At 37.9% G+C, this 144,179-nt stretch overlaps 1 protein-coding gene, 3 long non-coding RNA genes and 1 pseudogene across 6 annotated transcripts; 4 read left to right on the top strand and 1 right to left on the bottom strand.

The window, feature by feature from the left end:
• The first annotated feature begins 47,023 nt into the window (after nt 1–47,023).
• On the top strand, nt 47,024–48,795 carry LOC146761150 (UDP-glucose 6-dehydrogenase pseudogene; annotated as a pseudogene). The gene has a single exon (XR_014946127.1). The product of XR_014946127.1 is annotated as a UDP-glucose 6-dehydrogenase pseudogene (transcript).
• On the top strand, nt 47,200–48,109 carry LOC146761151 (UDP-glucose 6-dehydrogenase-like). Its single transcript, XM_085547747.1, has 3 exons — nt 47,200–47,451; nt 47,584–48,011; nt 48,106–48,109. The coding sequence occupies exons 1-3, from the start codon at nt 47,200–47,202 to the stop codon at nt 48,107–48,109; spliced, it is 684 nt and encodes a 227-aa protein (XP_085403873.1).
• An 8,647-nt stretch (nt 48,796–57,442) lies between the features above and the next one.
• Nucleotides 57,443–107,119, top strand: LOC116653412 (uncharacterized). Its single transcript, XR_014945523.1, has 3 exons — nt 57,443–58,607; nt 61,249–61,402; nt 102,265–107,119. It is a non-coding gene; the product is annotated as an uncharacterized LOC116653412 (long non-coding RNA).
• On the bottom strand, nt 96,605–99,736 carry LOC107313856 (uncharacterized). Of its 2 annotated transcripts, XR_001555226.3 has the most exons (4): nt 99,647–99,736; nt 98,732–98,821; nt 97,796–97,848; nt 96,605–97,378 (listed from the first exon to the last, which is right to left on the bottom strand). It is a non-coding gene; the product is annotated as an uncharacterized LOC107313856 (long non-coding RNA). The 2 variants fall into 2 exon arrangements; XR_001555224.3 differs by lacking the exon at nt 98,732–98,821.
• Nucleotides 107,120–122,804: 15,685 nt separating the features above from the next.
• LOC116653398 (uncharacterized) lies at nt 122,805–123,908 on the top strand. Its single transcript, XR_004307133.2, has 3 exons — nt 122,805–122,997; nt 123,226–123,321; nt 123,796–123,908. It is a non-coding gene; the product is annotated as an uncharacterized LOC116653398 (long non-coding RNA).
• The last annotated feature ends 20,271 nt before the right edge of the window (nt 123,909–144,179 follow it).

The raw sequence follows: 144,179 nt of genomic DNA, 5'->3' as shown, positions 1-144,179 counted from the left end.
AAGTGAATTTATTCATAATTATAATAGTTTTTTAGCACTTTGACACACACCACAGTAAATTACCTCCATAACACCACTCTTCCAGATAGAACAGAAGGCTGTGCTATATGTCAGCTCTACATCTTGTTTCATAGCTCAGGTGTATAACTGTTGGCAGTTCCATGTATATGGATATGATAGCAAGTGTTTAATACCAGATACCCATTTAAGGCCTCAACCAAAACCAAAACTACAGCCAAAAAATACTTTTTCAGTGATTCTATAGAATCTATAGATTCCACAGAAGCATTGAATAGTTTAGGCACCTTCCAACCTAAACCATTTTATGATTCTGGGATTCTAAGACTTCAATTGGACTGATTCAACTGAAGTTGAATCTTAAGGCACTTATTTTTTTTTCCACCAGCCCTTGCCATTTTGAATCTTCCACTTTTGCACGAAATACGTGTCTTCTACCTTGACAGCATACTTGATATATTTGGGGAACTTATTGTCATGGGTTACCTAGGTTTACCTGTCAGCAATACAGCAATTAAACTGGTTTTTCTTTTTGTTTTTGTTTGTTTGTTTGTTTTTCTGGATGAGAGCATATATGTTATTAAATGCTCATTTCAAATTGTAACCCAACAGGAGTTTGTAAATGACCCCAGCTATGAGCTTCTATAAAGCAACACAAGTCTATTCTTTGGATAAAAATTTCATTTCACTGAATTCTTTCTGTCTGACAGAAAAACACAGGATTAAAAAGCCAATTTGAAGTGCTTGGTGCTAGTCACTCTGACATAGTTTACTTTGGTAGCAGCCTCAGTCAGTCTTACTCACCTATGCTGTGTAACCCAGTTGACATCCTACTTTAATAAACCTGGATAATTTTTCTTTCCATGGTACACTCAGCAAATCTTGGCACAGTTTGATACTTTTGGTATAGAAGACTTCAATTCAAGGCGTTTTAAAATGCTCTACCCACTGTAAAACACCAATTTCTATGTCATAGCAAAATGCCTCAGTGTAGGGTTTTCTGGCTTATTAAAATGCTTTTTTTTTTTTTTTTCCCTAAAAGTCTGAATTCAGGGAAGTCCAATACTGTTTGTTTTTGGGTTTTTTTTTGTGCTTTCAAGTCTACCCATATTTTTTATTGATCACAGCTGGGTTGTTGCATCCTTTGAAGTAATATTCACCTCACCTCACAGCATTTCTGCCCAGTGTCTTGCCCAAGAGCACATTTGTTGCACAGCTAACTTACATAATAAGCATTTTTTAGGCTCAGTAATATATGAAAAATGAACCCCAAACCAGAGTTTTTCAATTGTTTTTTTTTTTCCTCCAAATTCTCCGAGTAGGTGACAAAAGCAATGATTAAAACGATAACAACACTGAGAAATCTTTTGCTTGAGGTCTGTGAAATGTAGATTTTTCAGTCTTACATGAGTTTAAAGGTGAAGATCAATAAATAAAGGAAACCTGCACTCCCAGATGCTCTGTCACCTCTGTTATTTCTAGTGTTGCCCCCATCCCTGTAGTGTACTATTTCTTTGAGCTTTTTTAATCAACTTCCTAAGTGGTTTTAGATTCCCTTTAGTGCAAATACTGAATGTGCTGAACTTTGGCTTCCAAAGAGCTTTGTAGCTCACTGGAGTGAGCCAAGAATACCAAGTTTCTGCTGTCTATCATATTATGCAGCAGCAGCTGGATCCTTCCCTGGCACTCAGGTATATCATCTGTTTTGTGAAAGTGAAAATGGGTCTTTCTTGTGTGGTATAATGAAAAATTATTGTCACCTTTGTTCTATTTGAGCAGGCATGGTAGGTAACAACTAAATAGTTTCATATATTTGGTTCCGTGGTACATGCTATAAAGCTGAAAAGAGTCCTTACTTCATAATGTCCTTACTTCATAATGTCCTTACTTCATGCAGCAGTTCATCTGTAGCAGCTACATCAACAACCCAGCAGTTGCATTCTACTATGTAACTGGCCTCCAAATGGAGCAGTTCTGTTCATTTATGTGAGAAAAGTAACTTTTTCCTTCCTAGGAAGGAGCATTAATAGTAATTTTTCTTGGACTCCTTTTTCCCATAAAAATTGAACATCTGTAACTCACTGCTGTGTGCAGGTTGCACATGGCTGGGGGGAAAGGAGGGGTAGGACAGCTGACTCAGAGCTTTTTCATCTCCAGTTGTGAAGAATGCCTTCTCCTTGTGTGCACACATTTATTTTCTGCTCAAAAGAAGCTGTTCCAGTTTCTCTGCCATTCTGAGACATCTGAAGCCCAGAGGAGCTCCATCGCTGCAGCAGCTTGTCCATGGGGGGCTGCTGCTGGGATGTGCAGAGCTGTAAGGACAAACTCCCTGCAGGTCCAGAGAGATGGCTTTAGCACATATGCCAGCTCCTCTAACACTTTCTGCTGCAGATATGAGTTATTTTCCCACAGTGGCACAACTTCAGCAGGAAAATGTGAATGCTTCACATGGAACTCAGCTCAGAGCCCAGAGAGGGATGCCTCAGGGGGTGTTTAATAGCTGCGTGAAAGGCTACCTAGTTCACAGCTAACTCAAATAAAAGAGCTCTCATCACAGCAGTTGAAAGAGACATTAGTGGGTAGTGGATGTGAGAGTGCCTGCTGGCCTGAGGTCCATGGTGGGTTTATGACTGTTTCCTACAGGTGATAGGTATGAGCAGGGTCATAGAATCAGGAAGACTGGAAAAGACCTCTAAGATCATGTTAGTCCAACTATCAGCCCATCACCACCATACCCACTAAACAGTACCCAAAGAGCAATTAAATCTGTTTTTTTTTTCTGAGTACAAAGGCTCAACTCTATATGCTGGAGCAATTTTGAAGTTAGAAGGCCCTCAAGGATATGGCAGTGGTAAGGTAGGGGCTTTCAGGATGTCTGCTTTCAGATGGAATGTATTCCTTTTAAGTCTAGATTTAGAACTGACTCTTAGGGAAAACAGCCAGTCTAACCTGGGCAAGGACATGCAGCTGTAGGAAAAAGCCCCATAATTGCACCGCAGTATTTGAATTGGGAAAGAAGTATTGATATTGAGCAAATGAAATAGCCACTGCCTTCTCCAAAGGGCTGTTTGAGCCCAGCTATGCAAGCAGAGCTGTGCTTTCCCTCAACCCCCCTCAGCCAACTTAAACCTCGTTAACAGTTTTAGCCTTAGGTAATGAGAATCATAAATCTGTAATTCTACCCTGCCCAGAAAGAAGCTGCACTGGCTAAACAAAATGAATCGGCTCAGTGCACTGAGAAATAGTTTAATCCTCCTGCAGTGGGGGTGATGCACAAATAGCTTCAGGGACCAGCCCTGGCTTGTAGTTCTACAGTGAACAAAAACGGCTTTTAGAGGAATTTAATTTTCCAACTGTTGCAACAGAAAAAAAAAAAGGCACATCTTTAAAACTCTTAGTTCAGTATTGGTTCTTTCTCATAAGAAATCCGAGCTGTAACCTGTGCAGACAGTTCTCTGCCGTGCCTGTTTCTTATGGGCTTCTTATCTTCTAACTGGTAAAAGCATTTTTGTCTAAGATATGCCGTGGACATCTACAGCAGAGGACATCTGATCTATTGACTGTTCAATCAGATCCACCATTTTCCTCTTCCTACTGCACTTCTTTAGACTGGACTTTTGAATAAATATATTTATTTCTTGAACACATTTCATATTTTATTATTATTTTTTCTTGCATGCATCACACTTTAATACTGCTTTGTTTATTGTCCACTGTTAGTTAAATATGTCCTAGGAAAGCAGCTCTGGCAGCATCATTGGAATACATGTACCTGATACCCCTCCTACACAGTTCATACTTCTTTTGTAACTGAAACATGCTCTTACTGTAAAGGAATTTGAAAATGTTGTTGCTTCTTCAACTTGTTTATATGACAGAAAAATTGAGTCCATCCTATCACTTATAAAGAGTTTGAGATACAAGAATGTCTGGACAAAAGGCAGAGGACATTCATATCTTCCTTAGGGTGTGAAGCCTGTTAATACGAGATACGCACTAGTTGTTTGGCTTTTTCCCTTTATAGATTTTCCCCATCATTTATTGAGACTTTTTTCCTCCTGTGGGGCTTGAAACTTATGATGTTTCAAATGCGGGCATTATTGTAGATTCTGATCTGAACTTCTCCCTTATTGTTGGTTTTATATGACTTCAAAATGAAAAAGAAAAGCCGGAGAAAGAAAACATTGAGTTTCCAAGAAAATGTGTTATGTTCAGAAAGTTATCCATTTATAACCATTTCACTACCAGCACACTGAGAAAGATTAAGTATTTTTATGTAGCAGTAGCAACTGTTACATTGAGTACAGTTTCCATGGATCAAGCAGTAACAATACTATTTGATGAATATGTAAAGTGAGATTTTTTTTTAATAGAATTTCCTTGATGATTTATTGGCCCATCAACCTGACGTCTCATTATCTGCAGTTACATGACTGGCTTGTTCTGATTTTTGTGATATCAGCAACTTTTAAGGAAAAACTAATTAAAAGTGTTTGTATCCTCCAGCTGAGTTGTGTAAGGTTGTTGTGAGTGTGGAAAGACATAGATGAAGTATAGCCACTCCTCAACTTCAAGCTCTTTGGTATTTTTTCTATGCTTCTGTTAAGACAGAGGAAAACACTTCAGGTCAGTACCTCTCTGCTTTTGGAACACAATCTCTGGTACCACATATTCTGAGTTCAGAGCAACACAGACTGTTTGAGGTTGGCAGGGACATCTCTTAGTCATCTGGTCCAATCCCTGCTTAAGCAGGACCATGCTCAGGAAGCATTTCAAGTCCTCCAAGGAGGGAGACTTCACAACATCTCTGGGCAGCTTGTTCCATCATTCAGTCACTTCCACAGTAAACTGAAATGCTAGAATGTTCTCCCTTCAGCTCTGATATTTATGACTTTCTTGTTCTTGGACCAAGTCTTCTTAAATAATTCTGATTCTCAGGGTAAAGCTGCAGACTGTTTATTGGAGGTGCTCTGTAATTTTAAGCCAAATAGATTTGGGAAATCACCTGTACTGTCATGATTCTTCAGCTGTAGGTGCAAGATGCAGTAGATCTCAAATGTCAAAAGTGGGGAATCCAAGAGGTACTGGAGACCACAGAAAATTAGGAAAGCAAGTGGGAATCCTGGGATCCTAAATACTGCTAGAAATTGATATATTAAGAAGCACAAACTGACATTAGTTAGACAGATGTAGCAAAAAATAGACAGGCTAGTAACAATACAGACATAAAGTTGTAATTGATAAATATTTCTGGTTTGTGTTCCATGTATTTGAGAAAATATTTGATGATACATTCTCATCAGTTACTGTTGAAATGGAAAATGACTACTAAACTCAATTACTTTAAAAAGCAATCTAAAATAACTTGGATGCAAGAGTTTTTAACCAGGCAGCCAAGAAATTTCGTTAAGTAAGCTTTATAGAGAAGGCTTGGATAATTTTAGGTCTAAGTAGCAGTTTAATAGTCTATATAAGTTGATTAATAAATCAATTAATAAAGAACTATAATTTAAGAAATAAAGTAGCAGTAATCTACACTGACCTCTGGAAAAGAGTTCCTATTAAGATCTGATAATTGCAATGAGTCGCAGTGGATTAATTATGACATCTCAATTTGCAGTTTGGCATGGGAACTCAATGATAAAGCTTACCTGAACAATGTGTAGATTTAAAATGAATTAACTGACAGGTTTTCTTTCAGAGAGAAGACTGATACGGAGTTCAGCTGATTATTTAGTGGTTTCTAAATATGTCTGTAGAGTCCCAACATGGAGCAACATCCAACAAAAGCTTCTGTGATCCTACTTAAACTCCTAAGTAGCAAAGACAGCTCATTCTCTTCTGCTTCACTATTTGCATTCATATTAAATGAATTCATATTAAAAACACCGTTGGCATGAAGTTTGTGGTCAGGCAGATACCCTCAGCTCTGTTAGCATCAGAAAACATAATGGTGTGAACCAAAATAGCTGATTGGGGACTTCCTCCTTGGAAGTGGCTTTACTTTGATTGATTCACCACACTAACACTGGAGTTTTCTTCTTTATTTGCTGTAGAATCATTGGTTTAGATATTTAAATGATTTAACTGTTTCATTCTTTACAACAATTCTCTTTGAATATAGTTTCAATAAGCATTGTATCTGCTTCTTTCAGGTACTGTTTTAGATCCTCTTTAGAGATGTTCTCTTCAGTTCCAAAACAGAACCACCTGCCGGTGTCCTCATAAAGTCCTTGGAGTAGTAAAGGTAGTTGCCCAAATTTTTGCTCATTTTATATAATGAATCAAAACATATGCCTTCTTTCAAACTGACCTCACAGAGATCACTTATGGGATCGATGATCTTTAATATCTTATATATCAGTGACACTGACAGTGGGGATAAGTGCACTCTCAGCAAGTTTGCAGATGACACCAAGCTGTAGGGTGCGGTCAACTCACCAGATGGACAGATGCCATTCAGAGGGATTTAGACAGGGTGGGTCCAGGTGAATCTCATGAGCTTCATCAAATCCAAGTGCAAGATCTTGCACCTGGGTTGAGGCAGCCCTCACTACCAGTACAAGCTGAGGGATGACAGACTCTAGCAGAGTTTGTGGCGATAGAATGGCTTCAATCTTAAAGAGGGAAGATTTCAGTTGGATTTAAGAAAAAAGTCTTTTACAGTGGGGGTGGTGAAGCACAGGCACAGGTTGCCTAGAGATGTGGTTGATGCCTCATCCCTGGAGACCTGCAGGGCCAGACTGGATCAGGCACTGGGCAACCTGATGTAGCTGTGCATGTCCCTGTTTGTGGTAGAGCAGTTGGACTAGACAACCTTTAACAGTCCCTTCCCACTCTAAGGATTCTATGAGTCTATGAAATGTCATTACAAATGACTTGGAAGCCATCTTCCTCTTTTGCCTTCTTTGGTCAGATGTGCTATATGTCAGTCCTGTCATTAAGTGTCACTTCTGTGCACTTTCAGAGCTTTAGATTAGATTTATGCAATCAGGTCACCTATATGCTTGAATTTCAGCCAGCCAGCCATCAGAAAGCTGATGTCTTGTTTCTTACAGACCTTTAGAACACAGAACTAGAAAAAAGATATATAAATATATATATAAAATATAATATATTATATATATATATATATATATATATATATATATATATATATATATAATGGAGCCATTCAGTTGTTTGCGTTCTTTAGAAGAAATCTAAATCTCAGTGATAGTGATCATAATATTTCATAAATATAAAACTGCAATTTTTTGCATCCACAACTAGAGATTCTTGTCCTAGGTATCCATGGCTTGCTCTCTTGTCCATCTGTTTGGACAGCAGGATTGGAGTGCTGGCTTCTCATGCTTTCATGTACTCTATAACATCTGCTGACATTATTAAACCAAGGCAGCATATTTCAGCAGTGAGGAAAAGAAAATATGACATTACTGAACTGTGGCAAAAGATTTTCTGTTAAATGAAAATACAGTGGGATAGATATGAGAACAGTCTTGTTTTGAAATAATTCTGCTTCATGGAAGAGTTAACTGCATGCAGGAGAAGCCAACATTGCAATTGTTTAGACAAGATTTATCAATCATTGCCTAACTAGAGGGGTGATTTGAGGTCTATATGAATGTAAAAATCAGCATTATCTTCTTCCAGAGTATAGACTGGATGAGTAATGGCCTTCCAGTAGTGAGTTCCTGAAAACAAACAAACCCTAGGGGCAAAAACAAAACAAAACACCCCATATTTTTTTGTTTAACCTAAAAGGCAACATCAAGGCAATTTCAAAAGAAAACAAGGATGTTGCCAAAGTATGTCTGAAAATTTCATAGAATCACTGAATTGAATTAGAAGGGTCATTAAAGATCATCTAGTTCCAGCCTCCTGCTGTGGGCTTGTTGCTACCCACCAGCTTGAAAAAGTATGTAATAAACAAAGGCGTCTTCTGGTAAGATTAAATCTTGCCTGCTAAACAATCTTACCTTCCTGCTGTAATCTTAAAGGCTGGTCAGATGCTGTCACCATAGCCCTGTGCAGATCACCTAAACTAAGCAGTTTAAGTGCTTTGTCAAAGAACCTCGGGAATTAGGTGAAATAATCAAACAACCAGTACATTCTGATATGGTTTCTAATCAGAAAAGATAATAATTCCTGAACTGTGCCTGCTGTTGACTTAGGGGCATATACAGCCTAAAGAGTTAAAGCTATAGCTTGAAATTAAGGGCTTCACTGCTGACTCGTGGCTTCTCAGAACCAACTGCTTTCTACTGCCTATGCCTGGAGGGGCCCTGTTGTGCTTGCTTGCTGTGGAAGAGAAATGTTGTGAGAGTCCAACCATTTCCTCCTTACTTTTTGATTTGGCCATTTAGTTCAAGCTCTCTAAGCCTGTTTTTTTCTTTTTTTTCTTTTTTTTTTTTTTGTGTCTTTTTTTTTTTTTTTTTTACTGTTTTCTTTTTTTACTCCTTCCTTCCTTCCTTCCTTAATTTATATTTATTCTTCCTCTGTGGAAACTAGGGATTTACTAAATACTCTGTTAACTCCATAACAGAACGGAGTAGGGGCTTCATCTCAGCCATATATATTTCACTTGAGGGGAGAGCATTGGAAGAGGTGGTGACACAGCTCCAGCTTTCCATTAAATGGAGCTTGCACAGCACTACACTGCCAGATTGCAGTACTCTTGCATAACTTCCAGGAAATTGGCTTGGAGTCAGCTGTGCCAATTCCTTCACCACCTGTCACGTAGTTATCACCATCATTGATAGCTATCAGGATTGGATTTACTCCTTGAGGAGGAAGAGGTTTCACACGTTGTTGGGTGTAAGTGAAAACTACTTCATGTTGTAATTGGGAATTGTTAATGATAAATGAGCTGGGGAGGAGGTATTTGATGGAAATGAGGTAATGTTTAATTTCTTTGACGAAGATTTTGCTGTATGGTAATGAGAGTGAAATGGTCAAGGGGATTAAAGGAAAAAAAATGTTTTCCCCACCCTTAGAGCAATGGGCTAAGCAAGCTGACAGTACTGTACCAGGAAAATGTTTGTGCAGAACTAGGTCTTCCTTTTCCTTTCTCTGACATAATAGTGAAGTTCATGTAAGGACCATTTCAATCTGAAATTGTTTTACTTTATACCTGGTAAATGGCAGTAAAAGAGAGATTAGAGCCAATTTTAATGGTTTTATATTGCTTTCTTGACAATTAGATTAACTGAGACAGTAAGAGTGTTGAAAATTACAATGCTGAAAACAAGACTAAAATACCATAGTATTTGCAATGCAAATAGTTATCAAAAAACCCGCAAATAATAAATAAGACAGATGTGTTAAACTACTTCATTTATCTTGGAAATCATCTTCTCATCCAGGGCTTCTTCCATAGTTACAGTGATTGTAACTTTTTGGTGTGTTTTTTAACAATAATGTCTGTTCTCATAGGAGTAATCATACAGAACAAAGTGTGCAAACACAACTAGCTTGTTTTCTGCTTTGTGGATGAGGATGCTGTGCTTCAAACACAAGTTCATGATGTAACTACACGTGCAAAAGTGGTAGATTACTGGAGTAGCAATTTTGGTGGGAGTATATTAGTGTTCTAGAATTGGCTGTGGTCTTGTGGTTGTTGACTTCCTTGTCAATACCTGCACTAAAAGCGAGGTAAGACGAATGCTTTTCCTAGGGCTCCAGAGCATTAGTAGGAGAAAAATATGAGGTCTGATACTGCAGGATATATTCTCTAATTACTTTTGTTCCTGTCTCCCAGTTGTCCTTTGCTGAGTCTTACCCTTCAGGACTGGGCATCACAGAATCATTTCAGTTGGAAAAGACCCATAAAGGTTATCTAGCCCAACTCCCCTGCAATGAGAAGGTCCTCCTATCTACTCTTCAGGCTTTTTTTATCCCATTTTTTTTTTCTAATCATTTTTTTTTTTTTTTTTCCCCACCAAAATGGGAAGTCTGTCTAAACCTGGTACTTCTTTCCTGCTCACACCCAAAGAAACAGTTGCTACTGTGGCCATAAGAATTTGTTTCCTCTTTAGTGACTTGCAGCTCATCTTTCTTTAGTCTCACTAAATATACAGGAGACCAAACAAGACAACTTAATTGCCTCTCATGGTTTACACTATGTGCATGAGCTTCATTCTCATATCGGGCTGTTGTCAATAAAATTTCACGATTAATAATTGCTTGTTTCACAAGGGATGATGGCAGAACTCTTCTGTTGCTCTGGCATGGAAGAAGGCACTGCCTGCACAGCAGAGTTTGCTCGTGCAGAAGTCCAAAACTTTTTTTTGGCATGTCCCTATGGATGAGATTTTGTTGACATTTAAAAGTCTCTGCTGCTAAGATTATTTGTCCAGTGTTCTTGGAAGGTCATCATTGTCACTTTCCTTTCCAGTCTAGCATTTACATGAGATAAGCTGGAATAACCTATATTGCAGCATGCAAATATGCCTTTCAATTCCACCTTGAATTAGCTGATTTTGCATAGAGCAATGAACTTTGCAAGAAGGGCCTGAGCTCTTGTATATGCTTAATAATATTATAACATCTGTCAGTTGCTTAATTTCCAGAGGGAGTAGCCCTTCACTTCATGAGTGCTCTGCCCATCTCTTGTGCTCTAATCATCATTCTGCATGCTGTACTCTAAGTAAAGCACTCTGCTGTCTCGCTCTGTCATCTAACGAGAATGATTGCTCTCCTGCTGAAGTGAAAGCATTGCTAAGCAGAACCAAGACAGCAGTTACCAAAATAAGGGCAGAGATTTCCTTGCTGGCTCTGTGAGGTGACAGTGAGTCCTTAAAGAACTGTAGTCAACCCTCTGCAGGTGAGAGATGTAAACTCTGAACTTGTTGAAAACTTCCTAGAGAACTTGCATTTTAACCTAGTCTTGCATTCAGTCCTTTTTCTGACCTGAATTACCTTGAGTTTGTGTTTCTTCAGCTTCCTGCTGGTGAGGCAGTTTATGTCAGAGATGATATCTGTTGCAACTGTGGACAGCCATCAGGGCTGTCAAAAGAGCAGAGGACTGGCTAATGTCTCATTATTGGCCAGCACTAACTCAAGTGCTAAAGGAAATGAAGTAAAGGAAAACATTCTGGGATAAGGGCCAATACATACATATATAACTGCTCTAAGGTCATGTAGGTTTTCAACTGAAATGCAAATTCAGTGGTGTCCTGAGGAGTTTTCTAAAGTGCAGAATAAAGGCAGATCTTCCTCCCAGCCTGGTCAGCATAGATGCAACAGGAATTTTATTGGGATGAGATGTTTAATATTGCACAACCTTATAAACATGTCACTGCTAGCAGTCGGTTCTGTTATTTAGACAAGTTACTGTTTTTCACCCCAAAATTGCATTCATTTTTATTGCATAGTCTCTGTGTATGAAGAAATAGATGCACCTCAACCCCCAGGCTGGAACGAAAAGGTGATGTATATGATTTCAACAATCAAATTATGAATAACGATTTATTTATTATTCCTTGTTTGGATTTATATCCCTCTGAACCTGAAGTCAGGACAATATTGAACCTCTGGTGTAGCTCATAATTTAGGTGATGCTCTGCTGCTCACAACATGCAGCTCTGCTGAACCTGGCAGCCTCAGGCCAAGGTGCTTCAGAATGCACTGGAGGGGATTTAACTTTGTCTTGGGGTCCAGCTGGGCAGAATCTGATATGTCTGATAACAGAGGCATGTCTTTGTTCTGATGTTAGTAGCAGTTAATTCCTCTTTAACCTTAAGAGTTGTACATTAATACCTCTTTTTACCCCTACTGAAATCTCTCTTTTCTAATTCCACTTTTTATTTTTCACTGGGTTTGGGAGTGAGAGGGGTAAGGGAGGATGGTCATGATGAAAAGCTTAGAAGATTTGAGGGGGGAAAAAGAAAAAAATAAAATAAAATAAAATAAAATAAAATAAAATAAAATAAAATAAAATAAAAAGCTGCTTTTTAAAAATAATGTACAATGGCAAAGCTGGGTTTGAAATCTGTATTTTTCCTGGATGTGTAAGTAAATTACCATATTGATGGTGCATAGCTTTTATTAAGAAGCTGACATTTCAGCTATAAAAGAAGTAATAAAGTGCTGTGCTAGCAAAAGGATATGCCATATCACATCTAACCCATCTAACCAATTCATGTGCTATAACAGTTCGGCTTGTGATTTATATACTTCATTTAAATGAATGCTTACATGTTTATGGGTATTTAGGACTTTATGCTTGGATGAGTTGTGATTCAGTGGTTTTGTTCCCTCAAGTATTGTTTGATCTTAAGTGGAGGATAAACAGTTCAAAACAGTAAGTAGGTGCAGAATTTTAGACAAGAGTGTTGCACTCAAGAAAAGGATATCTTCATAGAGGATCTTTTTCTAGCAAGGGCAGAGAAAGAAGGCTGCTTGTTTATTCTAATCAGATGTTCTAACCATTGTGTGGTATATTTGAAACATAAAGAGCATATCGTACTTCACATGAAAGCAAACTTTACCGTATGGATTGCATTAGTCAAAAGCAGTACTCATCTATTAGACACACTGATAGCCATAATAGGTGGTCTATGTACCTATGGATGTTGAGTTTATAACACTGCCATTCTTAATGTGTAGCTGGATGCAATGACCTCTGTCAGTTTGCTGTCTATCAGTGTAGCTGCTTTACTTATGCATTTTTAATTCTCCATCCCATTTCTTTATATCATCTGTTCTTTTGTTTTAGGACAGTTACTTTGTACCTGTACCACTGCTAAAGCAATAGGATGGTGAAATTCTCTGTAGCTGCAGACACAATATTAGTGTAAAGAACTGCACATTGCAAACAAACAACTAAATACTACCTAGTAGTCAAAAATACCAGATTTTTTTTCTGTTCATAATCATGTCTGTTGAGTATTCTGTTAATGAGAAACAAATAAATCCTGAGCAACTATTGGTTAAACTGAAATAAAGAAGCAAAAACTCCTGCAACTCTGAATAGCTTTTTCTACCAATTAGTTAACTCTCAGCAGTGGGCAAATCATATCTGCTGAGGAGATATTAATAGTAGCAATCAAAGAGAGAGATCACAAATGTCAAAATTTCCAGCTGAAGACATAATTACCCTAAAAAGCTTTTTATGTAACTTTTTGCTGCATCTGCTGGAATCTATGAATCACAAAAGAGGAAAAGAATGATCCCAAGAAAAAAGCGAAAATGCTCAGGTCTTCTTACATCTCATGCAAACAGAAGATTTGACTGCATGTATTGTGTAGTTCATAAAATTGTTGGAACTAAATGAAAAGGTCACATTTACAGTATTCAGGGGGCAGACTTACAGGAGCCAAGAAAACATTTGTGAACATCTATTGGCTTGCCTACATGTTGCCATGGAAACGAGACCACCTTCCTCCAAAATGCATGGTGTTGACTATTCAGTATTAATTTGTTATGTTTGATGTTACAAATGGTAGATCAAAAGATCAGAAGGGATCCTTACATTATCTTATTTTGACATTAATTTTCTCATAATATACCCCTTGTTCAGTCATTAACTTGTGTTTTTCTGAGTTGTATCTTCCAGAAAGTCATCTTGTCTTAAGCCGAAGGCAGAATATAAAGTTACTGTTACAAATGTTGCCTAATATCTCATCTGAATTTAAGTCTGGTTCCAATTTAGCCAATGGTTCTTGTTTTCTCCTCCTAGACTGAATGTCCTCTAGTGCTTCCAAAGGTTTCTTGGCTATAGGAACTATGAGAATCTATAGGAACCTTTGCCGACTTCTCTTTCTTAAACAGTATTTCTTACTTCAAAGTGTTTATTTCACTTTTAAATTATTTCTCTGGATTTTTTTTTTTCTGATAATGAAGGAAAAAAGGTTATATAGAAGGATTAAAAACCTCATATTTTCCCCTTTCTGTTTGTTCAGAACAGGAGGGTAAAGTCACTGCAGTGCAAGTCTTGAGGTGCACTGTGCTGTTTCCATACATAAGAGCAGTTACTGATTCTATGACAAATGGAATGAGAAATGTTGCTGTGGGATTTGGGTCTGTTTCAGGTACTTCCAGGGGAGCTGTATTTACACTCTTTTTTCTGTAGCAGCTTACTCAGACCCATTATTCTAGCTACCAGCTCACCACCCAAAACTCTGCTCAGTGTCATTGTATTTCTCTTCTTTCATCTAATATGTCTTATGAAAGTGCAAGGACTGTAACTACCAGTCCGGAGATGCACTGTGGGACAGCCACCATGCTGTTCGTATCTGTATGATAGCTTGAAATATAAGAGCTTGTGGCTAAAAATGAAGGTATACCAAGTGAAAAGGTTTGTATCAAAGGTGACCAGGTCTCTCTGAATGTTTCCATGACCTGGATTTTGTCTACCTGCTTTTTCAGCCTCAGAATCTTAGTATTACAGAATATATTAATAGTAGCCTAGAAGTCTAATATATCTGAAGTTAATATAGCATGTTTATGTATTGCTGGAAGATTTAACCACTTTAAACTATTTCAAAAATCCAGGGATTTCAATATTTTAAGCAAAATGACTCCAGGGCTGGAGATTTCGTTCTTTGTAGAAAACAAGAAGCTTTATAAAGTGTTTGAGGATAATAACACTTTTTCAGTGTGACAAAAATGTGAAGAGAAAATTCTGTGATTTGCCTCTTAATTTTTTAAAATTTTCTGTCCAAACAAAAGTGCACCGTTCATAGAATTTTCATTATTGCTTTCAATTCTGTTGTGTTTAATACCATAGCACTATTTTTCCTCATCAGAGCACAAAAACCCAAGTGTGCTGGATTGCAGCCAACAGTACCATGATTTTTTTTTCCTAAATGTCATTTTATATTACTCAGAATTAAATAATTTGTTTTAACTGAGTTGCAATTACCTAAATTAATCAGAACTACCAATATTAAAAAAAAAGAAAAGAAAAGTAATAGGAAAATGATAATCTTAACAAAGAAAAAAACTGTTCTAAAAATTGTGTTTACCATCTTCATTCTTTCTGTTCAGTGGATGCTTAAATGACATCTAAGAAAACTGATACATAGTTTTATGTCCCAGTTCTATTCTACATGCTTGTTCTCTTCATAACAAGGATAGCTGAAAAATAGCAATGGGATGCTTTGGAAGACTGCTCATCTGGTCATCTTCCTGAGCATGGATTGATGCTAGCAGTATCTATGCTGTGGTTTTTTTTTGCCAGGAAAGCTGAAGCTTTTCCACAGTGCACTCTTCTGCTTTGCTGTGTACTTACAGAAATGAAACACTATTATTGGCTTTGGAAAAAAAAAACCAAAAGAAAACCAACCAAATTAATATGAAACTATAATCACTTCTGTCTTGAGAGCTCATATTTGCTTTCACAAAGCTTTTCTTGCTGCATTAGGGGAAAAAGTGTGCTGGAAGCTCCCTTTCTCCAATATCTTCAAGTGACTACAAAGGGCTGTGAGAATATTAGAGTAGTAGCTGATTAAGGTTATTTTACATTTTTAATATTTAGCTATGCATAAGATGTATCAGTTATTTTAAAGGAGATTAGTCCACAACAACATCTGAAATTAAAACCTGTAAATCTTTCCGTGCAACTACAAATGTTTCAAAAATATGGGGAAAATGGTGTCCTCAAAATGTAATGATATCCACAGATACTCCTGAGGTAATGCTGATATTTGCTGCCTAAATGGAGAAGTTAAAAGCTATAACTACATCACTTAATGAGCAGTGCTGGTGGAGCTCAGAAGGGAATTTGGATTCCAGCTGGATGTAATTATCATTATTATTATTAGTTTATGTTCATATGTCTTCTCCCAGAGGGACCTTGCTGTTTAAATTGAGTTCTTCATTCCCATCACAAAACAAATACACAATCAATCATGATTTAATCTGGGGAAGGCTCATCAAGTATCCAAAATGTTGAAAGTGAATCTCCCAAAGAAGTTGTAAGTAAGTTAAGGGACACCATTCCACTGTGGCAGGAAATCAAAGCAAGTTATAGCATCAGGCTCAGCTGCTGTGCCTGTAAAGTTATGCTGTTTAAATTTGCTCTCACCTTAAAATGTGTTGGTGTTCAAATAGAGCAAGCTGCCATGAGCCCAGGAGCACATTAGCAGCTACTATATCTCTGTCAATGCACATAAATGCCATTCTTCTGTAAATCCAAATTGCTTTCCTTGTTCCAGGCTCTTTACTGTCCTGTACATACTCATTTTCCACATTGTAAGTGTAAAAAATTTCTAAACTGGCAGCAGCCTGATTGCTTTGTTAATTAGTTACAATCAGTCTTGCTGTCAATTCTCCATAAAAATGTTGACCTCTGCTTGCTCCATTGTGGTATAATTTAAGGGGTTGATAAGTGCTTGTTGTCTACAAAGTGTAGGTACATAGAATCATAGAATATTGTGAGTTGGAAGGGACCCATAGTGATCATTGAATACAAATCCTGGCTCCACAGAGGCCTCTCAACAAGAAATCAGATATATAAACCTATCCATATGTGCTTATGTACAACATGCATATATAAATAATTTCTGTTCATCTGGAACTACTGTGACCAAACTACTGCACCAAATCATCTATGGAGGGTTAAATTTTACTCAGCTTGTTTTTGTACTGCATGGTGTCTCAAATATCTCTGGCAGTTTGTTTTTCCATGTGCAGAGCTGGCAGAGACAGGGAGACAGGTATCACTCAGAGATACCTCATTGCCTTATGAAGCTAATTGCTCTGCACTATGAGCATGGACTCATCTGGACAATCTGAGTAATGGATACTACATTGGAGGCTGCCCTACAAGGACTTCCTCTGGAACTCTGGTAAGGAATAGTTTTGCCTAACGTTTTCAAATGGAGAGAAATAACAACATGGCTCTGCCTGAAAGTGAAGGGAAGGTTAGAAATTTCACAAGCAGTTATTAGCCAGTAATCCAAAAGAAAAACGTCAACATAGAAACATAAGATTTAAATACTTCAAAATCTTATTTGTGTATCTAACTTTATTCCCCAACTTCCCCTCCCACAAAGGGGGGGGGGGGAAAAAAAGAAAAAAGAAAATGTTGCTTTGAAGAAGGGATTTATGTTGAAAGATTGGATGTATATTTTCAATATGTTAAAATCCATCACCCCAAACTCTTGCTCCTGTATCTTCAGTGTGAGTCATCATTTTACCTTTTTTTTTTTCTTTTTTTTTTTTTTCTATTAACACATGGATATGGAGGAAGTTGTGTTGGCAGTATCAACACCTGCAGCACATAAGGGACAAATGTGAATGGGGAAAAAAGCCTGGCAGGAATGAGTGCTCTGTGTATGGTGCAAACAGAGCAAAAGAAAGTGAGAAGCTCATTAATCATGGGAAGGAAGGACCTTGCCCTGTGTACATTCTCATCTCAGAGGAAAGGAAAAAGAGATGCTTTCTGTCCAAATTCTGCTTGTACTCAGGGCAAATACATCCCTCCTTGAGTATGGAATATTCAACGAAACAGCATGCTCCAGCTAGCATGCTTCTTCCCCATAAACACTTCTTGCTTTTAAGGTCTTCTCTGCTGTCATAGTAAGTAATTGTAACAATTTGTAATCTGTTTCTTTAGCATTTGGGCCATGACTGCTTATTTTCTCATACAACTACAGCATAACTCAGTGGTTATCCAGAAATACTTTTGCATGGCTGCGCAGTCCTTGTGGGTGAGACTCAGTTATCTCCATTTTATTCCTCACATCCTAGAGCTGAATGAAGTAGATTCTTCTAGTGAGATGAATTTCCATCATGACACCTGCCTCCTAATGCTACTTTTCAGCCTGCAGCCAGCACTTAGCTGCACACCCTGGGGATGAGGAAAGGAGAGGTGTGGAAAGCAGCAGAAAATATTTCAGATGCCGCAACTGCATTGTGGGGCTGTTTATAATGATTATTGGCACCAGAGTCTTGTGTGTTAGCAATCCTGTTCCTCCTCCAGGCCTATAATAATTATATGAGTGTGTGGGTGAAATGAAGAAGGTAACTTAGGATTTCTCTTTTAATTTCAATTCTCCTTTGATAGTATGTCAAGTGTGGACTCTAGGAAGACATGGTGAGTTAAGGTGTAAGTGCTGCATTTCTCAAGAAAAAAGTACGATATGGTAGCAGTTGTAAAAGGACAGTGACCTATGAGAAAAACCTTCATGTTGGAAGAGCTGTGTTATGTAAGGTGAATATGTTCTCAGAAAAGTTCCAGGGGAAGCTGAAGATATCAAACCTATGAGTAGCAGGGAGGACAAAGCAGACTTCATGAAGTGTAGTTAGGAATGGGAGCTTTGTGGCTGAGCTGTCCAGGAAATGAAAAATAGAGGCTGGAAAAGGCTTGGGAAGGAGTTAGTGCAGGCACCAACGGGCTGTGCAAGTTTGAGAAGAATAACCCATTGGGTTATAAATAAAGCATTGGAGCTTGTCTATTCTTTCTTGGAGTCTTCTCTTGTTTGCTGTGATTGTGATCAAGAGCTAAGGTTGAATATAACTTGTCTGAATTTTAAAGTGAATTTTAAAGTTTCACCCTGAAACTGGCATATCCAAAGCACACTGTGTTCTGAAAAGAACAATTCCAAACAACACAAATAGACTTCAGGGGCATTTAAAGTCCAGAGCAAGCTGGAAAGACTGAAAAAAAACCTCCTTGCTATGTTGCAAAACAGTGCTGGACACCAGTATTGTAAGTCACTAAATGAACAGAAAGAACGTCAAGTAATTTTTACCTGTTTTAGAAAGGATTGGCAAAAGAGCATCAGCCTATGGCCTAGAGAATAAACTGATAGAAGAAAAAAATATTTAGCTTAACATAATTGATGAAAAAATCTAATGATGCAAGAGCTTAGTTAGGATTTGGAAATACTCTTCTCTCTTGTCATTAGTGATAGGACCAGAGGGAATGGTTTCAAGCTGCGGCAGGGAAGATTCAATCTGGACATTAGGAACTATTACTTCTCAGAAAGGGTGGTCAGGCACTGGAATAGACTGCCCATGGAGGTGATGGAGTCACTGACCCTGGGGGTATTCAAGGAATGATTGGATGTTGTGTTGAGGGACGTGGTTTAGTGGAAGCTATTGGTAATAGGTGAATGGTTGGACTGAATGATCTTTTAGGTCTTTTCCAACCTTGGTGATTCTATGATATTATCATAAAAAATGTGGTTCTTTCTATTTTTTATACCTTTATCTTATAGGTTTAAACTCACTCAAATACTTGAATGCATCTCAGATGGTTTCTCAGTTAGAATTTATTTGCCTTCTGTGCCATTGCCTTTCCCTGAGTGGCTCCTTACTGAAGCTTTGGACCAAGCTCCACATGCAGTAAAAAGTCCGATTTCTCCATAACACCTACTCATTGCTCATTGGAGGAGGTGTCAAATTGTTGAGATGACAAGTATATCTGACTATGACCAAATGGCCTATCTGTACAGTCAGAAAGATAATTTACCATGCTCTCAGAAATTTGATTACAGAGCTGAAAAGGCAAGAGCACTTCAAACTTTATAGAAAATATACCAAACTTCCCACTCCCCCCTGTCCCCGTAACAAAGAAAACACAAACAAGAACAAAAAATCACACAAAAAACCAAACAAACCTAACCTCCTCCTCTAGCTCCCTTTCCAGTAAGATGAGAACTGAGCAAGGAAGCATAAAACTGCCCCCTGCAAAAGAAGCATGCAAAATCAAGTTATCTTTATCTGGAGACTGCAGAGCTGGCTGCTGGCAGTATTTAAACAGGATTGTTTCACAGTTGGGTGCCAGACATTAGGAGGAAGATTGTTATTTTCTTTTCCTCTTCCCCATCCCCAGGTTTTCCTTCTGCTACCCCAGTTGCTATTGTGCACTTTCAGATTAGCTCATTTCTTTATCATGGGCTTAAATGACATATCTAACAAAAGCGATCAAACTCTGCTATTACTCCCACTTTCAATTGCCCCCTTTACATTTCGGAGCTGATTTATACTATTTGCCTGCCTTGCTGCCTGAGAGCCCCAAGCAATTTATTCCATAATGCCTTTATTTTAAAGAAATTATGCCTGAACCTGGCAGGTTAGTTCTTCTATGGTGGCACTCTGTGCTCTGGTACTTTTCAGTTATTCACCATCTCAAATAGCTTAAAGGCAAACCGTGATACAGGTTTTTGATTATAGTGTCCACTTACTCACACAGTTAAACTGGAAAGGGTAAAAAAAGAAGAAGACAGGAGGTCTCCTGGGCTATTAAATGAACTTCTGCTCTGTAATATTGGTGTGAAAACTACCAAGTCCAAAGAGTTGCTTTGGGCAAACAGGATTGGGATTTAAGAAGTGTGAAGAGCTGAACCTGAAGTCCTGTCTCAAACTAGAAGGAAAGAGAGCTGAAATGATGCAGTCCTTAAAGCACCTTTGTAGATATGCTATTTTGGGGAAATTAAATTAGTAATAATTTTGTAACACTTTGTTCATCCTAGTGTGGGGTTTTTTTGTAAAATGAAAGCTAGGATCCAGGGCTGAATTTTATGTTTGTTAATGTCCATTAGTTCTTTGCTAACTCTTGCCTTCTGATTGCCACTTCAGCATTTATTAGGACTCAGACTTTTTAAGAGGATGACTTCAGTGTAATTCCATAAGGCAAAATGAGTTTTACACCTTAAGTGCTCTGCATTACAGGTGCTAATTTTACCGTAACGTAAATGAGGATGTTGTTTTTCAAGACCTTTCCTTCTTCATATCTCAGCTATATACAGTTTCCCTGAACAGTGCGGCAAAACACCTTGGTGCAAAAGCTGGGGAACTACCCACATCATGGGCCATTTGCTGTGGATCTCAGGAAAACAATAGGAAATACCAATTCTCTTCTGCAACAAAATGATATAGGCTGCCATTTTCATTCTTACCTGAGTGTCTTAGACTTTATGACCCAGCCTGAAATTAAGAATAAGAAAGAACAACTATAACTTGGTCCATTTAAGAAAGGGTTATGCAAAGGAAATGACCTTAATTGCATTGCTTTCAGTTGTATCTTTGGCCATGAGTATCCCAAATGTGTGTAATTAGTTAGTTTATGGCAGTAAAAATTACATAAAAGAAGATTAGAATGTGTCTCTTACAAGAATTCAAAATTCAGCAGCTCAAACTGCTCAAACAGTAAAGGATGAAAATATGACTACAGAAAATAAATAAAGAAAATCAATAATTCTGCATAATTAATGCTGGCATTTACTCTTGTGTATATTGCTGCTTTTTAGATGCATAATTATTATTTCTTTTTCATCCCAGTAATATTCCTGTAGCAATATTTTACAAAATTGTAAGGTTTATTGTAGCAACAGCTCTAAGGAAAAAGCAGAGCAGTGGGCAGGTCTGACAAATAGGAAGCAGAATGTGAAGTGACAGGGAACAGAGCACATAGTGCAAGTATTTAAGTGCAGTTTTTCTCTCTCCTGACCTGTGAATCTGTGCTGAAAGCCTGAGTAGCAAGAAATCAAGAGCAGGAGTTGAAATATTGTCTTCATAATGACAAATATTGGTGCCCATCTCCATCCAAGCTCAGAAAAAACTTTGTTCCAGCACTGGAATTATGAATTTCTTGCTTTGCAGTCCAGAGGCTTTGTTGGTGTCATGGATATCACAGTCTGCATGCACAGCCAGAGAGGTGCTGCCAGTGCCAGTTCTGCAGGTGGACTTCCACGAGCAGATGGTACAGGATGGTGGGAACAGAAATTTAGACCTGAGTCTGAGGTTCATACTCCCACTATGAGTGGGCAGAGAGGGCTGCTCAGGCTGACTAATCATAGCTGTATTAGGTTTTGTTACAGCTGGAAGGTCACCTCCAGAACTTTACCATATCAACCAATGCAGAGTGAATGCAGACAACTAGGAGGTATACTGCATTCCCCTGCTCTGAATACGAACACCAGTATGAGTGCACACTAAATGATAGTCCACCTGGGTAAAACTGGGTACATACGTGAGTGTTTGCAGGACTTTTGAGAGCTGCCTCAGATATTGGTTTCTGAGCTGCAAATGCAGGATGTAGCATTTAGAATAGTTTTTTAAACTACTTGTTATTCTTACATATTGCTATGTAGCTCTGTCTGCATAAAAAAAAAAATTAAAATATCAGCATGGAGGATTTGTTAGCTGTATGAATCATGGAAATAAATTAACTTGATAACATGTCTGCACATGCATTCATTTGGATGGATCTGTGATACTTTTAGAGATGGCTCCTGGACCACTTTCATATCTGTGCCCTTTATAATTCCCTGTTACCTTTTAAAATTTCTTCTTTGCACCTTTGTCTCTCTATCATGTTTGGGAGATTTCAACTCACTCACTCTGTCCTCTCCATCAGACAGATAAGAAAAATGCTACTACTCTAGGTATCTGTCAAGCTCTTCAGCATACTAATTACTGTTTGTTAAAGCACAGTTATTAACAGGTGCAGTCAGTGCAGAAAAATAGCTGTACCTATACCTGGGTACCTGAGACAACCTACTGCTCAAGGGTCAAATGGTTACTGCCCCACATGTTGGGTGTGGAGGATGGTGACTTACCTGCTTTAGTGCAAAGCTGGCTGCTCTTGATGGCTGAGCAGGAGTGGCAGAGTGCTGTCCATTACCTCTAGTTTGGAAGTTGAGTACACATGGACTACTCAACAATAAGCATTTTTCCCATCAAGACTTAGTATAAACAAGAATATTTAAGTTGCTCTCAGAAAGTCCATAAATAACCAAAGCCTCACAGTACTGTCAGGAGGCAGACCTTTGGTGTTAAGTATGGAACACACTTTTTGAGAGTGGAAAATTCCTCCATCAAAATAACCCCAGGGCTGAGATATTCCTCATCTTTGTAAATATACTGTATGAAAATGTATCACAGTCCTAAACTCATGAACTTTTTATGGTTCCCTTGACAAAAGTGCTTGGTTTCACAGAATAAGAGAGTTGGATTGTGTTTTCCCTCTAAAGTCACCTCTCACTCTTGAAGTTCTCTTCCTTCAACATCAGTTCTTTATAACATGACTACTGATGAGTTGTGTTAAGTGTTACATGCCAGTTTTGGCCCTCAGCACCATCTCAGTTACTCCAATGGTTTTATGTAGGTTTAACAAACCTTAGCTTAAAAGACAGTTCTTCTAATGAGATATAAGTAGAACCCAAACTATCTATCTCCTCTTCGTAATCTATTTTCACTAATTTCCAGAAAGATAAAAAGATATATTTTTACCTCATAACTTAGACCTAGGAAAACAGTCTCACAGACTGCCTGTGTCCAGGTATGGGAGGGCTTTGAGAAACATTGCACTAAATCTGACAGAGGTAGAGTTGACCCTTAAGTATTTATATAGCTCTCAGGTCACAGAAAAAAATGGCACTTTTATTTTTGTACAAGTATGACAGGGTTAATAGGGCAAAGATTGAGTTGAAGGACAAGTGGATTAATTTTGCTGAAAGGAAAATCTGTGGGAAGCCAATTTTGATCCATTTTGTTTCCTGCCATGATAGTCCTGAAAAACTTAACACAATGCTGTGCCTTCAAGTAACTTCATCATTCCTTGTGACCTTCCCTCCTGTCACCGCCAGCTTTCTCCCTATTCTTCCTTCCCCAAATACCCCAATCTGGCTGTGGGATTTGTTAGAGTAGCTACAGTTTTTTGGGTGTTTTATTTATTTATTTTTTTTCTTCTGCTGGACTTGGTAGATGTGAGATCAACCTATGTGAGGAAACTACTTTATTGTTCATTAACACCCCCAGATATCTTGCTCAGAATTATCTTCATATCTGTAGCGCAGAATACTGAAGATACCATGATAGCAATTTTGCCCTGAGGAATAAAGAGGGGGGAAAAGCAGATGGTGCAGGGAGAGGGAAGCAAATTGGTTTTGCAGTTATAGTGTAAACTTCAGAAATCTATAGTGTTATGGAACCTGCTACAATTTTAAGCATCTTTGACTAGGTTGCTCAAGACTGGATAACAAAAGGATGAGAAGAAACTGGGAATCGATAAGGCTGTCAGTTCTTTCCTCTTTCCACAGTGTTTCACATTTACTCTCTGTATCTCTCTGCCTTATCATATTTCAGTAGAGCAGAAAAATGGCCAGCCTCAAAGTTGAGCTATACTATTTGCTTTTCACACTTTACTAACTACTGCTTCAGAGATTTAATACATGTATAGACAGGGATCCATTTTTAAATAAAAATTATAATACTATATTAAAGACAGTAATTACTGTACATACTAATGTTGATGAGAACTATTATCCTTCTTTCCTCATGAGCCTCACAGTACATTAATATATCTGGGTCATACTACTGCTCAGGAAGAGTCAGGATTTGGAACAGACTTTATTGACCAGAGAATTGGGGTTCTTCAATCTGGAGAAGAGATGGCTCCAGGCAGATCTCACTGAGGCCTTCCAGTACCTAGGGAAGCCTATAGGAAAGTCTGAGAGGGGCTCTTTATCATGGATTGTAGTGACAGAAAAAGAGATAAAGCTTTTAAATTAACAGAGGGTCACTTTTGGTTAGATATTAGGAAGAAACTCACTGAATCACTGAATTGTAGGGGCTGTAAGGGAACTCTGAAGATCACCTAGTCCAAACTCCCTACTAAATCAGGTTCACTACGTTCCTCACACTGAGGGGGAATACGCACTGGCACAGATGGCTCAGAGAAGCTGTGGATGCTCCATCCCTAGAAATGTTCAAGGTCAGGTTGGATGGATGGAGTTTTGACCAATCTGATCTCTTGCGTGGTGTCCCTTCCCTTGGCAAGGGGGTTGGAACTAGATAGACTTTAAGGTCCTTCTGAACCCAAACCATTCTATAATTCTGTGGTAGTATGATTTTTTATGAAATGGGTGGCTACCATTATTCCCATTATGTTACTTGCACTGACAATGATTTGTTATTTGAATTAACTGTTCATCCTGTACAGTGTAGTGCTTTCACAGGTAACAAGGAGAACTTTTGTCTTGGATGAGTAGCTTATCTCTATGGTCAGAAATTATATTCCTTAGAGTTTAGATTTAAAACAAGCCACACAGTTGTTAGAGGAGCATCAAGATCTGGAACTGATGCTACCTTAATAAGGGTAAACAAATGTTGCTGCAGACTGAGGAAGGATGGCATGGCTAACCCAAAGCAAATACTGCTGGCTTGTACAAGCTTGATTCACAGCATCATGTAAACCAGCAGTGCTACAGTGTTTTTAATGGACAACATGGAAGAAGATACCCTGCATTAGGCATCCATGGGCTAATTCAATGACATTTTATGCTCATTTTCTATCACAATCCTAACTGGGGGGGGGAAAAAATTAAAAAAGCAATAAAAATCCTACAGCAAAATGTATAGCTGGAAGGGTCCAGTCCATAGCTGTGAAAGCACTCATATTGCCACTGTGTTTAGATAAAAGATGATAGCTATTCTTCCATTTTTGGCTTCATACTCATTAAATAAGTGCTCATAATATGCATGGGCTGCTGATTTTAATCAAAGACTGTGTAATTGCTAGAAGAACTTATTTTCTTTCACACCATTCCTATGCAGAGACATTAGCTGTGCAGGGCTTTGTTAATGATGGCCCTGTAGGGGTAAAACCGGTGCAGGAGTTCGTATGTGTGTTATATATGAAAATATTTGTTTTAGTCTTAAATTAGTGGGGTTTTTTTTATGAAAAACTTGTATCTATAAAGTAAGACTTGCACTCACAAGTAGAGATGATAACCCACAACTGATCCTTACCTATAAATCTATCAAGATAGGTCCAGGAAAGAGGTACTCAGGTATGGGACAAGTGAGTTAAGATGCTATTTAAAGTGATTTGTCCACAGGTGTATATGGCTAACCTGTAAGTTTGCACTCCAGCCAAGCATTTTTGACCCAAGATCCTTTTAAAAGCATAAAAATAAGCTGTAAAAGAATATTTTAACTTTTATTCACTTTGGTGTGTCAGTGGTTGAAAGCTTTTCTGTGAATTATGAAGGTTTTCCCATTACAAGACTTCTGTAAGTGCTGAGATTCTAAATGGTGTCCAGCATCCTCTGATTTTTTTTAATGGCATTTAATGGATTAAATTAATGGATTTAATGTGAATGTCTGCTCTGACTTGTGAAGACAAGAGCATTTCCAAAGCTGTGTATTGAGAACATGACAGTACCTGTCTTATGTGTTGCAATTATTATGCATTTCAGTGCAGAAAACCGAAGAGCTGAATGTTATAGATTTTCTTTCCTTTTTTACAGCATGCTGCACAATACTGGAATACTGTTATCTAATTACCTTATTTTGCAGTCTTGTTCACTTTGTTATAAGCCTGAAAGGGGTTGGTTGGTGAAGCAGTCTGAAGTCTACAGCATCTCCCAGGATGATACTAGGACTCATTACAGCTCATGAAATGCTCACAGATTAAGGTATTCAATGTTATTGAAATATCTATAAGGAGAAAACAAAAAGACATGAAGTGTTTCTTTGAAAGGATAAGAAAAAATGACACTGCCCTATGAACATCACTTCTTTCTTAAGCATTAAAGGATTCTGCATTAAATGAGGCAGATATCCAGAGGAGGAGAGAATGGTACATGACTGTTTATAAAGAGTGTTTTATAAAGTGAGTTTACAGAGGGAATGGAGATCAGGTAGCAGAATAAGTGATGTGCTTCTTAAAATAAAAAAGCTCAGAGAAATAAAAGAAAAACTCGTTCACATTCACAGGAATATTGCCACATACAGAACAATGTACTTGGAACTAAAAATAAAAGAGGAGGATATTTTTCCAACCTCAATTAAAAACTTAGGTGGCAATATTTTTGTTCAGTAATAGTAGTCATCTCTGGTCTCCCTATCACGAGTGCCTCCAATGACTGAACCTATTGCTGTCTGCAACAATTTGCATTGATTCTTTCCCCTTCTCTTTAACCTCAGAATTTGCTTGTAATGGAAATGGCACTGTGGTGGCAATGAATTACCCATGAATTACCCAATAGATCTACTTTTTTCTTTCCATTACCTCAGAGATCAACAGTTTTGACTTTGGTAGACTTCAGATTACCAGCTACAAAGAGGAAAGATAAATCAGGTTCATTTCACTTGAAACCACTTTCAGGCATAATCTCAAATATAAGAAGCCTCACAAACAACAGTTATGTTTATTTCTGTTCCTTCTAAATATTCCTTTTTATTTATTATATCTCTGACATCACCTGCTGTGGTACTTATAAATCCTGATCTTGTAGGAGAAGCTCAGAAGCATAGGAATATAATTCTGAAGTTCATATGAAACATTTAGGCAAGGATGAAAAATCAGAAATCTAGGAAAAGAATGATGAGATGAGAAAAGTGAAAGCATCTACAGATGGAATGAAATTCTGTTGGCTGGTAAACACAACAGGTGGCTATGCAGGATAGCAGGAGGATTCAATCATGCTGAAAGATCTGTGACACACTTGCAGAGGAAATTCGATGTTGATTTGTTCCAAATAATGGGAGAAAGGAGAAGGGGGAGAATCAACTAAACTACAGAAAAAAATTGGGCTGTAAATTTGCTATTATCATGCAGAAAAAATATGCTGCCCTTATTGTGGATAGTTCAAAATAAATGTCAACTCAATGTTCAGTAGCGGTCAAAAAGGCAGACAGTGTATTAAACAATTAATAGGAAGGCTACTGTGAAAAAATCAAAAAATACCATTGTGTCACTCTACAATCCACTGTGTATTCATGTTTTGAATATTGTATTTTCTGTCTTACTCAAATATAGAATACAGTTGTTGAAGATGATCAAAAGCGCAGAACAGTTTCTAGATAAAGGGAGTGTGAAGAGAGAAACCACAGATATCACAGAGAGAGTGAGTAAGGAACAACTGTTTGTTATTTCTCACAGGATGAGACCTGTCGGGCAGAAACTGAAATGATCACATAGGGATTTTAGAATTTAGAAGAAAGAAAGTGATTTGTTGCCAGGCTGAAGCACTGCTGTTCTTGCATTGCTGCAGGATGATGTGGACCTTGAAAGATAAGAATTCTCAAAGTTGCATTCATGAAAAAGGAAGGAAGGAAGGAAGGAAGGAAGGAAGGAAGGAAGGAAGGAAGGAAGGAAGGAAGGAAGGAAGGAAGGAAGGAAGGAAGGAAGGAAGGAAGGAAGGAAGGAAGGAAGGAAGGAAGGAAGGAAGGAAGGAAGGAAGGAAGGAAGGAAGGAAGGAAGGAAGGAAGGAAGGAAGGAAGGAAGGAAGGAAGGAACATTAAAAATAAGAATACAAATAGTCTGGAAGTCCCTGAATTGCATTTTTTTTTTTTTTTTTTTCCAAAGGGAAGGTAGGAGAATGCACTGGGGAAACTTCTTAGTGCTGTTCCCTGGCAATTTCTTGTGTTTTGTTATGAACCCACTGATGGTTTCTGTCAGAAGCATGTAGCTGAGCAACACATTAGCTTTGTTCATTTGGGAATTTGGCTAAAAGAAAACTATGGGCAAATTCCAGTGAGCATTTTTGAGTGACTTGGCTTTCTATTCAGCTAGAAACATAATGAATGCCCTCACTCTTGGTTCCCCCATGCTCAGAGATGTGTATCATGTCTTTCATAGAATGGGGCTTAGATTATTGGTGACTAGGTCAACTGTTCATTCTGATTTCTGCTAAATGATCTCTCTTCTGAGTGAAGGTTGAGCAGCTTGTTAGTTTCATGAAACAGAAAGAAGTGGTGACTTATTTGAGTCCAGATGCTCCTTTCTTCAAATCTGAGCTTTCACATGCAGGCAAAAGCCTGGAGTGGGGCTGGGGTGGGTGAGCTGGAAACTAGGTGGCTCAGAAAGAAGAAATCAGCTTTGGGAAGGAAGCAATATTGCTCTTTGTGTACTGCAGTTACTTATCATACTTTGCTTTTGAAAACATGGGATTTTAGATAGGAACTTTTTCAGCTGGCAGAATGCAATTTATTTACTGGTTGAGAGTTGAACAGAGAAGCTAATGGCAGAAGATCAAACATGAGGGCAGTTTGGAAACAACACTGCTCTTCCCAGGGAATTATAATTTTTAAGGCCAATAAGAAAAAAAAAGTAATGTCAAAACAGGAAGAAGTGAGAGAATTGCAATAATTTTGTGAAAGGTTATGTAGAATCCAGAGACATTTCAAATGTGGGGAATAAGCATGAAAATCCTAAGAGATGTAAAATGATAATGTTCATAAGGAACTTATGTTTAAAGAATTTCTGTATGTGGGAAAATGAGCTATTTAAGGTACCTAAGATTTCAGAAATTATCACTGACATAACCTAAGGACAATAAAATTCATTTATCTCTTTAAGAAGTAAAACCAAGGCACTCCTGCCGCATTGAGCTTTGATAACTGGTACAATGATTTTATAGTTAATTTTATAATTAATGAAATATATTCGTTTTCTGTTATAATTGAAGATTAGTTTGGCAGATCCAGTCTGACACACTTAGCGCTCATTTCATAAAAATTTAAAAAAAAGAGATAATTAATAAAAGAAATGAACTAATTTCTTAAACATAAAGAGATTTTATTGTGCGTATTTGTTTATGATGAAGCAGCACAGATGCTGGAACAAACAGTTCCTGCTGGTTGCATCTCATCTCATATTGAGTTTGAATTCATCATTGAATAGATTAGCTCAGCAGTTAAAGTTTTTTGAAAGAACTTCATAGTTCTTTGAACATCATGATTTCATAATCTTAAGAGATCAGCATTAGATGCCCCACTGCTCTTAGTATTCCTCATCAAAGCAGAAATATTGTCTTCTAAAGGAGCCATAAAGTAGGAGTTGCAGATATGTTCCCAAGGAATAGTGGCACTTACTCTATTACTTCTGAAACAAACCAGTACTATTCAGCCATAAATTACCACCGTTTTTCAGTCCCCATACGTCACAACTCAATCTGAAACAAGCATATGGTGACTCAATGAGATTTAAATGAGGAGCTGAAGATACTCCTGAATGAAACACATGGTGGAAGCATATTTAATATTTTACAGTGATCAAGTTTTCATGACCCTTGGGAAAATTGGAATCATGGTTTGTCATTCCATACTTCTCTAAATTTAGGTCATATAAGTGGTAAAAGCAATCTTTTTTTTGTTTTTTTTGCAAGCATGTTTCCATTTTATTTCCCTAAAAGAACACTTCAGATGTAGTAGGATTTCCAGCTGCAGAGTACTGTGCAGTTAGTAGCAATGCAGCCTTCGCTCTGCATGCAGGCTCCACAGCATCCCTGATTTGCCAACACCAATAATTTCCAAGGGCAGACAATAGCTAGGAATCAATTTATTTATTCTTACACTTCTTTGCTGATGCTACCAAAAGATATGAATGCATGTCCACTTAGAGTCACAGTGTCCCATTTTGACTAGGCCATATGGTGTAAGCAGGCCTAAGCCTATCCTTAGGCCTAGATATAATGTTTTGTGAGCAGTCAGAGAGCTACAGGGTTAACAAATTGCACTCAAATAAAGAGAAATAAAAGAATAGGAATTTCAGTAGGAGCTGTTTTCTCAGAAGGAAAGTGACAGTGAAGTTAAACTGCTCTGATTTTTTATCAGGAGAAGGAACCTGATTTTATTTCTATGACCTTATTAAGACTTAGGCTTAAAGGCAGGGAGGGAATTATCAGACATCACATCTGGAGTCAAATTCATTAAAAGGATGGTATCAGAAAAAGATAAATAATCATCACACAGTGATTTCTGTAAATTATCACCACTTAACTAATCAAAAAACATTTTTGATATAACGATGGGTGTCAGCTCCAAAAAAGTAACCAATTTCTTTCTATAGAGTTGAGCAATTATCACTAAGAGCAAAGGAGGAGCTTTCCTAATCCAAAATAGTACAATCTTAAAGCAGCATAATTATATGGGGGTTCTTATGTATAGGACCAAAGAGTGACTAAGAAAGGTGCTCTATGCAGAACAAAGGTAATTAAGAAAGCAATCTGGCATGAATGTACCGAGCTATTTTAAATGAAACTTTATATGTGTTTTATCATTTGTCTGTTTTGTGCTCCCTTTAGAGACCTGAGAAAATCCAGTCATTTTCCTGTAACTGCCAAGTTCATAATTTGTACTGGTAGGTGAAAGATACTACTAATTGTACTAAATTATTTCAAAGGAGTAATTGTCCAATATATGATTTCCAGTATCTGCAGTTCAGAAACTACAGGGAATTGTCATCCTATTAGTGATATCTCGTCTGCAAGCAGCAAGGCAGTGGTGCCATTTGGCTCCTACCATGCTGAAAGACAGCACTAGCTTTGGGTTCTGTGCCAGGAGATTTTAGAAATGTGGTGGAAGTGTCACAAATGGACATTAAGGTCTGGAAGATTAATTCTCATATTTTACATTTCATATGAAAAATACTCTTATGTTTCAATTCCCTTTTTAATCATTATTATATTTCATGTCCAGATTGAACATATCTTTGAGGGGAATGAATTTGTATATAATTAATGAAAGCCAAAAGTATTTTATTATTCTTTTCATATTTAATTTTGGTCTTCATGATGTAAAAAAAAAAGTAATCATTTCATTTGACTGTTACATGTTTAAAATTATTTACTTTTGCTCTCATACAGAGTTAAAATAGCATTCTGGAGGGGTAAAAATTTTATGAAAATGTGATTCTGTACATCTGGTTCCATATGTGAACATTTCACTGCATGCTACTTTAGTAATCACTTAATCAAGGTATATGTAGCATTTTAATTGCTAGGTACCACTTTTGTGCACTTTCACAGAGTTCCTCCAGCACCTTTTTGGTTTCAGGTAATGCAGTTCCTATGGCTCTGCTTTGTATTTTACCAGCTGTATTGCCAGCTTCTAACTCCAGAACATTTAACAAGTACGTGAAACCTGAGATTGTATTTTTCTGCTATCCTCTCACACTCAGTAAGGGCTCTTTAATCTGTGGGTGTGATGTTTCTCTCTCCGTTTTCTTTTATCTTTTCTTTTGTATATTCTCCCACAATATGCATGACATACTAATCAATTTAATCTCATTTCATAACCTTACTTCTACATTTCTAAATTTAATACATCCTCCCAAATCCAGCATTGGCTTCTTCTACTCATCCATGATTTTCTTTCTTTTTGTGTACATTCACCTGATGCTAAGTTGATGAGATCCTAAAACATTCATGTTCTTGGCTGAAAGCATTTTGCAAATACTCAGACAGAACAGGTAAAAGTGTTGTCACCTAGCAACTAATTGCAATTTATCTCTCTCTATATATACATATTTTAAATCTGGAAATACCCAGATGATCTTTACCCTTAATTTTAACTTTTTTTTTCTTTTTTTTTTTTTGTGAGAAAATGTGAATGCATTCTTACAAGCTTTGAGAAATGGAAAAAAATTAGCTGACAATTAAATTAGAAGTCTAAGAAATATACAAGTTATTACAGTCTATAAACCAGCATCTGTATTCTCTCAGTATCTTTAAAAGTGATGACTGAAAAATTACTTAGTGAACTTACCTTCTTACTGTGCAGTATGCAGGGCTGCAGAGGAACTGAGCTGTTCTTTTGTACTCTATAGGGCAATATTTTTCAGGGATATGGTATTGCCCAGTGCAGGAACAGTATGTTTATTCCAGTTCTGAAAACAGCTGAGAATAAAAATCTAGTATGAAGAACCATGCCCAGGACCTTAATAGCCTATATTCAGCACTAAGAAATGCAGTAGAATATTCACTAACTTTCTTCATCCCTAATGTCAGAGACTTTTATGTCACTTCCCAATTACACAGTTTAGGAGCATCAGCAAAAAGAGCAGACATCACTTCAGGGGAAACCTGTCACTCTGCTCTCTTATTCTACAAGCAGCCGGATTATTTAGAGGAAAGTGCAAGAAAACCTGTCTGGATAATTTTTAATTAAAGTTTTTTTTTTTTGTTTTTTTTCCAGTTCTAAATGATAGTTATGTCTGAAGGACTGGAACACGTTTTATCCAGAGTAGTAGACCAATAACTTCTTTGCCCTATAAATTCAACCACTAAAAAATAAATAAATAAATAAAATTAAAACCACCACCAACATTATATATATATATATATACACACACTAGTGAACTGCATGGGTTTAGTCTGATTTTGAAATGAATTTCTTTCAATTTTCCAGATTAACCACTTTTTCGTTTATTTTTCAGAAAGCTATTAGGAGACAAGTGTCCTTTGTAATAATTGGAACCATATGACACACCACTTCACTGTTATATTCATTGATTTCCTGAGATGTTACTTTTTAATATCTTCTATAAAGAAGCCTTCATATACTTTTCAGCACTTCCAGTGATTTATAATTCCAATGATTTATATAGTAAGAAGAGGTTGGAACTGACTGCTAGATTTGGAGTAAAAATACATGAAAGGATTAAATAATAGCTGAATATAGGATTATGTTATCCATAGGTGTACATATAGTTACACCATATAATCTCTTTTAACTACCACTGTCAGTTGAGAAGATATAGTGCATTGACTCTTCTCATTGCTGCTTTGGTCTTCCTGATATCATTTCGGCCCTCAATAATGTCTACATGTGAGAATTAAATATCATTTCTCTCTGGACAGCTTTATGTTCTCTTTGCATTGTATTTTGTCATTTGGGCTGCAGCAGGAGACCTTCTGCTCCCTCCTCCAGCTTCCGCTGTGTTAAATATTATTCAGCAGAATATTCTGATTACTAAAGAACACATTCAATACTGTACCCCATTCCTGGTGGTGTTCAGGGGTGGGTTGGATGGGGCCCTGGTCATCCTGATCTGTTGTGGAGCAACCAGCCCATGGCAGGGGGTTGGAACTGAATGGGCTTTATGGTCCCTTCCAATCCAAGCCATTCTGTGATTGTATGATTCTATGATTACATGAGCATTCCATCGGCTGTTAATTTAACACCCTTGCAATGCTACTGTCATTACCATTAGTGTTATATTAGTGTCCAATGTTAAAACCTTTATCCAACGATGGGAATTGAAGTCAGATTCTCACTTGTTTCTGCAGGTTCTAGCTAGTTTTTAATCTGCACTAGCTAATATGAAATTTTGCATTTTGATTTGCCGAGTAGAATTTTTTTATACGGAGTACAACCTAAAACTTTGATTTTCTTTTCTGATCTTTAAATAAAAGCCTATGTAAACCATGCCTTGTTTAACTCTTCATGGCAGAACTCTTTTTCAAATGCAGTCCCAGCTTCTTGTTTTGTTTTACTCTTTCTAATGTGAGTCAAAATTTGCTGCTAGTTTGTTGTGTGTTTGCTTTTAGTCCCCTACTTGTGCTACTGCAGACTGTAATGTACTTTCTTAAGACAGTTATATAAATCTGCAACTAGCACAACTTGTCTCTGTAGCTGAACGGATGTATTTCAACAGGATGGCACTGCACAACTGTCCTGCAATTCTGCATTTTGTGGAGCTCTTCTCAGTTTTTCACTGTAACATCTGCACTGCTATCATGCAGAAGTTAAGTCAATGGGGCATTAAGGACTTGCTGATGCTGTTGTTTCTTGTTGGAGCTGAAAAAGCTGTTTCTTTACTCTGGAATTTGCTAGATTTGTCCCACTTCATCAAAGTGACAGTGCAGCTTTCTGGGACAGTTATGAGGCCAGCAGATGCATGGGGAGCTGTGAGTTAGGGCTGTGCTCCAACAAAAAGGATCCTACTTGAGATCTTGGGTTTGAGATTTGAGTCTCCTCTGCTACAGATTCTGATACTTTCTCTCCTGCAGTGTGGAACAAAAAACTTTAAGTACATCCCTGCTGTGCATCCGTATGCTCTGTTGAGCAGGAATTTGCTTTCTTTTATAAAAAATTGATAGTATTTAATCAGCTCCTCTTTTTCCTCCTCAAGCACCAATCAGCCAATAAACATCCAGCTACCTTCTACATTTCCTTCTGGAAAAGACAAATACCATCTTTTGAGGCACTGCTATAACGTTCAGCCTCCTGAGAGCAAGTTTATGCATTTGCATGCTCAGTGCTGTGCTTTTTGGAGATAGTGACTGACTCTTTGCCTCTGCAGTTGGGCAGATCATGATCTTGAAGAACAGCACAGGTCTGTCATTCATGGACTGAAATGCTGCTGCCAAGCAGTGGTGCTTCTTTTTTTGTTGTCTACTCATTTAAGTGAGCTAGAACAGCTTGTTGTTTTTAGCTGGTTTTCTATGCTCTGAAGGAAAACACACTGATAAGAAAAACAGTCTGTCTGAGCCCCACTTATTTCTCCGCCAGGAAGCTCAAGCAGAAAGTTTATGTTCCTCTTGGTCACCCATGCTGAGACCTTTCAGATCCTCCTTCCAAAATAAAACCAAAAATGAACCTTGAAATGAGCATCAAATTGCTTGGTTGTATTAGATGCTTCAGGTTACTGAGTGTTGTGGTTTTAATGTGGCACGTGACTGAGCAGCACACAGTTGTTTGTTTGCTCTCCTCCTTCTAATTTGATGGGAGGGAGAATTGGGGGAAAAATAGGTAGAACTCACAGGTTGAGATAAAACTATTTACTAAGATAGAGTAAAGAATAATAGTTATGAATACATATATATTAATGTATATAACAAGTGATGCACAAGAAATTGCTCACTACCCCTTGACCCATACTCAGTTAGGCACCCCAAGCAGCAGAAGAGAGCAAGATGAACTCCCAGCCCCTTCAAAGTTTCTTTCTCATGGTGTCATATGGAATGGAATATCCCTTTGGCCAGTTTAAGTCATCTGTTCTAATCCTGCCCCAGCTCCTTGGGCCATTCTCTGTGAATGGCCTTGGCTCTGTACAACCGTTCTTAGCAGCAACTGCAATCACTGATGTGTTATCAACTTAGCTTTCCTCCTAGAACTGAAACATAGCATCATACCAGACATGGGGTGGTATGAAAGAGATAAAGCCCTTAACATACTTAATGTATTCTTAACCCAGATCAAAACCAAAATTGTTAGTTAGTGCATTTTTTTTTTTTTTTAAATTCATTTCACAGATGTTAGAAAACTGAACAGATGTAAGTGGCATTTTACTGCATTTTGTAGACAAATAATCAGTAAAGATAGTGGCAGATTGGTCCAGCACAGAACTACCTTTACATGAAACAAAAATATCCTGTGAATCACAAGGAAAGACAAACCCCATTTGAATTGGCTGTGATTTATAGCATCTCTGGTTGCCTCTCTTTGAAAAGATACTGGTGAGTTGAGCTGGATGGGAATAGGAACGTGACCTACTCATGCTATTATTATTTATCCTGACTGTAACTCTTATAATTTGGAATCCCAGGGTTAGAAACTGAGAATATCTCCTTGTATATTTTTATTCCTGTGAAAGTTCTGAAGAAATAAGTGAAAGTAAACACACATACATATTAAATTAACATGCTTTTGTTGCTAAGGTAACAAATTTCAGATTTTCTCTGTAGGAGTGCTGCTCCACATGTAGCACTTAATTCACAAGTATTAAAGAAGCTGTTTTATGCAGCCATTTATTGACAGGAACAGCACATGGAGCTGAGTGAGTGCTGGAGCAGGAAATTCACATTCAGCATGAAGACACTGATGGCTCTGTGACAGCTGGAATTTAGAGGGAATCATATTCATGAGTAGCACACTCTACTATGGAGGCAGAATCATAGCTTAAGAGACAGCCTCCCTTTATTTGCTCCTTTTTTTATGTCCATGTTCTCTCAACTTTAGCTATATCACTCAGCAATTGTCAGAGCTTTATTAGATATTAGATGGATAAAAGAAGTATTTAGTGCTGCTGAGTTTTAAGAAACAAACAGCATGTTTCATTAAATGTGATATCTTGGCCATGAGACCAGACTAGAGGAAGATGTTTTGATATTCTTATAGCAACTGGAGCAGAAAAGTGGCTGACATTTCAAGGTGGTTTTTGTTGTTTTTTTTTTTTTTGTTTGTTTTTTTAAGAAGAATTCATGTGTCACTCTTTATATGCTGTAATTGGACAGAATTTCACAAAGACTGAATTTCACAGCATTTGGGGAGAAGGAGGAGAAAAAGAATATATAGATGAATAAAATGAGCCTGATGGAGGCATAAAGTGCTTGTGTGCCTCAGATCAGAGGATGGATTGGCTGGGCACAGTTTATTTATTTTCTGGAAGCAGGCAAGTCTAATGTACCTTCGTCAGACATTTTTTATCTCTTCATTTTTATATCTTGGATGCAGAGATTTAGTCTTTCGTCTCCATATTCAGGAATAATGTCTTTGTCTGACCGTGAAGAGACTGGGCTGGAGGGAGGACACTCCATGATGTCAGTTTTAGGATGTCTTCTCAAAACATCAGCTCCTACTTCCTTTGTTTCCTACAAGTCATTTTTTAAAGTTACATGTGATTCTTCAGTTCCCCTGGTGATGAAAACCTTCAGGAGAAGATTGCGGCAACACAATGAAATGTTTTGCTTTTATCCATTAGATGGAGGATAAAAGATTCTGCAAACAGGACAGCAGGGCTGTCCCGATTGATCTCTGTGTTGCTGCAGCCCTGGTGATGACTATGGTAGAAATACCTTCTGTTCAGTCATTGAACTTTGAATTAGTGAATATCTGAATAATTGTATTTTACTGGAGACATTTCTACAACAAAATGATGGTGCATTTTCAAGCAATGTCAGTATTTTCATTGCTGCTTTCATAGCTGAATGTTATTTTATTTCTATATCCTCTTAAGTTAATAAATGTGACCATTACAAAACTTGAGAGGCAGGAAGAGAGATTATGGAGAGCAGCACTTTGGGAGGAGTCAATTTTAATGGTCTCATTTTTGGCAGGCTTGTACTGTTGTCTGTTAGTACTCAGCAGACATCACTGTAAGATAAATGCAATAACTCATCCTGACATGATTCTGAAGCTCAAGATTCTGTCTGTCTTGATTTATGGAGGTTTTGTCCCTGCCATTCTCATTTGCATAGTGGTTTTTGCTCCTTAACTTGAAACAAAAATCCTCTGGAACTTTCATTGTCCAGAAACTTAGCTTTGGGATTCAGGAAAAAATGGCAGCACAAACTCTGCTTACTGCTTGTTAACATAAAGTACTGAAATGATTATCATGGTAGAAGCAAGTTAGAGCTTGGTTTAGACCTGCAGTAATTCTGGAGAATACATGGTATATGAATAGAGGGTAGGGCCTGGTTTTGATCAGCTTTGTAGTTTTATAAATGCAGATTAGCTCTAATCCATTGATTGTCAGAAGACTAAATATGTCCATCATTACCATGTTCTTGAACCCTGCACACCAACCAGGTAATTGGGCAGTTACTTGACAGTGAACTTTGTATTGGTTGGATTAGTGACCACAGTGGACTTTCCAACCTTAATGATTCTATGACTCAGAAGCAGTGGTCAGAGTTGCATACTAAGATGATTTTTCAAACCCTTTTCTGTGCTTGAAGAACGTTTATGTGAAGAACCATTTATCAAAATGAAGAATGCTGCAAATACGGCACTCATAAAGAAAAGCACTGGCAAAGCACCTAAGGAGTATGACATTTTTTGATGATATAAGATGAATTAATCAACAAAAAGTATTTGGAAAAATTGGAAAAGGTGTCAGAATGCTAGACATTCTGCTTGCAGCTGTATCACTGAGGGTAGGTGGAAAACTTCTGAAGAAAGTAGCACTCTGGCTTTTCCTTAATGCATTACCAAGCTGCTTACATTAAAAATGTAAATTCTAAATAACCTTGAATTTTCAGAATGTACATTGTATCATGATGTGATCTACTAAAATCAAGTCCCTTTATATACCAGCACATAAAAGAGATGTCGTTTTCCATTGTAAGAGAGAGTTTTGAGCAAAAACTCTTTTTGTTCTTTTACAGATATATTTTAAGTATTGTACCATCACAGTTTTCTTTTTACACTGATTAATCAGGGATCTTCACCCTTAAATAAAGTCTCATCAGGATTTCACTTCGTACCAGAACAAAGGTTCCAAGGAGGATCCACTCCAATAAATCAGGCTGGAGTGCTGAGCTTGTCAAAGCTTCTGAGGAATCACTCCATGTATGGGAAATATAATAATAATGCAAATTCTCTACTTCTGTATCTGTGATGAGATGACTGGCATTGTTCAGTAAGTGTGTACTCTGTTCAGAAAACTAGAGGAAAAGCATTAATTAGCAGACATTTCTGTATTACTGGAATAAAGCCATTATGCTTCTTCATATTAAAATATGACTATCAAGCTTAATCCTCAGAAGTTCAAGGATAAAATACTTAATCCATTTTAAAGGTGGTTTTGTTAGGGCTGGTTAGGCAGGGGATTTTACTATCATCACTTGGGGAGAAGTTTGGACAAATAATGTGGTGAAATTATCTTGTTTGTTTATATCTCCTTACTCTAGGGCCAAGTGTAATGGCTGGCAAAGTGGGAAGGAAAATGGGTGTCTTCAACAGCATAACAAAAGGTGTCTGTGGAATCCCTCTGTAAAGACAGTGTTTGAGTCATATGAGAGATAATCAGCTGGGAGGACTCTCAGAAAATTTTCAGCTTATTAGCTGAACTGCCCAAGGAAGGGGAATCCTTCAAACTTGATCTACGTTTTCAGCTCTGTATTCTCTCAGTGCTGCATGCCTGTGTCTTTATAATTCCTTTTGTGTCATATTTGTTCTGAATTTGGGAATTTTCCCATAAATCACCTTGAGTTATGATTTATGACAACTTACTAAAACAGGCTTGGCATTCTTTCAAACCCCGAGACTAGAAAATACTGGCAAATACTCCAAAACCATATAATTGCAGATATCCACAGTATGTGATTTTGAGTAAGGGGAGCTTCCTCTGAGATCCCTCCAGTGAAACTGTTAATTGGGAAGCTCTTTGACTGACAGTAAAGCAGTGTGGCCTCAACAACTTTATGATAATGGAACACTTTCCATGGTTTTCTTTGGTATTGCTGCATTGAGAAAAAAAACTTACTGAAATGACTGCTGTTTCTGCTCTGTTCGCTTTCATTGGTGGTAGCTCCAGCTCATGTCTTGAGCTACCAATGTTAGGAACCCCAGGCTGTAACTGGACATTGTGCTTTCTAGGTTGTTCCTGCAGGACCTCCTCACAAACCAGGGCTGAACTTTGTCTGTTGACCCTGACAAACCCATGTATGCGGTACAGCCATCACTATCACAGACTGTGCATGCAAGTTTCAAAAGCTAAAACTCCTGTATATCACTATTTTTGAGGAGAAGAAGGGATTTTCCAGAAAAGGGAGGACTTGAGGGAATATCTGCATAGGCTTTATGCCAGTAGTATTATCATATGAATTTCTGCTGTTGTTTAACATGAAAAAGCAAATGGAGCCTTGAAAAGATGTGAGAGAGGCAATTTAAAAACAGCACCAAGAAAGAAAATGTTTCCCTTTCTGTTTGTAGCCCGTCTGTTTCACAAATCTCCCTCCCAAGCAACTTTACATAAAGTGAGTGGCATGTGTTACCCATGGCTGCAGCTGTTGGTATTTAGTATGCAGCTGCTTGATTTTACATTTTCCAGCAGCCTGATTTTTCAGAGTCTCTTGCTGCAGAAAGAGATATGGAAATCCATTTGCTGGATTTTATTCTTTAGAGTACAAAACAGAAGATGATGATTTGTCTGGGATTGTAATATTAGTGTATACATATGTCTCACATATTTAGATTTTGTGTGCTTAATCTCTGGTTTAAAAAAGATAAAGTGGAAAGCAATTCTTCTTTCAGGGTTTTATTCTAAAGCTACAGTAATACCTGTGAGTTCCTAGAAGAGAGAGTCAGCCATGAGCAGCTGGAACTCTTTGATACTTTGCTGATTGTCTGTGTACTCATATCCCAAATGTACATACACTGCAGGCTCTCAAGTGTGGAGAGTTCCTTGCCTTTGTGGTGTCTACAAGCATATTTCATAGAATCATAGAATCCTTTGAGTTGGAAGGAACCTTTAAAGGCCATCTAGTCCAACTGCCCTGCAATGAACAGGGACACTTGCAGCTTAATTATGTGCTCAGAGCCCTGTCCAGTCTGACCTTGAGTGTCTCCCAATGTCTCTGGGCAACCAGTTCCAGTCCTTTTCCATCTTTATAATAAAAAAACTTTTTCCTTATACCTATTCTAAAGCTCCATTCTTTTACTTTCAAATCATTTTGTCTTGTTTTTTCTACCTTGTCTCTCGGACTGCCAGTCTCATCAGGATTCCTTTAGCTGTAGGTCTTCTTTAAATTTCAGTAGCAGTCATAGAATCATAGAATTACCCAGGTTGGAAAAGACCTCGATGATCATCAAGTCCAATCACAGCATGAGGGGTAAGGAATTTGGACAGCATGCTAAGAAACTGCCAGCGCCCTTAAATCCCACTTATGATTTGAGTGCTTGTCTGAGATTGTAAGCCTAGGCAATTCCTGAATTACAAAGTGAATGCTTAATCTAGGAATGTTTTACTAATGGTAGCATGATGCTGACCTGCCATTGTGGTACTGGTGTGAATAACCATGCAGGCGGCCACCTGGCAGGCAACGTAAACCTGGGCTTTCTGCCCTAGAGCACTTTTCAGTCTGGATAGCGTGTTGCTGAATTAACCTTTGTACAGTCATTGTGCGCTTCAGCACAAGCAGTCAACTGGACAGTTGCCATTGAGAGATTGGTGTGCCTTGTAGTGCAGAAACAGTTCCAAGTAGCATTTAAGTAACTGTGATTTCTGAACAAAAATCTCATATTTATGTTGATTTCAGGCACTGAGCTTCAGGGGGCTCATTTGGCTCTGAAAAAATTCAGCTATAATAGCAGAAGAGAGGTTAAGGAGCCCTAAGATTTTTTGTCAAAGACATTCTTCTTTGGTTAGATGACCTCTCTCCTGAAGAGTCAGGTTTTTGAGGAATGAAAGGAGCAATAACTATGGTGGCTGGCACCAAAGTGTGTGCTGGTAGAACTTAATACAGAATGTGTTGACAAAGAAGAAATTGTCAGTGCAGTGCATTAACCTCACCTCTGAAGAGCAGTTACTCCTGGAGTAGAGAAGCCAGAGGTGGAAGAAAGTAATTAGCAATTAATGACAGGCATTAGTTCTTCTCAATAAGACTGAAGGCACATGAGAGGAGATTTTGAATTTCTTCATCCCATATTTCCTTGCAGAAAATAACTGCATCTTACTAAGAATGAGCAACAAAGGCCGTCTGCTTCTTCTTTTTTTTTTTTTTGGTCTAGAGAAAATGTTCAGTAAGTGACAAATACTGCCATAGAACGTAGCTAATGACAACCATTTTTCAAAATCCCAGAACTTATTAATAATGTTGCAAAATGAATGGTTTTATAATGTAATTGTACCATGCACATTTTTCTATGAAGACTTCAAATTTCTGAAGTCTGACAGTGAATTTTACAGTGAATAACTAAGACTTAATTTTGGATGTTACTTGCCATTTTTTTGGTTGTCATTTTTCCCCCAAAATACAGGAACTGTGGCTAATCAGTGCCTATGTGGTTCAGAGTGATCAGGACAATGCTGTGAGATTCATTGGAGATAAATACCCCATAATAGAGGAAAACCTCCAGGCATTGCTATACTGGTGTAACAGAACTGTTATGTCATGGCCTGAACTGATGGTTGAGCACTTGGTGAAGGGAGATGGCTGGGCCAGGAAGTGCAGGTGTAAGGAATTCACCTGTGCTTCCCACGTAACTCCCTGGGCTCATTTAAGGGCTAGCCTCTGAAGAGAGATTGGTTCCTGGATGAAGGCTGCTGCCTGAGTAGGAGTGTTCTGTAGCCTGAGACTCTGTTACCAGTTGGGTAGGTTTGCTTTTTTTCTATATGAGATAGTTGATGGTCCTAAAAATGCTTTACCTGGTATTGGAAAGAAGTTGTTAGAAGTAATTTTACTGTTTCCAAGGACCAGCAATTGGACAGTAAAATTATAAAGATGTGGATAGCTTGGAAATTGCATGTGAAGGGACAGGTAAGAAGGACTGCAGTAAGAATTGCTGCTTATTTGTTTTAGGCAGTTTTCCTGAGAAAAGATCATTCATCTGTTGAAGGTGCTTGATAGTACCAGTATGTTAAGTCTGACACTCTACAATTGAAGATATAGAAGACTAGATCTGGACAAGTAGTTTAGAGCAATAATTCTCTTTCCAGGTACCTGAGCATCACAGTGTACTGCAGGTGGTGAGTGAAATAAGATCCAAACTAAAGCTCTGGGAGGAAGTTATATAAATTTGTGTATTCGGCTTTCTATGGCTGTTCAGTAAGGATATGTATGAAAACTAATAAGGCTTTATCACATCAATCCCCACTGTATCTGGACCACGATAATTAAAGTTAATTAATTTTTGCCTCTTCTGCTAGGGAGTTGAGTTATCCCCCTGAAACTCCTCTGTGTCCAAAATGAAACAAATTATATATAATGATATTTCCATAGTGGAAATGAGTAGCCCTTCTAACGCAGTAAGGGAATGTCCTATGACTCAAATGTCAATGCCTTGGATAGAATATCTGCAAGAGGGAAGACCCAAATTTAAACCTTTCTCTTTACTATGATCCTAATACTGGATGCTGAGCAGTTTCTTTCAGTTTCTCAGAGAATATTATTGTGTGGATGAATTGATTTCTCAGTTTATTAGTTATTTTACTTAAATTGTAAAGAGCTGTGGGGATTTGTATCTACAGTTCTGTGTAAAGAAGATATTTTTTTGTAGCTAATGAATTGTGAGGGGATGAAAGAAAAACAAAATGTTGTGTAGCTCTTGGATTCTCTAATACTTTGTTGAACTGAGTTAAGCTGTCAATAAATATGTGTTATAGTGAAAGAGAATGGGGATGGTCTGCTTTGAATTTGCTTCAATTTACTGTCTGGTCATTGTAGTATGGTACTGTGGTATAGCATTTTATGCACTACAGTATTATAACTGTTGTTTGTCGACACAAAGGAAGGTGAGGCAGAGAGCCAGTACTGTGTCTCATAGTGTCTGCATTGATCATAGTTAAAGCAATGGCGATATCATCTAACCACACTGAACACTAGTTATGTTCTTTTAAGCCATCATAATTAAGGTGTCCCAGATAAGAGTTAAAAATGACTAGATATACTGTGAGGTGAGCAATTTGGCTTTATGGAAGACTTCTCCAGTGTTAGAAACAGACAGTGTTAGAAGTGGAGAGGAGACAGCTAAACAAGATGAAGCCAATTAGATGAACATGGAACACAATATAATATTGAAATTTCAAGTTAATGGTTGCCTTAGCGGTGAAAGAATACCTGTTCGCATTTCAGGAAAGGATCTAAAATCAATGATGCTAAAGGAACAAAATAAAACCTGAGTCATTTTGCGTCTTACACAATGATCTACAGGCATACTACTGTATAATAAGGGAAGAGGTTTGATCTCCACATGTGTGTGGGCTTTCTGAGGGACATGTGCTCTGCATTCTTAGTGAGCAATGAATAGGTGGTACTACATCTCAGTTATAGCATGTCTGTAAGAAATGGGGGAAAGTCTCATTTGATCAAGGGAAGTGTAGGGAAACTCAATTTTTGTATTCTGGCTATGCTCTCCTTTCTTCCTGTTTCTTGGTTGCCTCCTCACCTTTTCTTTCATCACCTCTGTTCATGGGACAGAAACTGTGTACTTAGATTGGACATGTCTTCTGAGAAAGAGACCCCCCTGTGTTGACTGTAACTGTCCCCCTCTTAACTTTTAGAACTGAAGGTGAATGTGAGCTGAATATAATAAAAGAGTAAATGAAGAGTCTACAAATCTAAATTCCAATGTTTTTAATGAAATTTAGTAACTGGAGAGAGATATTTGTCATCCTAGTTGAAGTAATTACTTTTTTGCCTGAAAGGATACACAAAAAATATCAATCTTTTTTACTTGAACAGGAGGAGAGTGCTAAACAGTACAATGAGAGCTTGGGAAATTGTTTTCTTTTCTTTTAAGAAACCAACTGTAATTTAGAAGGGACAGAATGCTTTCCCCAGAAAGCTGAAGAAAAACAAAAGCATCGTATACAACGCATACCATAAGTTGCAAGGGCTTCTTAGAGCCAATTTTTTCACAAGCTGTCTGTGAACTAATGCCAGTACCCAGGCCTGACTAGATCACACTGTACAGACTTCATTTAAAGTAAATAAAAGGAAGTGAGTGAGGTGCTGAGAAAGCACAAAAGTTGTAGAGCAGGAATCTCTAAGGATGAAAAAATCTGATCAGAGCATACTCAGAATTTGCTTAGTCTAGCCAGCCAGGTGCATGAGGTGGAGAGCAGAACTGCATTGTGTAAAAGCAAAACAGAAGGCATTTTAACTTAGCCTCTGAGAAGAAACAAAGATGCTTAAAAGTGTAACAGGCTGACAGTACACTATGTCTCATTTTAATGTGTACTTGCATAAAGAAATGTGGGACTGCACTGTGTGGAGCATGTATCTGGCAGCACTGATGTACTGATAGTTGTCAACAAAGACATTAGGGAATTGTTGGATCATCACTCCTTGAAGGGGACCTTAGCAGCTGTCACAAATATGCACTGCCAACATGCCAGTACTATTTAGGAGTATTATCACAAGGTCATGATGTATAGTTGCGCAGTGTTTCATGATATGGAGTTATTTTTGGCTGTGTTGTGCTCACATTAAGGTGTTGAAGGTCTCAAAAGCAGTGGGACAAATTTTCTGGTTTATACTTTTTTTTTTTTTCCCCACTTGCTAAGCATCTCTGTGGCTTCTGATGAAGATGAAAGTGTGCCAAACTACACAGTGCTCTATTTACTACTGTGTGAGCATCAGAGCAAATGAGACTTAGCTAAGGCAAGGGGAGGACTACAACTCATCATGGCAACAATGGGGTCGACTTTCAGTTAGGACCATCCATCAGTTGCTAAAAGGCAACAGGTCTCTTCCTGCCATCTTCTCTCTCTGTCACAACCTAAATTGTGCTGATCTTGAGACAAAGAAGAGCTGGACTACAGTTTTCTTCCATGGACAGAATGGCAACCAGTGCTTTGCCTTTGGAGCAGCTGGCCCTAATCCAGCTGACATGGTTGAATTTTCTGACAGCTGACTCAGAACATCTCTATTGCAACACTCTCACTACATTTTGTTGTCATCTTGGTTATAAGCCAACAGGACATACCTCGCATGTGACTACTTGTCACACCAGAAGAATTCACCTTTCCAAGTTTAGCTCCACAGTCATTCATAGGCTCTCCAAGGACAGCCTGCTTCCTACCTAGACTGCCTCAAGCTGACAGGTGTCTTCTCAGTTGTTTCATCCTTCAGATAAATTTGGTAAATTAGACAGCAGGCTTTGGGGTGGCAGATTTCTGAGGTCTGCCAGCAGAACTGGCTGAATGGGAAGAGATCTGGTTAACAGCTGAATAGCATATGCTGCAGCTTCAGGGCTTGACTTAGCAGTATCTGCTTAGACTCCCTTAATAGTCACAGCTGCTGGTGAGGGGGAGAAATCCTTTCTCCTTTGTTACTTAAGAGCTGACTGTACTATTCATTTTGTAAGAAATGTCTCCAGTGGTAACAGAGGGGAGAAATGACTTGTGGAATTTTGTTATATACCCACCCTTCTTCGTACCCATGGATGAGCTGCATGAGCAGAAGTAAGCTGGGGTGCATTCATCCAGCTAGTATCCCATATATTTTTTTAAGTGATTTTAGCATGTATGTGCATAGAAAGTAATATATTTAGATTGTCAGGAAATGTATTCATTCAGTTAGAGAAAATGAATGTATCACAGAATCACAGAATCACAGAATGAGGCGGGTTGGAAGGGACCTCAAGGATCATGTAGCTCCAACCCCCCTGCCCAGCAGGGCCACCAAACATACACCTTTACTAGATCAGGTTGCCCAGGGCCCCGTCCAACCTGGCCTTGAACACCTCCAAGGACGGGGCATCCACAACCTCACTGGGCAGCCTGTTCCAGGACCTAACCACTCTTCTAGTAAAGAACTTTCCCCTAACATCCAACCTAAATCTTCCCTCCTTCAACTTAAAACCATTTCCCCGTGTCCTGCTATTATCAGCCCTTTCGAAGAGTTTACTCCCTTCCTGGGAGGCTGGCGGCTGCACGGGGAGGAGCCGGGGCCGGGGCCGGGCCTCGCTCGGCTTCCCGGGATGAAGCGGCCGCCTCAGCCCCGCGGCGGCCCTTTAAATAGCTGCCCCGCGCATAGCGGAGCGTCGGCTTGAGCTCCTCGAGCATCACCGCCTCGGCGTTCGGCTGGGACCCGCGGGTGAGCAATCATGTTTGAGATTAAGAAGATCTGCTGTATTGGTGCTGGCTATGTCGGCGGGCCAACTTGCAGTGTTATTGCACAGATGTGCCCTAAAATCCAAGTCACTGTTGTGGATGTCAACGAGGCTAGAATCAATGCCTGGAATTCAGACACGCTCCCCATCTATGAGCCAGGGTTAAAAGAAGTGGTGGAGTCCTGTAGAGGAAGAAATCTCTTCTTTTCCACCAGTATTGATGATGCCATCAGAGAAGCTGATCTCGTATTTATTTCTGTGAACACTCCCACGAAGACTTACGGGATGGGGAAAGGGCGAGCAGCTGATTTGAAATACATTGAAGCTTGTGCTAGATGAATTGTACAAAACTCAAACGGCTATAAAATTGTCACTGAGAAAAGCACAGTTCCAGTACGTGCTGCAGAGAGCATTCGTCGAATATTTGATGCTAATACGAAGCCTAACTTGGATTTGCAGGTGCTGTCGAACCCAGAGTTCCTTGCAGAAGGAACAGCAATCAAGGACTTGAAAAACCCAGACAGGGTGCTCATTGGTGGCGATGATTCTCCAGAGGGACAGAAAGCTGTTCGTGCTCTTTGTGCTGTTTATGAACACTGGGTGCCTAAAGAAAAAATCCTCACAACCAATACCTGGTCCTCAGAACTCTCTAAACTGGCAGCTAATGCTTTCCTTGCCCAAAGAATCAGCAGCATTAACTCCATCAGTGCTCTGTGCGAAGCTACAGGAGCAGATGTTGAAGAAGTAGCAAGAGCTATTGGAACTGACCAAAGAATTGGAAACAAGTTTCTGAAAGCCAGTGTTGGGTTTGGAGGCAGCTGTTTTCAGAAAGATGTCTTGAACTTAGTGTACCTTTGTGAGGCACTGAACTTACCTGAAGTAGCCCGTTACTGGCAACAGGTAATAGACATGAACGACTATCAGAGGCGGAGGTTTGCTTCCCGTATTATTGACAGCCTGTTCAATACTGTCACTGATAAGAAGATTGCTATCTTAGGATTTGCATTCAAAAAAGATACTGGGGACACAAGAGAGTCATCCAGCATCTACATTAGCAAGTATTTAATGGATGAAGGAGCAAGACTCCATATCTATGACCCTAAAGTACCGAAGGAACAAATCATCTTGGATCTCTCACATCCAGGTGTCTCAGAAGACAACCAAGTGTCTCGGTTGGTCACTATAAGTCAAGATCCATATGAAGCCTGTGATGGAGCTCATGCCCTTGTAATTTGCACTGAATGGGATATGTTTAAGGAGTTGGATTATGAGCGTATTCACAAGAAGATGCTGAAGCCTGCATTTATATTTGATGGCCGGAGAGTTCTTGATGATCTTCATAATGAGCTACAAGTCATTGGCTTTCAGATTGAAACAATTGGGAAGAAGGTGTCAGCCAAAAGAATCCCTTTTGCTTCTTCGTGTGAAATTCCAAAGTTCAGCCTGCAGGACCCACCTGTCAAAAAGCCCAGAGTATGTATAAAGAATTATAAAGTGACCCAAAAACTAGCCAAGCAAGCTACTGTTTTTGAGAATAATTTTATAATCTCATTCCTATTTCTTTTGAAAGGGAAGATTAATGATGCCTGATTCACAATCTTGCAAGGCAATGCATACAGAGCCTATCTTTACTAAATTCCCAACTATCAGAAAACTATTTAAATGTATTATTTTCTTCACAACTTTTCTGTAGTGTACTTAGATGGTGTTTTTGCTTGAACAGAGATATACCACCTCTGCCTCAGCTTTCTCACATCTGAACAAACATAATGCTATACACATTTCTTCAAGGAACGTTTTTATTCACACTGTTTTTGTTTCCTTTTACTGTTCCCTGGATTCACAAGTTGCAGGCTGAGGAGCATGGAAAAGTTATATTCTCTACCCCACAAATTACAGTACTATTTATACACTGCAGTACTTTGTCTGACTTCGCTGGATCATGTCCATCATGATTCTGTGAACTTTTCTTTATTCTTGGTCTGCTGTAGTTGTAATTAACTATTGCAAAATGGCAATCTAACAGAAAGTAAAGGGTTATCAAAACAGGACCTTCATATAATAGGTGCTGATTCCTAAGAGGAGATCTTTTCACATATTTGATAGATTGAGGGGAAAAAAATCCAGCTAATGATCAATTATTTAAGCAGGGATACATAGCAGAACACAGAAGGAATTGCCTTATCCCATTTATGTTGCAGGAGAAGAGTAATGGCAATGTTTTCTTTTATTTCATATACTTGAGATGGAGGGGGGGATCCAAAAGACCCATAATTCCAGGCTCCTCTTTCCAGTCATTAATCTGAAAAAATATAGTACAGTAATACTAGAGTGAAATGGTATATAACAAAACAACAACAACAAAACACATCGCAAGAAGAAGCTTTGGATGTATTTGCGATGTGTTTTGTTTTGTTGTTGTTTGTTTTTTCCACTTCTGAAGTGAAAGGAAAATGAGTATTTGTGTGTATATTTTGAGTCCCTCAATCAAGGTCCCAGTTGTGTAAAAGGATGCTTATGTGTTCAGACCTGGCTAAAGAATCAGATTTTGTGTTCTAATGGCTGAATAAATACACCCAGAAGTAAATAAATACTCTGGATGTATTCTGTCTCATTACTGTTCATCTCACAACTATGGCTTCCTGGAACAAGAATATAAATTGGTATGTCCTACTGTAAGAAAATTTATCACAGACTTTGTGGAGCAGCACACGATGGTTCATAGAACCAGTTCCTGCTGTAGTCTTCTTTCAAAGGGTGTACATCTGTATTAAATGTCTACAGGACAGAAAGGTAAGAGGGAATTTGGTGCATAGCTCCCCCAATAGACATTGCTCAACATCAGGTCAGTGCAGACCTTTTCGGGGAGATGTGCTCAGTGTGATGAATGAGCTTGTGTGTTCAACTCTATGGCTCAATGTCAGTAATTAACATTTTCTTCCCATTGTGCCTTAATACCTCTCTGTACTCTATTTCCTATTACTATTTATATAAATGATATTTTAGGTATGAAAGTGATATTAAAGTATGGTAGGAACACGAGTGGCACAGGATACATAAAATGCCTAGGAAAAATGCCTCAGCAATGATTAAGGGGCATAGAGCAGCATGACCTCTCTTGAGAACTGAGCCCTTCTGTAGCATTTATTCTTTTCATCTCAGAATAAGAAAGGAAAACAAGATTGGTATGCAGAGAAACAAAGACAGTAGTTGAAATTATTAGAGGGATGGGCCGAGTTCATAATATTAACTCTCTGAATGCTGATATTTCACTACCTGCTAACACGTCTAGCTTCTGAGCCTCATAGAAGAAAGATCATCTTTGAGCAAAGATCACCTTTGTCTTTTGTGTAACCAATCCACACTATGAAGTCAGCATGTAGTAAATAGTAATAACTGAATTCATGCTTGCTTCTGACTGTGACCTCCAAAAGTATATCACTATGCTATTAAAAGATCTGTAATGGTTCATACAAGGATGATACAGAATTGGATATTTTCAATTCTGACACAGTGGTTATATTGGAAAGTTTCTAATGTATATCAATTGTCACAGCAGTGAGTTCCTTTTAACTGTGGAGATAATTTCCTACTGTGTTACTTCTATACAACTCACAATAAAGTTGCTTTTGTAAGAAAAATATAGGGAGTAGTTAATTATGCTGATTTAGCCACCCTGCAGATGTTTTTCATTGGTTTCCATACTCCAGCTACCATTTCAGAAGGTATTGTATCTTCCTCTGATTTCTCTGGTAGCAGGTGTTTTCAAAGCCAACCTTTCAGGGCAGATAGCGCAGAGGGTTTCATTGCATTTCAGTCCAATCTCACCTCTCTTTGTGATTTTGTTTTTCCCTGATGATTGCTCCAAATTGGCCCCAGTGTCTATGGATATGAATCATCTTCTGGTGCCATTCCTCTCCACCCCCATAACTGAATTTTCTCATTATGTCAAAGAATCATAGAGCCATAGAATATCCAGAGTTGGAAGGGATCCAGAAGGATCTCTGAGTCCAACTCCTGGGGCCAATCCAATTTATGTGTCAAAGGCTGGTTATACTCTACCTTCACTGCCTGACTGAAAGGCATCTGTCTACAATTCCTATTGTCATCTCCCTACTCTTCTTTGTCCTCTGTGCAATTCTGGAAAACAAAATGTTTGAATGCCTTTTGTCATTGACTTATTTTCTCAGGATAATGCAATTAAGGAAATCAGAACTTAAATTTTTACAGGGGAGAGACCAAGAAGAGAGATTTACAGGTTTGCTGTTACTTGATATCAATCCAGAAAGCACAGTAGGGTGGGGTTTTTTTTGTTTTTTTTTTTTTTCAGACTATCAAAAGATTGGTTACTGACTTTTCTTCCCTGGGTTTATTGTTTCCAAACTAATAAGGTAATGACATCAGTATCATCAAGTGATGACTTCCAGATACTTCATAAATCTGAAATGAATGCAGCCTCTCTAAGTCAGAAGGCTGTGACCTTATCATAGTTTTTCCTCATCAACATTATTACTGTTATGGCAGTGTTATGATTTCCTTGCTGAAGTATTTAGTCTTGCTATGTAATAATTTCTAATAACTACCTAGAAGAAAAGGAGTACTATCCATTCCCACTGTCCACAGTAGTCAGGACAAAAAGATATTTAACTTTGCTTAGGAATTTCCTGGGAGTATTGATAGTGGACATTAAGAATTAAGAATGATAATGCTTATGAAGGCAAGGAATAAATTGTGTTGGGAGGGAAGAAGTGGAATATGGTGGAAGATAGAAAAGCAGCTTTCAGTAATGACCTGAATCTACTTCATTCTCCCTTGGGTGCAACTATGATGCAGTTAACAAGTAAATGACTTCTTAAGACTTTTTCCAGTTCTGCTCCTTTGATTTTTATGAACGATGCACTGCTCCCCACTTCAGATACTACAGATCTGCAATTGCACCTGCATTATGGGATATAAGCTCTATAACATTTGTCCATGTAGAGCACAATAGAATTTCAGACTGTTGTTTCTAACTGAATTATTATCAAGTGGCAGATTTTTATAATCTATTCATAATTTAACAATCCCCAACCATTCTATTCAGAATGCAACTTCAAAGATAAATGTACTTGCATCACTAATCTGCTTTTGACTCCCTGAAGAATTGTTTGCATGAGTCATGGCTATTCTATAACAAAATGGTTGTCCAATGCAAGTTCCAAAATGGAATACATTGTTAATTACTCATCCTCAGGCAAGTATTATAGAAATGAACCTTCCAGGTGCTTTTCACACTGTAATATGGTTATGATGGATTCAGTTTATGTATCTTATTAGGTACTATAGCAACCCAGATATCCTGTTTTTATGTATTTACCATCCTATTCTAAAAGTTTTCTTATTTGAGTTTTCCCTAAACTTAGGGAAAATCAGGTCTTCAGTCTCAATACTACACTTGTCTTGCATTGTAACTTTCATTTTATACAGTGCCATAGATATATCAGAACACTTTGCTGGAATACAAAAAATGGTATCAATTTGTACTCGGAATACTTACAGTCTAAGAAGACTTCTAGGTCTGCCAAAGAGAACTTTTGGGAAGAGTAGAACTTCTATTTAGTAGAATTTACAATGAGCAATGGGTATTTTATAGCTGCATAGCAGAGACGATAGAGATCTCCATGCTTCAAAATCCAGTTTCTGACTATCTCCCCCTAAAATTGTTCCTTTCCTAATACTCTGTTGCCCATCACTGTGATTTGACTAGCACAGGTGAACCAACAACCCCATGGTATACTGGTGCAAGCCTGGCAGGTCCTTACTTGTCTGCCCTTTTGTGGGGATACTAAAAATTGGGAGATATTGCTTGTAAATGGATGGTTGGACTAGATTAACACAGAGACCTTTTCCTTGGTGATTCTATGATTGTAGTGGATGTAGCTTGTTAGCAAGCTCAGCTGCAGCCCTTTGGGAAAGTTATGCTAGTTCAGTGATGACAGTCAAAAAAAAAAACAAAAAAGCAAAAAACAAAAAAGGGAGTGGTGGCAAGCAGGGAGAGAGAAAAATTGACAGAAGATTGTTGTCCAAATAACTACTTCCTTATTCTTTCTTATTTGGGTTTTATACATGGATTACATCTAGAAATTATGCTTTTATGATATTAGGACTTCAGTGGATTACAGTAACGTTCTTTTTAATATTATTTTTCCCCTCAATATACTGTTTGTGCACAGTGCTTGTTCAGACTAGGTCTGTGTATAACACCAGCTCCAGTGATTTGGTCACAAATTTTCGCAAATATGAGTTAGAAGAAATAGAAATTCTGAGATATGAAACTCAGTGTGAAGGTGTCAAGAAGATCTGCAATTTCTGAACATGATGCTAATTTACTCTGTTGAATATACTCCTACCCTTATGACTTGGTGGCAAAGTTATCTGGGAGACCAGAAATAGATACTTACATGAATAAATGTTTTCATATATATAATTATGTAAATACAAACCATTCAGCTCATTTAAGTGGTATGCTTGCATTTTCTTCCTAGTAGCAAATGGAGCCTAAGAATGCTTCTCATGCACACCAAGGTTTTATTTTCATTATGCTTAAGGTTTATTAAGACTCCTTGACTTTGATTGAAAAGCCATTTGATAAATGGTGTAATTATCTTGTCCACCTCTTTATGCCCATTTTGCAACACTGCAGATTATTTGGCAGCACTTCATTAACCAGACAGACATGTGTCTTAAGTGAGCAAAAGAATAAATTTTAGGAGGTAAATATTAGAAGGATTTTATGTTCATGTGACTCAGTTGGCACAGGATATGTACATGACTTAAAATCCACCAAATGAACTTCTTTGAAATGTCTGCTTCAGCAGGGACAAAATGAGACAAATGAGAGAGGTTATCTGCTGCAAATAACATACAGTGTAAGTATGTAGTATGTAGTCTGTCTATAGGCCTGCAAAGTCATTTTAGGAGTTGACCTTGAGTTGTGAAATTATTGAAAAGAATTCACGGTAAAGGGTATAGAAACAATTTTCAGTCTATGCTGTTAGCTGAAGCTGCTTGCTTTCCATGCGGATTGTTTCTTCTCTGTGTGAATTCACTTGAGTCCTATTCTATCATTCTACTGCCACATATCAAGTGTGGGGAAAAAAGGAGAAATAAAATGTGAGTAGTAAGAAAACTAAAGGATTTTTACTGTAATAAACAAACCTTTATTATGTGAATCTGTCTCTTCCTATTGTTAGATGGTAGTGGTTTTTCTATAGTGCATTGGGAAGGTATCAGGAAAACTTCAAGAAGTCCAGAGGATGTTGTTCTTACAGTGGAGTTATTACATGAATCTTTGTGAGGGGACAAAGCATAACCTCATGCAATTTTTACTTCCCTCTGCTCGTTATTTTTTTTATTTTAAGAGATAAGTAACCACAGAAATAAATTCAAGTCAAAGCTAAAAGTCAGAGTGATTATTTTCCATATCTGTAATCCTGTTTTAGAGTTTTTTACAAAAAGATGGAAGAATTCTTATCACTTCTCCAATTGCATCTCTGAAATGTTACACAAACTTGTGTTCAGTTCTAGAGAGGCCCATTTTCTAGACAAAAGGGAAGCCTTCAGTTTGACATCATACAACATTCAGTTGTATTTTATGGGTTAATGTTTTCAAATTGTTCGCATTTCTCTTGTACATCTCTCTGTCTTTTTGAATCATGTAATTGTTGGCTGAACAAGATCTCTGGAAGTCTCTAGTTCAACAACCTGCTCCAAGTAAGACTAGATCAAGTGCAGTAAATTTAACAGTGGATCCTCAGTACAGGAGAGACATCTGACATTTTTCCTGTACTGAGGGCATTTGTCCTCGGTACAGAAGAGATATGGAGCTGTAGGAGCACATCCTGAGGAGGGGCTCAAAAATGATCCAAGGGATGGAACATCTCTCTTACAAGGACAGGCTAAGAGTGCTGGGGCTGCTCAGTCTGGAAAAGAGGAAGATCTGAAGTGACCTGACAGTGCATGCCCCTGTTTATTGCAGGCAGTTGGACTAGATGACCTTTAAAGGTCCCTTCCAACTCTAAGGATTCTATGATCAAAAGCCCCATGGCTTTGTCTGGCTTAGTCTAGACCCGTGACTGTAGGTACCATCACATCTTTCAGTGTTTCACCACTCTCCTGGTGGACCTTCTCCTTCTCTGCTTTAGCTTTGCAGCTTGTTGGTGTTAGAGTAATTGATTCAGCTTTGCTCCACAAACTGCTGTTTCTTTCTTCCTGCCTTGTTTGTTTGTTTTTTGTGGTGGTTGTTGTTGTTGTTATATGGCTATTAGCTTTCAAGATTCTCTTCTGTAATGTTGTCACTGATATGGACATCTTGATTATTTCTTTTGCGGGCAGTAGAAGTGTGTGTTTGATACCTAGATTTTCTGGTTTGATAAGACTGAGAAAATTATTACAAGAACAACGTGATTTCCAGTCTTTGCTGTCCGAAACATGATTTTATCATTGTTAACAGACTATCTGCATTGTGCTGAGGACTGATGAACTCTTTGTAGTAGTGAATAAAGATTATTTATCTTTAATGATAATTCTATCTTATCTTACACCTTTGATCAGCTTATCGTGGAATAACTGAGTTGATCTTATTTGCTCTTGTACATTTACTCCTGGGAAATCACAGTATGTTTTCACGGGCAATTTCTATAGTTGTTCTGGGACTCTGAAATGCAACAATTACGTATCCTTTCCTATTTTAAGTTAAGAATGGAGTATTTAAATGGTTCAGGTGCTGATATTACTAGTTATCAGCATGTTAATACTGTTATTACTAGCTACTTTATGCTTTTCTCTTGTCGTATATCCAAACTTTTCAGTAATGTGTACATACCGAATATTAACTTACATTTACTTCTTCATACGTTTCATGTCACTTTCAATCACAATGGTACAATGAAATTATCTGTTCACTATTACTGATATGTCAGTGAAAGTGAATATACTCCAAAAAAGATGCAGATGTATTTGCATCCCTCTTGAAATGCAGAGAATTGATAGGCACTTGACATAAAGTGTTTTTGTGTTGGGTGTTCTGTCATGTCAATGCAAAAACAAATCCCTCCCTTGCTGCTTCTTAAACTTAATCTGACAGAAGTGGGTAAGTATTATTTATATTTTTAGTGGCATCAAAAGAAAAAAAAACACAATTGGTGGAAAAGTGTTTATTGGACTTGATTAAAAAAAGTCTTTTGACTTCTGTGCTGCACAGAATGAGAACAAATAGATCCCACAATACAGAATAAGTTGTGAATTTCAGAGACTTCATGGAGAAATACGTTTGTAGATGCCTAAATCTTGATGGATGCATCTTTGAATGGATTTCACCCTCAGGCCATATATGTGTGTTACCTCTGCCAGCTCCCTGGAGAAATCTCAGTTCTTCTTTAGCATCACAAATAACAGCATACAGACAATTTTTAGTTTAATTTAGGACTAATGAATGACTCTGTCTATGGAATGATATTGTCTACTTCTTCCAATGCCCTTTAAGAGTGTAAACCATACCTGTATTCTATATAAGCCGGATTGTAAATAACAAGAAAATCCAGCTACCTATCAGGAAATATTAAGTTATTTCCTTTCAGTGGTTGTGTAAGTATGTAGACATCTCCTGATTTGGCATAGAAGATACTTGAGTCTCCTTCCAACCAGAGTTGCTAGTGTGACAAGAGTTTCTTCAGCTGGTTCAGAAACAACTGACATAATATTAGTTAATTCAAACATAATGCACAACCCAAAATGAATAACTAAAAAGGGAATTTAGGCTAAGGTATTTTCTAGAGCATGACTCTCCTCTGGTCAGTTAGGCTTCTTATGCAGAAAGTTAGTTTTGTGAACAGCAAACAGTATAAATTTGGCCATGGATGTGTAGTCAGTCTTGACTAAAATGGAGTCTGTGTCCTTCACCAGCTTCAAGGCAGCAATTGGCTGACAGCTTAGCATGCAAAGGCAATGAAAACTTGGCAGTTATATTGCTCGTCAAGTTAATTGCAGTCTCAAAGAGCTGTGTCTCTTTTCTGTTGATCTGTAGGAATGAGAAGTCCCAGGCATTCCTAAAGCATTCAGTTTGGCTCAATCATTAAATCAGTTTTCATTTGAAACTACCTTTGACAAGATCTCTATTTTATTTTTTTATTAATAAACCTTTCTGTAGCACACATAATTCTCTCAGATACTTTTATGTCTCTTGAAAATGATTGTATGCAACTCTTATGACATCAAAAATTCAGTTGTAAACAAATATTTCAGCTGCACAGACATAATATCAGCATCAGAATCTTTGAGTAGTTCTTTCAGACCTTAATAGAAAATATTTATTTGTTCTTCTGTCTTTTCTCATTTGCAAATAATGACTATCTTGTCAACACACTGAACCATAGCCTTGATATCATTTGTTTATTGTGAACTCCAATTTGAACAGTTTTATCCCCAGGAGCAATGGTTCCTTGGTAGATCCTGTAACTAATTAAAAGTTAATCTGATAGTGTAATGTATTTGATCGTATTTATGTGTACAACATAAGCCTGACCTTAAGTCTTACTTCCCACATGACATACAGTGTACAACCCATTCTCAATTGGTGGAGGGCTATAGAAGTAAGAATTTAGCTAGAAACAGCTCAAGAGAAACTAAAATGACTAAAACAAAGCAGACCAATCTAACCCATACACACAGGAGAACTGTTTTTTCTTCTCTCATCCATTATTTCATTATCTACTTTACTTGCATGCTATTAGTTGTTTCAGTCTGTAATTTATTCCTTAAGACATACCCTGAATTAAAAATCCACTCTGAACTATTGGTTGGCATTTCTGTATGTGAGCAACCCAGGCACAGAACTATTCTGTGCCTTGATGAAAATGCCTTCCTTCCTGAATTTTTATTTCATGGCTTTACCTTTTCTCCTTGTTGTTTGAATAAATAAATAATGCTAAAAACAAAAACTTCAGCCAAACAACAAACAAAACCCTATGTTTTTAGGAGAAGCTAGAGATGAGGACAGCAATGGCAGAATTTCAACTGACTTGAAGTGTTTTGCTGAACGTAAGCAGGCACCCTAAATCTAACAAGACATTGCTCACTATTATTAAGAGCAAATTTTTTGTATGGAGGGTGGTGAAGCACTGGATCAGGTTGTCTGAGGAGGCTGTGGATGTCCCATCCCTGGAGGCACTCAATGCTAGGCTGGATGTGGCTCTGGGCAGCCTGGTCTGGTGGTTGGCGACCCTGCACATAGCAGGGGGGATGAAAATGGATGATAATCGTGGTCCTTTTCAACCCAGGCTATTCTGTGATTCACTGGAGTCCACTATAAGAGTGTACCAACTGGAAGGTGAACCTTAATTCCTGTGACTTAAAGATGACTGCCTGTAAGTTGGAGTTCATTCTACTCTGTCAAAAAATCTGAATAAGAAAATGATTGATCGTAACTAACAATTTGCTGTTTTCTTGCAAAATCTTTTGAAGGCATGCATGGGTGATTAGTGTCATCTGGTTGAGATTATGGTTTTTCAGTGTCCGTATCAAAATGCTTTAATTTCCTGTGAGTTAACTTCCCCGCTGCAGAAATCTGGTGTAAATAATAGCTGCTGTAAACAGAGCTTTGAAATGATCAAAATAAAGCTTCTGGAGCTGTGCAGAGTCATTTAGCACTCTTCCTGCTTAGCAAGCTCTTGCTCCTAATTTTCATGCTGCAAGTGTCAAAACAAGATATTTCAACGTTGTCAGAGAGCTTTCTCCACTGTTTTCAAAACACATTTTGATCTAAATTGATATCCTGCTTTTTAAAATTTTGATGTAACAGTACTTTGGTGGTGTAAATTACTTTGAGAAATTGTGATCAGCATATCATGGAGGTTTCGAGGAGACGCTAAAACTACATTACTATCAATAGTCATACTGCACGTGGTTATAGAGATTGACATTATTGTCCTGGGGTAATGGAGATCAAGTGGCAAGGTGAATTACACTTCTTAATCACAAATATAGGATAATTTTAAAGGGGGAACAAGCTCTGGCAGAACAGCCTTTTAAAAATAGCATTCCAAGGTGAATGTGGGTATTGATGTCATGTGGAGAAATGATGTAAAATTTTATTCTGACCTTAGTTGAGAAGCTCATTACCAGCTCAGAATCTACTCCAGCAGTTTTAATGCTGGAGAAACCTCTGTTCTCTTACACTGTTACAGTCTTTTTGGGAGCTGTCTTCTTTCAGAACTGTAACAGAATTTAAAGGATCTTTTACTAGGCTCTTGAACAAATATTTGCATATTTATTCTACAGTAAACTAAACAGTCACATTAATTTTTCTGAGCTACTATAGATGTTTCCTCTTAATAGACAAAATCCTGTGCTTTAAAATTAATATTCTTTATTTTTCTGCTTCAGTTTCGTATAAATATCTTGTTATTTTTTAAGCTTCTTCGGTGTTTTGCTGAGAAGATTTTGGACCAACGCATTAATCAGATTCTTGAAAATATCAAATATTCAGAGTATTAAACTCTGGTTATTCACTGGGGCTGGAGGAGCCAATTCTGGTTGCCTGATTCATTTAGTGATTTGCATGTTTGCAGCAGGGCCTAATATTTCAGCTCAGGTTTGCTTCATAAAGCTTTGTGAGAAATATTGCAAATTCAGTACATCATCAAAGTGCCCGAGCAGCTGAGGCGAGCTCTGTTCTGCCTAATTGGGATGTAAATTTAATTGCCAACAAGGCCTTACTCATAAAAACTGAAGAATGGCAATTAATTGTCCTTCAAATATCCTAGGTACGTCAGGGCTCTTGGATTTTTCCAGCCTCACACTTGTAGGTACTCCTCTTTAATTAGGTCAGCTTTGCAAACATGAATAGTGACAACTGGAAACAAGTGCCTTTTCCTTCTGATCTTCAGCTGCCCATTTTCCCCTGTTTTAGTATTTGTGGTGATGCTGCTTTCTTCCTTCCATTTGTTACAACCTTTCAGAGATATTTTTGCCTTTTTTTTTTCTTTTTTTTTTTTTTTTAAGCTGTTAAACCTTTTATTCAGCATTCTGTTTTCTGTGGCAGTCACAATCAGTATCTCGTGGCTAAAGTCAAAGTTTGCTTTTTGGAGTGCTAAATTTTCTTCAGGAATTCCCTTCATGATTTACTGTTCCTTATAATGACAGGTCTTTCCAGGCACTGACCAGTAGCTCATCCTTTATTCTGACTGAAGTCAAATAATCTTTACAAAGTCTTGGGAGTGCACCAGTGCCTTCACCCATGGGGCAGAAAGGAGGCAACTGTCAGTCTCATATCATATATTCTTGTAATCAGAATGCACTGTAGTTTCCTTCATTGTTTTTAATTAAGGGAAAGGTTGTAAAAAAATTAAAGGTTTAATAGATCCTACGTTCTTTGTCTTTTTTTTTTTTCCTTCTTTTTTTTTTTTTTTTTTTTTGAGAACCATCTGTAGGAGGTAGAGGAGGTTGAAAACTATCTCATAGTTTTTGAAGTTTCTCAGTGCGGACTCTGCATGCGTTTTTGTCCTGTATGTGTCATTGGTATGAGTTTTGTATCATGTGGTAGGCAAACAAAACTAAAGATATTGTAAAATGTAAAAAAAAAAAAAGCATGCCTACTAAATGTTTTGAAACCCAGATTGTCTGCAGAGAACCTAGTGGTAAATAAAAATGGTTAAGAAATCTATTATCTTAGTCTTTTCTTTATGAGCAAGGCACATCGACTGAGACTTTTTCCCTAATATAGTTTTTAGACCTGCATCTTATTTAACTTGTCTTACAAAATAGTCTTGGAAAGTCTTTAGCCCAACACATAAGTCAGATGCCCAGAATGAAGCATTAAGAACTTCGATTCCTCGTTCCCCCAGGAACTTTGTGTTCAAATTCCTTCTAGTAAGGACATACTGTGAGAGCATGTGCATGACTGATAAGGTGATGGTAAATTTTTCACAGTGACAGAGAAAAACGATAATGACATTTGCATAGTATGCATTCACTTTACTTGAAGCAGTATCATTTTTTTCTTTACAGATACTCTAATTTCCTTGAAAGCCATACTGGATTCTGCAGTGTTCTACGTACTCCACCATCAGTTGTGTTGGGCTGAGTGCTGCTGTGTAGCAGGATGTAGCTATTGTGTTGTCACTGATCACAACAAGCTTAATGTCCTCTACAATTAGGAAAGGTATAAGACTTAAGGTTTTATTTCTTACTAATCACCTTTATTTGACTGGTATTTGGTTTTTATATGCCTATAGCACTTTATGCAGTTCAGTATGTGTTGGTGAGCAAAGCACAGTCATCAGTAAAGATGGCTGATCCTCGGCCTTTGATTTTGCTTTGGGTTTCTACAAGGTGAAAACACCATCTGGTAAATTAGTGCGAGTCTTCCTTTGCTGCTGTATAAACATTATTGCTGTGCAAATTGTGGAGAAGCAAGAAGCAAATATAACCTTATTTGGTGACTTACTGAACTAGTTTTCTGCGATGAGGAACCCTCATCTCTATGCCATGAAATTAGTGAGCGATATTCATAAAACTGTGTGGACAACAGGAGTTCTGCAAAACAAAACAAAACAAACAAACAAAAAAACCAGCAACAAAACTCCTAAGACATTCGTAACTTACCTCAGTGGCTTTCATCTGATACAGACCGTATGAATGTCTTTATTTTGCTATATGCTTCACCTGACTTCCCTTGGCTCCAGAGTGGGATTAACCAGTGAGGCCTCCATCATGTTGAAAGCATAACTGCCCTTCAGAAACAGATTCTCAGCAATTTCTTTAACTAGGCAGATGTATGTTGGTTTTCCAAGGACTGTTTCTATCTCTGAGCACACTGAAATGCAGTAGGCTATCAAGGCATGAATGATGGTTTTTCCAGTTTTTTAAATGGAAGGACATAGTTTACCTCCCTCAGAACAATTCCTTCTCTGCACCTGTAGTGTGACCAACTGCAAAGAACCATGAACATGTCCTTTTATAGGAACAGCTGTCATGCCTTTTGTTTCACCTAGTGACATCCATTTGATGGCTTTGAGAGAGTTGATAGTTGCTGCTGACTAGGCAGCTTTGAGGTTTCTAATAGCACTTCATTGAAGATGACAGATTATTTAATAAACTGCCAAGCCAAATGTTCAAGCCAGAATTTTTTTCCTGTCAATTGTATTCTGCTCACACTACAATGAAAAGGCTTGACACCCCTACCCTTACAACTATGATCAGTTTAAAAGACTGAAGAACTGCTTTTTGTTTTTTTTTTTTCCTGACCTAGAGCTTGCTGTTGTTCTTCTGTGTATTTGCTACTGTTGTTGGTAATGGTGGGTTTCTTCCTGTGCTTTACCTTGAAGGAAGCAAAATTTTCTTGTTATGCTATTTGGCAAAGATCTAGTTTTCCTGTTCATTCTATACATAAAACATCCATAGATGTTCATAATTGAATACGGTATCCATTTTCAACAAAACAATCTAGATATTTCCATGTAACAGTGCCATCCATCTTTGCACTGATGTTGTCCATTGTCCAGAGCAACAAACTGAACTTTGGTTGCCTATTAACATGTGCAGTTTTGAATCATTCAACATTTAATCTCTTAATGGCTTTCACTCCCTTGACAACTGATTCCTGATTTCACTGTTGATGATTTCACTGACATTTACATCTTGCATGGGCAATGTAATTCTGACATCATGAACATACAAGTGGCGTGTAATGATGCCTTTAACAAGACTCCCGATCTTAAACTGTGTCTGCACCTGTACTATCTTGTGCTTATGACATTGCTCGCTATCTTTTTTTCAGCACAGTGTGAGAAACGAGAGAGCATTTAAGTTTCCTTGCCAAAATATGCAGACTCTAAGAAGTTCCACAAGATTCTAAGAAGTTTTACCCAATAGCTTCACTATCTTGTAGGTGAAGACCCCCTAATAAGATGAGTTTCTCATTTTGTACAGTGAACTTGGTGGAACAATTGAAATCCAACTAAAAATATTCTTTAACCTCAGCATTTAGTGTAACTAATGACTCGGCACTACTAATGATCATGCAAGGCCATCAGTTAGTTGGAAACAGTTTAGGGTCCCTGACTCCTGCAGTAAAGTGCTGTTTTGCCTCTCCTGACATGTATGTATTTTATTCATTTGAGAAATGAAAAACCACAGTTTTTAGAGATTTTCATACTGAAACTCAGTAGTTAGCCTTTGGACCTATGTACAGAGTATATCAGATTAAGAAGCAAAGGATCACACAAATACAAAAAAAGAGAAGGCAGAGTATGAATTTCCCAGGAGGAAGATTTCATCAATAGGGCAATAATTAATTTTCTCTACGTTCACTAAAGCTAGGACAAGAAATAAAGAATTTAATTTCTGGATATGGCCATCTAAATTAGATAATTTCCTAATATTTACTTCTACTGTAATTTTTGGTACAATTAAGATACCTTTGATTCTACCTGAGAACAAGATGAATCTATCACAAATAGCAATGAGAGAGTTCATTCAGATGAAATCTTGCTTTAAGTTGCCTTACACACTGATGTCATTATCAGTGGGATGGTACAAATGCCAAATGCAAGAAGATGGTTCTAGAATCAACAAAGAAAGAAACTGCTGCAGAGTAAGCAAGCAGAAGGCATCCTCAGGCACTGAGCCCAGCAGTGGCTGAACAAAGGTGCAACTCTTAGTCTGGAGCAATACTGAAGTGAAAATTATAGGTGTTTATATTTTGCTTATGTGGAAGGGATGGATTTTGTTTACCTCAGATGACCTGGGGCTTTTTCTGGAAATCAAAATGTATTCATCCTTTTTGCATTAGCTGGATTCTCTGTACTGAACAGTCCTAAGATGGACTGAGGTTCCTTTTCGGGGAATTCGGGGAAATAAAGCAAAACTGATATTGTTGGTCTCAAACTGGCACAAAATAGATGTGGTAGGAAATATTGCTGATGTTTCTTATCTAAATCTATGAGCACATTTTTTGATTTTACTCTTTAGAAGTACACTTGCTGACATATTCTGCTTGGAAAGCATCACCTAAGTCAGTCAGTGCTTTCAAACCAAATTATGTCCATTTAGTAGGAGACTACCAATCTGTTAACACTGTAGCTACTCTGCCCTCTTGCAGAAATGGCAAATAAATCAACTTCTAAGTCAACCTAATTTTCAGTAAATACAATAGTGTTATTTATTTCCAGTTTGTAAAAGTTCATGCTAACCGAAGAAAAGATCAAGCGTATTATAGCTATGAATTATATATTGAAAATGAAAATTAAGCTCGTCCTGTCTTGATTTGGAAGATACAGGAAATTAGATCACTTTTTATCTGTAACTCACTTATTTAAGCATGGCCAATTTTCCCAGTACAATCTGAAAAAGACATGATTTCATCCATCCAAAAGCAGACAAGATTATCTTGTTTCAGAAAGAAAAATGCTAAGCAGAACAGTTCAAATGCAGAAATATTGTGAATATTTCTTTAATGCACTAAATATCTGAAGTACTTTTTAATCAGGTCAAGTTCCTTTTTGATGTGAAGTAAAATTCTCCCATCCTTGGATTAATTTTCTTTTTATTAGTCAATTGTTATATCCTTCATGGAGATTGTCAGATAGGAGTTCTGCTTGTTCATATGATTATAGCCATTACAATATTTCAGAGTGCTTTGTTTGGAGAATTGCAGATGAGAATCAAGAACTTACTCTTGTTCAGATGCAATCTACTGAAGGACTTAGATTTATTCACATCTTTCTTTGTTGGCCACTACATCTTTCAAAAGGAGTAAATCACCAGAAAAAACACTTGCTTAATTTCAGCCTAAAATAAGCATTCATCAGTATGATTTGTTCAAAGTCCATGATCAGTGCTTTTCATGATCAGTGCACTACAATACATAGTACAACACTGCTTGTATTACATTAGGAAACAAATTAGCCAAGAAATATAAAAATTCATGCATATTCGCAAGTGAATGTATGCATTATCATTAAATATACATTTGGGATATTCACTTGATTACTCATACAGCCAGAACCATAGAAACTGTCCTGACATTAGACCACAGCAACATCATAAATGTTCAGGAGCCAGTTTCTAATTGCATACACTATTTTTTTCACTGTTACTCCCCTAATCTTACTTTTACCATGAGTCTACTAAATATGCTGCAGCAAGGACAGAGATTTTCTTGGCTGAAGGAAGGCTTCAGAGACCTGCACTTGTAGTTTTTCCCAGGTAATCTCATCTCCCTTGCAGCTGAAATATTTCTAGCTGAAAATTTGCTCTATCAAGTAGTGTTACTGTGCTCTTTGTATCTGTTGTAGTTTCCATAGAAAGAAATGGGAGGCATTATCTTCAGAGTGACATACTTGTAGTTGTTTCTTTCAGGTATAAGCTCACCAATACTGGGGGCTTCTGATCCCAGATATTAGAGTAGTCATCCCTAGTCCTGCTCCATAGAAAAGTTAAAAGCTTATTTCTGCTGATTCCTGAATGCAAACAGACAGGACTTTTGTGGATCCAAACAACCTCCATTCAAAGCCTTCACTGCATGTTAGCAGGAAAGAAATGCAAATAAGCCTACAATTGCAATCTGTGGGGTAATCAATAAGACAGAAAACAGTTCTTCCAGACTGCTGAATTACACAGAATCACAGAATGACCCTCGTTGGAAGGGACCTCAAGGATCGTGTAGTTCCAACCCCCCTGCCTGGCAGGGCCACCAAACATACACCTTTACTAGATCAGGTTGCCCAGGGCCCCGTCCAACCTGGTTTTGAACACCTCCAAGGACGGGGCATCCACAACCTCCCTGGGCAGCCTGTTCCAGGGCCTAACCACTCTCCTAGTAAAGAACTTCCCCCTAACATCCAACCTAAATCTTCCCTCCTTCAACTTGGATCCATTTCCCCTAGTCCAGCTATTATTCTTGGTTTTCCAAATATTCTTGCTGCTCCCATTAGTATACCTATAAACACTAGTATAAATTATGTAGTGTAAATACTCATGATGCCAGTGTTTGGAATGGTTTACACTGCAAATCTTATCTGAAGTTGAACATAGATATGGAAACCCCAATTTATTTTTTTTTTTATTTTACTGGTAGAATTTAAGAAACAGTTATCATTTGGGGGACTGCTAATGGCCGACATTTTTCCTGCTGTGTTAGGTGGTCAAAATTAAAAATTAAAACTTATTTAATACATGTTTGGTGCTTCCTGGCTCAATATTCCCTTTTGTAAACCTAAGGCTAATTCGAAAGCTCAGCAAAAGGAAAAATGGTATTTGCTGCAAAGGTTGTTCAGCAAATTACACTGGTGTAATTTCTAGCACTTCAAATAAAGACTTTCTCCCTTGTGTTTTCCAAAAATCTCCTAAGGAAAGTAAATAATCACAAGCTGGTAATTGGTATAATGGGATATGGCAAATGTGTGTTGAATGGAGAAGAAAAAGTTTTAAGTTCTGCTCTTCAGTGCGTTGGTGACAGAGATTGCCGTTGACCAAAAGATAAAGAGATCTATGGAAGTAAACATGGGACGTTACAGACAATTCAGCTGGGACAGGGAATTTACATTAAACTGCCGGAATCTGGAGCATTAACACTCATTTGTCTTTCGAAAAATCAAGATCAGTATATATCTGAGCAAGCTATCTAGGCCCAAATCCTTAAATTTTAATGCAATGGAATTTTGGAACTGACAGGTGAGGGAATTTTTTTTTAAGTTCTTTTATTTGACAATTTTTATTTTTAAGTTCTTATTCGACAATGCTGTGAATACTGTCTAGCCATACTTCTCTGAGAGCTCTGTACAAACCATTGAACACTTGATGAGTTGGTACCTCGATGCCTCTCTGAAGTATCATTTCTATCCGACTTTACAGATGAGGAGACCAGGAGGTGAAAGAACTTGCCCTAGCTTGTAAAAGTTCTGGGATTTAGATCCCAGCTTTATTGTGTAGTATTATGTACATGACAATCACGAGCCGTTAAACATTAGACAAATGAGGTAATAATGATGCGTGAGTTAAAGACATGGAAATTTTACTGTGGAGGCTTGTTATAGGAAATGCGGAAGGTAACTGTGCTGCACAAATTGCAAACAAAATAATTTCACTTCATTAAAATTTTGTGAGGGTTTTGTGTGCAAAGTCTGTTTATATTCAAGTGGATTTCTCTCCTGCTACATCTTTGTTCTCTGCACAAAACTGCAAAGCAGATCTGTTGCAAAAATACTGTCAATACAGTTGTCAGCTCCTAATGTATAACATATCAAACCCTTTTTAGCCTTTTGTGAAGAAGATGTTTAGAGTATGTTCCAAACTGTGAAATATTATGTAAGCCAATTAGTGCCTTGACTATCACATTGTCATCTCACATGTCTCATTTACAAAGGAGTGGTCTCAACCCCCTATAATGTAGGTCAGTCTTAAGAGTGCCAAATTACACCGGTGCTTCCATCTGGTCTCTCTGCTGCAGGTTTAACACATGCAAGCACTTCTTCAGCCTGTTTGTCTTTGCCATTGGTTGGCAAAATCTGATAAAGATGACAGAGTTTGATGGTAGAGGGCACTACAATAATTATCAGTTTAACACATGGATATGAAATGGAAACATTTAGCAGTATTTTTAGGTTACATGTGAGCCAGAAGTCCACAGACAAAGTTTGCATGCCCTTAGTTACAGGCTATTGTTCTGAGATGGATCAACGTCAAAAATAGATTTGAAGCTGGCTACAAATGGGTTTGAAATCATTGATTTTTTTCAGTCATTCATTGAGGGAAATGCTATATGTGATGGTTTTATTTCTGCTCTCATTAGACAGAAATTTAGCCCCAAATTTCACAGCTGCTTCTGATGATAATTTCACTACTAGGTATCTATAGTAATGTTAATTGTACATAGTGCAGTAGGGCAGTGAGATAAGGTCCATTTAGCCAAGGAACATATTTTGTTATATCATTTTTTCCCTTAAAATACATTTTAAAAAAAGATGCAAGTCAGATGAGTGTCCTCATGGTTAAGCTTCTTATCTCTGCGTTGGCTGATGTCTGGCACAATACAAAGCAGAATAATTCATTGAGTGCCATCAGAGTGCTTGACTATCAGTGTTATATTAGCATCAAAGAAAAATCTTCTGCCACAAAGACTGCAGTAAGAAGTTACAAATAAAACTGCTGAAATTCTTGCCCTATGCTCAGCTCAAGACAATTAGTTTTTCTGTTCCTTATTCTCTGTAATCTGGGACCAAGTGCGGTACTATTTTATCTCTAAATTAGGGAGGAAACACAGAACTGACACTTGTTCCTTCAAGTCCCTGTTTCAAAAATTACTTTTTTTTTTTTTTTCAATTATTTTTTTATGAAGTAGTAGCCCTAAGTATTAAGCATAATCCTTCCACTAAAATTACCTTTCCCTCGCTGTAAGTCAGGACTCCAAGCCAACTATTCCGATAAAAACCAATGCAGTAACATCAAATGGAAGCTGCAATTCACAATACTTTGGCAATTAAGATGAGTGTGATCTACCCAGATAAGCATATTGTACAAATTCTTATTTGTAAAAATATTTAAATGCCAAATATTCACTCTTGTTCAAATATTTTTTCTTGCCAACTTCTTATCATCCTTGTTATGCTCTCTCTTTCATTCTACATCTTTAGATACATTGCTCAAAGATGGATAAACATCAGTGCTTATTGCTCTTCCTGCATTTGTGTAGATACTTCTCAAAGACTGAGAGAATCTCATTAACTTGCATTCACTTCGTGACCCATTGTCACCTCCTTCAGTTTTTTCTCTACTACAATGCTGCCTAAGAAGTTTTTTTTTCTCTGTTTTGTATGTATCATTTGATTTTCTTGAATGAGTGCATGTCACTAGTGACTATTGATTTCAGACAATTTCTTCCAAGTTTTCAAACTTATATTGAAATATAACCTATTTCAGGTTGAAAATTATGAAAAATCTCTTCTCTGAAAGAGGTTTGAGGCACTGGAACAGGCTGCCAAGGGAGGTGGTGGAGTCACAATCCCTGGAGGTGTTCAAGAAATGTGGAGATGTGACACTGAGAGACATGGTGGGGATGAGTTGACTAGATAGACTAGATGATGATAGAGGTCTTGTCCAACTCTAATGAATCTATGATTCTCTCAAATAATCACAGACAGCTCTTTTTTGTAACAAGTTCAAAGTACAGCAAACTGCACATTATCATCGGCATCCTTAACAGAAATATTAAATTGAACTGGATGCATGTGTTCACCAAATGTGACAGAAGAGTGGCTTGCTTATTTCTGAACTTGCTTATTTATTTTCTTGTTTTCTAATCAGTAATGAGCCCTAAAACCTTGCTGGCCTTTCTGTTTCATCTTTGAGGACTTGTGTCAATAAATATTTGATTTTGAATTGAACTGCTGCTATCTACTGGACTTCATTAGCTTTTATTCCTAGTATGAAGCCAGCAGATTAGCTCATGCTTGCTGCATTTCGCATTTTATTGAGAGTAGTTCTTGCAAACCTCTCCAGGATAATCATGAACTGAATGAGGCAGGGTTGGGCCAGGGGGTTAGATGTAAAATGTGCAGAAGATTGGTGTTTCAAGCAGGCTGCCGAAAGATTTGACTGAGCTGGGATGCATAACCAATAGAAACAGAAAGGGTGGCAGATGGCTACTGATGAAATGGTTGCTCTCAGTCTCACCCCTCATTTTGGTCCACAAGGTCTACACAGCACCTCCAGAAGCAAGCTGGGAGAGTAATACTCACATATCTACTGGAAAATAGAAATCAGCAGAGATATCAGTGTTATGGCACATCCCTTGTCTCTCTCTCTCCCCCATCCTCTTCCAGTCTACACCTGTGGGGTGGGGTGAGTAGGGGAAAAGCCACCCATCTACTCTGCACTTCCTAGAGGACAAAATTATAGTGGCTGCTTCCCATTGTGGCTAATGCCTCACTCACCAGCTGCCTTTCTCTTAAATAGCCCAAGTTCAACTCAGAGAAATTGTCCACAAATGCAATTATCTTTTGGAGACAGCTGCTTCCACCCTACAAAAGGCTTTACATCTCACCCAGTTCTGTGCCCACTGCAGCTTGCTTGTTGAGAGCTAGGACATTTCTCCAAACACCTCCTTGTTGTAGTCCTTAGATCAGGTTGTCACCTACAATGTCAGAGTGCTCCTGGTGGATTGCTGACACCTTTAGTGTGATCCCTTAGAACAGGTTTGGTCAAAAACTTATTTAGCAAAAGATCAGAAAGGATTGTAGCAGCAACAGAAAAGCTTTATGAGACAGTGTCCATTTATATGAGACTTTATCTAGCAGGACATAAAAAAATAATTATTTATAGCTCATTTCATTCCATCAGCTTTGTTGTTTCACATTAATATAATAACTGGGTTTGCTGGTTATGATTCAATCTCTTTCTCTGTTTCAATTTTCATCTTTTTGAAAATATCTTTTTTTTTTTTTTCCTTTTTTCTTCTCAAGTCCAGTCTGAAAAAGACTGAAAACCATTTCAAATGCTAGAATTTCCCATGGGAGAAATTTCTGTTTCCAAACACTTTTACTGCGATCGCTGATGAGTCCCATAACTTTCTTTTATGCCCAGAGCACTCCTAGGATCATTATTTCCTCTTTGTAGATAAAACCTCACCAGTAAGAACATTTTAGATTACCAGCAAAGCAGATATAATTCCAGTGACAAACAGCTATTCCTTGAGTGACATTTCTTTGGCTGTAAATGGAGGAATAATATGATTTGTAGAAATATTATTGCCTTCTGTAGATGTTAGAATAATATAATCATTGATATTTTACTGGGCCATGCAATGTGGTTCAAAGAAATTTTTAACACTGTGGACACCATAGACACACTTGTATTTTGGCTTGGTGATGTAGTGATGAATAAATATGATCTCTTAGAAGGAACTCTGCAGCATCATTGGCATGCTAGGGTTGTTTATTTTTAGGAACAGAAAGGCATTTTCCTTCATTCTTTGCTTAGCTAAATTATGATTAATTAAAATGGAAAAAGGATAGTTAATAAATAAAAGTTTAAAAAAAAAACCAACTACATGGATTTGTCTTCTCTTTCCCCCACAGCTGTACATGTCTGCAGTGCAGATGTCTGAGTTAACTCTGCAAACTGCATTTATGAACCAGAGGGAAAAACTGGTGTTTTAGCCAATCTGCTGTGGGCACCATGGAACTGCCCATTTCTTTCCTGGCCATATAGGGAATTCTAGGCCTCCAGCCCAGCTGTAAAAACCTCACTTTGGAGATAGAAATTCCACCTTGAATCCCAGAAAGTAGAAATGAGCAGTAACTGATAAAAGCAGCGAGTTTGATACAAAATCCTGCAGTATTTCTCGTCTGGAATGACACAAACTACAACCTGATCCTGTAACTCAGCATAACCCTCCTTCCATATCTCCATGAAGGTGAGGTCCAGCAGCAGATTCATGGCTGTCCCATTGCTGCATGCATGGGCTGTGACTTCCTACTGAGACCAGGGAGTGCATTTGGAAGCATAGGTCTGTGCCCTAGAGTGAGGAAAACCCTTACCTTCTGTCTGAGCGTGGAGAAGACTAGAATCCTGCAGAGAAGGAAAGAGGGAGATCCCTCATACAGCTCAGGAAGGGGTGGACGTTAAAGTTGCAGTTTTGGAATAAAAGGAAAACTGTGCAACAGGACTTCTGTTTTCCTTGTGATTATGCTGCCTGTGTGGAGTGGAAAATGTACTGAGAGTAGAAAACTGTTTTGAAAACCTGATGCCAAGCACTTTGATATCTGGAAGAGAAAAAACAGATTAAAGCTGAGAAAGTATCGAAAATGTATCTTAACTTGGGCTGTTTTTACTTTGAAATAAGAATTGCTATGAAGATTGCTATGAGTACTTGACTAAGCTAGCGCCTGGAGCCAGTGATTTCTGTCTCAGCCTCTGCTTTCCCTGAATTTATGCTAGCATTGTTATTTAGTCTGTCATCCTTCTACTGTAGGGAACAACAGAAACATCTTTATTGTTTTAAAATTTCAGTTGTCTTCGCAATAGCTGGGGATTTTGTCATCCAAATGTAGGCTCTTCTCTTTCCTCAAGGTTTTTATGGGAACAGTAATCAGAGATAAAGCTATTAAACTGCCAGTCTGGGATCATTTTACGGCGTATTTTTGAGCAAGTATGATTATGAATGCTGCAAATAAATCTTATGAATTATTTTTCAGGTTTTTTGCTCCTATGTAGTGTATAGAGGAAAGGTTAGCGCATGCAGCTGTTTCTTACTATAAATTAATTTAATGCTGCACCTAAAAAATCATTGACCTGACAATGTCGGAAACAGAGGCCTTAATTCATTACGTTTCTCTGCACAGTATCTCATGCTGCAGGTTTTATGGAAAGTGGCCCATGATGATTGCTTCAAAGGGGAAGGTAGAGCAACAAGTTGTGAATACACAGATGTTTGTGATTCCTTTGGCTTTGCAAACTAAATGCAGTGGACTGATGGGCAAAGAATGATTTTTCTGGAAAGAGCCTGAAGGAGTGACTGGAGGATGCTGGATTAATTCAAATATTAGTCCTAAACTTGGAAATCTTTTCTTGGTATATCAGGTCTGGCTCAATGGTTGTCAATACACAATGATAGTATCTCCCTGACTGCCTTCAGAATGAAAAGTGTGATGTTTACTGATGATATGAGTTATACGCTCAGGATGAAAGGCCTTTGTTCTTTTACACATTTGATTTTATTGAAGTTTGAAGACAGAAACACCTTTTTTATTATTTTGCTCTCATTTTCCCAAGATAATTCCAACTCTCCCAGAGGCCTTACTGCAACTCCTGTTTTTCTTGTCCTTCCTTTATCTGGCTGTATATTGATGTCATCCCCCTCTGAAAAGGATTCAGGGTTTTAGTACTTGGCTCAGAGCTTGATCAGCTTCAGGGTCCAGATAGAATACCTCAGTAGACACTAGAAACCAATGGAAGTAAAAGGAGGTGGAAAGTTTCTCTTGCAACAGCAGGAGCTGGATAAGTGAAGAGCAATGGCGCCAAGTGCACAGATGAGTCCCTGTCAGAGGTTCTTCTGGCCAGAAGAGGAGGTGGGAAGAGATGATGTGCCAGCACCTTCCTCCTGGGCAGCCTGTGTCCCGCTCCCGCACTCCCTGCTGTCTCCATCTGACTCCCCACAGCAGGGTTAGACATGTTTCAGCTTTGGGTACTTACAAGCAAAAATGGTGGCGAGTTATTCTGGGGGGTTGCCTTTGATTTACCTGGTTCTGTTAATGTTATAATTGTACCTGAATGTTCACTTAATCATACCATACTGTACCGTATTTAGAGATATCATTTGGCCTATTTTCAAAAGTGATTGAGTTAAAGTCTCCTAACTCCTTGAAAAGGCCATTTCCTAACTTGTTAAAAAGAGACCTTGATGGTATTCTTTCAAATGGCTTTCTGGTGAAACTGCTCCAATTAAAAACAAACCAAAACAAAAAATCATTTGAACTCAATATAAAGAAAAAAACCCACCAACAGAAAACAAAAGACAACCAAAATGATCCTCTGATCTATCCTGGGAAAGAGACATAGATTTGAAACTTCTCTTTTAGAGGAAGGAAGCAAATCTAGACCATGCATAACCTGAGAGCTATTGAAAATCATCCGGGCTAATGACTGTGATTCCTGCTTCAACAGCTTAGTGATTCTTCTGACTGCTTCCTTTTAAAGTTTTGAAAAAGGAAAAAAAAAAAAAAGAAAGAAAGAGATAGAAAAAAGCAAAAGAAAAGGGAAAAGAAAAATGAAAAAAGAGAATGATTTGGTTGAATGGAACCTTTTTCATGAGAAGAAGCAAACAGAGTCTCAATTTTTAGAAATTGAGCGGAAAAAATGAAGTTGACCCCTATTCAGAAGTGATCAAGGTATGCCTCATAATTTTGCATTCTCTTTACTGATGATATTTCTGATTGTATTTCAGATGTATTTCAAATGTCTTTCATCTTTATGCTTGCAGATATAAAATTCTGCTTTCCCCTCTGCAGACATCTCCTCCTACTCCCTGCCTAATCTGAAGCGCTACCCATATTTTTCTACCTACATCCACATCCAAGAATAATTTGCCTATCTGATAGTGATTTTTTTTCCCACTCAGCTGAACCTTTCAATAGAGAAACACAGCATAGCTTGAGCCTTTAGTGCTAAACAAATTTCATTGTCTAGAATGAATTCTTTGGTGAAAAAATGTAATGAGAAAGATTTAATGCTTCTTTTCACACATTTTCAAAGCATTTTCACTGTTGCTCATTCTATAAATGCTAACATACGTTCATCTTACCTGTTCCATATGCTAAGACTTCTGCCTCTGAAATGTGGCACAAAGTCTAGTCAGCCTTCAGTGTACATCTGTGATCCTGCAAAGACTTATCTGTACTTATTTTACTTCATGCTTCTCCAATGGTTCAACTAATACTGGTAAAATCTTTGCAGGACTGGAATGCATGAAACTGATTACCTGGAGTGCTATTTTGAGGGTGATCTGTTGACATCCAGTAATAATTTTGCCACTAAGAACAAGTCTCACCTGAACTAGGTGCTGTAAATATTCAAGGTGACTCCTACGTGATTACCAGCTTTTACATACAATCAGAAATTAGATATAGCAAATATGGGAAGTAGGAATGAGGAGGAGGAGTGGAAGAGGTGAGTGTGAAAATGTTGCAGTGACCTAGAATTACGCAGCAGTATGAATCATCAAGATATTTCTTGAAGACAGATTTCTAAAGGACAGTTAATTTTGAACCTTGTTTATATTTAATCCCTTTTATTTTTCATGCTCTTACTTTATTTCTCCTTCTGACTTCCATACCAAAGATCTTTTGTTATCTGTCCCTATAGTCTTCACAAAAAGGAGTTATCCACTTGAAATTCTTCATATACAGAAGACTTCATCTTAGGTACCTGCCTATAAATGACGAAGAATCTCACTGAAAAATTTGTAGATAGCAAGAAAATATTTGCAGTTCCAGACAAATGAAAAAAAAGTCAGAATCCAGAAAAACACCATAGTCCTTAAGCTCTTTTAATTCTTTCTATAAATCCTGACTGCTGCCAAGAGGGAAGAGGAAAAATCATGTTAAAAACCAAAATGTAAATATTAAATAATGAGCATATTGTGTGTGATGTACAACACATGTTACTTCAAGGAAAAAAATAATACTGTGTTTCTTAAAAAAAATAAAAAAAAATCACTAATGAATATTTCTCTGTAATATCTAACTACTTCCTAAAAGGATTGCAAAATGTTCCAGAGCTCTTCAATTTTTATCTATTTGATTATTTCTTTACTGGTGCCTACAGTATAGGCTGTTTAACAGTTAAAAAGGGAGAGGAAGATCTATAGCTAAAACAAATAGATAGAAACAGTTATTTAGGCTCCTGCTTGAGTGGAAAAATGACTCATACAAAACAGGTTTCTAGGTTCTCTAACACGTAAGAAGACCCCTGTGATGAGTTTTGGTTCAGTGTATGACACCCACTTTGCTAAACTTTTCCATTATTATTGTTCAAATGTTTTATTTATTTAAAATTGTGAGAATCAAACAGAACTCTGTCTATTAGAAATCTGGACAAGACAAAATATGGTCACACACATTTTATTATTACACACTTATTATCTTAATGAATTGGTTCAGAAGTTGGTTTACCAGTGTGAAGTAACAGCTGTTTTGTGATGTAGCAGAACAAGTTTAAGGATATAAAAAAAATATTGTGTAGGGAGCTTTAACAGGTTATATTAAGCATCCTTATAAAGAAATAATTGCTTTCAGGCACATGGTACTTTTGTGATATCTGATGAAGAAGCAACAAACTCAAAGCTAACCAAGAGTTAGAAACAACTGCTCCTAACTTAATTTAATTATACCAATCAATTAGATGACAAGAGTAAAAAAGAGGTAATTAAGACTCTGCAAGTAGAGTTGAGATTTGGCAGTTGGGGAGGGGTGGGAGTCTCAGCCCTGGTGGAGCAGCCAAGAAGAGAAGTTATTCACAGGTAAGCGACCAAACAGGACAACCTGAGAGCAATATTGTACTAGTATATAAACATGATGTGTTTTTTGGGATTTTTTTTAAATTTTTTTTTATATGAATATAATTCTCATCTCTCTAAGAAATTATATGGGTCTTTGAATAGCTCTGACTTAGCTTAGGGGCTTTTTTTTGTTAAGCATAATTGTTAATATTTTCTCCCAAGGCGTGTTTGTGCCACCCACATTGTTTGCATGCACTGAATGAACTATATCACACTCTGAAATGCCCATATGCTGTGCTCAGAGTTGCTGAAAGCTTTCTTCTAGGCATACAATTCCTAGGAAGATTTTAGGGGTAGAATGGTAAACAACTCCAAATTTGTTCTTCAGCAGCCTGCTTATGAACAACCTTTGTCAGGCTGCAGACAGTATTTTACAGGTGAATGGTGGAAATTGGGAAGTAGGAAAATGTATTTTCCTACAAAAATACAATCTTTCCCTAGTCTAGGCTATATATGCCTGACCATATTTGACAAGATTTAATAAATTTCATAGAAGTTACACTAGGTTTTTCTATTTTATTATTATGGTAGCTTGTTAGCTGATTGTTTTACACTGACTGAGGATTTTGATAAATTGATTTTGACATAGAAGTACTGCATGATGTTGCTATAGTTATTACATTTGCAATAGAAATCAAGGTTTTCTACTCATTGGCTGATGATGTCATCTATAAGTCTTATTTCCAGACTTACAGTGTGTTCAGCGCCTCTAACCTGTGCCCTTAACAAAAATATCTTCAGAGAAAAATGAATGACTGTGTAGATGGGTTTGACAACATGAATTCGTGGAAAATATGAGTGGTTGTTCTGCTCTTTTGGCTTCTGAAGGAAAGGTATCCTATTGTGACTCTGGACAAAAAATGTGGTGGCAAAGGTGTTGTGAATTTAAGGTAGTTTGTACTATTGTTGAAAACTCTTGCTCTTTGAAAGACAGTAAAGAGCTTGATGTTTTCAAATCCCTTGTAGTAATCTTGGAGAATTAGCTTGGCCTGGATAATCACAGATTTACTGAAATTCTTTTATTTACAGCAATATTATGGGATTTGTGCACTAATGAAAAACTTGTGAAAAGCTCTGGAGTTTTTTAGTTATATAGATGTAAACCATAAATACTGCATTTGTTAACATTCAAGGTTAAAGAACTCTAGAGTTCAAGACAATAGGCTATTTAGTTGGAGGATCACTTCCTTCAATGTTAATTTGATGCACAAAGTGCATTCTATTTCTTATGGCATGGAAATAGTTACAGAAATGGTATCTAGTACACAATAAGTATCTATCCTTATTCTTAGCTCCAGCTTTTCCTTTCAATATTATTTCAATGAAAAATGCTTCTACGTTGCCTTTCCTGTAGGCCGCTATTAGTTTTTGGAAGGTTACTACAAGGTCTGCTTGGAGGCTTCTCTTCTCCAGGCTGAACATCACTCACTCTCACACTTCTTCATAGGAGAGGTAATCTCACCCTCTTATCATCACTGAGGCCCTTCTATAACTCCATGTCCTTCTTATGCCGGCTGTCCCAGAGTTGAATGCAGGACTCCAGGTGGGGTTTCACAAGAGCAAAATAGAAGGGGAGAACCACTTATCCTGCTGGCTACTCCTCTTTTGATGTGGCCCAGGATGCGGCTGGCTTTCTGGGTTGCATGTGCACATTGCCAGCTCATGTCTACCAGTATCCCAAGTTCTCCACATGGCTGCTATCCATCCATTCATATCTGTCTGTACTGATACAGAGTGTTTGATATGGGACCTTGCACTTGGCCTTATTTAAGTTCATGAGGTTTGTGCTGGCCCACCTCTATAGCCTGTCAAGGTTTTTCTGGATGGTGTTACATAACCTTGTGTGAGAGTACATTCAAATACACTGTCTGTGTCACCAACAAAAATGTTAAATAGTGCCGGTCCCAAAAACTTGTCTTTTGTTCCTGTTGGTAGATAAAAGTCAAATAATAGAGCAATATTGTCCAAACTTTATCACGGATATTATGAAATGAATATAAGAATTATACGGACTCCTGCTCATGTGATAAAGGCGTTGTAAGCTGATTTTTAAGTTGCCATGATTAGGTTGCAAGAGACCAGCCAGACACTCTGCTGTTGCCAAGGTGCAACATTTGCATCCTGAATATATCCTGGCTCATAGGCTGACTAAAGGAAGATTTTAGCCTTTCACTTTTGCAATAGCAAATGTTCATGATGATATTTGCTAGTGAGACCACTCTGACACCAACATAATGATTTTTTATTTCCTAGTCTATATATAAAATTAAAAAAAAATAGACACAAATTTTCCTTTTTTATCAATGAACCTCGTCATTGTCATTTATTGTAATCCCTTATTATTAGATACCACTTAGTTCATTTGTTTTGGATTTTATTGAAGGTAGAAATAAACAGATAAAAAATAGCTAGTCCTTTGTAAGTTCAGAATAACGGATTGAATTCAGCCTGTAGTAATATATATTTGAAAGAGTTAATGAGGACTTATTAAATCATTAGAGGAAACTTTAAGATGACAGATCTATTCGTCTTGCCTTTTCTAATTCACTTGACAGCAGTCAGAGTAATATTTTATTTAGTTGTTAAAAAAAATAGGCTCAAGGTGTTGGGATGAATAAGATTTGCTGAATCTCTTTTGCCATGTAAGATCATATCACTAATGTTAATTATTAAGGACCAAGATATATTCCTAGCAAAGGCTTCAGATGTAAGCAATGGCTCTGAAAATTGGGCAGAAGTATAGGAAAAAAAGTATCAAACTATTGCCTGATCATCCTAAGTTGGTATCTTTTCCTTACAGTAACCACTAGTGTGCCTCACAACACATAGAAAAACAAACATATTAAGTAAGTGCCATAAGTTCCTCTATATATTAGGAAGGTTCACTGCAGTTCTCATAGTTACAGGTTCTTTTGTCCTTTGAAGCAGCAGTATTTTGAATAGCCCTTCTGGACCTAATGCAAGTGTCTGAGATGAGGGTTTTTGCTCTCTGGACTGGACTTGGAAATGATTACAAGCTGCAGAATGAAGTTATACATAAACTGTTCAGTTCATATATTTTCAAACTATTTCTCTATCAAACTGTAATAGCAACATTATTGCATGTGTGAGAAATTTGCATTGCAAATTTACATAGCTGTAAGGCTATGAGCCAGACCTCCTACCTTGCCCTATTCCTCCTCATCACACATTTGGCTTGCTCTTTAGATCTAATGAAATGTGCAAAATGAGCATGATGGTTTTGCCCTTTGTTGATCTCCACATTTTCATAAGCTTGTTAGGCCTCCAGGGCAGGGATGATTTTTATCCAGCCTCTAAGCCTTTTCTAAATATGTATAATTAGGTTTGCAAAATTGCTTCTGTTTTAAACTTGCATCAGAAATTGTGAGCTGATTTCCATTCAGCTTTAACAAAATATTTCAGCTTTGGCTGAAATAACATGAAAGAGCATAAGATTAAAAGGAATTGGAGTATTATAAGCTACTAAAAATGGCCTAAAATGAAATTTTTACCTCTTGCGAGACTGATAGTTACTGTCTTTAAATCAGTGAGTTGGCTCAGCGTGTGCACGGTTTGTATATCCTTCTAAAGTTGTTTCATGAAAGCTTTCAGAGAGCTTTAATGAGTGATTTCCAGACAGCTCCTGATGTTCATTTTTCTCTTATTTCCTAGTTAGACCTCATACTTTGGAGCCTGGACGTGGCCGCCTCTTCCCTGCTGCTCTGACTGTTATGACTGCTGCCTTACTGGTGATGGTGACTCTACCACCTCCCTGGGCAACCCGTTCCAATGCAGTACCACTCTTTTGTATAAGAAATTTTTCCAAATATCCAACCTGAATCTCCCTTCAGAGAAATGGCAATTTAAAGCCATTACCTCTGATCGATCACTAGTTTCCTGGGATATCAGGCTGACGCTAAACTCATTACAATCTCCTTTCAGGGCTGTACAGCTTATAGTACAAAATGGAAGAGCTACACGGTCTGTTTTCACCTGTGCATATAGCAACCATTCTACAACCATTTCTTCTGATCCTAGGAGTCTCATTTTTAGAGCTGGATCTTTTGTCTTCATGACTTAGGAAAGGGAAACATATTGCTTACTGATGAACTGGCAGGCAACTTCCCTGAAATCATAACTATGGCTTAATTGCTTTTGAAAAATGACACAATGCAATGTTGTATCTTGCAAGACATTAAATGATGTGGAAAATCTATTAGAGATCCCGCCGAGATGTAAATAACACCTGAGGACCAAACAAGCAGCGCTGTGTGTGTTAACTTCCAAACCTTAAGGCATGACCTCTAGAACCATTTGCATGTATGACATATCAGATAAAATTATACTTTTATGATAAATAAGGCAAGCTGTTGGATAAAGTGTTATTAAAAACAAAACAAAAATGATTTGTTGCTCCTTGATCTGTTATTTGCACTGGAATTGTTTAAGGCTGGAAGTAATGAGATTGGTGTCTGTGCTCAGGTAGTATAAAATAGGACCACAGGCATAAAGAAGAGCTTCAGTGTGTGAATTTCAAGCTAGTCATTTCCCTTCTGCTGTGTGTTGGTTTGTGGCAAGTGATAAGTTCTAGATCTAAGGGAAATGTCAGCTGTTAAACTAGAAAGCTTCTGAATTGCAGAAAGGAATGTGGCTGGAACACTGGAAAGGACAGTAAAACGTGATAAAATAACCTGTCAGCAATGTGCCAGACTCCATTACAGGGCACATCACAAAGCACACTGAGGAAAAAGTACCACTCAGAACTGAGGCAAAATTGAGCATCCTGTCATTAAGCTGCCATGGCCATTTTTTGTTGGTCTGGATCTTGTGATCTCACAAACTGTGTGGAGCAGCAGCAGTCAGTACCTGCATATGTTGCAAGCATGCCTGTAAGTGCAGACTGGGTGTGGGCACAAATGCTACTAACAGCAGCTGGGTTTTTTCTTCAAGTTTATCTGGAGAGAAGATGGAAAAATATCTGCCAGGATAAAGGCTGGTTTGCCTAAACCTTCTCTAAGACATTCTTTACTTTGTTAGAAATTGTGCTGTGGAGGAAAATTCCAGATTGTGATTAGTGGATTTTGATTTTGAAAAACAAATGAGAAGAATAGAATGGAATCAAGATGCTGAAGTGTCAAATTACTTTTTTTTAAAACCAGGACAGATATAAGAATGAGCCCAGCATTTGATGCAGAACGAACAAAATGTTTAATTTAGCAACAATTCTGCCCCGTCTACTTCATCAGCACTTGTTAATTGTGTGCCTGATTTGGCAAATACAAACACGACATGAAGATGTTCAGAGAAAAACAGCTATTAAGATCTCAACCATCAGTTGGAGCTCTCTGGCTTTTTTTTCTCACATCATTAAACCTCTCAATGAGGCTGAGCAAAGCCACTGCAGGTTAGAGACTTAAACAAGTGCATTAGCCTATCTGTTCTGAGGGTCACCCAGAAAGCAGTTTCTTTGCAGCTGGGAAACCCTGATAAATAGTGTCACACTGCATAGGGACGGTGAGCTTCAGAGTAGGTTTTAGTTTGCTCTGAGGTAATAGGAATCTGTTTGGTTGTCTTGATCTTGAGCTCTGCATATTAACTTCACCATTTAGTTTTCTTTCTTGCAGTACCAGAGACCAGAGACGAGGCATCAAACACACCCAGGACATATGCAGGTATTTGAAACGTATGTATCAGCTGTAATTATTAATGGCTCATACACTTGCATGCTCCAAATTAGTGAAGAAATGCTTTTTTTACTTCCAGACCCCTGCCTCTGTATCCAATATGCATGTTACTTTCTCTGCATTTATTTTAACTCAGATAGTTTTTAACTTCCAAACGAGAGTTCCCTTCAGACAGCAAAACACTGTGTTGTATCTTCTCTGCTCTTTGTCTTTGGAGATATAGGAAAGTTCAGCAAGTGCTCAAAATTTCTATTAGCGACATCTGTTTCACCACCTCAGGTTCTGGATGTGCTGTTTAGATGTACCAAGTCTGTTTCAGTTCTGGCTGGATGACAAATACAGAAAAACCAATGGGAAATATCCCTTGGAATATTCAGGATTTGCTTGATTTGGACTCAGAGCTCCAAAACTTAAAAATCAAAACAAGCAAAAGAACTCACAGGAACTGATAAAAAGAAAACGCAAAGATACAATCGTAGCCTTTTCAGTTTGTAGCCTTTCTCCAAGACACAATCTTGTTGCCTGGTCATGAGTTTTGTGTATGACCTTCTTCCCTATTAAAATTTAATGAAAAACAGGATGCTCGATTATTTCTAAAAAATATTTGCTGCTTTTCTTTTTTGCTTCTGTGCACATTGTGAAGTCGTTACCTCCCGGCAAGCTCATGCTCAGCTGCTGTGATCAGCATCGCGGTGCTGCAAGGTTACAGTAATCACAGCAGTGAGCTGAGTCCCCAGGAAGATGTGGGGCACAGGGACAAGGACCAGAACCAGAGCTTGAAACAGAAAAGACTAAAGCAGTTTTAAAGATCTTGTTATCCTTGGTATCCTGAGGACAGAAAGAAAGCCATCCAGCTTTGACAAGCTGACTGCTGGGGAGTCAGGAATCCAGCAAGGCAGATATGGATAGGAGACTACTTAAATGTGTTGGATACAAGCAGGAACATGCTGTGGAAAGTAGCGATGAGTAATACCATACCAGGCTGATGTTTTCCTTTCCTCCAGCAAATTTGTAACTGGGATGCCTACTGGTGGATGGAGTTGCTAACTGGTTTCCTGAGGGGCCCCCCTGGAAGCCATGTGGTGTGCTTGGTTCTTCATGTGGCTCTCATCAGAAACCGTTTGTGTAACTGTCCCTCTTTTATGCTGTGATGCCCAAATTCCCCAGTGAGTGGGTACTTCCTCTTCTCAAATTTATTGGGGCAGTATGACTTCTCTGCCCCTGGGTTCTGTGGTGTAGGCTTTCTGGGTTTTCAACCTGGTTCCACTTTAACTCCATGAAAACAACCTCAAAAATGAGAACTTTTAAAGATGAGACTCTGCCTTTAATAAGGCAAAAGATCCCTCAGTGATATTTCCTGTTGGGAGACTTGTCACATAGATCACAGCCAATTAGCCATGAAAAGAAACATTTCAAGCCCTTAAATAACAGCAGTGTTCTGACTTGAAGAACAGGAGAGATCAACACTGCTCTGTATTTACTGACTGTGAATTTATTATTCACAACTTTCTCTAGAGATCATAAAACAGATGTTTAGCTGCAAGTATCAGAAATAATTGTTCTCTGAAATTACCAATCTTTTGCAGGGGTAGTTAAAAGCAATAAAGATTTCTGTCCACTGTGTCTCTTATTCCTGCATGTGTTTTTATTTCTGGCAATTTAATTGTTTCAATGAGTGGTAAGGAGGCTGGCAGAAGACATCAACCACATCAGCTTCTCAGGGCAGCCTGTGCTAGTGCCTCAATGACCACTGAGTAAAGAATTTCCTTCTAACGGCTAACGTAAATCCTTACTCATCTGGTCTAAAGCCATTTCCCCTTGTCTTATCATTATCTACCATGTAAAAAGTTGGTCTCCTTCCTGTTTGCAAGCTCTCTTTAAGTATGAGAAGGCCATAGTGACGTCTCCCTTCTCTTCTCCATCCTATCAGCCTTTCTTGTTGGAAAGGTACTCTAATTATCTTTGCGTCCTCCTCCGGACCTACTTCAGCAACTCTCAGAGATTCAGTAGGAGTGAAAAAAATGGTGGCTGTACTAGCCTATCGGCCCTCTCTTCCTTATGTTTCAGTTTACTCTTCAAGCCTCTTTAAGGCTGTTTTCCTTCTTCTTCTTCTACTTCTTCTTCTTCTTCTTTTTTTTTTTTCTTATTTATTTATTTATTTTTTTTTTTAATTCTTGAGGCAGAAGTAATTTCCACTTGTTTGCATATGAGGGGTTTCTGACTGAGTTGCTTGGCAGTCACCTGTTTCTAATCCTTCTTGATTTACACAGTGCTTTTGGCAATTTCCCAGATTTACTCTACTGTACTGTAAAGAGTACACTTAGCACAGGCTCTAGCTGTTAGTTTCTGAGAGGGAGGTCGGTGATTACTTCTGCCTCACAGCCACAACAAAAGCAAAATGCTTTATGAAATGCTAAGGGATGCCATGTTCTTCAAGAAAAGCCTTGTTTTCTTGAACACTCTTGAAAAGCAACAACTGAGGGCACTGGAAAGCAAACCTATTTTTGCATTCCGACTCTTGTTATGGAACCTAACAAAGTCATTCAAATTTCTGTCTTCTGTTAAAGGTGGGTTTTGTTGTGTTTTGCTTTATTTTTTCCATCAACAGATGGAAAACCATATACAAGCATGTTTGGAAAGAAGGTACAAGAGGCAGTAAAAGAAAATAGTGCCATGTTCATGTTAAAGAATTGCATAAGCACTCACTCAGAGAGATTCAGAGGTCTTGTAATTTCAGCTTCATACCCCAAATCAGTCAGCACCTTCATCCAAAGATGTGATTTAGGCATACAAAGTCTACTTGTGTTCAAGCCAACATTAGCAGGTTTTGAATTCTGGAGCAAAATCAGTTTTTAAGTACAGAAATAGGCTAAAGTAACATGGAGCCTTTTGTACCCATGTAAGTGGATGAGCTCTAGGTGGTTTTCTCAGGCTGCATTTTCAGCTCTTACAAGCCCTCAAACCCTTGATTATTCTTTCTAGGACACTGCTGCTAAGTACAAATCCCAGTATGAACCAGAGCAAAAAGCCTCAAAACAGTACTGTCGTTGTGGTAACAACTTCAATAAACTTTGTCTCTCTGTTACACAAGCAGAGAGGTTGTTATGGGATCTGCAGAGGCAAGAAGGAAGGTAAGAAGTGTGATGCTAACACCCAGGAAGGGCTGGAGGAGGTATTCTTTGTCAAGCATTTCCCAATTAGAGTCAGAACAACATTAAACAAGTCACTCAAAGTGAGCCATGCAGAGCAGCATCAGCAGCAGAAGACTGAGGGAAAAAAGAGTAATAGGCCTTGCCATGCATTGTAGCACATTGACATAAGCTGCCCAAGGCACATATTCATGGCTGTCATGTGTCGTGAGTCTTTCTTCTAGGAAGCACACATGTATATAAAGATTCAAGATACAGGTTTCGTTGTTGCTGTTGTTGTGTTTGTTCTTTAAGCAGTATTTGTAATTTAAAGGTGATGTTACAGTGACATTTGAATTTCCTTAAGACAAAACTTTCCCATTTTCCACCATAAATATATATGCAAAGTCTCTATTATTTTCAAACCTCTTATCCTGGCTGTGTTCAGAGATGATGGATACACACTGCTGGGCACTGACAGCGCTTTGGCAAGACAGCAGAGCAGCACAGGCTGGTAACAATTCACCAAGGCACGACTGATTTTTTTATTTTCAAATATAATATCATTTCTGATGTTCAAAATAGTTTGTATTGCCTTCATATTAAATTCTTCCACAGTGTGTTATTGGGAATCAGCAACATTGACGGTGTAAAAAAATAAAATAGTGAAAGTAAATAAAGTAAAATCTATAGGGAGAAATACTCTTATATCCAGTAACATACTTTGAAGAAGCAGTTACCCTCTAAAGCCCATGTTTACCACAGGAAAATTCAAAACCTAATATAGCTTGAGAGTATTGGCTAAGTGTTTAAATTGTTTTCCTGAATGAATGAGTCAGTTTGAGGGAAATGATGGTCAGTTCTTTTGGAGCACATAGGGATATTAGCAAGGGAAGGAGTGACGCAAACCAGAACATGAAGCAGCAAGGTGTTATTTTGGTATAGTAATTATGGCCATGTAAGCAAGGTCTTCACTGAAGTGTTCACTATCACTGAACAAGATATTCTGTTTTGTAGTGCTGTTAATTGAGTTCTTGTCCTTGTTACTGTGACTCCCCAAGTTAGCAGGGCTAAAGCTTGAACAAGAGCGCTTGCTTGAGCTGTTAACTGAATTATAATAAGAACAAGCTGTGGGCAACAAATACTGCACAGGCCACCTTTCTTCTCCACTTCCTTTCTCCAGCACCCTGTGATTTCATCCTCTCATTACTGCTCTCTTATTTTCTAGAAGCCTTCAAGTAGAGAATACAATTTATCTGAGTCTACAGAGCTCTTCTCCTCTCTTCTGATTGGAAGGGCTTCTCCACAGCGTTGTGCTTGACAATCAGTTAAGAAAATGCATTAAAAATGTGCTGATTCATCTGAAGTAATAGGATGTTAGAGACAAGTGTAAGATGAATCAAACTAATAAAAGAAATGCTTCACTCTAGTTTCACAGATTCAAATAAAAATATATATATATTTTTAGAACTGCAGCTCCAAGATCCCATACTGCTGAGCAGGGTTCAATATTACAAACAAGAGGATGGAAGGTATTCCAGCAAAGTTTCACCAAATAGGACTGGGGACTCCTGAAGTTGGCTATTAGACAAGGAAGGATGATAAAGGTTAACAGTTCCTAGGCCCCGTTCATACACTGCAGATTCGCAATCATATTATTGCTGATGTGGACTCCTTCTGTAACACTTTAATGGTTTTTTTTAAATGTAATGTTCTAGAATGCTGTGGTAAATATATATGAGGAAAGACCCAACTATTTATGTAAGAAAATCAAGGCAAGGTTTGAAGGAGGTTGATCCAAGAGTATGAAATAATAAAACACTTAGTGACTTATTCTTTGATGCTCTGCTCTTGTGAGGGAATTGCCTGTTCTGCAAGTGTATCATAAAACAAAAGTAGCCAGGACTGTGTGAGGGAAAATGCATAAAAGGGAGAACAGCTTGTAAAGGAAATAAATCTTCGGACTTTACTGAAGACCATTTAAATGTTTATTATGTATTCATGTATTAAAGATTGCCAAAGTCTGCTGAGAGTGGGGTATAATAAACATCTCCAGATGCTCCTTATTAGAGCAGCTCCAAACATATAACTACTGATAATTCCTAAAAAATAATTTAAGGTGGGCTTTAATGAACCTAGGCCTTAGTTGAAGTGACCACAGTAAGAAATAGACAACATACACAACATTTCCATGAAAAGGGTAGTAGTAAAAGCAACAGTTTCTCACATGAAATTAACTAAGATGGTATATCCTTCTACTACTTTTTATAAAGGTACATGCTACAATACTGCCTGTGAGGGAAACATAATACAGCTGGAATCCCTGTCTGCTGTGCTAAGGGCTGCGTCATTCATACCCAGGTTCTAAGTCTAGATGAATCCAAAGCTGTCTGAAGTGCTTATGTTTGATGAAGTTGATGAAATCTGGCCTTCAGAAAACAAAGGGAAAATGTTCTTTTAAAATTGCTTTGGCTTTTTCTAAGCATTGACGCATTGAACTTAATGTTTCTATGCTGAAGACCTACTCCTCTACATGATTTTTACTGCAGTAGTAGTGCTGTTGTCACCATTATGATCAAGGAATTTAAACCAGACAAGAAGTAGTCACAGCTTATAATAGTCTTACTTTCAACCACATGATTTCTTCTTCAGGTCTGAAACAGAGAAACCCATTCTCAAATGTAAATGCGAAAGGCTTACATCACCTGAAAACATATGTGTGAGAAAGATACTGGCAGGAGGAGAACTGGGGAACTGGTGCTTTACCACCTACAGTTCTATCCATAACCTAGCTGTGGTTGAGTGAGCCACCGGACTCTCCACCAAAAAAACCCAACCTACTTTCTACAAGCTAAATGGATGAACCCAGCCCTTATCACTGCCTTTACAACCTGGTTCAAGTACAACCAGAAATGGCAGTGCAGCTTAGCCAGCAAGACTCGCAGTAGGGAGGGAATAGAACTTAGGCAACCTTAGTGTCGGAGCACTGCAGTGATGTTTTTCTTCTTCTGATTGCTACAATCACTTTAAACAGTCAAATGAATGACAAATTTACATGTCTATAACAAGGCCATGACAAGAATGTCTCTGTAGCTGTCTGTCTTTATCAGAGCTCTTTAAAAAATAGCATGTATACAACTTATTTTTCCCACATATTATCCATGCTTATTAACATGGTACATACTAAGACATCAACATATCTAGATTAGACATGTCTGAGAGAGTCTTGTGTCATGACACAGACTTTAAATGGCTTGAAAGTAGTTAGAAATGAAGAAAAATAGAAATTTCAATACAAAGAACTAAATGGTTGTTAGTTACGCTTGGAGCTGAGAAAAAGGTGAACCTGAGTCATCAGAAAAAAATAAAATAAAACAAATTAATAAAAAAACCAACAAATTCACTGTTGTTATGTGAACTCTCTTGAAGTTCTTCATGTGGAAGAAATATTTTTCCTAAAGAAAATTGATTTTCTGTCTCACTGACGTTTCAATTTTATTCTTACCAGTCCAGGAGAGTTTTTCCTTTGTTAAAAAGGTCTCTGGGTTTCCAGTGTAACAAAGTATCATTAAAAAAGCCTGAATTTCAGGGGAAAAAAAAAAAAAGAAAAAAGATGAGAAGAATGTGTCTATTTTACACTAAGTATCAGGGAAGAAATACCATGACAGTTTGGTTTTCCTGAGAGCATTTTACAAAATTACTCTCCAATCTGATCTCAGCTTTATACCACCTATCATCATAGCTTCAACCATGTGTGGCAATGACTGCCTGGGCTCTACTTTAGTTGGAAATGGTCAAGAAGAAGCAAGACATTCATCTGACAAAACGTGAAGAGAATACAGGGATGAGGAGTTTTCTGACCACCTTTTCCGTCTACTCCAAATACTGATAAAAATGTATGTTGGGGCAGCCATCTTTACTGCAGTGGATGACGCAGAGGAACTGAGCATGGTTGCTTGGCAAAGTATTTTGGAGGAAGATGAATTTGCTTGTATATTATTACTGGTAATTACCTTTAATCTTAGTTTAAATTATGTATTACCAGAGCTACTCCGTTGGTGTCATTGGAGATATTCCAGTTTTACAATGTAATATTACATCCCAGAAAGGAGATCTGGCTGTCTGAATCTGCATTCTTCTTCAACTAGCGTGTTATGTGATCAGTCCCAGGAGGACTTGGTGTTGTCCATTATAAAAATGGAAGAAAGAAAAACCTAATACCTTTATTAACCAAAGTACAAGGCTTTTCTAGCGGTATCAATATGAAAAAAGTTAATTGACAAAAACTTCCGTGTTTTATGTGTCTCTGAGTACACGTGTGGTAGCAGGGTTCTGTGGATGCTTTTAAATTAGATCTCAAGAGGAGTTTATTTTGGTGCAAATTTGGCATGCATCTGTACTTGGAATTCAGCTGTGTATATCTGAACACTGATCTGGATGTGCTTTTCCTTCTCATGGAGCCAAGGCTGATGATGGCTGATGAAAAGGTACTTCTGAGTCTATCCTGCGCAGTCATATCTCTCTGTGTTAATCCTGTAGAACTGATTGGGTCAAACTGCTGCTTTAAACACAAGGTGAACATTTCATCTTTCAACCACAACAAGCAGCACCAAACTTGACCCCTCTCCTTTCACCTTAGAGCCACTCTCTTTGAACCCCTCTCCACGTCTCTCTTTTGGACAGTATTTATTTGCATTCAAATTTTCTTTCTTTGTGCTACTTGTATCTAACTTTGTTTTTATTGTATAAACTGGAATTAAATCATGTGATTATTTCTTTAATTCAAATATGGTTTTCTTTCTGTTGTCCAGGGCCATCTCTAAGAATAAATTTAAACTGCAGAGGGAATTCAGCTGTTCATATCACGTTTGCTTCCACAAGAAAATCATGCCAAACTAAAGAACTCAGAGTTGAGCCATATGGTTTTGATGAAATGTGGTGATTTGAAATTTATTTTCACTTTGCAAAACAAAAACGAGTGCCAAAATACTGCACGTGAAAAATTCAGCATCAGGAAAAATGTCCAATATATGTCCACTTGTCACACTGCTTGAGCTCAGCATTTCTGTAGTTCAAGATGATCAAAAGATAAACTTGCAGAATAAAAGTTCCGAATGAAAAATACTCTGATGGGACTAGTGACTGTGAGTAATCATTTTTGGGGATCTGATCATAAGACTTGCTGAAGAGTTCCCAAAAAGCAGTTTGAAAACTTTTTGAAATGAACTACCTCTTCTTGAGTGCCCCAAATTATTGGTTCATTTTAAAGAACTGGACCAGCAAATAGCCAGCCAATGAACTACTGCAAAATCCAATAAAAGACGTGACCTGCTACTCACAGTAGGTAGCTGTAAAGAGTATGAAAGGGAACTATTTCTGTGCGTGACATGGGTCCTAGTGCAAGGCACTCAGTACCATGGACTGTTAGAGGTGCTTCACTGTCCTTAGTGTTCTGGTGCTGAAATTCACTTTAAAGCCCTCAGTTTCTGAATTATAAGCTTCTCTAAGACTTCATATTTTAAATTTACTATACTTTACTGCTGTCCTGATTTGCATACAGACTTTGAAATATCTATTTATGGCAAGGGAAATATAACTATTTTGGTTTGTTCAGATTTAAGACTGCTTGTAGCTCAGACTCCTTTCTACCTTATAATCAGAAAACATAATCGCCCAGCATGACTCTAAAACAGTGGTAACCTGCTCCTATTTTGTGAGGCAAGATGAAATCCTGGAATTCATCCCTGTTGTGTCTGCCTCTTGCAGGGGCTGGAATTCTTTTCTTTGTTTACAGCCATTCTACTTGCACAGCACTCAAAAAGCATAATTATTTTTCTAAATAATTTAACAGAAACATGTAATTTGTTTTATTTTATTTTTAAATAAAGAGAGAAAATCATGTTGACATTGATATTGATAGGAAAAGTCTTGTTTCTTGAAGTAATACTGGACATAATGTCTTGTGTTTTATAGTGCATTACCCCCTGTTAAGAGTTGAGCCCATGCCTAGGCTTATCTCTGCTGGGGTTGAGAAAAGTGGGTCAGAAGAAGCTTATCCAAATCAGGCCTTCTGTGAATTTGGTCTATAAATCAGATAGTCCATGCAAACGTACATTAAATTTTAATAATTACCTAGGGAGAAAATTGGTCAATATATATCCTCCAGGAAGGTCTATTGCTTCTGTAAACTGAGCTTCCAACAAGGAAATTTTTGTACTCAGTGCCTCTCTGTATGAGGCATATACCTCATTTCAGAGACTAAGGATTTAATTGTCCATTGCTCGCAATGAAGTCAATACTATATGATGAATACTACAGAAAACAACGTACTAACTTTAATAATTATGACTGGAAGTACTTATTTAATACTTTGCAATACATTGAGCATGAGACTACCCTTTGAGCAGTAATGAGATGCCAGAAAGCTGTTTATGCACTGGGTGTACCCCTGCTCTTGACTTCAAAAGGATCAAGTCCCATGCATGATCACACAGAGAAAGACTACAAATCAAAACAATGCTTAAGGAGGAAATTAAGGTTGCTTAGGAATTTCCTGATTGTTTCAGTGCAGTTTGATTCCAGGTGTGTGTGTATGTTCTGCAGTAGTATGGATAGTTCAACATGTCAGTGGCTTTCATTCCTGTGGTACAGTAATACCAATGTTTTTCTCACTGAGCCACCAGCAATGTTAAGACATTCTTCTTGTGTGAGAGTTTTCCTTTTTCAGGTCTTTCTGGGGAGTTTTAGGTGTATTTTGAAGTTTTAAGTTGACAGGAGGTGAAATCAAATCTAAGTGATTAATGGCAACAGTGCTAGCAGGAAAACTACTGAAAATAAAATGATCTGTACTGTCTTCCAGTGCCCTCCCTCACCAAGCTCATGATTACTGCCCCAGGTCAAGTCCTTGGCTGGCACAAGCAGTTTAAGAGTACTTACCAGAAGTGCAAAACAATGTAGGCACTGTGGTTTTGGGCATGAACTTTGCTACCAAGTTGTGCCCTTTCTGAAGGTAGGCAATGCCCTGGGCTACCACACTGCTTTTTCTGGCCCTGCCCAGGCTGAACTAGAGACTTCTGGGACCAAGATGACTCCCTCCTTGTTCATGACTTCTGATATGGGCTTACACTGCTCCCCTCTTTCTCTGTCTGATGTTTTAACCCACCTCACATGGATGCTCATTGGGATGGAGGAAAAAAAATTGCACATTTAGCTTAAATAATTAGTGTTGGCAACTGAAAGCTGGGTCTTGTGATGGGAAATTGCCAGACAACTGGCCATGGATAGGATGCCAGCCTGACCTATTGCATTACCCCTCTGCTCCTGAGCTCTGGGAGGAACATCACTTTCCAGCTTGCTTCCAGCTGATTTTATCCATCTACATTCTTTTAATGATATATACCATCCTAATATTGGTATTTATTTTTCTGTAATTAAACTAATTTATATCTCAAAACTGTACCAACACAAATGGAATTTCACCTGATAAACCAGTGTGTCTGTGAGAAGGATGGCAACACAACTTATATTAGGATAAAAGACTGGGATCAAGTAGTGTTTCCAGAAGTGTTTGGCCTCCTATAACTTTTCCTATTTTTTTCATTTTCAGTATTGAAAAGTGTAAGGATGAACTATTAATCTGCTTCCCAGCAACATAAACCTGTATGACATAATTTTATGTTTAGTGATTTCAGTATTTAAACTTTAGGGTTTCTTTATTCCTTGAATGAGGATTTATAATTTTTCCACATTTCCCACCTACAGGGAATGTTTCTTGTCAGGACTGAAATGTGATGCCATAGTGAGGTCTCTACTCCTAATAATCATTAGCTTTAGCCCAGTGCACATATTTTATAGAATGAACTACATGTACATAATATCTATAGAATTTATAGATATATAGATATCTATAGAATCTGTATCTGTATGGTAAGGGGAGGTCCCTTACATGACAAATCTTAGAGGAGAATGGCATAATGGAGAAAAAACAGGAAATAAACTTAGAACAAGTTTTCTATTGCTTCAAGAAAGTTTTCTCAGTGTGACTTATGTTACTAGTTGCAGAACATTATCCGCAGATAACTAAAAGTAGTTGGAGACTTTACAGGAGCCTGTGAATCAAACAAACGTTAGCAAGGTCTCTGATATGTCACTTAAAGCTAAGCCTGGATGATCAAGCACTGCTAATGCATTTCTGTGGATAGATGAGCTTCTTCCTCTTTCTCTCCAGCTAAATGATCTCAGAGTAGACCGAGATGCCCAAGATAGATAGTCTGACACTCATATTAGTAGGGACAGAGACAAGCAGATACTATGAAGGCCTTTGGCCCATCCTTGGATTCTTGTCTGTTTGCTTTGTGTTAGTGTTTCCACAGAGGAGGATGCTGACTTGATTTTCAGCATGAATTGGACATGGTTTTCTTTTTAGCGACCTTGGGCATGTTGTTCTGAATCCCTCACCACTCCTCCAGAGAGTTAACACCGAGATTGCCATAATGCGTGGTGTTTACCATGGTTTCTGTACAGCGACAAGCTCTGTGCAGTGCATTGGCTTCAGGATGCAATTTTGTCAAAGCCATGAGGAAATGAAGCTTCAGTGATGTCACACTGGTGAATGACATCCATCTGCCTCTGGGGCCTGCTAATAGATTTTTAATTTGCTGGTCATTATTAACTGTAGAGGACAAGAGATCTCAAAGGTATTGAGTTTCTGCAAGTTTTATAAGAATTAGCCTTGGGATGGAGAAAAACATGCCAATCCTTATTCTACAAGGACCACTGAATGTTTTCAACCCTTATTAAACAATGAGCCAACTAAGTTTATATTCCAGACCCAAATGCATTTAAAATTAGCATTCACCGAGCCTGCTGCTTACAGAAATGCCAAACAAAACAAATACTCATATGTCAATCCTAATGAAGCACTGACTTTGAAGATAGTACTGAGAGGAGTGCTGGATTTGTCTTATAGTTTTGCATGTCTGGCAAGTAGATGTGTTTACCTAATGCTGAAGCAATGCTGTGGGGCCATGCCTGTTGATGTCTGTGCTGTGCAGTAGCTTTCAGTGTTGTGAAGAGCACAACCTGCGGTATGGGTTGGTGAGCACCTGCATTCCAGAGGAAGTAGACTGTTTTTGCTCTGCCTTATGATTCTTCTCCTTCATCCTTTGTGTTTGTCCTGTTGTTGCAAAGCTTTCCTATAATGGAGGACTTCTAATCCCTTTATTTGAGGTTCAGGCTCAGCATGAAGATAAATGCTCTAAGCTGCTGAGAACTCACTGTGATAAACAACTAAATACCAGGAAACAAGAAAACATCATCACATGGAATTATTTTATTGTCTTAAGAAAATCTCTCTGAATAATGCTCACACGTGGTGTTCTTTGCATTGTGTGGCAGTGAAAGAGATCGGTATTCATTCAGGTAACTCCTGATGCAGTTCTTCTCTTGAAGCAATCATTATCATTCTGTCCTGCCCTGCAAAGTTTTACAGCTGCCCCTGGTAGGTCTTGAATAGCTTGGAGGACCCTACCAAGACGTCCACAGAAAATGAAGTTCTTTTCCATAGCCCAGGAGGGGTTTAAAACTGGGGCATGCTTGTTAAAGGATTGAGTCCCCAAACACTTCAGGATCCAAGAAGATTGCAAGAAATCACCAAATTTCCAGGTTCTCTGAATTAATGCTTCAGGTCTTCAGTTTGGATGTGGGGGCCACCTGCTTTGAGGTGTGTACTGCAGTGCTGGTGTGTGGGGATGCGAGCAGAATTTCCTCTTCCCATGGGCAGTTTGCACTGTAATTGGAGTTTGGTGAATCTGTGTGCATAATCTGAAGTCCTTGGATGTCTAGGTTTAGAGACAGATCTTATTCGCATTTAAGTAGGGTTAGCTGAATTGATTGCATGTGGCTACATTAATATTCTCCAGCCAAAGACCTAGAGTTTTCAGTTTTTGTTCTGTTAAAAATAAGAGCCTTTAACTTTTGCTGTTGCCTAGAAAGAATTATAAGAATTATAGTGCAGCAATCTCTCAGTCAAAACATTTGTACTCAATTCATTCTGCTAGAGGAAACCTCTTTCATGGTGGTTTGGAGAGACAGTCCATACCAAAAGTAGAAATAGATATTCTAGTGTTGCTTGCAGGAAAGCCACATAGAGTTCTAGGGCAATTTTTATTATAGAAGCACAACATTTAATGGTACATATCACTGAGTTATTTTTTTGCCCTTTCCAGGAACTGCAGGGGACTTTTTATACTTCCATATGAAATCCTTTCTCTTTCTACCACAAATTTATTTAATTGCATTTCACACTGCAAGCTCTCTTTTCCCTGCTGTTTTTGTTCTGCTCTGCTGCCTAAACGTCTCTTATATTTGGGACATGCGGGACAGCTACAGCTGTAGAAAAAATCTGTTCATTTAAGTTTTTGGATCTAAAGCAGCACTTGCTTGTGTTCCTCTATAATCTATTGCATAGTTTCTAGGAACTCAAAAATGTGTCCAAGAAAAGAAAGTTTGGATAATCTACATATATGCAGTTTCCAGTGGGATACAATGTATGAAGGTCGCTCCAAAAGTAATGCCTCCTATTTTATTATGTCGGCTCCCAATACCAGAGGAAGATGGTGGTGGTGGTATGGCAGTAGAAGTTGAACCTTCCCATCAGTATTGTGTTGCATGTTGTTGATATGCAACAGATGGCAGCAGAGGGGCAGTCTGACAGAATGCTGTCTGACATGGAAGTGCAGGGACAGTTTCTTATTTAGGAATTTAAATTTTCTGAAATATTGACAAAAACTCGTGCCAAGGAATAGTTTTAATCCTATGTTTATAGTCACTCATGGTCAGTTAGCCTGATCTATTCATTATTCAGTGTTTCGCCAATTTTTATGTCCTCTCAAACTTCAGCAGTAAAAAGTAAATACTTTCTTCCAAATCTTTCATTAACTTACAAATGAAAATAAGAAACTGTCCCTTAAGCACTTTATTAATATTTCCTATTTGTCTTACTGCTTATAGCTATATTTCAAAATATATACATTTGAAAGTATGTAATTTGTTCAGTATCTCTACTTCCCTATAGAAAACAAATCTCTTGAAGGAACACTGCCAGTACTTAGCTGAACTGTTTTACTAGGACACAGCAAATATTAGCATTCCAGATATGTGCACAATACATCTACAAAGGCTGAGTTAAATTATTGAGGAAAACATTGAAGCAAATCATATTAGACTGGCTGATAAGTATACTGTAAGCCACAAAGAATTTAATTAGAACTTCAGCATTTGATAGCTAGCTACCAGGCTATGAGTATCTGACGATCTAATTTGACATTGTATTACCTTGAAAATTCTTTATGCACAGGCAATACCCCCAAAAACATTAGATTATAAACACTGCATTGTTTTACATAGCACTTGAAATGCACTGAATTTGGCTAAAATGCGTGAGCATCTGCAGTGATTTTCCTAATTCTACAGTAAATTAGATAGACATTCCACAGATAGGCAAATATACATACATATATATTATATTTGTTTGTACACAAGGAAGAGACTCATTTAGAAGTCTAAATGTTGGTCTGCACATATGTGCCTCGTAGCACAGAATATAAACTCTTTGAATCCTTGTCCTCAAGGTAGCTGGACTTCATCCATTGGCTGTAGAACTTTCCTTCCCATTTTGTAGTTTTAGGAGGTCATATTGACAAACAATTTGAGGTGAGGTACTTGTCATGAAAGTGCCTCTAGAAAATGAATTCATTAATAAGACATTAGAATCTGGGGAAAAAAAATATTTGTATATATTCCTTTGCATTTTTTCATCTATTGGTGAAACTGTGGATGCCTGATAATTTTTAATCCCGAGCACAGGACATGCCCATTTATTCCTCAGTAAATCAGTGATGGGCTACCCTAATAGTTGGCAGCATGGAAGAGAGCTGATGGTATGGAACAACATGAAGAATGTAAGAAAGAAAAGCTTTTCCTAATTTAAATAAATTATATTAGGAGCTGGGCAGGTTCAAAGGAAAAATGGCAAATATTATATCAACAGTATCTAGAAGAGAGTCCTCATGGCTTTGATTTAGAGGCAAGTTGTAACTCTTCTGCTTCTACATTTTTCTTCTCCAAATGACTTTCAGTTGTGTTCTGCAGATACTGGAGCTTCCATCACCTATTTCAGTCTTCAGAATGCTGGGCACATGCAGTTGCAATCTTGTTCAGTGCATACTTGTTAATATGTCAGACATTTTCTGCCTTTTAGTAATTCTCTGCAACTACAAATACAAACCATAATTTCAGATTGGACAAGTGATACTAGATTTCCAAATCAGCATGTTGATCAGCTCGCTATTTGGGATTTGTTTAAAAAGAAATCAAATTGAATTAACTGCCGCTGAAGGCAAAGTAAATTAACTGTCATTATGAGCAAGAGATGAGAATTAGGACCTTGCCACAGGAGGCTAAAGGCTACAGTCCTTCCCACTTAGCTCTAAACACATAACTGAAACACCCTATATCATAATGTTTTACATTCTCTCCATAGATAAATGAGAGAACAAGGTATTATGAAGGGTCAGTTTGGGTGTGAGGCAGGCTGAATCACTCTCTGTGGGTGATTAAGCATCAAATTCAGGCCTAGTGAATCTGGGCTTTTGCAAAGAGGAATACTTCTAAGAGAAAAAGCAAATTACCTGCTTTGAGATCTGAGTAGATCAGGAAAACCATAATGATAGCACAAGTTCTGCTGTCAAAGAAAAATGAGACATTAATTGAGTAAAGTGATAGACTGAAAAAACATTCTTTCTTGAAGGAAATGGTGAAAACAGGAGTTTCAGAACCTACAGTGCTGAAAAGAGATTTAGGGATGTGATGATACTAATAGCAGCACAGAAAGTTGTATGTAATTAAGAAGTATTTCTTAGATAAGAATGAGGTGGTATGTCTTGAACTGGAAATTACTCATGAGGGACTAAAATGTTCGAAGAGAATATAAGCACGTCATCCATCTGATTTATTCAATACACTTCCTGCATGATCTCAGATGGAAATTAGATGCTCGTGGAGGGCACGCCCTCAATCTCACAACAGAGGTCTGCTTCATTCGTTGACTGTGCAGCCATCTGCTTGAATAAGATCCTGTACAGAGATGCAGTATGTGGATTTCTATGGTCTAGTTCAAGAGGGACAGCAAGAAAGCACATTACCCTGTCCCTAAGCTACAGGCACAGTGTATCACTGTAATTATTAACTTGTTTCTTTAATAAATTTTTCTGGTTGCTGTGGGTTACTGCTTGTCAATGGGCAATTTCATCACTCAGGGAGTAGAAACAGAGCCCTAGGCTTCAATTCTTTTAAAGTTCCCTTCTTCAGGCCTTGTTTTTATTATCCACAGGATGACCATAAACCATCTGACAACACTTGAACACTCATGCTGGCAGTTCTGTGACTGTTTAACATAGAGAAGAAAACACATTCCTTTAACCAAGGAAACACAGTCAGCACTCCTATTTCCCATAACCTTTGATGAATGTTTGATAACATTTCAAACCTAACTCATCTTGGAGGAGAATCGTGCTCTCAGCTCACAAAGAAAAGACAGTGAAACAAACTCTAAAGAAAGTACTGACCTGGTGATTTGCTTTACTGTATCACTTGACGCTTGAGTGACACATAGCTTGCTGTTGTTTCCATATTCCATGAGCAATCATAGCATCTTTCTGAAAATACCGAGTGGCTACTCAGAGGATTCTTGTAGATCTTTTGAACATTTTCCTTTTCCGGATTCTTTGTACCACACAAAAAAATTCATTTTGGCCAATTTTGTACAGATGTCTAAAAATGTTAAAGTAAATGGTGATAATGGACTGTCCCCATTAAAATTGTTGTTAGCAAGGCCTGGCCCTCTGGATCCTTCTGAAGGAGAGACATGAGGCTAATAGCAAAAATAAACAGCAACAGGACATTAACTCAGTGTGCTGTCCTGTTGCTAACAGGGTCAGAAACCATCACTGTAAATGTAAGATCATTACCTGTTGCCTTATTCACATTTCCCACACTGATTCTACCACAAAACTAAAGAATCTGTAAGAACTCATGCCTATTGTTTTAGGACATCGGCTTGCTCTATGATTACTCAGGTTATGCTGATAATAGATATGCTAGATGATTTAAGTATTTCTTAACATCTTTGAGTTCTACTACGGTCATTTCAGAAATCACAGCTTACAGTACGAGAAAAAAAATGGAGTAAATTGTTGTTTTAAGCACTCAATGCAAATCAAACTCAGCTCCTTAAGCACTGAGCAGTCATCGTAAAAAAGCACAGAGCAAAAGCATCAGATGTAAGAGAGCTTGAAAGGACAGAGGCAAGACTGTAGTCTTTTACATACGAAGCAGTAACTCCTATCTTAGTTTTTGCTGGAACTCAGCTGTCATTTTCTGTTCCATACTGCACAATGTTCTTCAGTAGCAGAAATACTGTGTTACAAGTGAAAACAGCCACTTATAAATGTTTGTCTTTGTGGAATCTATCTTACAGTCACCTGAAATAATCTGTGCATCTCAGCTCTTGCATCTCTGTGCTCAAGGGCTGCTCTTTCACCCTGGAGAAGGTCAGATGTGCCAGAAACTCCACTGTTACCATAGAGACTCAGAAATGTCACTGTGCACCAATGGGACAGGAGTGAATGCTGACTCTGCTTGTCTCCATAGTAACAGATGAATGTCCCCATCTTCACCTCCAAGGGTTGTCCCTTGAGGAGCTCAGCTGAAGGAGCTCAGTGTTGGTAACAACTTCTGGATTCTGCCAAGCTACCTCAGATGAGCTAATTAAGTTTCTGTGAAGCATGATACATGATGGTTGAGGAGAAGACTTCATTATTCATAAATGGAACATGAAAGCAGCAAGAAGTCTTCTACTGCAGCCCCAAATAGAGAGTTTATATAAAGTAAAATGACAAGGCATCTGAGGGCAGAGATAGCTGGTAGAGAAACTGACGGACGTAGTCTTGTCGGTTATCTTGTTACAACACCACACTGACACCAAGGCTGTGTATGGTGATAGAAAAGCCTTTTAGAAGTAAACAGAACTATACCTAGTTCCACTATACCTGCTCAAGTGACATAGAACAGGAAGACTCTCATTCCTGATATATAATTTAATTCTTTTTTTTTTTTTTTAACAAAAGTATTCAATGCTCTGTTGTTTGAGATGCTTTCTGAGAGTTACATCTCAATGGGAAGCATGAGATGATATAGTAGCAGTTGTGACCATCATCATAGGATCATAGAATCATAGAATGGCCCGGGTTGAAAAGGTTCACAGTGATCACCCAGATTAAATCCCCCTGCTGTGTGCAGGGTGTACACCAGACCAGGATGCCCAGAGCTTTCTGTTCAGGATTCTATGGATGTTGGCTTAGAGGACTTGCCTTGAATGATAAACTCTAGAACATCAAGTATTTCTTACAAACAGAACATAAACACCTTGTGGTTATGATTCATGCAGCAGTCTCCACACTGTACTACAGAGGTGTTCTTAAATGGTCTAATGGGAATTTTGCTGGAGGATGAGGACAACCAAACATTGGCTCTGGAACTGTGAAAGCCTTGTCAGAAAGGGCTGCAGATGATGTGAGAGGCCAAAAGTGCAGGAGAAGTTTGTTTGTTTGTTTTTTCCCTTCAGAGAGTGATGAAGCACTGGAACAGGTTGCCCAAGGAGGTCATGGGTGCCTCATCCCCGGAGGCATTCAAGGCCAGGCTGGATGTGGCTCTGGGCAGCCTGGTCTGGTGGTTGGTGACCCTGCCTGTCACAGGGGTTTGAAACTAGATCTTTGAGGTTCTTTTCAACCCAGGCAACTCTATGATTCTATAAAGTAGTGAGAGATCTCTGCTGGTAAGGACGCTTTCTCACAGAAATATAATGAAGATCAATATTACGCCTTGAATACGGAATCCTTTTTATGTCAAGGGAGCAAATGCTTCTGGGGAAGGCTGTGTCAGGGAACACTGGCCCACCAAAAGTGGTAATAGTATATTAAGATCACTATTCTATGGTTTGTGATTAAATTCAAGAGTAAAAAACTGATTTATTTATTTTTGTTATTAAGAATTGTGTGCGTGTCTCTCTTGCTCTCGCAGATTAGAGCTGTGATTTAGCATCTGTAGGTAAATTTGGGGAAATCAATTATACAGGAATCAAGATATTATGTGCTTCTTTTACTAGTTTCATATTGCATTTCTTCCAACTAAGACAGGATAACTTGACAATTCAGCAGAGAATTTAGAACTGCTTTATATTATTATTGAGCATAATGCTCTGGAAATATAGAGAAGCTGTAATTCCCTAAATCATACTGAGTAGGTCTACTAAGACTATACCCATTTATCCTGAATCATAAGGATAAAAGTCCTCTGGTAATTAGATGTATTTGGAAACCAAGTGAATATCTCCACTAGTTAATCATGTTCCTTATAGATTAGCATAAATAGACAATTTGTTAGTAATAGTTAACTTTACTATGAGGTACTTACTGTCACATTAACGTATATGAAGGATTGATTGCAGAGAGTAGTGTTAAGAAAGAAAACCAGTAAAAAGGAAGTAAGAGAATAACTTCTTCAAAGTAATTGTTTTCTTCAGCATTAATGAAAATGAAAACAACAGCTTACTTAATTAAAACAGAAATAAATGAGATCTTAGTCACTCCACAGCACAAAATACAACTTGCAGAACTATATTGCAGCTCCTCAAATAACACTGCTATCATTTCAGTTTAAGGGACTAAGATGAATTATTTTCTATTTCTATTATTTCAGTAAATTGTAGGTCGGATTATTTATTTATTTATTTAATTCAAGGCACTTTGAAATATCTTAAATACAAGTATATTATTTTTCTTTTTTTGTTGTTTTACTTGTTGTCTTCGCATATGTCACTAGTGGATTTTCTGACATTTTAATATCCAGACAATGATAACTAACATTCAAAACAAGTGAGAAGAAAACACTGTGTGCTTCAAACTAGGGACGTTTTTTACATACACCTGTTGAACAATAGCACTTCTACTTTGGCTGATGAGTTGAGAGTTAGATTACATTTCTTCCAGTTTAAAAAAAAAAAAAAAAGGTAATTTTTTTTTTCTTTTTTTTTTGCTTTCAGTTTGTGAAATACTGTAGGAGGAAAATTAACCTCCCACCACACCTCCGTTTCTTATATTCTTAAAACTTCCAAGCCTGATTCACTGGTGTATGACTTCAGTTTCAAGTGATTCTACAATGGATGTGCACAGGAGAAAGTGCCGCTGAAGCAGCACCATGGAGGATCAGACCCATTATCTTGGCAAGTGACTAATATCGCGCTCCACAGCACAGGCTTTAAATCTGCATCACACTATTTTTATTCAGGATGTAACTTTCTGCTTCAATTGAATTGCTTTATTTTTCCGGGAAAGCCATACTGAAGCTTAATTGAGGGGAGGGAAAAAAAGACAGTATTGACACTGGATTAATAACGGGGGTAAAAAGTTTACCTCCAGTGAAAAGTTTGTTATATTACAGATCAACGAGTAGAGTAGAGATTGGGATAAGAAATGGACTGCCTGAAATACTGTGAAGAACAACTATTTGCAGTGTTTTCAAATTGAATAAGTCAATAGGATTCCAGTGACATTTGGTGAAGAGATATTTAAAGCCTTGTCCCTGGAAAGGATTTTCATGGCATTCTGGAGTCCTGTTTTGATTGTTTTACTAATAGGATTTTCTAATTGTTACCTCAAAATGTCCTTATTGAAACAGAATCTGGGGGTGTCAGCTTTGACATGCTGTCCTTAAGCTTTTGTTGAACAGTCACTCCAGGGGCTCTCAGAAATGGGTGGCTTAGCAGAGACATGCTTTAGCAAAAGGTCAAAGAAAATCATACAGAAATCTTGAGTGTATTTTCAAGTGGACACTTAGGAGCTTTCCTGGAATAAAAGGATGTTAAAGGACTTTTAGGAACAAAGAGTCCTTGATAAGCATTTATTCTGTTTAGCTGTGGTTTTAGGAGAAATGTTCAGCTCAACCTAAAATATTTCACTGTTGAACATCTCAAATCAAGCAGCACCTTTCAATAGGTGAAGTAGAAATGCATAACAAAACAAAAGAAAAAAATAGGCTCCAAAAATTGCCAGGACTAATTTAATTCCAGAACATTTTAATTTTTGTCAAGGTTAGAAACATCAGGACTGGGAAGGACAAGTTCAGATTGCTAGATCGTGTTCTAGAAATAGCAATTCTAAAAAGACTTTAAGGTTAATGGTAGACAACCTTGATGTGTGCCTCCTAGGAGATTCTAGGAATGGAGAAGTGTTCTGTTGTTGTATTATTATTATTTTTTCTTAAAGAAAAACCATTAGGAAGAAACAAGAAATGGAACTTTCTTGATATCTACAGAATAGCTCTTCCAGGTTTTGTGCCCTCAGATGAAAGCAACTTTGTGAAATTGCTGAAAGAGAGCTGCAGGACTGATACAAATTCTGGAAGGTACTCAGACAAATGGAGAGAAGAATCTTCAAATAAAAAAACACAGTCTGAACAAAGTCGTACAAAAAAGCAAGCAACATCTCAGCTTAAAGATGCTACAAAATGTAATCTAGCAGAATTCAGAATCTTCATCACGCCTATGAGATGTGCAGCTTCTGGTTTATAAAATCAAACATTTAGAAGCCTTCCTGAAAATCTGATTTCAATCTGGTAGTCAAATATTAAAGTTGTAAAAATTCCAAGTGCAGTATTTTTCTTTCTGCTCAATTAACCAATGAAATACTTGCTAATGGGAGTAATAAACTCTCAGCTACTGCAGTCTTTTGCTCAAGACTTATTTTCCAAAAATATGTGCTATGTGTGTTAGGTATTTATATAGCTCTGTTTGGTACTGGGGAAGTGCAATGACCTGCTTTATTCATAAGGTCAGTTCAATGACCATTTTGACTTTGTGGTCTTTAAAATTTAGGATGCAATTTAGGATTTAGATAAATTTCTAAAACAAAATCCTATTCAGGAATTTGAAACCTTTTATATCTTATTTTACTTATGTGCTTAAATGTCTTCAGATCTCAGAAACAGCTGTAATCCGTAGACCTTTATTTCCCTAAGAAAACATGCCACCAGTTCCTAACACTTCTGCAGGACTGATGGGCTGTGGTTACTCTTTGCTCAGCAATCTGTATGTTTAGCTTTGTGCTGCCAGCTGGGATGGCAGACAAGATTGGCTCTATGCCACCCTGTGAGAGAAGGAACATAGATTGTATTATTTCCATTTCATTTAAAACTAATATTTATGATCTGGTCATTAAAGTGGGAAGGAAAGTACCTGTCCTTATTTATTTATAGTATTAAAAATGCAACCATGCAATGTTTTTAAAACAGTAGCAATACATAAAAATAACAATATAAATTACAAAGTCAAATGAGGCTAATATCCCATTCAGTGCGGTTTATTGAAGGCTTATAGCTTTAATCATGGGCTGAAGGAAAGGCTGGTAGAGGCGATTTGCCATCTGAGCTATTCAAATAATTACCTTGGCACTTTCTGTGGAGAAGTAGAACAGAGCAGAATATTTTCCAAAACTTCCAAATTTTAATTCTGGTACCTCTTCACTCCCTTAGAATAGAAATAAGTATACCATAAAAGGCCATTTTATGTATTATTTTTCTGCAAAATAGATTATTTAGCTTTAACAGGAATGGCAGTTGCTGGCCTATAAATGTGTCAAAAAGAGATGTTAGGTAAGAGTCTGAGTTTCAATCAAGACTCCATGATTGAGTCATCAGACCCCAAACTTGAGGTATTTTATCTACTTTAGTAGACAGACAACACTTTTTCCTGAGGTGATATCTGTTTCTACAATGATAGATAGTTACATGAGAACATAACCACACTTTATGGCTATAGAGCTCCTAGGTTTCTGTCATAATGGACCCCCTCAAAAAGATCTGAAGTTGCCAGCACTTTCTAGACTTCAGTTGCTACCAGTCCTACTACAATTAGTACTAATGCTAAAGTATGTGGGGAACTAACGTGATTTATTATTTTTTAATAAAGAATAATTCTGTGGCCTAGAATGTCACTATATAAAACAGTAAGGTTAGGTCTTATGCTTATACAGAACTCTTTTTAAGTATGTCATTTATACTTTGAATATGTAACATCCTACAGCTTAAATAGAAATTTAGTGAAATCACTAGGAACGTTTATGTCAAGGATTACTTGTGGGTGTAGATAGGTAGCAATTTAGATATAGTAGATATACAACAATTTGCCTACTTCTCCCTGACTTCTTAGTTTCCATTTGAAAAGAAATGCTCAAAATTAAAGAACAGAGACCTTCTGTTTTTCCAATGGTATTTTGTTCTATACTGACAAGTCATTTTACTTGATCATTATACGTTTCAGTAGGGAACAGCAACTAAGGCAAAGTCATCCATAAAGTTAAAACAGGAAACACTTTCATTTCAAAAAACCAAAATGCTTTGTTTTAAAGTAAGACTACAAATGCCACAAATAAACCTTCTAGGCCTTAGTCTTCTTCAGTCAACATTAATGAGAGTTTCTATCCTGCAAAAGCAGGAGTACATGGTTGTTAGAACTTCAATTTCTATGCACAAGTGCACATTGTTTCAATTGGGGGGAAAAAAGAAACAATCTATTCTTCATTTCAAGCAAGCAAGAGCTGTAGAATTATATGTTTTTTAGAGTGAATTGACTGCCACTGAGCACAACTATTCAAGCGGTCTACGTATTACTGCAGAGATTTCTGCAACTAACTATCTGATGGATAGCCTCAGAATTCTGTGTAGATTCATTTGATATCTACATTTATCATAGTCTAAAATTTTTACATCAACCTTCATTTTTAGGACAAATTTCTGATTAAGGTTAGTTTCCTTTCAGCAGTTCTGAGATCTGTTATTCTTCTGTCCTTCCAAACTTGCAGACCTCTCCTTTCTGACTACACTTAATTGTAAAATGGTGTTTGTTGTGTGTTCTTTGTAAGTAACAATGCATGATTTCACTATCTAAGAACTCCATTCCAGAAGGATAATTCTTAGCAGAGAGTACCTGCTTGGGCAGTCTGGAGTGCAAGGAAGACCCAAACTTCCTGATGCTGTCAGTAACCTCAGAATGAACACTGAAGTTATCAAGTTTTTCCATGATACCAGTATGTAGATTTCTTTTTAATATTTTAAATGTCCCTGGAGTCCTTTTCCACATTTCACTAGGTGTGTGATATAGATGAACCATTTTATTTCATGATTAATTGCTCTTTCTTTGAGTATTATCATGTGCTTCCCATTATACGGATTTCTAATATTCACATCAGCTTTTTCTGGTGTGGGAGTTTCAGACTGACATTAGCTGGCTTCCTGTCATTGTGACCCTTTCTAAGTCATCACTATGTAGCAGCAGGGAACATGGAAAACAGCAATCTCAGTCTCATGTCTTCTGTGAAAAGCATATGCCTTATTAGAAGGAGTAAAACTTCACTGCTGTCCTGACACACTCAGTTCCATTGTTTCTCCAGATAAATTCACAATGAGTGGGATCGGTGCTGTTATCTGGGCTGAGATGTGACAATGTTATCAAGGAAACTTATTTTTTGGGTTCAGCTACTTCTCAAATTGAACTTGCTTTTCAACTTAAATTCTACTTACTGATGTCCATGGGATTTAAAATAAATAAAGCAGTTTTCTTCCATGACGGAGCACTTTTTTTTTTTTCTTTTTTTTTTCATTCTAAATAATTCACTAGAACACTGATTCCATTTCACATTTGTTGCCATCAGACTTTTTATTTTTAAAGTAAATTACATCTCTCAGAAATTGTATTTGTAATGGAAAGTTGCTTCTATTCTTCCTTATCCAAGCAGTATGCATTTTCTACAAATGAACAGAGAAAGCAGGCATTTTACAAAGTCAGGACTTTACACAGCAGCACTTCCCCTCAACAGGGGAACAGGGGAAGTCAATCTTCGTCTTCCCACCTGCATTCAGGAGGGAGTGGACCTTCACCACTGCTGCTGACTCCTTGTAGCCTCAAGTTTGATGTACGGAGACAAGTTCTCAACTGATGTTGAGTACAAGGAAGTCTAGCACCTCATCAACTTTCTTGAAGTGTTGGCTGCTTTCAGTAAAGCCTTCCCTGAGAAAGGGAACAGAAATACACAAACCAAAACCTGAGATTTCAGGTTACCGTAATGTACATAACTGTTCTGCAGAGCAGAAATGTGCGAGTAAGAAGTCATATGACTTGCTAATAGGGTAGTAAGAATAATTAACCTTTTAACACACTAATACATCATTTGAAATGTTTGCAGTCTAGATAGCAACTATGTTTTAGCATTGAGTGTCCTTGAAGGCAGATTATGTTTTTCTAAAATACTTATGAAAATTGATGTTTGACAACTCTGTGACAGCTGATACTGTAGCAGTGAAGAGATGCAAATACAGTGCTAACAAGCAGTCAATATTTGGAAGAAGATCTAATTTACAGTTATTACTTACAGGAGCACACTTTCATGAGATAGTTTAAGGTTCGCAGCACCTGCTAATTGCAGGAGCAATCTCTGCTTTTGTTTTTTCCTGTCATTTGTTGTATTCTAGACAAGCCAGAGAGACTGACTGTGTAACAGTAATTTTAGTTTTATTTGGTTAAAAAGCATACTTGACTTTAGTAAAAACAAAACAGCCAGCATATCTCCAGTTCTGGTGCTTTGCTTGCTTCCTTCTTCCTTCACCCTATCTGAAATACCACCATTCTTTAAAGTGAAAAAAGCCTCACAAAATAGTAATAATGTATTTTGGCAATAATAAAATTGCAATGCAGATTTTAACTTTATTTTATTTACAGTGGCTTATTAAACAAAGACCACTGGTTATAAAGAAAATAACAGGGAGGTTGAAACTAGATGATCGTGTGGTCCCTTTCAACCCAGGCCGCTCTATGTTTCTGTGATTCTATGATTCACTGTAGAATGCCAAATGAAAATTTATTCAGTAATCTGCACAACTGTGTCTCAAATCAAAGCTGCACTGGGTTGAAAATATTCAGCTCAGTCATTACTATGTTTATAAATGATGAAATGTTTTTGAATGAGTTCTCTAATGTATTAGCTTAAAAAATGCTTTATTCAACATCAGCGTGAACTGCACGCTGCTGAAACATGGAAAATTCCATTCTTGGCAGTGAGCATTGGACCATACGCTTTCCTGTAGCTTGTGGCCTGGTAGCATCAAAAATATTTGTTCTATAAAATGATGTTTCACTGCATTTGGGCCTGATTCAGAAGATGTCTCTAACTCTGAGTTTTCAATAGTCTGTAATTTTCTCATTTCTAACATAATTTATCCTATAAAACTTTCACAAAGAGGTGATATTGAAGGGATTGTTACCTGTGAAGCTTGAGATCTGGAGGATGCTCTGGATATTGTAAAGGCCACCTCAGAACATCACGGCATATTGAGCTGGGTCAGTGTAGCCCAATAGGTGTGTGGAGGAAGCAGAGGGTGAGGCATCATTCAGGAACATAAGAGTCATTGTGGCCTATGATTTCCTCATAAGGAGGAGTGGAGGAGCAAGCACTGATGTCTTCTCTCTGGTGATCAACGATAGAACTTAAGGGAGTGGAATAAAGCTATGAAAAAGGAGGTTCAGATTGGATGTCAGGAAAAGATTCTTCACCGGAGGGTGCTTTGAGCACTGAAACAGGCTCCCCCAGAGCAGTGGACATGCCACCAACACATCCAAAGTTCAAGAATTGCCTGGACAGCACTCTCACGTGTACGATTTGATCTTTGCATTGTCGCATGTGAAGCTGGCAGTGGGAATCAATGATCCTAATGGATTTCTTCCAGCTTGGGATATTCTACGATCCTCTGATTCTATGTAAATCATCTGCCTGAGACACAGATACATAACAGGTGAATAATGAGCTGAATGTCTGATTTGTCATGGCAATTGGAAACAAGTTTTGCAAACTGCATCCAGCATAACTCACTACTCCTCTAGCTGACAACTGGAAGTGCTTTATTGATCCTATAAACGGATAATGATACCTATGGGACATATTTTTTATTGAAGTTCATCAGGAAAGGAACAACAAAATGTCCTAGTGATGAATAATCTATATTAAAGCATTATTGAGAACCAGATCTCAGCATTTACACCTGCTGGAGTAACCAAACATCTCTTCTGCCCCAGCCTCTTCTTTTCCTTCTTTTCCTCTGTTCCCAAGTATGCTACTAATAATCTGTGGAATTGCAAGAGGCTTTTTTTTCTGGGCAGGACCAAGGACGAAGGGGCACAAAACTCATCTAGAAGACTTGTTTCATGTAGAAAAGTGCAGATGAGTAGGAATCTAATTTTAAAATACGGTTCCTAACATTTCCAGATCTCTATTTGAAAAATGTTTCTTGCATTGGCCTTTGCTACACTTTGTTGTGAGCTTTGATGGAGTTCACTCCATCTGTCTGTTGCAGATGGGAACAGAGCTATCTGTGGTCCTCCAACTATAGAAGCATTCATTTGCTGTAAATTCCCTTGAATGCAGAAAGGGCAGAATTCAAAGAGATAGGTTGGTTCTGTTTGATTTTTAAATCCTTCTAATTTGTTTGTTTATCTCATAACTTTGTTTTTCTCCATCAAGATTTATGGAAACACTTTTCCCATTTATTAACCTCATTCAACCAGTTTGAAAAGAGTTCCCTTCATTGTATCTGCAGCAGTGAACTACTATCTTCAATTATTAATTTCTGCCATCAATCAAACTTTATCATTTCTGCAGCTGAAGAAATATCTTGTCACTTCTTGTATGGAACAGCACACCAATTAAATTTGATTTATTCTGCTGTATATTTAATTCAGTTAAATTTAATACACAGGCTGTAATTTTCACTTTTCAAAGCCTGAGGAATAAAATCAGATACGTTTTCATTGGTAAATGATAGGATAAGCAGAACCTCTACAATATTAGACAGAGAAAGCAAACACCATGATTTCTCTCATTGGTTTGTGCTAGCCAAGGTACTGAAGCTTGGAGATGTTTCCAGCAATTCTCATAATAATTTATAATTACTGTGCATTGTACTCTCACTTTATCATTCACCACAATGACTATGCTGGAGTAAAACACTACTTTGTTCTGACTAGCAAACACAAAGAGTTTTTAGGATCTGACTTAGGATTTTTAAGAATCACTAAATCATTTGAGTTGAAAGGGACCCTTAAAAGTGTTCTTGTACAACTCCCATCCAAGGAACAGCGAAAAATTTTCTTTCATTCTTTGATTTCTTTGTCTCCTTTCTTGTTCCTTCAACCAAATCTCTGCATTTATATTTACATTTTTCTGACTAAAGGAACATTCATGCTTTTTGCACCTTTAGCACAGAGGAATTTTCCATTAATAGCAATCCCATGATCTGTCTACTTTTATGAATTCTGTCAGCTTCTCTGGCTTCTCAGCTCCTCCATCTGAGGATGGAAAAAAAAAAGTATGAATAAAGAAGAAAGACAAAAATATTTTGATGATAAAAAGTGCTGTGTGATAACGTACAGAAACGTTATGAAAATGAATGGCTAAGCAAGAATATTTTATAAGACGTGAAATGACACCTGTACGGCTAAGGTGTGTATCTTGGTACAATTCTTTTTTCTTTTTTTTAATCAAGTTATGACTGAACTGTACAAAAGAAAGGTGGAATATGGGCAACATCATCCCTGCAGATTTTCATGCCCACTGCCCACTGTCTAAAAGCATTTTTGCTTTCAGAAAGAATGCAGCTGATCATTCTAGCCCAAGGCAAAAAAATACCTTGAAGTTTCTTCTTTTCAATTAGACTGTTTTCCCCAAAGCAAGAATCCAAAATTTGATATCTTCCTCAGACAGTACACATTAAAGAGAAAACATCGTTTCTTGTCACTGTACGTTAAAATAAAGTGATGAACTCTGGGAAGGGTTTTATCCTGTTGATGAATAAGCACAACTTCACTGGCAACTTGAATACTGTGGACTGATAGTGGAATGCCCTGGGGATTTTCACAACCTTTCAACTTACCCTGAACCCTTTGGATGTGTTTCGTGCTGGATTTTCCCCTAGGAGCTAAGGCGCAACATCACTGCACTATCTAAAACAATTTAAGATACTTGGAACAAATGTGTTATCTGAAGTTGGTTTTTAATTAATGTTGTCAGAGTTTTGTCATTAAAAGTATTTTTGTCATTAAAGTATTTACAGAAGATTAGGAAAATCTTTCCATAATGATGCCTTGATGCCTACGGATGAAATCATCCATAGAGCGGAAAGATTAAACAGTAGAGAACCAATCCATTAAAATCAAGTGAAGGAAATTCATGGGTAATGATGGAAAAAAGTATCAAAAAGAAACATTTTTCCATGACAAAATAGGTTCTAGTAAAATTCTTCCTCCCCCTCCAACATCCTGAACGGAGGGAAATCCTAAAGGCTATGAAGTAACTGGCAGACAAATTAGTTAATATGCTACTGGAGCAATATAGAAAACAATGCTATTACATGAACATTTCCTGATACCTTTTCAAGAAGTCTGCACAAAGTCTAACCATGATGCTCAGAATTAAGACCTTCACAGATATAAAGCATACAAAAAGAGAAACAGTGAATGGGGTGGGAGAAGCCGTCACATGGTTAAAAGCTACTGTTAAAGGAGGTAACAACCTGATCCATTTAAAACCAAATCACCTAATGAAAAGATGTGACAGAAATCAGTAAACAAGCAGCAAAAGGGAATTTTAACCAAAATGAACTGCATCTAGGTTAAACAACATATGGTGTGTATCAGGCAGCTGCTTATTCAAGTGAGGTAAAATAGAGTGATTGATCATATAGGGCTGAAAATAATTGCAGCAGTGGAAAACTACAAGTGAAATGAAATTGTGCATTGAGAAGTTTAGATGTTCCTGTTATAAGTTCATTATCTCAAAAATCATTTTAGTTCAAGTTAATATTTTTGTTTCTTTCATCTAACAGATGGTATGGGATAAAAATAATGCAGTCACCTCACTAACACACCATCCAGGCACATGCCATTGGCAATATCTACACTTTAAAATTATAATATTCCAGAAAAGAAATAGAAGTTTTTATATGGTGCCTCATACATCTTAGTTACCTCCAAGGAAATCCAAGGTAGGATTGGCACTCATATATAGTCCAAAACAACAGTAATATGTTTCCATAGTGCAGAAGAGGAAAGAATCTGAAAATCTTTGGGAGAGGATCTCCATGACTGAATCAGCCATTAAGAACATCTGGCAGCATCTATAAGTGCTTCAAGGAACACCAGAACTGGTTGTGTAAGTGTGCTAATGCTAGACACAAAAGCAGACATCACAAACATGAGTTTTCAGCTCTTGGAAGGAGATACTTGGTGAGATACTACACCTCAGCTCATTACTTTATACTGTAGTCTGTCCTTTTGGTACCTATTCTCCCCTTTGAATTAATTAAAAATACTAAATGGATTATTTAATTCAATTAACATAATAGAATCATAGAATTGTTTGTGTTGGAAGTGACCTTGAAGACAACCCAGTTCCAACCTGCCGGTTCTGGACAGGGGCATGTTTCAATAGATAAGGCAGCTCAGGGTACCATTGAACCTGGCCTTCAACACTGTTAGGGATGGAGCACCCACAGCTTCTCTACACAACCTGTTCCATAGCCTCATCACCCTCATACTCAAAAATTTCCTCATTTATCTAATCCAGATTATGCTCTTTACAGAGCAACATATGACTGAAGCTATCTTTAGGGGAAACAGCAGCCATTCAAGTCATTATGGAGAAATTTTTATAGAGAAAAGATGCAAAATTTCCCAAGAATATCACATTTGATAGAATGTTCTGATATTTTAAAATAAATCCAAAATTCTAATTTACAGAAATAATATCAACCCACACCATAGCACCCAGTAATTAAGATTTTGTAGAACTTAGCACTATACTTTATGGAAAAATGATATTTTTACCATTTATCTCTTCTGTTACAAAAATCAAAGACCATTTGGAATATAATTTGATATTTCAAGTACTTATGAGTAAGTTCTGTTTTATAAAATCAACAAGGAAATGTTCATTAAATACCAAATTCCTTCTCTATTTATTCAAGTTTCTTTTCTGTCCTGAGGCAGCTGCTTGTGAGGGCATAGATTAGTGTCAGATCAAGTGTTTCTGGTATTTCCCAGGCTGCAGTTCAGACTTTCAGAGATCTTTTACTCTCTACAGATTTTTGCATTTTTCATCCAAGTTTTCCCTCAGTCATGGATCAGTGAAATGTTAGAATTTCCCACGAGACAGAACTACTTGTTTCCAACCATATTCCTTTTTTTTTTTTTTTTTTTTTTTTTTGCATATATATGAATGAGTATTTTTCCCAGCTGTATTAATTCCAGCAAAATCATTGAGGTTTGTAGTGTTGGTCCTACCTTTGAGATCCTGGGAGGGCCTTTGTGTATAAAATCACAAAATGGTAGAACTGTTAGGTTGGCAGGGACCTCTGGGTCCATCTGCTCCGTCCTCTCTGCTCAGACACCTTGAAATGTTGCCCAAGACTATGCCCAGGTTGCTTTTGAAGATCTGCAGAGAAGGAGTCTTGACAACCTCTGTGGGCAGAGGGGTTATGTTCCAACTTCCACAGTTCATCTTGTTTCTATAGGAAAAAATATGAACTATGGAATTTTTTCTTGTTAGCAAAACTGCAGGCAGCAGTGGAGCTGGTGTTTTAGGAACAGGCAGCCCAGGGAAGTGGTGGAGTCCCTGGATGTTTTCAAGAACAGGGAAGATGTAGCTCTGAGAAACTTGGTTTAGTGGGCATGGTGGTCATGTGCTTATGGTTGGACTAGGTGATCTTAGTTGTCTTTTCCAACCTTAGTGGCTCTAAGATTCTATGAATGAGAAACAAGGAATTGCAAAACACTGCCACAAAATAATTTGTTTTCCAAGATTAAAAGCAAAGATCTTTTCCTATCTTTCAGTTCTTAATAAAAAATACCTAAGGCCACCTCTGAAGTGTTTTGTTCAAACAGATTCAGATTTTGAAAGGAAATTTGGCGTCATTATAACTACAATATGATATAATGATTGTTATTAAAATTGTTCTGTGTTAAAGGGAACAGCAAGTTTTGCTAGGCTCTGAATGGCCAGATTAAGAATTGATGACAATAAAATCTTCCAGTTTAGCAGGGAGGCAAGAACTACAGCTGACTGTTATTTCAACTAAAATAGTCCTCAATGTGTACAACAGTATGAAATAAAAAAAGAAAGGAATTTCCATTTCTCAGGTTGAGTGGACATATCACATATTTGATCTAAGAGGAAAGAACAGATATCTTTGGAACAGAAAACAAATGTTGCTAAATGAAAGCTTCTAACAGTAAAATCCCCTGTGTTCCACTACACTGGGACATGAGTTTCATAACTTGTTTCAAAACAATCTGCTCAGAAATTACTAAAAATATTTCCTATTTTTTAGACCAACAAATTATCCCTGACATAAAATGTAAAACAGCAATGGCATTTTCTTATGCAACAAAAGGAAAAATGGTGAAAACTGCGAACTGGAGCTCAGCTGAAGATCAGTTGGCAGCATCCCACTGTATTGCTTGTAACACAAATCTCACCCAGATGGAAGAACTCCTCTAGACATCATAGAGGAAGCTTTTGATGGATTTAATCTGTTTTGCTTTGTTTTCATAAATATTCAGGAAAACAAACAGCATTAACTTAGGTTAAAATGATTCAAACAAAAATGTTTCTGTCTCCCTAAATACAGAATGGTTTCTGATTGTCACACTGGTTTAAACTTTTAAAAACAGTTTTTTTTCAATTCATTGTTGTTTCAAATTTCAAATTCATTTTGGAAGTAATTCTTTTCATGCCTGTCGGAGCTTTATGTCTTCAGAGAAAAAATCAACATGCTTTCCTCTTGCAGCTCTTGAAAAGACAGCCTTGTTGGCTGGAGACTGAGGGAACTCTTAACGTCTGTGAATAACTAATAAGTAGACAGGGGCTACCTTCCTGTAATAACCTAAACTCCTTTGCAAACGACAGATTGTTGGAATGAATTAGCACTGACTGTCCATATTTATTCTTTTTTTATAAAGAATGAAATTATTTTTCAGGACTTCATCTGAATCTAAAATAGGCCCTCTTCCCTTGTCTACATTGTATTAAGATATTGAGCTGTTTATGTGCTTAAAAGATGAAGAGAGGCTCAGTCTTGACTATAAATTGTTAATTATGTGAAAAGTTTGGATTTAAACAGATGGATAACTTCCTATGCTCCAGTTTCTGGCCGTTTCCTCTTATCCTGTCTCCACACACTGCTGGAAAGAGTCCAGTCTTGCAACTTTGCCCCCCACACCTTGGATATTTATAGACCTTGATAAACAGACCCAGTTCACTTAGCCTTTCTTCATAGTGGAGATGCTCCAGGCCCTTCACCATCTTTGTGGCCCTCTGCTGAACTCTTTCCAAGAGGCCCCTGTCTTTTTTGTACTGGGGAGCCCAGAACTGAACACAGTATTCCAGATGAGGCCTTATAGGCCTTACCAAATTGATTGCAGTTATTAACTTCTAGGCTGGAGTTTTGGTTTTTTCCAGGTATATATGGCAAAGAAAACTGAAGAACCTGTGGACAACAACGAAGTAGTCCCACATCTGCACCTTTTTAGGGCAAAATCATTTTTATTTCAAAACACGAGTGTAAAGCACATATTAACACAAACTACAGTTACTGCCAAATGAAAGCTTTTTTTCTTTATTTCTTTATTTATTTTTAGTATGTCAATTTATGAAGAGGCCATGTTATTATACCTAAAGGCAACAGATGGTTTTTCAGGCCACCCTTGCCTGATGACATACAGGAGAAAATGACTGAGCAACAGGAAAGTGGAAGAAGTGTTTATGAGAGGTCACTCTTGAATCATCATATAGCAAATAAACACTCCATTAAATACCATGCCTAACAAAGACTAGAACAAAATCTCTATTGATATCAGCGGGTATTGAATGGTCTTCTATGCACCTATGAAAAGATGATATTAAGATCCTTGATGACAAGAAAGGTTGTGTCACATCCCACCTGGGAAGGGAGGAAGAGGTGACCAGATTCACAAATCCTCCTGGTTAGGTTGAGTTGAAATAACACCCAAGGTCCACATGTAAAAGAAAAATTGATTGACTTTAATAGGAGATTTTCACAAAACAGTTATCTTACATGAGTTGACCCTCCCACAGTTATATCTTCCTAAGTTGTATGGTTATAGAACCAAACTTACTTGGAAATTTAAGTGAGCTTGTGTTACTAACTGCAGCTGAAAGAGGAACATGCTAATTTTTCAGACTTGCAAAACACTCTTTTGCTTGTTGTTTCTTAGCTCTTGTGACAAAATGGCCTCTGTATTCTGCTGCAGCTAAAATTGCTGCTATCAGGGAGCCAGAGATATTTAATGACAGCTGGAGCAGGTTTCAAGGCACTTTGAACTACTGTCATCTGTTCTCTACTGCTCTCCATTTCCAAAGATGAGGGTTCATAGTGCTGCCACTTTACAAGCTAGATCTGGAGAGCAGAGGAGAATGAAATCTGTTTATAGTCCCAGGTTTTTCAACAAGCATTTGGAGCCGTTTTATATCAGATCAGTAGGGTTCCAAGCTGTTCCTGTTAGTAGCAAGTATGATTTGAATGCAAATGTTTGTCTTTATAGTAGTCAATGTAACTGTGGAAATGCTGTTAAACCTTAATGGGAACCTGAAGATCACATCTTTGCCCCACCAGCAGAAGGCAGGACAAAGCTTGTAGGTTACAGCAATAGAAATGAAACAAATTGCCTTCTGCTTCATTCACAAGTATAAAAGAAAAATCAGATGGTGTATAAATAGATTAATGAGGGTTGAATCTCAGAAGATTCACCCGAAGTTCAGAAAGTAATTCTTGCTCTTGTTGGCTCTCTGAAACTCTGATGTTTCAGCACAGCTCAAAGTGTGTAACAGGGTGGATTTTTACAATTCGTTTGAGAAACAACGAGCCATGTTCAATTTCTGCTTCATCCCCTTTCTAGTCAGGATGAAATGCCACTAAAAAATCTTCAGTTGCTTCTGTGTTGCTCCATTTCAATGAATACTGTCTTGCATCAAAAGTAGAATGTGATAAGATTTACTGTAGTTCAAACTTTGGGGTTGACTTTAAATAAAAAACAAATAAAGTATTGCATAATGTTTTTTGGGGGCCTCGTTTTTCTCCATTTGAGTTCTTCCCTTGAAAAACTTCACATACTTCAATGTATTTCTCCTACTCTGTGCAAGAGAAGAATTTTGGAATCATTCTTTACTTCTGTACTTCAGTTCTTTACTTGGTGCCATGAATTGATAAATTGTTGTATGGGTTGCAAGAAGGAAAAAAAAGTATGAGTAGAAATGTAAATACAGATATAGACGAGAGTGTGTAAATATACCAAGAACAGGAAGAATATCAAATATGACAAGCAAAATGCAACTACGAATCCATTCTTATGAGGCAGTATTGTGGTAACAAATCTAGCTGAACTCACGTGGTAACCATAAGTCCTAAATGCAAAGAGATAGAAGTATTTCACAAGAGTAAAAAGACATTGAAGAAATAAGCCCCATCCTTGAAGGCATTCAAGGCCAGGTTGGAGGGGGGCTTTGGGCAGCCTGTACTGATGGCAGCTCAAGGCAGGGGGCTGGAGCTCAGTGATCTTTAGGGTCCCTTCCATACTAAGCCACAATTCTATGACGCTATGAAATATGGAAGAAGTTTGTAACAGAGCCAGGAGAAGTGAAGTTCCAGCCTGTCCTTAGAGCACTGATAAAATTGTAGATTACTCTCTTCCTGGAAAATTTGAGGGTAACTGTGTACATCTTGAGTTAAGTGGTCAACAGTAGAAGGATTTAAGCATTTCCTGCATTTTGACCACGATTTTAACAGACTCCTTTCCTAGTGTGTAATTACAATTATCATCTGCCTATGGCTATATTATGCAGAAGTGAAGTGTGAGATGATTCACAAAATTAGCACCTGAAAATGCAAATTAGTCTTAAATCAAATGCTGTTAGGGATAAATTCTTTGTTACTCTCTTACTCAAAAATCCCTCTTAAATGCCTTTCCTTTTCAGTAGGTTTCAGCCCCTTCACTATAAATATACACATAGAAAAATCCTTTCCTTGGAGACAATGGTGTTTTGATGCAAGTGTAATAGAATCAAAACTTTTTGGTTGAGTTTTTTTTTCCTGTAAAAAATCATCTGACAGAGATTTTAGCAATTTCCTAGAGACATAGGAAAGGTCTTGTTTTTGTGCTTTTAAAGAATAATAAGGAATATGAGAAGGTAAACCTTAGAGGCAGGAATGAAGCTAAATCTGCAGTTTTGTGTATATATATAGAGAGACTCTATGCATAAGCAATACATGTGGATTCCATTTTATGTGTGCTGTTCGTGTGCGTGTGTGTATATGTATATATTTGCATGCATACATTTTTGTGTGTGTTGTTCTGTATGTGTGTATCCACACCCAAGTACAATTAACAAACATCACCAGACTGTTCACAGTCTCACTGATGATATGGCAACCTCAGAAGCCAGACCAGCCAATCTGTGCATCCATATGACAAAATTTAATCAAAACACAATTGTTCCAAAAACTTCCCTGTCACTTTATGTTCTCAATGATGAAGAAAAGCTGACAGTCTTGTTCTTTGCTGTGATATATTGCAATGCTTGAATTATCAGGCTGCTTTGCTGGGGACAGGGCTCCACTGACAAATGAACAACACAGTACAATACACTGACAGCCACTGAAATATTTGTACATCTGCTGACCCAGGGATACCCTTGTATTTAAAATGTTGGCAGCTTCTGACTCGCTTGATAAATCAGAATTATGCTGAATCTCTTGGAGTGGACTCACTTATTTCCCCTCACATTGTTCACAGTGGCTGGAAAGGTGACAAGTCACTTCTATATTGTGAGTGATTAAGTCCTAGTCAAGGATAACAACAGTAATAACTGGCTGACAAGAGCACCTACCACATAAATAAAGGCAATATAATCAGTAGTTCTGCCAGCCTTTTTACATAGTTTCCTGCATGAGTATTTCAGATTCTAAGATGAAGAGAAATGAAATAAAAAGCAATCACGATGGTGCCATGCTCTACATTAAGCATCTGCCATACAACGGCATTTTTTGCCTGCGATTGCTTTCACATGATGATATAGTAATTACTCAGGCATGGCTCCTGTGAGGAATTGCTACCCGACATCTTTGAGGCCAAAAGCATAACCAGGATTTAGAAAAAGGGTGAGAAGTTTACACAACCAGTGACACACTGCTAAGTCACACAGATATGTGACTGTTTGTGTAAGCAATATGCCTGTACGTTTCTGGCATAAAAAACGTATCAAATAAAGTATCAAATGTCAGCAGACAGAAAATGACTTCTAGATTTGTACATAGCTGGTTTTTGAGTAGTTCCCTAAATTTGATGCTGACCTATTTCAGAGATTGTGAGCATTGCTGAGTTACTGTGTGCTTTAGTGTAGCAATTTGTATGCTCCAGTAAACTACTCTTTTACCACAGGAGGCATGATAATTGCTAGTGGTGCTTCAGTGCTGTATCTGTAACATGTCAAAAGAAGGGAATGCTGACACAAGGTATGAGTCAAACATAAGCATTTTCCTTGGAAGAGAAAGAAAACCAGGTATTCCTGAGCCTTAAAGGAGTTCATACGTAAAAAAAATAATCATTTTAACCAGTGCCATATGGAATTAAACCAAAAGAAGGAAGATTTAGATTGGATACAAGGAAGATACCTTTTACAACATGATAAGGCACTGGCACAGATTGCTCAGAGAGGTGGTGGGTTCCCCATCCCTGGAGACACTCAAGGTCAGCCTGGACAGGGCTCTGAGCAACCTGATCAAGTTTTAGGTTTCCCTGTTCATTGCTGGGGAGTTGGACAAGATGACCTTGCAACTGTAATTATACTATGATTCTATGAAATAGACAACTAGGAAGTGGTTGTTGGACTAGGAAATTACACAGCACAGCCTGCATATGGGACTACCTGCTTGTGTAGTTTTACTACATTTCCACAGATGCCAAGTGACTTTATTTTCTTTTCTGCAGATGTTTGAGCCATTCACATTGACTTTATTCAAGATAGTGAAATATTGTGTACTCTGATGACATTTAGCACCATACAGTCTAATACATAAGCAAGACCTTAGCATGACAGGGTCTTTGTGAAACCTGATTAAAGCTAATGAAAAGACTCCAACAGATGTTGCATGGATTTAAAATGAGATTTAAATGAATTTAAAATGTGTTGGGAGTAAGTGAAGGTCCTTCATCCTTTCTAGCACACTGAGAAAGCACAGAATGAAATGATTGCACTGGGACTAAGCTTCTTCAGTGCTCTTTGAGAAGTTCTAGGTTGCATTTCAGACACAATGCTACTACATTGTACTTGTCCAGGCTGGTACCCAGACTTGATACAAATGCTCTGTCTGAACCACAAACATCTCTGTTTCATGTCTTTGTTTCTCTTCTTCCCGAGTATGCTCTGGGAGTGTTTATTTGAGCTGGTGATGTCTTCCAGATTATGTTATTGGGACTCAAAGCCAATTCGTAACTGATAGAGAAGAACGTCAGTGAATGTAAGAAATTATAGTATCAATTATTAATCCACATCTAAGTTTCTTCCAGGGCTTGATACAGAACTAATTTTTCATGTGGCTCTGGTATCACTAAACTTCAGGAGACAGGTCTTTTTTGGAGTCTAACTACATAGTCACCAGTGCATTCTGTGGTTGTAAACCTCAATAGAATTTGGTGGAAAAACAATTTTCCTTTAGCACAGAGAAAAAAATAATTTCATTTGAAAAGCAATCCACAGTATAGTGCTAGGTAGGAGTAATATCATTCTTTGTTACTCTCTGTTGAGTGGTTGAAAAAGTGACATATCATAGGTATTTTCCAGTTCAGAGTGCTCTTCAGAGCTGCAGAGCACTCTAGAACTGCTCTCTATTGTCAGGTCACTTATGCATCTCCCAGTAGCCCAAACCTATTTACCTGGGGGAACAAAAGGGGGAAAAAGGGAGACAGACAGTCAGACAATGTCAGGGAAAAGCAAATGCCTGATTCCAGTTCTTAAATGAATTTTCTTGCATGAAAGCCATCTCTGTTAACATATTGAGCTTTCAGATGTGAAGAGACACTGGAAAGATTACATGAAAAGCCCTGTGTTAAAATTCTGTACACTTGTACACCGCAAATCTTTGTTTAGCTTAGGTTGGACCTGGCAAGAAAGGCAGGATGGGGATTTCTGAGGACTTAAAATTCCAGTAACACGATATATTCTTTTTTCACATTTTCCATCTGAGTTGCACTTGAAAAAGCAGACAGATGTTTACAGATGTGTGGCTACATGTATAAAACAAGTGCCCTCAGATTTAAAATTATCTATCCACAGATAGAACCCATTTTAAGCTTAACACAAGCTTCCCTCTCTAACATTCAGATGCAGATTTCAGGCAGAAGGAAGCCACACTTCAGCATCTGTGTTTAAGTAAGTCATCATCAGCTCTTTTGCAACAAATCAAAATTCAGAAGTAGTAATGGAGATAAGTACCATAAAAATCCACAGCAACTGTTAGTTTTGTCCCTTTTTCAGTTGGATGAAATTTGGATTGCTGGGTTGGGCAGTGATATGTTACTAACATTTTCTCTAAATGGCAGATGATCAAAATAATTGGTACAGTTATGAAAATGGGAGGAAAATAAAATATCTGATGTTTTTTGATTTCTCTAGTAGAAGACATTGTTATCAAGCATACTCAACAGCAAGTAGGTTTTTTTCTTTTCCAGACAGAGAACACTTGTACTTTGTCAGACTGTATGATTAAGTGAATAACAGCACTGTTGATTTGTTCTTCTCATGAACAGCCAAGAATCACAGCAACCAAACTCATGGAAGTGCAATTCCTTGTACTTTAGACTTAATAAAATCTCCAAATAAAGATTATTTTCACTACTCAGTTTTGTTGGAGCACATCTGCTCTCTTATTTCCCCCTAGGTCTTCAGTTGCCAAGTGTTTTGAATATGAAACTGGAAAGTAATCATTTTTGTTTGTTGTTGTTGTCATTAGTTCGTTTCGTTGTCTTTTATTTCATTTCAATAATTCTTTAGGTATTGTGTATTAACTACTTCTACTAACCTGCACCAGGCTGCTAGATTGTTAGTACTGATTTTTATTTAAATCCTGCACGTAAAATTTTATCTCTGCTCCTTTTAAAATTCTGAGTTACATTTCAATTGAAAAATATATTGTGTGTCTGAGAGGCATTTACTGCTGCCACATTGCCTACTTGCTGTCTCTACCCTCTGCACAGCTACTTCTGGAGGGAGTGGTTGTCTCAAGGAAATCACAAGGAGTTTCATCCATTCTGCAAGTGGGCTCAAAATTTAGCTCCAATCTTCTTGTTACTTTTTAATGTATTTTTGTGTGTGTGGTTCTGCCTATATATAAAGTAACTTAGAGAAGCAAAGATCTATAGGTTGTTTATGTTTAACTGAGAGACAAATATACTTACCTTACACTATTTTTCAGAATAGCCACTGTTTGGTCTCAATCAGCGTTCAGCAAGCATCAATGAATGTCAATGCCTGCAGTTTTTTCCCACACGGAGGAATCAATGACGCATCTTTGCTCCATATGCATTTCCATGTCAGATGCCATTTTGTCAGACTGCCCCTCTGCTGCCAACTGTCACACTGCAACAACATGTAATGGAGCACTGGTGGTAAGGTTCAGCTTCTACTGCCATCCCACCAACATCTACCTCTGACATCATGGGCCAACATAATAAAACAGGAGTAATTACTTTTGGAGCAGCCTTTATCTATTTGTTGGAACTGATAATTTGATTAATAATGTCACAGATCATATATACAATGTGCAGGTATAAAATGAAAACCCAGCATAAATAATAAATAAGTCTCTGAAATAACTCAAGATTTTTGTTCCTTAGGTGATGTCTGGTTTGGACTCAGTGCACCTCCAGGCCTACTTCATGTGGTGTTCCACTGAGCAGCCACTCTGGCAGCATAAAAGGACAGGACAAAAAGTAAGTGGGCTCCATTGTGTATCAATGACCCGATATTTCCAGTTTAACATTAGACTCATTCTTTTTTTATTTATTTTTTTTCAAGCACAATACAAATTCAGAGAGACACTACTGAAGCAAAGGCATTAGCCAAATATTTCAAATCTTGCAAAATATCTGGCTCCAAATATTCTCCAGCTGTCTGTGGACAGTGTACTTCTTTACTGTTATTTTCCTCCCTGAACCATTTTATTCTTCCCTAAGCAGCATACTGGAATGCGGTTCTGAAATTAAACAAACAAACAAAGCAACAACAACAACAAACAACTGAAAAAGAAAAGCCACCAACACAACAACAAAAGAACAGCAGAGATTTTTAAACAGAAGTGCTGTGAGCAGAAAAACAAGCCTTCTCTTTTCTCTGCTGGGTTTCTCAAGAAGCATGACACCATTGACATAAGGACTGTTTACATTTCAATATTTTCAATTTTACAGTTGGACTGGCATGTAAATCTTGGAGGTGGAAAGAACAGAGATATCCTAACTGAAGACAGGTGATAATATTTTTGTGATGGTGAGAATAAATATCTTACTTGAACCAAGATAAATGACCCTGTACGTAGTAAAAACAGTGCTGATGTTGGAGGAAAGAATGTTCAAGAGCAGCATATACTTGCAAAAACAATACCGGTGTTACTGTTGCAGCTAAACTGTGAAAATAGAGATAAAATTTGGGAAAAGTACATGAGATTTTTAAAGCAAATCTTTAAAAATTTGCTCTTTGTACAGTAAGAGAAGCAGTACATTAAGCCGTGTCTTCCCTTTGACAGAAGATATTTCAATGATTCCAGTTCCTCCTCTATCTTACAAGAGCAGGATTTTGCAGGGGCTCCAGTGAATATATTCAGCTTGAGGACTGTATAATGGGCACAAATGGAAGATGGACATCAAGACTGTTCAGGAAGGACAATCTGGTTGGAGTCCAAAGCATACAGATACAAGTAGTCTAGAGAATTGGGTTCTAAACACATGAAATCACTAAGTCTCTTGCTGTTATGGTGACTAACTTGCTCTCAAGGGATCCATCAGTGACGCACTACTTATATTGAAGTTGGTGGGATGGTTTCCTGGTTACCAGTCTGGAAAAGTTACTGTTAGGATGAATTCCAAATAATTTAGGTGTTTCTAAATTTTCAATCATTTCCCTAATCATAGTCAAAATTTCATTTTAATCGCAGTTCTTTGTAGCTTCATAAATGCTTTCTGCATTTTATCATGGTCCAGAGAGAAATGCCGTATGATCAAGAAATACACAATTTCAGTAAGAGAAGAGAAATAGCTGCCAGGCATCCTGAATGATCAAAAATGCAGATGAGATCCTGAAAAGAGATATTCCCCAAAAGTACCTACCACTTGCGAAGTGTGAGAATTAAGTACATTTCAAAGATATTCAAGACTTTCATTCTGAGCTGCATCCCTTTACAGCTCCATACAAGTTGGAGGAAGAGTTTCTGAAGCACAAAAAGGAGAAAGTAGAAAATGTGTTACTTACAGACTAAATTCCTGTGTAGAGCCAGGAGATGGACTAGATGGTTGTTATGGGTTCCTTCCAACTCAGGATATTCTATTATTCTGTGATTTTAATTCTACTCATTCTGTTGCAATGGACTCAAGTACTGATGTTTAACAGAAACAGAGAACAGGTTGCTGTCCAGGAGATTATATGGTATAAGAAATTTCCCAAAGTTAATTTTCAGATCTGAATCTCACTATAATTACTTTGTGATAAGCAGAGTAATGAAAATAGAAAGAACGAGGTGACCAGCAAACACCTTGGGGATTCTCTATCCTGTTCAGTTTCTACTCCTGACATAGGTGCAACAGTGCTGTAAAGAGCATCCATGGCAAAATCTGCCCCCAATGACACTTTTCTCTGCTATTTTATAGTCACCACTGCCAGAAAAGAGCAAAGCTCTCTTCTCTGTGATGCCATCAGACTTTAGTGTAAGAAATTCCACCTCCTCTCATTGCATGTGCCCTGACTGTCTGACATACATAGGCATTGCCTCTCCAGGCAGAAAGCACAGAAAGAAAAGTACAGTGTTAGTGACTAGGAAGCAGTGCTCTGCACAGCACCATGGCACTGAGCATCCATGTGCCCACTGAAGGCTGTCTCATCTACCTCTGTAAAGAATGTCACCAGCGTCTGCTCTCCAGGGAGGTAATGCTTTGATATGAGCAATGTGATAAACCTTGTCTAGCTTGTCAATCGAACAGCTAGTCAATATCAGACTTTAAAGCCATTACAAGCTCTGTATTATTAGGATATTTCAACCTCTACATAATATGGAATAATAGCAATAGTTGTTTAAGAGATCACACTGAGAAATAATGCTACACTATCCCTATGAAAGCTTTTCTCTATTTTTTTTAGCTTATCAAGGCACCAGCTAATTACAGCCTTGATGTGCACTGGCCTAGGTCCAAGTTACTGAAATCCCACAGGATCTATGTACTGTCATTTTTCAGGAGCTTGAGTCAGAGAAGCAAAAATGTCTGTATCTTCTTCAAACTGGTTTCAGAATCTAAAGCTTAAGGGAAAACTGTGATTATACTCTCTTTCAGTGTCCATGCATAAGATCTTATCCAGAAAATATTTAATATATGTTATAATTGTGATTAAGAGCAGAACTTTAGTAAAGCACTTATGGTACCTTGCTAATTTCTCTTTGTATATTTTATATGGACCAGGAAATGTGGAAAGGAGGAGATTAGATTCTCATAAAATTGTGTGGTTAATTAAATTGCCTCCTTGGCAAAGAATGAGCACCATTTAACATTTTTCATTATTACCTTTCTGAAATTGATAAGAAACATGCTTTAGACAACTAAGCTATCTCATTCTTCAAAACCTTCAGATGTCTAGAAGAGGCATTTCATATAAGCTTGTTAAGAAACTGATTGATATTCAAAATAAATCATCTAGAGATTTAACCATGACTGCAAAAGGTGCATTTATGTCACATAAACTTCAAACACAAATGCCTGATTTGTTTTGTGTATTTAGTTCAGTGTTAGTGGTCTGAGACTCAGCACAATACCTTTTACTTCTTACTGTTGCATATTCTGTTGCTATAACAATTGTTTACCATTATAATTGATTGTGCATAGAATTATAGAATCATTAAGGTTAGAAAAGATATCTAACATCATTTACTCCAATTGGCAGTACATCCCAACCATGCTTACTAGCCATGTCCCTCAGCACCACATCCACACGCTTCTTGAACACCTCCAGGGATGGTGACTCCACTACCTCTCTGGGCAGCCTGTTCCAGTGCATTAACATTCTTTCAGAGAAGAATTTTTTCCTAATATCCAGCCTGAACCTCCCCTGGTGAAACTTAAAGCTGTTACCTCTCATTCCCTTGCAGACTGATGAAATGCATGTTCCTGATTCATTCTCTTTCCTTGCCCAAATGCCTCACTGAAATGGTCAAAATTTAGCTGAGTCTTCATTTCTTATCCTCCTTGGGCTTGCTGTAGGTAAATGCAGGGTACCAGCCATATTATAGGAGTGGCTGAGAGAAAGCATCAGCATGCAGCAATGCAGTTCAAGTTGGGTGAAGTATAAGGGCTGCCCTGCTGAAAAGTTTAAGCTGCTGTGTTCCCATGGGTAAACTACTCTGCCTTTAAGCCCTTGAAAACTCTTCACATCAGCAGAGAAGTGCTGGAGCTTAGCAGATAATATGCCAAGGACTCCATTTGGAGTTTGATGGACTGTGCTTGAGGAAGAACCAGGGGTTTGCAGGGAGGTGACTAACTTTGCCCCACTTTGAAACTCTTCTGTTTTGTGCAAGAACCTGGAAAGAGATGAAGAACTGAAGGAAGTGTGTGGATATGGCTGGGACAGTCTCATGTTGAAGTGCATTAACCCTCAAGAAAATTAGAATGTCTGTTCCACATTTGCCATGACCTGACCTGGAAATTCAGACCACAGCCAGAGTGATACAGAGACTGCTATATTTCTGGTTCAGCTAGACAGAAATTTGACCTAGTACTCACTACAGAAGCAAGAATAATCATGATGGTACCTTTCAGAGTCTTTTCATGAGGACAAAGGGCAAAGGAAATAAAAGCATTCCCCCTTTTGCAGAATGAACAATTCAGGTTTTGTTGTCAGAAGAATACCTGACATCTTTCACCTCTAATGGCAATGCTGAAAGTATTTCAGGGACATCTTGTGTGCAATGTTTTCTTCAGAAAAAAACAGAGAAAAAAAAAAAAAAAAAAAAGGGCTTAGTACCAAACAGCAGTGGTGTTTATTGGTAGTTCTGCTCAATAAAAAGGAATAAACAAAACAAAACTTCATTGCTCATTGAGCTATGGAGGCAGAAGCAGATATTTGATTACTTCAAACAGATTAGGGCTGGTTTATGACCTTGGATTGTCATCTTCCTGGGAAAAGAGATGAAAGAGCAAAAAAACCAAAACCAACCAACCAAACAAACAAACAAAACAAAACAAAGGAAAAAAGTAAAACAGAAAGCGGACACAACTGATTATGAATGTAAAAGGCAAATCTGAGAGGTTGGGTGTCACTGAAAGTTTTCTTACTCCAATTTATAGGAGGGAGAAGAGGTTCTTTGGTATATGTAGACCCAGTGTGTGAGATTAAGAAACAACAGTTCAAATGTTGGTCCGACCAGTTTATTTCAAATCTTAATCAGGGAGATGGGGAAGGGGAGGATGGACACTATTATGATTTAGGGTGATAGGGAAGGGAAGGCAGGCAATAGTAAAGATAGGAAATAGTAGCAAGGAGTCTTTGTAGGAAGCAAGAGAGAGATAGTCATCACCATGGATCCAGCATGGTTTGTCATTGATCTTCAGTAGTGGTGGGTTGTCAGGCATTGTTGTTCCATTGACAATGATGGTGACCACAGTGACAATTTCCAATGGTAGTACAAACTTATTTATTGAGTCCAAAGTTGTCGAGTCAGCTTTCTTTGGAGTGACAGCTTGAATCCAAAGTGGTTGAGTCATCTCTCCTTAGAATGGCAGCTTCTTGCTCTGGGATCTCAGCAGAAACTCCTTTGTTTGCATCTTCCGGGCTATGTCAGCAGATAAGAGGGAGCAGGGATGCCCACCTGCATTCTGTTTTTCACAGGGCATGATGGTATCATTCCCCAATTTTCCCATACCAAGCCGGAGCTATTTAGTCACAGGCCAGATCTTACACCAGTAAACACTCCTGTGCACTCCCTTCTCAAGGCAAGCAGCTCTGGAGGGAGGCGCTTCCAAATGTCCACAGATTGATGTTGATTGTCACACAGAAGTATCCATCACATGCCCCCTCCATAAAGCTTGAAAACTTACCACAAGAAATACCTCAGGAAGCAAGCTTTGAGCCAGAAAACAAAGAAAGGTTCTCACAATAGTGCAGCACAGTGTCCCTCTTTGAAAACTTAGCACTTCAGGACTGAAGATTTTCCCTAAAATGGAAAAAAACAAACAAACAACAAAAAAAAAAACCAGCCTCAAACCTAATGTTCTTCAGCTTTTATAGTTCATTGGGAAATGGCAGTTTTAGGTCATCCAACAGAACTAGCAAGAAGTAAATGAGTAAGCAGTTTGAAAAGAATCAAAGAATATACTGGAGGCAAATCTTTCCAAGAATACTCAGCAGCAATATTGTTTATTGCTTTGCAGTAAATCTCAGTACAGCCACTCAGCTGTCCTCCTCAACATATCACTGCTCTAAAGTAATTACATCACTAAACGAGCTTTTGAATCAAAAGTGACAGGTTTACTGGAGATGATAGAGAAAGTGGAAACTTCACTGCTGATTTTTGTATCTTGTTTGAATTCACTTAAAACAAAGCCTGGCTCCATTTGTTGGTGTTGTTGTTTTTCTGTTTGGGTTTTGTTGTTGTTGGGGATTTTGTTTGTTTGTTTTGTTTTTCTTTGTTTGTTTTTTACCCCTTAGAAGTTTACTGCAAAGTGATCAGTGCAATATGGCAGTTCTGAATAAGTCATCTGGATCAATTTTGTTCTGTGGGCTTTCTCAAAACTACCCATTTCACTTTGCCACAGTTCTACTGTGCATATGTGTTGCTGAAAAAAAAATTGTCATTACCATTTTCAGAGAAGTGCCCAGAATGACCCTAATCTTTAATTTCTGGGTGGTAATACTGTGTTTGTATGTCCATCATTGAACATGGAGAGCCAGGTTAGAGCTCCTGTTCTTTTATGTGGATTAATTACCATTTATCAGCTCTAAATACCATCAGTCTTTTAGCACTGTGAATTTCCTTCTTCTCTGCATAGCAGCTTTAGACTTAACTATCCCAAATAATTTCATATCCTCTGCAATATTTTTTCTCTCAATATTTACCTCTTTTCCTTTATCCTTTACAAATATGCTGAACATGACGTGTCCAACCACATATCCTTTGAGATTTTCAGTTAACTGTTACAGCATTCATTTGTCAATAAATGTGCTTACAGCAGGATAGAGACAAAGATTATTTTCGTTGAAAGAGAGAAAACTTTTGCAGCTTTTGCTGAAGGCCCCTTTTTTAAAATTCCAAATACATTTTGTGTCATAACACTTGGCTGGATGTCCACCATTAAACACAAAGAACTATATTACATTGGTTTTGCCTTTCTAACAAACCAATACTTTAAAGAACACATCATTCCACAAGATGTGTGAAATTTCATCTTTGGCTCATACCAAACCTGTAATTTCAACCATAATATTAAGTTCAGTCTTTATTACAGTTCTTTACCAATCTGGTTGTTGCCGGTCAACAGTAACCCATTTTTCCTTCCCATGATGACCCCAGTCACCCTCTGTGACACTGGCACTGTACTCTTATTTCTCTGATTCTCAGGCTGAGTCAAGCAGTAGATTATTTGATGAGTAGTTTGGTGAGTCCTCAAATCTGAAAAGCTTTTGAAAAATAGCATCTCTCAGAGGTTTGTATTCAGTTTATTGTTGACAGTTCCAATTGACACAATGCCTTGCCATCCTCCTCTGCTCTTATGTATTAGTGATAACTTCCCCCGCCTTCCTTCCACAACGAGAGAGGTAAAAAGTTTCCTCATTTTCTATACATTCATTGCCTGTTCATCTTACTTAAGCTTCCTAGTATATTTAAATTTCTTATTAGCATTTATGTCTCTGTGTTATTTATGTCTTTACCAAATTGATCCCTGTATCTTTTCTTTTTTTTTCCACAATTGACATTTTATTTGCTACAACCTGTTACCATCTTCTCAAACTAATACTGTTTCTGCTTCTAAGGGTGTGGATTTTTTCACTTCTAACACTCTCCTTTAAACTTCTATTCAGTGATGGTAGCTTTGTGGCATGGGAATAGAACTCTTAGGGCCTAAGTTTCTAGGATAATAAGTTTTAGAAGCATTTTACCTCATTATCTGCTCCTTTTGAATATCTCTATAACAAGCTTCCTCATTTTAGAGTATTTTTTCTTTTTCAGTGTTGGTGCTCAGAGCTACCAGCTGCTTGTCCTCTGCTCTATTAACAGTTTGCCCACAGAGAAGGCATGAATGTGTGACTTCATCTTGAAATTACATTTAAACAGGGTATATGGTGTGTCTTATACCTCCCAGAGCTGCTCTCTCCCTGTGCTTCCCATGCACATCACCTCTGCCTCACTTACCTGATGCTCTATTGTAGCCACAATGTCTCTTGCAGGAAAAAAACTAATAAGTTCTTGTATTTTAAATCAGTTCTGGGGAGAAGATGTTTAGTAATTTAAGGACATATAATTAAATGATAATCAATGGATTATCCATTCAGGACCAATGATTATTATTCTCTATACCTAGCTGAACCCAGCACAAAAAAGGCAGGCATCTCATCTTTTGTTTTCAGAGCTAGTTCTTTGGTATACTCTGCAAGCTCTTAAATGACAAAAATCTGGTTTTTTTTGTTTTTTTTTGTTGTTTTTTTTTTTGGTGGTAGATAGTATTCATAAAAGTCTATGAACCCAAACAGAGACAGATAAAAAGAGGATTCTTAGATTCTCTTTCACTTATTTGGCCCATATCACGGAAGTTCAAGCAGAGAAGTGACTGAAAAGGTAATATAGATTCTGTGACATGTAAACAGTTGAGTCAGTTATTATCATAAACCACAAGGTCCGTGTGGTTTGTGACATGTTGCTTTATGGTAAAAATTCTTAGTAATCTGAAAATGAACTCACAGGCCATTAGATGCTTCACATTTATCTCTTGCAAAGAGCACCTTACTCCAAAGCTGCCCCATATTTCTGTATGCACTGAAGCAGAGAAGAACCTATTAGGTTCTACAGAGTCCTAACTTTTTGAAGGGAAACTTCCTGAAGAGAATAGGCTGAAGAAGGCCGAAGGCAGCGGCAGCTAACAATGAAAGGAAAAAGAAAGGGTTTAAGATAGCAAAACCAAGACACTTGACTGTCAGAACTTGTGAAACTAATTATATTAGCAAATAAGGTACACTGTGAAGCAGGAAACAAACATATTCTTTGTAATCAAGTTTTCTTTCCACTACTAAATAATAATCAGTTTGATGAAATGCAAGAGGGACATTTATCTTCTTTCTTTACAAGATGCCGTGTGAACTTCTCTCTCCTGCCAATTAGTATTGATCTTATTCACTTTATGCTTCCTTTCTAACAGTGAGGTAATAGAATCTGACACATAATTTGCTGAAATAATTTTTCATTAGACTTCCCAGACCTTGTCAATATCTTGAAATGGTAGGCAGATCATTGTAACAGTATCTAGTAGTGTTCATTTAATATCTTTATATTAGTTAGTCTGCAAAATAAGTATGCTTTGAGAAGGTTTTGGTGTTCAAATTTTTGTAGCAAAGTTGAGTGGCATATAGCTGGATGCAAACACAAGATGACAATTTGCTTTGATAGCACTACGATATTTGGTCTGGTTTTGAATTGCTCATTTTTTGTTTTCTTTTTTTTTTTGTGTGTTTTGTTTTGTTTTGTTTTGTTTGTTTGTTTGTTTGGAGACAGAAGCAAAATGCATCACAGATTTATATTAAAGCCAGCTAAAAAAAAATCAGGCGAGCCATCTACCAACATTTGCTTTTTGATGTGTGCGCTTCCACAGATAGTGTTTTCCTTTTGTTTGACTAACAAGGGTTGTAATTCCAGCATACTAAAAAAAATCACATTGAATAATTGGTTTGATCTCCCACATCTTCCAAGCTGAAGATTAATGCACAGGTGAACAATACCTTTTTTCTTCCCTGTTTTCAGAGATTTCATTTATTCTTTGTCCTTCTTTGTTCTGCGTTTTGTTTTCTAATTAGTATCTAAGCTCTCTATAGACACAAATTCTCCTTTCTTAGAACAGGACAGTGTCTCAGTCAAGCTATAGAACTGGAAGTCAAATAATGGAAAATAATATTCTTCATATGAAGCCAAGCAGGTTTTTGGAGAATTGTTACAACAGTCAACTTCTAACTTCACTTTGCGTGGTGAGAATGGTTTGTGCATTCCAAGAAGCACCACAGATAAAAGCTTTGGAAGCCCTCCATGACCAGCATGATCTCTCAGAATTACAAAACTGTAAAGCAATCCAAGAATTCCTCTGAATTATTCACACAGGACAATACCTTGGTGTGCCGGCGCAGACTGAATGGCAGAACAAAGCCACAAGTGAGTTATGCATTCTCTATCACTATAAAACACATGGAAATTCCCCTCTGCTGATGGGAGCCTTGTATTATCATACTCTCAAGCTGTACAACAAAAAGCTTGGGAATATCACCCCTGGAATCAGTAAAGTGCACTGATTGTTGGTCACTGAGGAGAAATTATCACTGCTGGTGATTCTGATTCTGGACATTGGAGTTTGCATGGTGCAAAGCCACCAGAGTCTCAAATACTCTGAGCAATTTCCTTGATTACATCAGAAGAAAGGCAAACAAGTTGGAATAGAATCACAGAATCATAGAATCATAGAATGGCCTGGGCTGAAAAGGGTTTCAAAGATATCTAGTTTCAACTCCCTACCACAGTCAGGGTTTCCAGCCTCTAGACCAGGCTGCCCAGAGCCACATCCAGCCTGAATCACAAACTGATCCTGCTTATCTCTGTGTGTCTACAATGGAAGTACCTTCATGTGAGGTAGGCAAAGAAGCTTTGCATTTCAGTCAGTTGTAGTAGGCATAATTCATCTGATCTCATCAGTATGTAGTTTTGAATGATGTCAACTGTTTGTTTCCTGGCTCCCACTGGCCTTCTTACCCACATCTACAGTGACTACAATAGAAATCTAAACAGACTTAGTGCATGTAGACATAGACCTATGCAGATACTTGTAAGTATGGATACTCAGTAATGTAAATGCCACATTACAACTTTGTATCTGTCTGATAAAATAAGTTTACTTTTACTTTAATTTTGATCCTTTAACATGGTGCATCACAAGTTCTCAGCCCTGTAGTCTCTCATGATGAATTAAAGACAAAATAAATAAAAATTAAAAAAAAATAAAAAAAAAGAAATGCTCATACAAATTAACAATATAGCAAGATTAAGTGATTAAGTAACAGCCCTCTAGAAATTCCATGTTTTCCTTGCTGTGAATCTGAAACAGATCTGAAGTTCTGTTGCACAGACTTATGCCCAGAAGGTAGACTTTTATTTCTCTGGACATGATCGGCTCCTGATGTGAGACAGACAATGTGTTTTCATGAGGCCAGTTAGCATAAATGCATAAATAATTAAAATAAGTATCAGCAGTCAAGCAACTACATGCATATAGTTGTACTCATAAAATGTGCTGCTCAAGATTCCCCCCAAAATCAAGATCATATTCAGAGAAGGGCAACAAAGCTAAGGAAGGGGCTGGAGCACAAGTCTTATGAGAAGTGGCTGAGGGAACTGGGATTGTTTAGGCTGGAGAAGAGGAGCTTGAGTTGACCTTATAGCTCTCTACAAAAACGTCCTCAGAAAGAAGATTGTGACAAGCTGTGCAACTAACAACAGGACTAGAGGAAATGGCCTCAAGTTACACCAGGGATGGTTCAGGTTGGATATTAGGAAATTTTTTTCTCCAAAAGAGTGGTCAGCTGCTAGAATGGGCTGCCCAAGGGAGATGCTTGAGTCACTGTCTGTAGAGGGTGCTGAAGACTTGGAGGTGTTCAAGAAATGTTTAGATGTTGTACTAAGAGCAGTGTTTAGTGGGGAAATATTGGTGGCAGGTAGATAGTTGGATTGGGTGATTTTGGAGGTTTTTCCCAACCTTGGTAATTCTATCATTCTGTGATCAAAACCTACATAAAAACTGGCTCAATAAATACTTTGGCACTGAGACACAAATGTATAATTTTCCAAGCAAAAATTAAGAAGCTCATTTTTCATTCCAACTGTAACCAAAGGACAATTACAGACCACAAAAAGCCACTTACTTATAACCTCACAAAAGCATAAGAAAATCTGAAAGCAGAAAGCCATTAGGGGAATCATCTGAGCAGTAAATATTAGGCATACAGAAAAAAAATCTCTAAACATAGGCTTCTACAGGAATCTGTGCATATGAAGAGAGAAATCTATCTCTAGAGAAGGGTGGGGGTTATTAATGCAAAGGGTACTGTTCTCCACTCCATTCTCTATTTCATTCTCATTGAAAACCTCTACAAAACTAAGCTATTTTCATGTTAGCAAAGAAGATAGTCTAACCATTCTCACCCAAAGCTATTTTCCCCCCTGAAGTCATACTAATGCTTTAAAATGTCAGTGCAAAATAAATAAGTTAAACTGACTTCTGCTAGGTTAATTCATGCAGCATGTGGCTCAAGAATAACCTTCCAGATAAACTATTTGTTCTTTAGGGTATTAAACTGCACTTGCATCATTCTTTAATCAGAATTCACAGCAATGTCAAAAGTCATAAACTTTATCTTCAATTTATTACAACAATAACATTTCCCTTTGGCCCCTGAAATAGATTATTGGAGTGCTTCAACGAGCATGCACACAGCCTTAGTGACCCTAAATGACTGGTCTTAACTCGCCCTTAGAATTGATGAGAAAACAGGCAAGCAAGCAAAATACCTAAGGTCAGCATCTCCTTAAAAAATCAACAGATACACCCTCAAAGTGGCAACAGCTACTACTCAAATAGCAAAGCTTCAGACATTACGATGGACCTCAACAAAAATTTAAAATCAAAATCAATGCTTTGGACAAACATAACCCAAACAACACAGCCACTTACTGGCAGCTTTCCTTTGTCTACAAGAAATTAGATCCTTTGTGGGAAAAGTTCTAATCTCTAGGCAGATCAGAAAAAAGAAACTACAGTAATATTTCTGATTTTGTTGAATATATTAAGATGAAGTTTTCAGTACACTAGCTTTCAATCAGAGACATTCAACTGAAAGGCATAATTTGGGTGTGTACCATCCAAGAATGAAAGCAAAGGGAAAATTAATGTAATGTAATTTAACTAGACATGATTGTAAGATGTGAAACCTAAATGTTCCATCCATTTTGATGGGAGTGGGAAAAAATCATTTAAAAATAAATACAAAACTAAAGATTGTCAGAATCTTTTGTTGAACTGATTTTGTTGCAAAATGGATTTATTACTGCAACTAAAACTCTTAATGAATTGTACCCCAAAAAGTGTTGCTAGATGCAATTTCTAGAAATGTTGCCTGAGAGAGGAAGAAAAGAGAAGCCTGTGAGCACATGAACTAACCCCGCCTCAGGTACTCATTGAAATGAAACTGCTTATTCAAACTACATACTGTAAAATGAATTACTGTTATTTAAGACACTTTAACAAGACTTAAAGCCTTAACTACATTTGTCAATCTTATATAATCTTTGTATTTTCTTTATGCTTTAATAACATTTTTGTTGAAATCCTGAATATACATAGGAACTACTAAAACAAGCCAAGACTAATAATAAACTGGCATTGCTCCTCAGTTCTCTTGGTTATCGCAAAGCATGTGCTGAAGTGGATATTCTGAAGATAAAAGAGTGAGGATTCAGGTCTCCCAGGAAACACAGGCAAGAGTAATTTATACAAGCATTAAATTAACACATAAATGTCAGTGTAAAGTAGTTGCATAAGGACATGGGAGGATGCTCAAGAAAAGAAATTTCAGTATGGTCAACCTGTTGAAAAGGAAAGCAAAGATATCACCACATGAAGAAAAGGGAGATAAAAGAGTTGTTGCATCAAGACATCTGCTCTTTGATCATTGACTAAGAGATGACAGAGTGTAATCTTCTGAAAGCATGTGACTTGAGTAATAGATTTCCAGTTTCACCGTTAGTATCATTTTCCCATGTACAGAACAAAGTAAATATATTCTTGCAATGTTCAGCAAAAGAATGATCCAGTCAGAAGTTGGCGCTGGTTTCCTCTTTTATTTCTGCTTCTTTTGTTGGTCCTATTTTTGCTTTTTCAAAACACATTGAAAGGCACATGTTCTTTTGCAAAACAGAATTAGTTTTTCAGTCTCTCTTGCACACACATGAACTTACTTATTTTTAAATGTTCATTTTACTTTAACAAAAAAATAACCAAACAAACAAAAACCCAGCAGAGTGAATGATAAAAACTTTACTTAAAGCCTGCATTTACATTTAATCATTACATGTTTATAGGTTTATAGGTGGGGCACAGACAGCATACTAATAAAACGTTTTACCAATGATACAGAAACATTCTCCCCCTTAATAAGAAATCTGGACGCTGAATTCTCTCCTTGTCTAATTGGCCAGTAGACTAAGGGAGATTTGGTTCCAGATTAGGTTTTTTAGTCCATCTAGATTACTGTAGAGGAAGTTGAGATGTCTACAGGTGTGTTAGAAGTTTTCAGTTCCCAGTGAAGCAAATAGTCTGAAGATCTCAATCTAAAGTAAATGTATAGATAAGTACCTATTATGAACAGAATCCTGCTTGCAAATTTTTCATAGACACACTCTTTCATTCTTCCTGAATGAAATATCACAGCATTGCATTGGAAGAGACCCTTAAAGGCCATCTAGTCCTACTTCCCTGCTGTGAACAGGAACACCTACAACTAGATCAGGGTGCTCAGAGCCTTATTCAGCCTCACTTTAGATATCACCATAGAAAATAACAATTTCCAGGATTAAAGTCACATCTAAATATATTTTTATCATCAATGTTCAACAGTTTTATCCAGTAGTTTTACTCTCTTGTGAGACAACATCTCAAGGCAGTCTGAGTTATGAAGAAATAGTCACCTACACCTATAGTACGTGCAAAGCAAGATGTGCTCTCACAGAGTTTCCTGGCTCAATGGAAAGTAGGATTATAAGAGCACCTCCTGCAGCTTTTGTTAGGCAGTGTTTTCTGGTCTTGAGATTAAAGCTATGAACACTAGATTTGATGTAACACTCAGCAGTTTCAGCAGCTTGCTGTGCGTGGGCAGGAAAGCTGCATCTGTAGATTCTCTCTCAGCTGCTGCTTACAAGTTTAAGAGCAGCAGTAACCTACTGGTGATGCTTTTGAGCCTCCTTAATAACCAGGTTTTGTAATAAATTCACAGATCATCATGCAGCTCCTGGTTTTTGGAAAGTTACTGCTTCCTTAGCCTCATTGCTAGCTCCCATGCTCCATGCAAAACCCATGCCCCGGTGGGTTACAGATGCACTATATTTTTCCTGTGTGGTGACTGATGTTTGCTAGAGCAGAACTTTTAAGTAAGCTGAGTAAGTGTATTCTTGAAATGCACCACAGCAGTCATAAGGCATTTTGTTACTGGGGCAGAATGTTATAAGTGTGATTATGGAACCAATTTCAACCAAGCAGCGAAAGTTCAGGCTGAAAAAAAAAAACACTAAACTGTAGCATTCCCATGAGCCAACACAGCTTTTCCTTATACTTCAAATATAAAAGAAAAATATAGATATTTCATTTTTATAAAATCAGTTTGTAAGTTTGTTTGACAAAAGAAAGCACTGTTTAATTCATGTGAGATACTACATTCGTGGACTATGGATTAACTGAATATGAAGCTTACAGACTATGCGTTCTATTTATTTATTTGTTCGTTTGTTGCTAGGGCTCAGGTCCTTCTGTTCCCCTCAGATACCTGCAGCAGAACATAAAAAATAATAGAGACCATGACACTTCATCTAGTTGGGGAACAGATCCAAGCTCTGCAGCTGTCCACAGCTATTATCCACATTGATGTAATTTGCAAAAGGCTCACATTTCTAACATTTCCACCCAACTCTGTTGGCATTTCAAATTGTGGTGGCTTGCAATACCTAAAAGAAAAATGAAATTTCTAGAGCAGCGCAACTACTAATACTCATAAATAGGATTTCATGAGGCTTTTTTTCCTTTTTTCTTTTTCTTTTTTTTTTTTTTTTCCCCTCAATTAGTCCACTTTTTAAACCCAGGTTCCCCAAAGAGACTGTGTAATAAAGAATTAATTTATTCACTTCAAATGCCTGAGATTTGCCAAACTATGAATTAATGATAGCCAGTCTTTTATGTCAAATCACTCACGTCACTTTCTCTCACCCAGGAAAGTTCATGACATTTTGTTATCTATTCCAAATGAATACACTGGATTTTAAGGACACAGGTTCAGCTGTGAACGTTTTTGGACCCTGAGTTGCCTTTCTCAGCAAACCAATAAAGAGGCCTATGGCATTAATTTGTTTGTGACTGTCTTCTGGGCTGTGTTGTTACTGTGTCCTAGAAGGAGTGTTTCCAGTAGTCTTCAATGAGCTCAGAATCAAGTAATTAAGAATGCCATAACATTGTGGAAAGGCATGTTGCTCTGTATAAAAGGGATGCAGCTGTATGAGCTGTGTGTTGTTAAAGGCTGTAAAATGGAGAAAGGACATAATGAAGGAAAAACCGGAATCTTCCAACAAACCTAGGCTGAATTTCAAGAACAAATCTTTCCAGTGGGAGGAAGAAATGGAACTAGTTCTTATTTTGGTCATAGAATCCCAGAATTATTTGAGTTGGAGGGACCCTTACAGGTCTTCTAGTTCTCAACTGAAGTCACCATCCTGGAGGTGTTCAAGAAAAATGCAGATGTGGCACTGAGGGACATGGTTAGTAGGAATAGTGGGGATGAACTGACAAATGGACTAGATGATGTTAGAGATCTTTTCCAACCTTAATGATTCTATGATTTTAAGTAGTATGTGGTACACTAGAGGCATGAAAACTACCACTACACAAGCCTGCCTACAGACTTTTCTGCTAAGACTAAAGATATCTAGAAACGAGGTTTGGAGTTTGAGCCCCTAAGACAGCAGGAAACGGAGCTGAACCACACATATTAGCATCCTTCACACAACATGTGGTGGCAACCCCTGCCTTCACTTTTCCTTCAGCATCGCTACCCTGAAAATAACCCAGGACCTTCTCCACACTGCTGCATCATAATGACTGACATGAGGGTTCTCCTGCTCTCATCACACCATATAAGCCACACCTGCTACCTTCAGTGACATGGAATTTTCTGCCTTCAAAACACCCTGCCTTTGCTACTAATATACAAGAAATCTCATCGTCCCACCAGAGCCGCTGCTGGTGCCTGAAAAACCAAAATCAAACAAACAGCAAAAGAAAACAACAACAAAAAACAAACCAAGAAGAGCTGCCTTAAAACACAGTACTGCAACCCAGCGAAACAATTCAGGCTTTATTTTTTATTTTTTTTTAATAGCATACTCTAAAAGAGCTGGAAGGCTGTGCTCCGAGCTTATCTGCTTTCCAAATACCTATTGCCTGTTCCTCATTAGTACACATTAACACAAGCTGGGGAGACAACCTGGCATTACAAGGGACACTGACGGATTATGAGTTGCTATGGTTTGTGAAATGTAAATTTACACTGGAGTGCAGGCAGGGGACATCAGATATCTCTGTTTCCCTGCAGGGCTTTTTTGGAAATTGCACAATATCAGATCATCCAGTGGAAAATGCTTTCAGGCCTGGAGCATGAGGTTAGGAGTCAACCGAGCAACAAAAAACACTTCTGAATGACTTGATGGAGCCTGACTCACTAACAGAAGGATATTTTGTAAATCTGATTGGGTGTTTTATGGATGGCACTTTCGTATTCATATATGTGAAATGAAGGATCTGTTAGGCACTGGATTTATTATGAGTATCACCTGTACTCACTGCTTAGTTTTGGTTAGCTTTAGCTGAGCATTCAGCAAAGGGTGACCACAATGTGCCTTTGTATACCTGAAAAAACTTCACATGAATTACAAAGAAAACAGAGCTCATGGTTTTATTTTCAGAATTGTTCCTGGAGCACGTGGCTATTTTGCCTGTCCTGAATGAAGGAGTCCTGCTGATCATTGCCTATATCACAGAATCACAGAATGACCCGGGTTGGAAGGGACCTCAAGGATCATGTAGTTCCAACCCCCCTGCCTGGCAGGGCCACCAAACATACACCTTTACTAGATCAGGTTGCCCAGGGCCCCGTCCAGCCTGCTCTTGAACACCTCCAAGGACGGGGCATCCACAATCTCCCTGGGCAGCCTGTTCCAGGGCCTAATCATCCAATTTGTGGGAGAGCAGAGGAAATACAATTTTGAACAACAGTTCTTTTGCTGCAAGGTAGTTGCAAGAGATCCTTGCTTTCTCTTTAATTCCCTACATATATGAAGAAGAAAGATGAATCTACACAGCAAGTATTTGGTTTGGTAGGAGAGAACTGGGTAAGCAACATTACTCCCCATGTAAGTGACAATCAGGTTTGTGGCCACTTGAGGGTCCTGAACATCCATAAGTCTACAGGTCCTGATGAAATACATTCCAGAGTACTGAGGTGATGCACTCAGCAAGCCACTCTCAATGATATTTGAAAAGTTGTGGCAATCAGGTAAAGTCCCTGGTGACTGGAAAAAAGGCAACACATTGCACCTATTTTAAAGGACTCCCTCAGCAATTTAGTTGATAACACCAAACTGTAGGGTGTGACCAAAACACCAGAGAGATGGGAGACCATCCAGAGGGACCTAGACAGGCTTGAACTGTGGGCCCAGGTGAACCTCATGAGGTTCAATAAATCCAAGTGTAAGTCCTGAGTTGTATCAAAAGAGCAGCCGGCAGGGTGAGGGAGATGATCCTGCCCTTCTGCTCTGTGCTGGTGAGGCATCACCTGGAGTGCTGTGTTTAGATGTGGAGTCCTCAGTACAGGAGAGACGCAGACATGTTGGAGCGCATCCAGAGAAGAGCTGCAGAAATGATCCATGAAATGAAACATCTCTCCTATGAGGACAGACTGTGAGAACTGAGGCTGTTCATACTGGAAAAGAGAAGGCTCTGAGATGACTTGCTAGCAGCCTTTCTCCTAAAGAGGAGCTACAGGGAAGAAGGGGGCAGTCTCTTTAGCAGGGTCCATGGTGACAGAACAAGGGGAAATGGTTTCAGGCTCAAAGAGAGTAGATTTAGATTGGATATAAGGTGAGGGTGGCAAGGCAGTGGAACAGGCTGCACAGAGATGTGGTTGATATTCCCTCCCTGGAGACTTTCAAGGTGAGGCTGGATCGTTCCCTGGGCAACCTGATGTAGCTGTGGATGTTCCTGTTCATTGCAGGGGATCTGGACTAGATGACATTTAAAAAGTCCCTTCCAACTCTAAGTATACTATGTCTGTAAGTGAAGGTACTGACTAACTTTATTCCCTGTGCTCAGTCAGGCAGTAATAACATCACATGCCCCCCTTAGCATGAAGCAATTTTACTGTGGCATAAGTTAATATATGTTGTATTTGATAGAGGCTGAGCATGTACAAGCAAACTATTTCAGCTGAACTGTGGAAGCTTGATTGAAGCAGAGGCAATGAAAGCTGTGGAGAGAGGGTGGCACAATGTGTCTGAAGGTCCAGAGCACAGCCAGCCCGCAGTCCTAGACGGTTTTGTCCTTGATGCTCAGCCCACAGTGAATCCCATACAATGGGATGAAAACACCAGCTGGTTGCATGTTCATCCTTGTGGGGCAGTCGCTATCATCACTATGGGCTTCTACATCACTGGCCACTACTCTGCACTGTTTGAAATAAATACCTGCTTCACATCTAATTCTGTCTTTTTGCAAAACCCTTCTGTTCTTTTTCTGTGTTTCTTCATTCAGTGGGAGGGAAAGCAATGTGATTTGGTTGTTTATCTCAGCTCAGGTAGCATAAATCATTGGCTGATGCACATGGTGACAAATGAGCATCTCTCCCCTGTCAAAGGCAAAGTCTGCAGGGAATGGCAGGTAAAGCTGAGCCTGTTTTGTTTCAGGGATCCTCTGAAAATCCTCTTTGCTTTCCTTTGGTGCTCTGCACCTTAACATTGTTAAGGATTGCATGAATGGTGATGAAGCACAAGCCGCTTTAAAATGGTGAATAATTTATTTGTTAGTATATGAAAAGAAAGCTCCAAATTATCTCACACTTGTATGAAAGATGAACACCTTAACATTAGAAAGTAAACAGTATAAGGTTGAGTTATTGTGGATTCCATGTATGAACCCAGCCTTACCACTAATTTTGAATGATTTCAAGGGAAAACAGATATAATTTTAAGAGAATACATATACAAACTGTACTTATACCTTTGTATCATACAGCTATTTTGCACAGATACTCGACTTACATAACAGCATTTAAGAGATATCAGCTTTTGACATTAGCTGGATCCTCATATACTTTGGAAGAATTTCAAGCCATGCTTCATCTAGTTTTACAGTTGCAGGGATGCACAGAAGCGCTGTGGAATCACTGTTCTCATGCTGAAATTCATCTCATCCCCCCAGAGTAAAATAAATGTCACAGCTAGCAGCCAGGTTCTCCTCCTCTGAAATATCTCCACTGCGCTTCAGTGTCAGGAATCAGTGCTCACTATGCTTATGAATTTTGACTTTCATTCAGTGTCACAGTGATATTTCCAGCCCCCCCCACAACCCATTCAAAAGCATGGGCTCAGTCCACTCCGGAGCTTGTTGCAAGCTAGAGAACATACCTTTTTCCCACCAGAATCTGTTGTGGCTTCCAGCTCCACTTAACTTCCAATTTCAGCCTCTAGTTGAATTTTTTCTAGTGCTTCCAGTCTAACAACTAACACCATTCAGACGCATCAAGGTGTAAATTCACCAGGACTAGACTGAGGTGTTGGTATGAAACTCCCCCCCTCTAATGATAAAGTTAGGAGTACCTCTCCCTCATGCTGAACAGTGGGTCAGATCTATACAGAACCACAGTGAAAAGTAAAGACAGAGAGGACCAAAAGTAGCAGAATTTGGCCAGATCTCCACAGACACCTTTTAAACAATATAAGCTCATATGACTAGAAGGGAATCCTTCTATCATCATGTCTAGTTCCACTCACATGGAATGATCCTTTATACCTTCCAAAATTTATGACTTCTAGTACTTTTTTTTTTCTCATTCTAGAGACTTTGTCTGCATTTCTCATATCATGACCCTGCTGTTATTGCACAGAAGGAACTCACAGTATGGAAGGTTCTTGTAAAGAGGTAATAGGACTTCTGTTCATGCTATTTTAGAGGTCTTATCTTATAAACTAGTGTAGATTCTGTAAGGAGTATTTCTTCTGAATGTAGATTCCAGTAAGGAGTACTGCTGCAAAGGCCACAAAATTCAATGTCATATATCCATCTTTTAGATGTCTAGAAATTCCCGTGGAGAATCATCTCTAAGAACAACTATGTGTACAGTCCGCCCTTATGCAGCATTATACACTATGTGTTGCTGGTATCAACAGTAGTAATGCCTTGCTATTTCACCAACACTTTTCAATTAGCAAAACACAGTGTTACAAATTACCTTTCACTTGTTTGCATCACTTCCAATAAGCAAT

This window comes from Coturnix japonica, chromosome 4 (genome assembly GCF_054131305.1).
Source record: "Coturnix japonica strain WE chromosome 4, WE-NBRP24, whole genome shotgun sequence".
Lineage (NCBI taxonomy): Eukaryota > Metazoa > Chordata > Aves > Galliformes > Phasianidae > Coturnix > Coturnix japonica.
This window is presented reverse-complemented; position numbering and strand designations above follow the sequence as displayed.

What these genes read in the sequence shown, in the direction of transcription:
- LOC146761151 (XM_085547747.1), top strand. Translation starts at nt 47,200, where the DNA reads ATGTTTGAGATTAAGAAGATCTGCTGTATTGGTGCTGGCTATGTCGGC. An exon ending in CCATCAGAGAAGCTGATCTC is followed by an intron (nt 47,452 to 47,583) that starts GTATTTATTTCT and finishes ATTGTCACTGAG; the next exon opens with AAAAGCACAGTTCCAGTACG.